Source organism: Prionailurus bengalensis, chromosome A2, assembly GCF_016509475.1.
Source record: "Prionailurus bengalensis isolate Pbe53 chromosome A2, Fcat_Pben_1.1_paternal_pri, whole genome shotgun sequence".
Lineage (NCBI taxonomy): Eukaryota > Metazoa > Chordata > Mammalia > Carnivora > Felidae > Prionailurus > Prionailurus bengalensis.
Window position 1 is genome coordinate 141,961,855 of NC_057348.1, and position 144,179 is coordinate 142,106,033.

The following is a 144,179-nucleotide window of genomic DNA, read 5'->3' on the forward strand; positions in this document are numbered from 1 at the left end:
AACAAATTACTATAACAGACTGTATCAGGCACTAATCTAAGCATTTTACTTAAAATATTATTTCATTTTTACCACTATTAAGGTTTTCAGTATACAAGCAAGGAATACATGTTTCAAAGAGTTTTAAAAGCTTGTCAGTCCACAGCCAGGTAATAAGTGTGCTGTTCTCATTCAAAACCAATTATTTATTTCCCCCAAATTTGTGAACCAGTGCCATTGTTTCCCATATTTTCCAGATGTGGATAACTATGTTTAGAGAGTGAAGTGATTTTCTCAAGACTAACGTGGATATCAAACTGCAGAACTAATGATGAACTCAAAATAATACATCAAAATAGAAAATCAGGGGCACGTGGGTGGCTCATTTGGTTAAGTGATGGACTTAATTTCAGCTCAGGTCATGATCTCACAGTTAGTGAGTTCAAGCCCCGCATCAGGCTCTGCACTGATGGCACAAAGCCTGTTTGGGATTCTGTCTCTCCTCTCTGCCCCTCACTTGCTTGTGCACTCTCGCTCTCTCTCAAAATAAATAAACTTTTAAAAAATAGAGAATCAAAGAAATAAACATCATTGAACTAACAGTCATGGAATAAAAGTCTAAAACATCACCATGATTTGCTATATGCATTAACTATATTAACATGTTCACGGCTTATACTTTAATAATTAAGTAATTAAAAACTTATTAATTCAGTTTTTAAAAGTCATATATTGCTCCGTTGGTTAGCAGCAGCCCTACAATATCTTGGTGATCATGCCAAATATCTTTTTTGCTTGTTATTCTTTGAGTTAGTGATCAACTAAAGTAACTGGATTGACAGAGCTTGAAATGAAATGATATTGAATGTCCTGTATTGAAATATCCTGTATTGAAAGCATTTTCCCTCTGAAAACCCTCTACACCTGCAGAATTCAGAATCCTGACTTTACATAACACAAATGCATCCTAGTGAGCCTCTGGGCAAGATAGTAAATAGAGCCATTCCTACTTACTCTCCGAGTTCTCATATCCAAGTGGTCCACAGGTTACATAGAATAAACAAAACAATGTTTGTTTACTTAGAGTATACACTCATCATGAAGGATGAATCCTATCTTTACAGAGTTTGTTCAACAAGCTGGCATCTCATGGGGCCATTTCATTATTCTAACCAACTGTCAGCTTCTGAGTGGTGCAGCATGGAATAGGTCCAGTTGATCTCATGGGCATGTTCCCATGACTGTGTCTCCCTCTCCTTTTGTGTAAAGTGTCTCTATTGCTTGGTCCAGTATAATATAGCAAAGGCAAAACCATGAGGACAGAAAACATTTCAGTGGTTGACAGAGTTTAAAAGAGGAGGGAAGGGGGTAGAGGTTTTGCTACAAAGTGACAATATGAGGGGGTTTCTTTGGAATGATGGCACTCTTCTGTATCTTGATTATGGTGGAGGTAACACGATTCTACACATTTGTCAAAACACATAACACACACACACACACATATGCACAAAGAGTTAATTTTACCATATGTATGTAAATTAGAAATTCAATTTTGTAAATGAGTAAGTAATAAAAATTTTAGAACTTTTAATCATTCTCCTTTGTAAGGAGATAACTTCCTCCTGCCCCCCAAATCATGAGACAGCTCACTTCCTTAATGCTGATTACTGCATCTGTTTAAATAAATAGAATTTTGAGCTATTAATAATATCAGCTTAGAGAATGTCAACACTTAAATCTCTTTTCTATTCAGCATTTTTTAAATTGGTGGATCATCAGTGAATAAAGCAAACTATTCATTCTGCTCTATAATGATCCTGTTTTAATTACTTCGACTGTTTTCTACATGGCACTATTTCCTAAAATCTAAAAGATCACCAATATTTTTTGAACTTGAGACATTAAAAAAGGAGAATTATCTTTATAGCTCAGCTTTTACTCCTTTATTTTCATGCTTTCTTCTCAGAAATCTCTTAATACCTAGCCAATCTTCTACTTCTAATTAACCAATTATCAGTACTTGTTCTTAAGGTAACTTTATGTTCTGCTAAAACTGCTAAATGTCTTTATTGACTGTCTCTGTTCCTATTTTTAAACTTTTTTTTAACTCTTTATAAACTTTGAGGCAGGAAAGAGAGACTGTATACCTTCCTCTCAAATCACTGTCATCGGTCACAGCTCTTGAATTCTGACCTGCCCAATATCTCCTATCAGCTTCTGGGGTTGGATAATATGAAAATTAAAAGATGCTAAAGAAAAAAGGCAAAGAAAAAGAAAAGATACAGGGAAAATAACATGCAATACATATTCAATAGAGTTCATTCATGTTCAAGTGAAGTCACGTAAGAAAGAATCAGGGATTGATTTCACTTTGACATCTGTTGCCTGAATTACAGATCTCTCTAAGGAATTTCATTTAAAATTCACTTTATCCTTAGTATTCTCTAAACAATGCCTAGAGAAGGTGTTTTTCCAGATATTGGCTCTACCAAAACAAACTGCTTATTTGTAAAATAAACATACCGCATATGATACCCTGTGCAAGTGAACATCAAATACCAAGACTCGCACACACGAGTGAAAAGTAGAGGATTTGGAGGATTTGGTTTGTTTTCTGACCTTCTCTGGTTTGAGGAGCATAGCTATAAATAGTTTCTCAGTGCTTTTTTTTTTTCATTGAATTTTAGCAGAAAGTTACTGACATAGTAACCTAAGCTGTGGTCTTCAGACCCATTCTACCAATGGCCAAACTAAACAGGCACTTTGACCACTTGATGTTGGCAGAAAAGAAGGGGAGGGAGAGAAGAGTCACAGGAGCAAAAAGAGGAAAGAAAAAAGACTGAAAAGCACTGCAGCGTGGTCTATCTACACTGATAAAGAAATGAGCATGGACTGAAATGATTATGAGTGATATTTATTTTCCTAAAACTTCATATTTTTAAAATTATATTCACATTAATTATTTTACTTGATGCTTCGGGATTCTTCTTTTTTTTTTTTTAAATTTTTTTTTTCAACATTTATTTATTTTTGGGACAGAGAGACACAGAGCATGAACGGGGGAGGGGCAGAGAGAGGGAGACACAGAATCGGAAGCAGGCTCCAGGCTCTGAGCCATCAGCCCAGAGCCTGACGCGGGGCTCAAACTCACGGACCGTGAGATCGTGACCTGGCTGAAGTCGGACGCTTAACCGACTGCGCCACCCAGGCGCCCCGCTTCGGGATTCTTCTAAACCAAACAGACCAAGTAAAATTTCTTGCTTTTGTTTGATAAAACTGAGTCTCAGAGGAATCTCTCCACTTGGTTGGGCATCACTACTGGAATCCGTGCCCAATCTTCCAAGCTCAGATCTCTTTTCACAATACTCAGCAGCCTACAAACAAACACAAATCAGAAGTCCTTATCATTTTCTATCCATATTTCAGTTGCTTCTCATTTCCCTCTTTATTCCTAAAAGAACACCAATGTTCTTATTAAGAGCCGCAAGTCTGGGGAGAGGGAATCCCTTAAAGATCCATTTGTTATACTGCTAGTCTCTGATTTCAAAGGCCAAAGTATAATACCTACCATTACATGGTCTCTTCCTCTCTTCATTTTTATTACTATCCTTCTCAAGTCTTTATTGTTAAAATGCCTGATACTTATTTTTATATCTTATCACATTCAGCAATTCTTTGTAGAATAAGGTATGATTATTCTTGATATTTTTCCTGAGCCTTATTGCTAAAGTATTGACCCTTTTCTCATGATGAAATGAGAGCTTCGTGGAATAAGACAATAATGATAAAATGCCTGAACTCCCCACTATGTCAGAAGCATCAGCCCCAATTTTAAGATCAGTCATTACAGCTCATCATGAGTGATTTCTATGCAGTTATTATTCTATTTGTTTAGTTTTATGAGACCCTTTGTTGAGGACTGTGTAATCTTCAGTTCTGGATGTCATGTTGGACCTTTATGTGAGATAATGAAAAAGAAGTTCTGCTACCTGGATCAATGAAAATGTAAAAGTTTCCATTACATCATTCTTCTGAGGAAATATTATTATTGATTACTGTGTAATCTATCTTCAGAGAGCATTAAAAATGATGAATTGTTTTGCTTTGCTTATACCCCAGAAGTCTTGACATTACCAGTTCTAACTTGCAGAATTTGCTACTTAGTAATGTCATTTGCGCCAACAATTTTGAGCAAAACACACCACACACACACACACACACACACACACACACACACAAATATATCCTTCTCATGACGTACCTGGATTTAGTTAGTCTTACTTAAGATACTGTGAAACATAGCATGTATATAACTTTTCTGTAACAGATACTATTACCAAACCAGGATATGTTTGTATGCAAAGTGACCTTTCCATAATTCAAAGACCAGTTCAAGTACTGAATGGTTTAAACCTTTCTCTGAATCCCTAGCTTCAGTTAGTGGCTCTCCGGTTTTTTTCTCATAGCTCTTTGTATATATTTTTACCTGGATATTATATATATATGTAATATGTCTTTCTACCTATCAATGAATCTGTCTACAGATATGCATATACATATATTATACATTTGAAAAAATCAGATAATATTCTGATTTTCATTTTTTAGCTAATAGTAAAATTTGTCAAAAGCACTTACTATTTCTTACACCTCTCCTACATTCATAACATCCATTTTAAAGTTGAATGTATTCCAACTGTGAAGAACAGAAAAAACTAAAATACATAAATTTCTATTTAAAGCTATAATGATGTATCTGAAAAATATACTATATAGGAGACACTTCCATACCACATGAAATAAATAAAAGCACATGAGGAATAAAAATTCAAAAATTTTTGTAGTAAATATAGTTAATATTTTAGAAAGTCTTCTTTCCAATTTTGATTCAAGTTTTATCCATGTGTTAAATGTATTTACACACTGATCTCAATACAATAATGCATGTTGATTAATCTTTGTGATCCTTTCAGAATCCTGCCTGTCATCAGATGCCTATAGACATCAATGACACTCCTTTTTAATAATAGAAGAATAGCAAATTATGGAATAATTTAATTTCTTACTATCATGAAGCCCAAATGCACTTTTTTATAAATCATTTCTTAAGTCTTTTTTAAAAATTCTTCTTCCTGGAATATAAATGCCTTTCTCAACAGATGTAATTATATTGTAAGATACCAAAATGAAAACCTCTAAAATAACTATGTCTAGATATACATTGCATATTATTTATATTGTACATTGTATATTATGTACATTACTTAATGTCACCACTTTAACCACTACGATTCTGTAAATCATGTTTCTAATGTGTGACTTTTATTTATTTATTTTTTAAAAAAAAATTTTTTTTTTCAACGTTTATTTATTTTTGGGACAGAAAGAGACAGAGCATGAACGGGGGAGGGTCAGAGAGAGGGAGACACAGAATCGGAAACAGGCTCCAGGCTCTGAGCCATCAGCCCAGAGCCTGACGCGGGGCTTGAACTCACAGACCGCGAGATCATGACCTGGCTGAAGTCGGACGCTTAACCGACTGCGCCACCCAGGCGCCCCTAATGTGTGACTTTTAATACTAAAAGTTGAAATGAAGTTATAGGTGCATCATGATATATAGTAAAATTGCATTAAGGGGATCAAAATCACTTTCTAACTGTGATTTTGCTAACAAATGAACAAAAAAGTCTCCCAAATCTCCCCATGGTAAAGTTATATGTAATGCCAAAACAAATATGTCATCTCATGACAGGTTCATAAGAAAGCCAGGATACAAGTTTGTTTTATTTTTTTTATTATTATTTTTATTTATTTATTTATTTATTTATTTATTAAAAAAAATTTTTTTTAACGTTTATTTATTTTTGAGACAGAGAGAGACAGAGCATGAACGGGGGAGGGTCAAGAGAGAGGGAGACACAGAATCTGAAACAAGCTCCAGGCTCTGAGCAGTCAGCACAGAGCCCAACGCGGGGCTCGAACTCATATACCGTGAGATCGTGACCTGAGCCGAAGTCGGACGCTTAACCAACTGGGCCACCCAGGCGCCCCTACAAGTTTGTTTTAAAACTTTAAAAAATATATATTCCCATGGGGAGCCTGGGTGACTCAGTCGGTTGAGCATCCGATTTTGGCCCAGGTCATGATCTCGCAGCTTGTGAGTTCTGGGCTCTGTGCTGACAGCTCAGATCCTGGAGCCTGCTTCAGATTCTATGTCTCTTCCCCTCTCTTCCTCTCCCCTGCTTGCACTCTGTCTCTCAAAAAATGAATAAACGCTAAAAAAAAATTAAATATATATATATATATTCCCTAAAGAATGTTATTTTTAAGTAATTATTTCCAGGTTAAAATACATTAATGCCCAAATCCATAAAATGCAACATACTCTGAATTTAATAAACTATTTAATTAACATTTCAATCTAACAGGATAGTTTGCTTTGTCAAGAACCGTGTACTTAAGCAGGAGTTACTTGCCCTCTATCAGGTGCCCTTTCTCCCCAAATACAGCCACGTGGTTTGGGAATTGGAGGGTACATAGTTGGATATCTTTTTTCCCCTGTAGGAAACTAAATGTGGAACAAAATAAATTGATATGCGACACTTCCTTAAACTTGTCTGATCCAGTATCAGTCTGATATAAAAGGGAATGAAGGATAATAGTAGTTCCCGAGAGAAAACTTACCATATGGAAAATAGGTCTCCTCAGGTAATCAAATTCAACTTTAGAGCCTGGGATATAGAAATCAAGTGTTGACTCTGCACAGCATGCAGCTAATGCAGAAAGAGCCTTCCCCACTAACAAGAATACAAATCCCCATCTGAGTATTAGTCCCACAATGAGGACTTGAGGAAGGTTAATTATAAAAAGCTAAATCACAAGGGACATCTCTGCTACCCTCACTGAGCATTATACCAAAAAGAGTATCATTCCTCATAGCAAAAGGAGCCATTTTGATCTGCATAAATAGGCACATAGAAGTGAGCGTAATGAGTGAACCGCGGATTTGCAGGGGTAATGGTTTGTCTTCATCTGTTCTGAGAATTAAGCCAGAAAGATGAAGGAAAATGAAACCAGTCACTGTTTCGAGTCTTATCTAATCAGGACCTCTGATTTCCTGGAAGGCTACCTCAGGTGAACACAGGAAGGACTCATTCAATGACAGGTAGAGGTAACCCTGGAGACCCACAGAATTATTTTTGGAATAAACCTTTAGAAAAGGACCAAATTCCACACTAATTTAATAGGTAGAGTTTTACAGATATTTCTTTGATAATAATTAGTATTAGTAATCCTAGCAGTTAGGGCTACTTATGTGTCAGGCATTCTTTTGAAACCTTTACATTAATGTGCCTTTCAACCTTCAAAATCAGTCCATTTAATAGATGGAAAATTGGGGTCCTGAGATATTAAGTAAGGTGCCTAAGCATACACATTTAGTAACAGGTAGAATCACTGTCAGAACTCAAGAAACTGGATTCTAAAACTTTACTTTTAAAACCAGTGCCCTGATAATAGATATTAAAGGAAATGGTCACTTACCAGGAGATAAGGTTAACAGTATCTGGGATATCTGCGTTTCAACTGAACCCCTCTTAAATACTTGAGCTTGTTTGAAGATTATTTAATTTATAACACACAATTTCTTATATCTTCCCTACTAGAAGTTTAGTCATTTTTACCAATGGAGCTTGAAAAACAAATCTCTTTTTTGATAAATAATCATCTTGCTTTCAGCATCTAAAACTTATTACCAGAAATACCTTCTGCCAGACAGACAAATAGTATTATTTCTTATCCCAATGCCATAGGGTATGATAGACATTTTGATTGTTATTATTTTTTATTGTGTTTATTTCTGGAATTTTCTGCATCTTTGAGGTTACTATCCTTGTCATTAGCTGGAAGCTACAATATGAATTTTGCATTCAAATTTCTGTGTTTTTCCTTTGCATGCAAATATAATACTGCTTTCAAATGATAATATAATCTATTCACATTCTTATTGGAAGAACCCAAATATTAACACTTTGTTCTCTTTGAAGATGGTGATCTGAGTTTTACACAGAAAACATTTCAATTGAATTGTTGGTTTGAGAGGAAATATTTTACATTTTGATGAAAGATACTTGACAATGCTTTTGTCAGATTAATGAGGCATAGCTATATTTGTTTTTCAGAGCTTTATTTTGATACATGAACACATAGCTTTATTTTGATTAATGGATAAATTATTTTTAAGAATAAAAGAATTTCTAAATTTCAGGTTTATATTTAAGATGGGTATAAACATGATTATATTGTTCCAACACATCCACTATCACTGTCTTTATTTATTTATTTAAAAAAAAATTTTTTTTTCAACGTTTATTTATTTTTGGGACAGAGAGAGACAGAGCATGAACGGGGGAGGGGCAGAGAGAGAGGGAGACACAGAATCGGAAACAGGCTCCAGGCTCTGAGCCATCAGCCCAGAGCCTGATGCGGGGCTCGAACTCACGGACCGCGAGATCGTGACCTGGCTGAAGTCGGACGCTTAACCGACTGCGCCACCCAGGCGCCCTACTATCACTGTCTTTAAAAAGGATTTGGATTTATTTTTTTTGAAGTTTCTTTGTATTTTATTTATTTTGAGAGAGAGAGAGAGAGAGAGAGAGAGAGAGAGAGAGAGAGATTGAAAGGGCATGTGCACGGGACAAGGGCAGAGAGAGGGAGAGAGAGAATCCAAGAGGCTCCACATGGTCAGTGCAGAGCCCGATGTGGTGCTTGATCTCACAAACCATAAGATCATGACCCGAGCTGATATCAAGAGTCAGATGCTTAACTGACTGAGCCACCAAGGTGCCCCAGGGAAGATCTGGATTTAAAAGTTGTGCTATTCCTTTTAATGCTCCTAAAATTTCAGAGTATGAGTGATTATATAAAGAACATCTATAAAAAGCTAAAAAATAGCATTGAATATAAAACAAAAACTTATGTTCACAGGATATTAATGAAAGGAAATTTGGCAATTTGTAAGAGATTTAAAACAACTTTTTCTACAGTAGATGCAATCAATTACTACTGTAACAAAGAAAATTCACTCAACCATGTTTAAGAGAATTGAACACAATCCTTATAAACCCACTGCCTCTGCATTAACAAACCAGCTGAAAGATTAACAAATTCACTGCCTGTTTGGAGATATTTAAAATATCCCAAGTTAATGGTTTAGGAATTACAAGGGAGTTTTTAAAAACAAAATCCTGTGAAAACTTCAATTACAGGAGCTTCTGAAGTCTGAAACCTGCATATGAATAAGATCTGTCTGATATTTTCCACTGCTCTTCAAGATTGGATAAGAGGGGAACACGTAGCATTAAATCACACACCATCTCTTATATGATGTATTTTAGGATAGTCAAGAAAGGAACATCACTTTTGTTTATATTCCCCTTTGTATTTCCTACAGTTTTACTTCTCATCCTTAAGAAGTATTTACTAATGACAGTCTGACTTTGTTTCAGTAAAGGAAGACTGATACACACTAAATCTCCTGCTGGGAACAATTAGAAAATCTAGACACAAACACATACTTGGAGGCATAAAAGCAATAATAAGATGGTGAAGAATAACCAGCCAAGATCCACGGGAAGATGAAAGCCTAGAGAGGCAAATTTAGGGCTTCTTGTAAGTGTTTTCTGACTCAAGAGCAAGATGCAGAAAACCTGAAAGGCTAAAAAACACTTTTAACAGTCCTTCTGTGCCAGAGGACAGAAACTGGAGTTCAGAGATGGTAACCCGGGGGACCCATCTTAATTTGAGATAAGTATGATCAATAAGTACACAAAACTCACAAGAACTGAGGCTCAGATTTAAATCTACTCAATCCTTGAAATTTGATTAAGTTGATCCTGGATTGCTAGCATCTCTAAAGTGCCTTCCAGAAACAAATAGGTATTATTTTGAGAGAGAATGACTTCATATGAGACCTGACTATGTCTACAAACAAGTTTGCTGATACAGGTGTAGCACACAATCTTAAAAAAAAAAAAAAGGCAATATACCTGAGGAGAGAAGATAATACTAAACCGTGCCAACTGAGAGAATCAACAGACAAATAAAAACTCATGAATGAGGTATAATATATAGAAAATATAATAGAAGATACCTTCTTAAATTTGGATTTTAGGTAAACATTAAATATCCCATACAATTTTGGGTCATACTTATACTAAAATAGTATTCATTGTTGACCAGTTGATGTGTATCTGAAATTCAAATTCCACTAGGCATTCTGTATTTTATCTGGCTACCCTACCCATAGAGAACTCAAATACTTCCCAGAAATAATCAAATAATTAAAATAGTTAAGCTAACAAATGATCAAGGAGTTAAATATAGGCAAGAGGGAAAAGACCCCATAAAGACACCAGTTACAGGTTTTAGCAGCATTTGCTGGTAGGACAAGCAATGATCAGGCAGACAAGGTACCCTGTTCCTGCACAGATGCCTCTGAATAGCACAGGGACATCATTTGGTTCAAACAATCCTTCCCTTCCCCACAAGAACCCAAGAAGATTCACTCTTCACATACCTTGATCCCATCACTTAAATATGCTGAACTTTTACTTAAAATGAAGAAGTCATCCCGGGGTCCTTGTAAAACAACTCTGTGATTCATTTTAGAGTACATTGAATATGGAAAGTAAAATGTAACCATTTAAGACAGAAGAGGGAGAGATTTGGATAGATGGAAGTTTCTTTATTCCTCATCAGGGTGGGAACCTGGGAGGCAGACCAATCAGCCATAGAGGTAATTTCATCTCCCAGGTACAGTTTTTAAAATTAGCATCAACTCTACTCTTATTTCTCATAATTTTTTCTCTTTATCCATTGTTTTGTAATTCATCTCTGTAAATATATCTTCTCCTTCCTCTACATTTTCGTAATGTAGAAGAAACAAAAAATAAGTGAAGCTAATCTGTGTGTGAAGCTGTCAATGCTACCGTGCCTATCCCTAAATACTTGTGTGATTAGCTGTCTACTCCTTTTCCATTTTTATTCTTTCTTCCTTTTATCAGAATTGATTTCTAAAGTTAAGACTTATACTAAAGTCAGCTTTAAAATATTTCAAATAATTTCCTTCAAATTAATATGTTAACATACTCTTCTGGCTGAGATTCCTGACATTTCCTATGAAAGGCACTACTCAGAAAATTTCCTTTATCCTGGTTTACCTGAATAGTTTCTATTCCTCTGTCCTACAGAATGTAGAGGGAAAATTAATTAAAAATTGAATTGAGGAGAAGTTATACTATTCTAAGCACCATATTTCACAGATAGTGTAAGACATTATTTACAAAACCTTGACAAGAAACTACAAATAGGATTATAAGTAGATGAAAAGACCACTATTTATCCTGCATATTTTCCCTTTAAAGTAGCTTGTTCTTTGTGTATCGTCCATTGACAACAATAGAAACCTTAAACATTTGAAGAGATAGTCAGAAAATCAATGAAATCTCAGTAGGAATCAAATTATAAAAACCACATAAATGTAATATATAAATATATAATATATACATATAACGTATAAGAGGAAATTTTCTTATAGCATCCTTTAGTAATTTTTACTCAACTGTATATCTCAACCAGTTACTATTTATTAATCTAACAATTTGCTTACTATTTCTACCACTCAGAGGGAGATAAGGAAAACACTTCTATTTAATAATAAATTATAATAAGATATTGCATTTGCTCAATTATGAATATATTAATGAATACATCTTTACAGCTTACACGTCCCCTTTACCCTGACAATTTCTTAGGAACTGGAAAAACGTATATGGTAACTGACATTTCACAGATGAGAAGACTAAAGCCAAAAGAGTTAAAGTTACCAGCTCAAGATCAGACCCTAATTCAGAAGTGGAGGCAGGATTAAGACAGAAAGTTTGGAAGTAAGCACAATGTTCTTTTTGGTACAGTATTCTTCTAACCCTTCTGAAAAGTTTATATTTTATGAGATTGTAGTTCTCTGCTGGGATCTCATCAGAGCATTTGGTATATTTTATATTGGTCTTATTTTTTAACATGGAAAGAAAAGAAAATTAGAACATGCTTTATTTATTGACAGATTTCAATATTCCAGCATTGTTTTAAATGCTATACCTACTTTAACTCCTTTAATCATCCCAAAATGCTATGAAGTGGATGCCACCCTGGGACTTAAGCAGTTTCAGGGCCAATAAGCAGAGTGCGGACCAGACACCCATGCAGACTTAATTTGGTCGGAACATCGTGGTGCTGCTTGGAATAGTATAACTTTTACTTCATTCAGATTTACTTAATTCTCCCTCTCAGTTCTATAGGAGACAGGAATAGAAAATATTGAGGTAGTTCTAGGATAAAGGAAATTTTCTTTCTAAGCAGGGCCTCTGAATTCATTCGAGCTGATTTGCTCCCTGCCTCTAGTTGCCACAGACAGGGTCCATTTCTGTGACAAACACCTGTGGATCAAGGAAAACGTTTGGTCCATTTCTAACCAAAGCCCTTTTTTTTTTTCCAGGTCTCAGACACATTTTGTAAAGTTCAAACGGCCACTGGAGAGGAAATTGCCCAAGCTGATCAACATGTCCATTTTCCTTGGTCACTGCCTAAATACACAAGACCCTGTAATACGTTGTCAATATCACAAGGCCCTGAGTTTCCTTGTCTTTAACCCAGAGCTCAGTACTTTGGCTATCTACAAAAATCTGAACACCATGGCCTCTCAGATTCCTACATCCTTATAAAGGGACTCCCGTCCCCCACGCATGGTCATGTCCTCAGCATTTGCTATTTCACACTACTCCTGAACCTGGGTTTTCCTTAGCATACCATTTCCTTTGTACCCATGTGCATGAAGACTGTTTACAGTCTTCACATAGAAATACATATATATATATATATATATATATATATATATATATATATATATAAAAACTCCACATGTTTATTAAAAAAATTGACTCTTGGGGGCGCCTGGGTGGCTCAGTCGGTTAAGCGGCCGACTTGCTCAGGTCATGATCTCACAGTCCGTGAGTTCGAGCCCCGCGTCGGGCTCTGTGCTGACGGCTTAGAGCCTAGAGCCTATTTCGGATTCTGTGTCTCCCTCTCTCTGACCCTCCCCTGTTCATGCTCTGTCTCTCCCTGTCTCAAAAATAAATAAAAATGTTAAAAAAAAAATTTAAAAAAATTGACTCTGGGATAGAGTCAATTTGTTTTTAATAAACATTTCCACTCCTTTAAAGTTAAGTACTTAAGACATTTCAAGAAATACAATAGGTAATATTTTTTACTAAGCACTTACCACATGCCCAAACTCTAAGCATTTTGCATGTATTTGAACAGTAAATCCTCAAAATACCTATGAGAAAGGATTATTTGACTCAAGGTTAACAGATATTATATATCTTAAGTCACACAGCTAGGAAGTGATATTTTAACCCTGATTACTAACATCTGTGCTATACTGCTTCACTGCATTTGCTGTCTTAAAAATACTTTAAAAAATCTTTTTGTCATTCAATAATTACCTTTTCTTATTCCTGTCAAGTATTATTTGATTCTTTTCTTTTCTCTTCCTTCAGTTATATTCTACCATGCATTGCTTGAGTTTTTAATGAGGAAGAATCGTCTTCATTCTTTGTCATTCATTCCTAAAAGGGTCCAGATCCTAATTCTAATTCATAGTGGGGTTTCCCTCTCCCCACCCCCCTCCACCCCTCCCTGTACTAACAACAAGCAATTCTTTGGGACACCAGCTGGATGTCTTACAGTTTGACTCAATTCTGACACTACCTAGAGAGAGCGTCAGATGCCATAGGTTACGAGTTCAGTCCTACAAGATCGCCCCCTCAAAAGCCTCAGACATCAGTCAACAAGACCACGTTATTACCTGCTCCTGACCAACTGGCTTCAAATTGGAGGTCCCAAAGACTCTCCCTAACACAGGCTGCCCACTGAAGCCCAGGTTTTTACCTGTACTTCTAACTTACTGGCTATAAATCGAACGGTCCCAAGACTTCCTCCTTGGGTTCAATTAATTTGCTAGAGTAGCCTACAGAATTCAGAGGAACATTTTATTTACTAGATTGCCAGTTTATGTTAAATATATAACTCAGGAACAGTCAGATGGAAGAGACACATAGGGCAAGCTTTAGGGAAAGGAGAAGGAGCTTCCATGCCCTCTCCAGGTGCGCCACTCTCCTAGCTCCTTGGCAGGTTCACCAAGCTGGAAGCTGTCCTTCTGTGTTTTTATGGAGGCTTCATTACATAGTTTAGATTGATTAAGGCACTGGTCATTGGTGACTGATTCAACCTCCAACCTTTCTCCCCTCCCCAGAGGTAGTGGGGGTAGGACTGAAAGTTCCAACCCTCCAATCAAAGGGTTGAGTGTCCTGGCAACCAGCTGCCATCCTTAGGTGAGGTCCAAAAGTCACTTTTTTTTTTTTAGTTGTTTTTTTTTTTAACGCTTATTTATTTTTGAGACAGAGAGAGACAGAGCATGAATGGGGGACGGTCAGAGAGAGAGGGAGACACAGACTCTGAAACAGGCTCCAGGCTCTGAGCGGTCAGCACAGAGCCCGACGCGGGGCTCGAACTCACGGACCGCGAGATCGTGACCTGAGCTGAAGTTGGCCGCTTAACCGACTGAGCCACCCAGGCGCCCCCAAAAGTCACTTTAACATAACAAAAGACAACTATGTCTCTCCTCAGGAAATTCCAAGGATTTTAGGACAAAACCCAAACCAAATATATATTTCTTATTATAAATTATAATTTCACAATTCCTTTAAGGAGACATTCAAGCCGAATTTGAGTAAGAACAATGTTGTTACAATTGCTAGTTTCTTTTTGCTAGATCTTTTATACTTTTCCTATGAGGGAAATGAGCTGTAGATGAGAAGTCTGATGGATCATAAACTCTACTTTTAAAAACTTATTAAATAAGATCCTTAAAGAAGGAAAAGATTTCCAGGGTCCTTTTGTAACAAATCTCCATTTTCTGACTGCAGTAAATGTGATATGGCTGCTCACTAGGTCATGTGCATTAACTGATTTTTAAATCAAATCCACAGGGGATGTCATGACTCAATATGACTGTAATAATTGCTGCACTTGAGCTATTGAACCCACTTTTAAAACCAAAGATAATTTTTAATACATACATGTTTAAGTTCTGTCCTTCTCTCTACAAGCTAAATAATTTGGGGGAAGTCATTAGTACTGTCTAAATAAGCAATGACGGGGCGCCTGGGTGGCGCAGTCGGTTAAGCGTCCGACTTCAGCCAGGTCACCATCTCGCGGTCCGTGAGTTTGAGCCCCGCGTCGGGCTCTGGGCTGATGGCTCAGAGCCTGGAACCTGTTTCCGTTTCTGTGTCTCCCTCTCTCTCTGCCCCTCGCCCGTTCATGCTCTGTCTTTCTCTGTCCCAAAAATAAATAAACATTGAAAAAAAAAAATTTAAATAAGCAATGACTTTGTAGCCAGGCTACAGAAATGTATGTTGTTATGTAAACACCCTGAAAAATTATTTTTGAGGAAATAACTATTGGAAATATGCACATAAACTTAGGAAAAGCACCTAGCAGGAAAGAACACTTGTAATTTTTCTATTAGAATTTTAATATAAAATATTAAGCACGTGCCACCAAATCCATGTGCCAACAATGTTTGATAGCAGGAAGTATGACTATTTTTTAAAGGCACAAGACATGAAGCAAGTGTCACAGGACCTCACATAGCTTCCATGATGACCCCTTGGTCTGTATTCTTTTTGCTATATGCTTTTGCATTATGACTTTCTGCCTAAACACATGCAATTCCCACTAGCAACAAACCTTAGCTGAAAATCAAAGAAAGCCTTGAACAAGCATTCATATATCATACAAATTATTGAAAGAAACTTTGAAATTGACACTGTAGACCTCAGGTTTCTGGATGTATTTGACATCTGGTTTAGTAAGAAAATTAGATTGACTACCATGTAACACTACTTATAAGATACTTTTTTGATTAACTGATCTGCTACAGGGTTGATCTTTTTTGTTCCTTTTGTTGTTTATTTTTCTTTTTGGTTATAATTTTTGAAAGATTAAACTTTTTTCCAATTTTAAAGATGTTTTCAGTATCATTAGTATGAAATTATGGTAGCTATGTAATATTTAAAGTCTGTTCACACAGATTTATCTAGTCACTCCCATCCACATGATAATTACTCTTTTGAGAAACAATTATGTACCAGGAGCATGATCCTAGATTCAGAAAATATAACCATAAACAAAATAGACAATCCACAGCTTATATTTTAATGAAGGGAGATAGATAATAAATAAAACAACAAACAGGAAAATAAAAAAGATACCATATGATTATAAATGCTATGCAGAAAATAAAAATGGGTGATGTGCTAAACAGTAACTGAATGGCAACTATAAACTGGACTGTCAGAGATGATCTCTCTGAGGAAATGTAGCAAACACCCTTTGTTGCCAATCTAATGGTCATTCCCATGGCACTTCTTCTTTCTTGAAAGAGTATTTATTGTAGTCATCTATTCACTCTTGTATATAGTGCTCAGAAAGTAATGTAACTTTGAAAAGAAAATAAAGAGAATGAACAGAAAAACTGCACAAGTGCTTTTGATATCCCTGGACTTCGTTAGCTAGCATTGTAATAGTCCTCCTTCCAGAATTTTTTTTAATGTTTATTTATTTATCTTGAGAGACAGAGAGAGAAAGCAAGCAAACTTGAGTAGGGCAGGGGCAGAGATAGAGGAAGAGAGCAAGAATCCCAAGTAGGCTCCAAGCTCAGCAGGGAGCCTGACATGAGGCTCATGACTATGAGATCATGACCTGAGTCAAAATCAAGAGTTGGATGTTTAACTGACTGAGTCACCCAAGCACCCCATTCTTCCAGAATTTTTGTAGGTGAAATAATTAAACCCATTATAAAATTACTCTTAAGTGCATCTCTCATTTATTGTAATATACACATATTAACAGATACAAAAGAAGCATTTAAGTTGAGGCAGGAATGACAAAGAGTTCAGCTATCTAAGAGTTTGAAAGCAGTATATTTCAGACGGAGAAAAGAACTGGTCCAAAGAATATGTGGCTGGAATAACCCTTCTGTTAAAGAACATGATGTGTCTGAGGCTAGATGGGAAGGATAACAGGAAACAAAGAGGAGGTTAGAGATGTATCAGGATCAACTTGTGTGGGTCTTTGCTAGTCAGATAAGGTGTCTGGCTTCATCCTAAAAGTATGGGAGCCGTTAGTTTTCTAATCTAGGGATGACACTACCTAGATTAACATTTTAAAGAAATCACACTGGTTCCTATGGATGGAAAGTGGAAAGGCAAAAGTAACACATGGTGATCCATTAACAGAGATTTGTAGAGATCTAGATAATGGTAGTGATATGGATAACAGCAGTGGTGACTAGCACAAGTGAATAGATTTGATATATATTTTGCTAGATCTGTAACACCTAATAATGGATCCGATATATGAGTAAAAGAGAGAAAGGAATAAAGGATGACTATTTAGTTCTTTGGTTGGCTTTTCAACTGAGATGGGCTCAAAAGTTTAGATAAAAGAAGAGTATATAAATATTGCATAAAAATATATATCTAGCATGAAAGTAATTAAACCTCTCCTGATAGAATTAAAACATTTGCACATATAAAAACCTATTATTAAATATCTACTACAAATTAGATTTTGTATCATGATTAGGGATTAAAAATATGTATTCACGAACTTGAGAGATAATTATGTAAATAACTACCTTGAAGTGTAATAAGTGTTCTAAAAGAATTATATGTATAACTATACATATAATTATGTATAATAATTATACAATATACAATATTGTACATAATACAACATACAATAAAAACTAACATAGAAAATGTAAAATTCTAGGTATCTTTTTTTTAATTTTAATTTTTTTTTAACGTTTATTTATTTTTGGGACAGAGAGAGACAGAGCATGAATGGGGGAGGGGCAGAGAGAGAGGGAGACACAGAATCGGAAACAGGCTCCAGGCTCTGAGCCATCAGCCCAGAGCCTGACGCGGGGCTCGAACTCACGGACCGCGAGATCGTGACCTGGCTGAAGTCGGACGCTTAACCGACTGTGCCACCCAGGCGCCCCAAAATTCTAGGTATCTTTTACTCAACAACTAGATTGGAAAATTCTTTAGAGTAGGATATGTCTCTTTTACTTCTTTGTTGTTCCTATAGTACCAAGAAAAGTACAAGGCATTCAATGATAGTCCATAATATTCAAGGAAGTTTAGAAGTTCAGATCTGTACAGTTAACCAACGTGCAATTTCCAGTAGACGCATAAAGGGAAATTTTGAGTGATAATTTCTTTGCAGAAGATTCTTTGGTCTTTTGCAAAGACCAAAAAAAAAACATCTAGAGAAGAATGGCCTCTTTTTCAAGGGATAATCACACAATACAGTAGGTACAGTCAGATACAAGTCTCCACCTATAAAATAAGGTAAATATCTAATTATCAAAGACTAAGAAGGGCAAATTAAGGTCTGTTTAGGTTTTACACTTCTGAGTTAACATTTTCCTTAAATAGTTCTATAATCTAGTTTAACTATGTAAACGGGTTAAAGTAAAGCTGTTTAAGACACTGCCTCTACATCCCACTGAGAGCGGAATCACCAGCGCAGCTGTCCTTCAAAACAAGATTGCAGCCAAGTATGCAAATCCTCTGTGTGCTGAGGGAGGACATGCAAGTGACCTCATCCTCTGGCCAACTGGCAATTGCCATGTTGGTGAAATCACTATTTTTTTTTTTTATTTTGGCGCAAGAGAAGATAAGAATATTTTTGTTTAACAAGATTCTGTGTGTGGGTGTGTGTGTGCATGTGTGTCTGTGGGTGTGTGTGTGTAATTGTTTCCTGATGTTCGTGGGAAAAGGCCTAAAGTTAATCAGCTCTGCCCTCATTACTGCAGTCAGTGGAAATCATTACAGTTGGCTGCAGGGGACACAAGGATAATTTGTCCATCCAAAAAAAGAAACTAAATGTTACAAAAACAAAAATCATCACATTATAGCATGATGGTATGAAGAAACTAGCCTTCTTAAATTACATACAAACCTTTTAGGTCTAAACAAGATATGAACCAACTAACATATTCTTAAATTAAATTACAACTTTTCTTGATCTTCCAAAATTCAGGTTTGTTGCTTTGCTAAGAACGATACCATTTGTTGTGACCTTAAATTTGTGGCTGTAATATTCTCCATATGCCTTTCTTTCTTTTGTCTTAACATTTAAACTCACCCCTCCATACTTCACTTTATATAAAAGACATTTACAAAACAGATACTCTTTGTAGGACTTTCAGACAAGCTCAAAATGCCTGAAGCACGGAACTCCATTTGGTAGATATACAATAGGATGTTTTAATTTCTAACCTGAAGCTGCTCACCCAAAGATTTAAAATGCCATGGGGATCAATCTATTGTCAAAATGTGCTTTTCAGACAGACCCATTTAAGAATGACCCTGATAAATAAATACAAAGATTTTTGTTGGGTCAATCATGATAAAGCAAATTGCTCTCTTTGCATTGGACCCAACTCTGGTTAAGAATCAGCATTAACCAAACCCCAGTTTTCTTCTACTTAAAAAATGTTCTTCTCCTACTTAAATACAACATTGTCTGATAATTATAACATCATGCTCTTAAGGAATACATTTCTTTCAAATTCATAACTCCTCTCATAGAATAATGTGAATGTAACCAAATAAATAGATTCTGAGATGCTATCATGATAAATAAATTAGGCAGGAACCATAAGTATGAATATCAAAATCATACATGATTTTGTCTAAATGGTCATACATGAATCTTGGGTTAGTCATATTTTACTGTGTTTGGGGTTAAGTCTTGGTTCTGCACCTATCTGGTGTGATAATTCCAGCAAACCAAGTTCTCTCTCACTTTTAGTTTTCTCATTTTTATTTTCTTTCTTCTTTTTTCTCCTTCCTTCCCTCCCTCATTCTCTCACTTCCTCCATCTCTCCCTACACATTCGAGTGTAGATAGGTGAACAGTGAAATAGACAGCATATCTCATATCATGCTGTGAAGAAAAAATATAGCAGGGAAATATTCCTGGGAAGAAACGGTTGCTATTTTTATACAGGGTGATTAAGGAAGTCATGACTTAGTAAAAGGTGATGATTGAGACAACCTGAAGGAGACAAGGAACCAAACTTATCAGGCTATCTGGCAAAAGGTCATTCCAGGAAGAGGGAAGAGTATGAAAATCTTCAAAGTTAGAGGAAGTGTTGATGTGTTCAATAAAGAGAAAGTCTGCGAAGCTAGAGTGGAATGAGGCGGGTGAAAGTATGAGCTGAAGATGTCAAAAAGTTAAAGGGATATAGAATCAGGTGGTGTGAAATCATATACGTAGCACTGTAGGTTGCTGTGATAACTTTAGGCTATCCAACTGAATTAAAACCCATAGAAAGATTTTACAAAGAGAAGAGACATGCTTTAAGTGGATCACTCTGGCCTCTACAGTGAGAACACCCTGTACGGGAGCAGGACCAAATGATGCAAAAAATGATGGTGGTCTAGGTGAAGGCAGCAGCAGTGGAGGTGATAGGAACTGGATGCATTATATTTTTGTTTTTAAAGTATTTATTTTTTAATTCATAGACTTTACTTTTGGAGCAATTTTATATTTTAAGAAATTGAACAGAAAATATGGTCAGAAATACCATAGCTACTACCACCTAGACCTTTACTTCTACAGCCATATGAAGTAAAAATCAAGAAACTCCAACAAATTTCCATATAAAATCAGGTGCACCTGCCATCATATGTGACCAAAGATCCAGTCATTGTGCATGCAGCTGCTATCGCAATGCCTTAGTACAGACTCCAAATAGGACTCAAGATTGCAGCCCACGTGAGAAATACTACCTTCAAGTGATTCTGGGTTATAAATATTTAAGTTATCATCCTCCAGAGCAGTGGATTGGATGATGGGCAAGTCAATCTTTGCTTGCCACCTTAAGTCAGAAGAATGGTATGGCTTCAGACACTACCCATATTTTTTTAATTTTTAATTTAATTTAACTTTTTTGAGAGTTAGAGAGCTAGAGTGCAAGCAGAGGGGGTGCAGGGAGAGAAGGAGACACAGATTCTGAAGCAGGCTCCAGGCTCTGAGCTGTCAGTACAGAGCTCAAAGTGGGGCTTGAACTCACAAACTGTGAGATCAAGACCTGAGCTGAGTCAGAGGCTTAACTAACTGAGCCACCCAGGCACTCTTGATACTACTCATATTTTCAAAGTACATGTCATGAGATCATGAGATTAATGACTAATATAAGGTAGAATAAGACATATCAAATGATTATTTAAAATTATTTTCTTATTTATGTTTTCTGAAGTTTCCTAGGTTGTGATTATAAAGTACATGGGTGTATATACTAAATCTGAGTTTTCTATTTCTATGCATTTATCAGCTCACACAAAAGCCTTTCCTTCTGCAACACTTTCCTCAATATTTATGGAAGCTTTTTCAGAGTAAAGAGAAAGCTTCTGTCACCCATTGATCCCATTTTCCACAAGCTGCCCTTCTGCCACTGCCTTCCTCCTCCTGCAAAATACAGATTCCTGAACCCCAACCCAAGGGAACATTTAATATTCCTGTGCTCCAAGGACACAGCAGGCTTTTTAGAAGTGGGAAGACTGGCCCTATCCCAAATGCTTTACATTCCAATTTTGATCAGTTTTAACATCATTTCTGGAAACATTAAATCAAGACATTTTTAGTTTAGTGTGTTTCTTCTCAGGAAACACAGATATCTGTGTTCGGATGGACCCCATTCTAGGACAATGATGTTTGGGCTCAGTTAGTGAATTCAGCTTATTTTGTTTGAAACTTCTATCTTATAAAGAATTCCCTCCAGATATACCTGAAACTCCTGCTCCAAGCTGGCATATATCACCTTCCACCTGAGGTCCCCACTACTCTACCAGCCATAGTAACATATGCCTACATCACAAATATAGACACAGATAGGAGCTTACCAGCTGTCTCCTTAGATCCCATGTAAGTAGATCCTTTGGAAGGAGAGGGTTACCAGATGTGTTCTAATCTAGATGCTGACTCAGAAGTTTTCCAATTATCTAAACTGGTTTTAGCCACATCATTCCAATTGTTTCTGCCCTACACATAAGCATTACAGATGCAGACCACAATTTATCCATTAACACATTTTATAATGTAAATTTAAATAATTAGTATTTACTGAGCATCTTGTATATATCTAGCACAGATTTCTATTATTTCCATTCAAAGCTCTCTCCTTAGGGGCACCTGGGTGGCTCAGTCATTAAGCATCTGACCAGGTTTCAGTTCAGGTCATGATCTCATGGTTCATGAGTTTGAGCCCCACATCAGGGATTCTCTGGGGATTGGGATTCTCTCTCTCCCTCTATTTCTGCACCCCCGCCCCCCGAATAAATGAATAAACTTAAAAAAAAAATCTCTCTCTCTAAATGTTCTGTAGTGCATCATTTCTCTTACCATATCCCTCTTTCTGGTTCACTTCCTGTTTGAGACTTATTTAGATACACACGAATAAAAACAATAGTTATTGGTCAGATTTTATTAGTAAAAGAGAGTAAGTTTATAATGCATGTGGAGAAGAAAAGGGAGATTGTTAGAATCTTGTTCAGCTAAAGGGAAAAAAATAATAAGGAATAAATTGGTTTCCCAATCTATTTAATGATAGAATATTTGGAAGTTATACACAAATACCTGCATTATATTTGTTTTTAAAGTAAATGACTCTTTGGCCTCTAGTTACAAATACACAAAAGTGGCTTTAAACATTAAAAAAAATTTTTTAAAAAAGGGGGGGCACCTGGCTGGCTCAGTGTGTTGAGCGTCCGACTTCGGCTCAGGTCATGATCTCACAGCTCTTGAGTTCAAGCTCCGCGTCAGGCTCTGCACTGACAGCTCAGAGCCTGGAGCCTGCTTCAGATTCTGTGTCTCCCTCTCTCTCAGCCCCTAACCCACTCACATTCTGTCTCTGTCTCTCTCAAAAATAAATAAACTTAAAAAAAATTTTTTTAAATATACAAAAGTGGCTTAATTTGTTTCCTCAAGGTTCTCCAAAATCATGTATTATTTACTTCCTTTCTGTATTATTTTCTGGTGATTGACAAATTTGAAATTAGCCTTGTTGAAGGTCTATCAAGTTGTGGGTAACAAGTTATTCATGAGAAAAAAAGCTGAGGACTTTTTTTGGCTATTTGTTTAAAAAAATTTTTTTTTAACGTTTATTTATTTTTGAGACACAGAGAGACACAGCATGAACGGGGGAGGGTCAGAGAGAGGGAGACACAGAATTTGAAACAGGCTCCAGGCTCTGAGCTGTCAGCACAGAGCCCGACGCTTGGGGCCTGAACTCACTGACCGCGAGATTGTGACCTGAGCCACTGAGCCACCCAGGACCCCCTGCCTATTTGTTTTAAATACCTTCTGGCAATTATGATTCAGTAGGTCTGGGGTAGGGTCCAAATGTTGATGTTTCTTAAATTTCCTTGGGGAATGACAATGCATGTACCCTCCACCCAGAGATCTATTGGTTTCCAGCAAATTAAAGGGGAGGGGAGAATAAAAGCATCCAGGATCTTCTCAACTTATATAGTTAATGTACATTCTCTTACTATATTATAAAAACAAAACAGAAACAGAAATACCCCATGACTTTTACCGGACTGAGAAGAGGAAGTACTCCACAAGTATTTTCTCAAATGAACATTCAATTCCTACTTAATTACTGTTTTTCAATAATAGGTATTGACATCCCTATTCTTTGCTTTTTTTTTTTTAACTTTACAATACTTGAGTGTTTTTTTAATACCCTTCATTCCAGCTGTTCTTGAAGACCACAGGAAAAGCCAAATGAAGCAATCTATCTTAGGATGGGCACAGTCTTCAAAGACAAGCTGTATCCCTGGAATAGGAAACAAGCTCAACTATTTCCTGATATCTTTGTCCTTAGCTGTTTTAAGTATTAATTATAGTTGAAATGTTCTCCTTGGGTATTTGACAATGGAATTTATTCAGTATTAAAAGTAAATGAGCTATCAAGCCATGAAAAGACACAAAGGAAACTTAAATGCATATTTCTAAGTAAAAGAAACCAGTCTGAAAGGCTAAATACTACATGATTCCAACTTATGACATTCTGGGAAAGTAAAAACTGTGGAGACAGTAAAAAGATCTGTGGTTGCCAGGGATTGAGGGGGGGAGAAGGATAAATAGGCAGAACACAGAGAATTTTTAGGGCAGTCAGAATGCTTTGTATGATACTGATGAGGGAGTATAAGTCAAGCTGACACCCCACAAACCACCCTCCCAGGTGGGATATGTGCATATTCAATATATGCATATTCTTCAGGCATTCCTGGCTGCCCAAGAACAAAAGAAAGGGCAGAAAACAAATGGTTAAACTGATAGGCTCCAGCAGTTTACAAATATCTCATCAATAGCCTAATCTCCAGGAACTCCCTACTATCTTAATGATAATGCTTTGCGAGGGGGTGGGGGGCACCCTTAGCTTGACAATAGCTAGGCCTCCAGTAATCTATAAATCCTCTTTAGCATATGGAAATCCCTTTACGAAACTTCCTCTTGACTTTACCTCCCCCAACTCCACAGTATATAAGCAGTCATTCTGCATGATCCCAGTGCAGCTCTTCCTGCCCACAGGTCCTGTTCCCAGGCTTAAAAAGGCTTTAAAAAAAATCACCTTTTTGCACTAAAGATGTCTTTAAGAATTCTTTCTTGGCTGTCGGCTCTGAATCCCACTGTCACCCCAAAACCCCATCAATACTATAATGATAGATATATGTCATAATCAATTTGTCAAAATCCATAAAATTACAATACCAAGAATGAGCCATAACGTAAACTATGAACTTTGAGGCCTTGTGATGTGCCAATGTAGGTTTATCAATTGTAACAAATGTGCCACTCTGGTGGGAGATGTTGATAATAAGGGGGCTATGCATGTGTGGGGGCAGAGGGTATGTGGGAAATCTCTGTACCTTCTTCTAAATTTTGCCTTGAATATGAAACCTCTCTAAATGAAATACAGCCTTTAAAAAGGAAAGGGAAGCAAGATCCAAGATGGGGATCACTGCATAATAGAAGATTCTGGCACACAGTTCAATAACTGTGTCATCAAAAGAGTTATATCCAGAGAGTAGGTTTAATGAGCTATAATTGTACCAACCAGAAAGTGACAATAAAGATATTTGGAAGTCTGAAACTAAGTTGAGGAAGAAACAGGAAAATGAATTACCTCACATACTTTGCTATTCTGAGACAGATGCCTTTCTTATTTCTTGGATGAATATGCTAATATAGCAGAAGTGTGTGTATTCTTTTCCAACAATGATCATCAGGTTATACAATGATGATCCATTTGCCTAATTTAATGGATACTTCTCTGTCTTCGTCTTCAATTAGCATTTTAAATGTTTTCCATTCCATCTGTCCTGAAACTTGTTTTCTTCTTTGGCTTCTGTAACATTTCTCTCTTGTGGATGTCCTCTATTTGCCTGACTACTTCTGAGTTTCTGTAACAAAATCCTTCTTTATCATCTGGTCTTTAGATATTGTTGCTCCTTAGAGTTTTATCCCCAGCAATTTTTACCTCCACTCCACTTTATGTAAACGCATTACTTCAAATGGTAATAGAACTCAAATCCCTATGTCCAACCAAGACCTTTTTTTTCAAGTTTTCTTTTAAAACAACAAACCAATGTCTCAGAGTTACTTTGAATTCAAACCTTTCTAAAACAATATCAATTCTTCTAATTCTTCCAGTTGACTCAAATATGACTATCATATTTGTCACTTATTCAACATTGAATTAAATGGGCAAAACTAGAAAATTGTAAGTCCTTATTATTTTTTTCTTTTCTATACCTCTTCTACAATTAATTTACTGAAAATCTTAATATTTCTTTATTAAAGTATTTCTCATATATGGACCAACATTTCCTTTTTTACATCTTGTGACATCATTTAATTGCAAACTATTGCAGTTACTTAACTGCTTTTTCTGCCTCCAGTTTCAGACCCTTACATCCATAATCCACAACACTGCTAAATTAGTTTCCTGGAAATGCCAAAACAAAGTCCACAAGTTGGGTAGCATAACCTACAGAAACTTATATTATCTAATAATTCTAAAGGCTGGAAAGGCAAAAATCAAGGTGTTAGAGGTCTGTGAGGGAGAATCTGTTCCATGCCTCTGTTTCTAGTAGTCTCAGGCATTTCTTGGCTTCTAGACGTTCTCTCTGTACCTTCACATCGCCGCCCCCCCCACATGTAAACATCTGTTTCTGTCTAAATTCCCTCTTTTGATAAGGATACCAGTTATACTGGATTAGGGTGTACTCTAATGATTTCATTTTAACTCAATCATCTGCAAAGAACCTATTTCCAAATAAGTTCACATTTATAGATACTCAATGTTTTTGGAGGAACACAATTCATTCTACAACAGCTGCCAAAAGATATCATTATAAAAGAAGTCACAGCATATCCATCCTTTGCTTAGTTCTTCATGACTATTTCATAAAGTCTACTTTTTGGAGATAGAATGAAGGCTTTTTCCATTCTATTCCCAATCTATCTTTTTCATCTCATCTTCTGTTAATGCCTCTCAATGACTCCTTGCTCTAGACGGTATATGCCTAATGCTTTGACTCTTCTAGGTTTTGATGACACTCTCCCTGAAATATTTTTCTCTGCCTGTTGAAATTTTACTTAATTTTCACAACCTAAACCAAATGAAGTATTCTCTAAAGAGCCTCACTTGATTCTCCCAGTCCAATAAATCATCTGCTGTTCTGTCTGCCCACGGCATTTATTTATTTATTTAAACTTCTTAAAACGTAAGATTTTCAAACCTAACTTCTTGACTTATCTTATGAGTCTTTTTTTTTCTCATTTTTAAATGTATTCTATTGTATTCCTTTTAACAGATCAAAATGGAATATGAATAGTAGTCAAGAATATTTGATTTTTTAATGGATCTATGTTCAAAAGTAGATAGATCTGGACTTCCTCAAACATTTAAACCTGATAGAATTGCAGTGCTATTGATGAAAATAAAAAAAAAACCTAAATAGAGCAGTCTCTTTGTTGAAATTATGCATTTGACTGATGTTGGATACCTATTGAATATGTCATGGCAGAATTCACATCATCCTACCAAATGTGAGAATTGAATGCATCGTGTAAAATAAGGGGTGAACATAAAAAAGACTAAACAGAAAGTACTCAGCTTTTGGAAGTTCTATGATATGAGCTTGAAGGAGAATTAGATAAAAAAATGAGAAGTCAAAAGAAAGGATGCATCTGGCATAGGATGCAAATTTGATAATTGTTGATTCACATCTTAGTTCTAGATTGTAGAATGTACACACCACAAAACTGGAAATATAGGCTAATATATTTATAGAGGTAGCTAAAAAACTCGTTTGCATAGCAAATGTTCTGATAGGTTTCAGTAAAAAATACACACCCAGGTTTTGTTTGGTTTGGTTTTCCTAAGGAAAGTTGTTTTTTCAACTATCTGCCTTAGAAACCGAAGCAGGATCAAGGAGACCATTCTCCTCAGAATCTTGGCCTATTTTTTCATTTTATCTACTTTAGTTATCATGTTAAATCATAACATTTAGCTAAACTTTTATGTTCACACTTAACATGAGAACCTAAGATGCACATTTAATGGGAATGAAATTCTTAAATCATACTACTTTATTATGCATGATTTAAGAGTTTCATTCCAATTAAGTGTATGTATAAAGCTATAATTATTGCCAGTCTGCCTTTCTATTTATACTTTACCCCTCCTCAAAAGGCTTAATGAGCTTATTGGATAATTTTGGGAGATAAAATCTAAATCATGCAGCTTCTTTATTTCACTTGAAATTCTAAATGCAATGTTTCACCTTCGGCATTTGGTAACATAATGGATAACACACTTAATCCATCTTCCCCTGATGATAATTCTGGCCTTTACTTAAAAGATATCATAATTTAAGTGCTATAAATCTAACCAGTAGATGATAATTTTGTTTTTCCCTGGGATTATGGCAAAGCAGCATGAGAGTAACTGATGAGTTTCTGCCGCCATCTGCCAAGAGCAGAAGAGCATCCCTCTATGGCTCTCTTCTTAATGGGAAAATGAGCACATTTATGTACATATCTGGCTAATTTGGGGCCAAATACATCTCTTAAGAATCTTTGCTTCCTTTTACAGTGTTAATTCTGAGGCAATTACCATATGACAGGTGGAAAGTGCAAGTGAAGCCACAGCTGCAATCCCTTAAATGATGCCTATAAACAATTGGAAATAACCGAGGATATTTCCATGATCTTACAAGAAGGGGATCAGCAAGTCATTGCTGCTCTGTCCCAAAGGGAATGCCATGAAGGCAGCAGCAAGTGATGTTTTACATGATGCCAAACTACAAAATACAATGTGGTCTTGTTTGCTGTTCCCAGTGACCTGTCCCTGTGGAAACCTCATTTGCTTTTTTTGGGATTGTGTTCAGCATTTTTATTTCTGAAATATGTCACCTTCTCCACTACGCATAGAATCTCATGATTCAGTATATTTTAAAAAGGAAAATGTTCAAAAATTTAGAGAGGTATACAATTTGAAAATAAAAAATACATGTTATATTTAAAATATCTTTATGATCTCATGAAAATAGATGCCACTTAAAATTTTGAATCATACTAAAATTATATATAGGTATGTAAATTATTAAACACATTTCATAGAGTTGTAAGTATCTTGTTTATGACAAAGAAAAATATCTTATAAATTTGAAGAATGGAGAATCCTAAGATATTTGTTTATACATGTATGTGATTACAAACTTTTTTTTTTTTGGAATTGGAAAATCTGTTTTATAAAGTCTTTAATATCTTGTTAAGGCAAAAAAAAAATATTTTGTTAAGTCATTCAAGAACCCCTGAACTTTTTGAATGTTTCACAATCATTATCGATATGAACAATAGTTGAAATTTCTGCAAGGATCTAAAAATTATTGTAGTAACATGCCCATTTATGATCTTTTGCTTGATGCTACTTGTTAACCATCAACAATCCTCATTAAATACATTAATAAGATGCTAAACTTCTGCCCTGATTGTTTCTTTGTCATGATTGCAGCTATAGACAAGATGAATTGGGAAACTGGGAGTTGGGGATCGGCCCTGAAAGTCGATCCTGAAAACCTGCTCATTTCAGGTCATTTTTTGAAACAAAGCACATACTCTCGTGATTCAACAGTCTTGCCCTGAGGAATCAGTAATGGAAGGAACATTTTTTCCTTTCTTGTTTGAAAAGATTCTAGCTTCCTTTTTCCAAAATGCTCTTAATTTGCTTACCCAACGGAATCACTTTGCAATAGTAGAAGAGAAGAATTAACAGTGGCTTTGTCAGTTTTCCTCTAGCCTTTCCTTTCTTCTAGCCTCTAGATTTTGACTCTTGGTAACGCAAATAATTGTTAGTAGCTTATGTACACTAAAAACAAGATGAGGACTATGTATCAGAGCATTCATCTATTATCAAGTATCAGCAACTCAAGTTAATAAGGGCTAGTCACACCAGTCATAGGTACATGAGTGGGGGGTTTGTGACCAGCTGCATAAGTTACGGCATTCCAGGGAGGATGGTTTTCTTCAAGTAAAGTAGTTTATACACTCTGAGCGAAGCCTATTGTGAATCATGCATTTGATTGTCAGCTCATATTCCAAACCACTGCTGCTAGGGGATGCTGCTGGTGGCAAACAATACTTTAAGATATGGCTTTTTATTTTAAAAAGAATTCATCCACTTTACAAAAACTGCTCACTGTTATATACGTGTTAGTAATTAAAGATACAAAGATGAAGAACATAATCCTTGCCCTCAAAATTATTTCTAGTGAACAGATAAGGAAATTCGGTGCAGCGTAATAAATGTTAATAATAGAAACAGGCACAGGATATTTGGTGGTTATGTGTTCAGGAGTTTACATATATCAGAGTAGGGAAGAGAGATGTGGTCAAACATTGCTCCCCCAAAGAAATACACTAGTTCACAGTGTTCAAGAAACAGGATCCATCTAAGAGTAGCATGAAAGTAGCTCTACTTGTGTGAGGATTAGATTGTTCAAAACACACAGACACACATGCTTTGTTCAAAGAACTGCAATTTAGGATTGAGGAATTTTTAAAAAGAAGAATTAGGGGCTGCAGGCAGCAACTATATTTTTCGCATGTTAAAAAAATTGGGCATTACCATGTAACCAACTGACAGATATTAAATCATTTTAATTAGGTAATAACAATACCATATTTGGAGAAGCGAGGGAAAGAGAAAGTCACCTTCCTTATGAGAAAAGCATAATCAGGAACTCCACTGCAAAACTGCATAAAATAATTATTTAAAAATAAATAGCTTTTTATTAGATTTAAACTAAGCTATTTTACTAGTTTAATGTTTAATCCTATATGTTTGTGCAAGAAAATAATTATGGAATTTTTAGAGTATATAAGGATAAAATGCATATTTTTATTTCTCAGAAATAATACTTTACAACTTCTGTCTATAAATATACAGCTTCTACTTTTTTTTTGTACTCATACTTTGCAGGATATTCATAACTTGAGAGGCACAGAAACAAAAAAGGTTGGTGATGCTCTGTTGTTTTGGAGACTTTATTTTCACTCCTTTTACAAGAGATACACCTCAGGTGTAAACACAAAGTTGAGAATTAAAAGTTGAAAAAATATATAACATGTGGACAATAATCAAAGTTTGCTTGGCTCTGCTAGTATCAGACACAATTGACTTTAATAATAAGCATTGTTAGAGATAAAATGAGGCATTTAAAAATAATGAAAGTATTCACTCACCAGGAATATATAACAATTCTAAATTTGTAGGCATAATGTTAATTACCAGAACTAAAAAGAGAGGTGCAGCTCTCAATGTGTCAATGTGTTTATTTTTTATAAAATGAAAAGATGAAATACCTGCAACCTATAGAAAAATTGGAAAAAATGATTATGAAACATGATCTACATAGCTAATACAGAACAACTCAATAACTTAAGAATATATACTATTTTCAGGTCACCTGGGTGGCTCAGTTGGTTAAGCCTCCGACCTTGGCTCAGGTCATGATTTCACGGCTCATGAGTTCGAGTTCCACGTTGGGCTCTGTGCTGACAGCTAGGAGTCTGAAGCCTGCTTCTAATTCTGTGTGTGTGTCTCTCTCTCTGCCCCTCCCCTGCTCATATTCTGTCTCTCTCTCTTAAAATAAATAAACATTAAAAAATTAAAAAAAAAGAATACATGCTATTTTCAAATCCATGTGGGATATTGCCAAAGGTAACCATATACCATGTCATAATTCTGATATCAACAAATTTCAAAGGATTGAAATTAAGCCAAGTCAATAATAAAAATGTATCTAAACAACTCATCAAATATTTAGGAATTAATCAATGCACTTCTAAATAACTCATGGGTCAAAAAAGAAACCACAAATAAAATTAGAAAACATTTTAACTGAATGATAACTAGAAGTATGAGGGGAACCTGGGTGGCTCAGTCGGTTAAGCATCCAACTTTGGCTCCAGGTCATGATCTTGCCATTCGTTGAGTTCAAGTCCCACATCGGGCTCTCTGCTGACAGCCTTGAGCCTGGATGGAGCCTGTTTCAGATTCTGTGTCTCCCTCTCTCTCTACCCCTCACTTGCTCACACTCTCTCTCTCTCTCAAAAATAAACATTTAAAAATTTTTCAAAAATAATAATTAGAAGTATGATAGAAATGTAAGTATCACAAATTATTGATAATTTAAATCCAAGATTTTTGGGACACATGGGTGTCTCAGTTGGTTAAGCATCTGACTTTGGCTCAGGTCATGATATCATGGTTTGTGAGTTTGAGCCCTGCATTGAGCCCTGCATCAGCCCAGAGTCTGCTTCAGATCCTCTGTCCTCCTCTTTCTCTGCTGTGCTCTCTTTCCCTCTCTCTTTCAAAAATAAATAAACTTAAAAAAAAAAAAAGAATTGTGGAGGGGAAATTTACTCTTTAACAATAATCCAAGATTGTATAATAGGAGAATATATCATGATTAAGTTGTGTTTATTTCAGGTATGTATTGGTTTTAACAATTCAAAATTAATGCACAAGTTCACATCAATGAAAAAATAAAGGAGAAAAATCATGTAATCTTATTAGCATTCCGTAAAATTCAACATCTTTTCTTCATAAATGTATGTAAAAAACTAATGATTGAGAAAAACTTCCTTAACTTATAAAAGCTTATCTTAATCTTGTAAAGACTATCTATAAAAACATGTACTGCATATATCACATTTCATCTAACTTTGAACGCCTTTTCCTGAAAGAATAAAAAGGGTATCTTCTATGACCACTTCTACTGAATAGTGAATTTATAATCATAGCTTAAGCAGTAAGAAAAGAGAAATAAATGTATAATGATTGCAAAGTAAGAAATAAAACCTTCCTTTTTTGCAGACAACATGGAAAGTATGAGAGCACCTAGAGATAAGTATGGAAATTGGTGAGTTCAGCAAAATTACAAGATACAGGTTGATATATGAAAATTAATTATTTTCTACTACTGGCATTAAAAAATGAAAAATTTAAAATATCAACTATAATGACAATCAAAAGAATCAAAGAAAGACCATCACACAGAAAGCTATACAGCTTCTCTTCTTTTTCAGAATTTTATCTTGGCTTCTCTCATTCTTCAACTGCATGCTTAGAAATCAGAAGATACCTAATTCACCTGACTCATTGTTTCTCCTATGCTTTAAAATAGATGTTTGTTTGCTTTGTGTTGAGAGTATTACCCTGTTTTTCTAACTATAATCTAAAAAAGAAATGGTCTACTGAAAGCTAGATTATTACAGTAAGAAACAGAAGTCAAAGTTTATCAAAAACCTTTCATATCAACAGAGTTGGTTCTTTTCTTTATATTCATTATAAAAAGTTATTTAATGCTTGATGTGAGAACATTCAGTAAAGTACTTTGTATTTGTCTTTTAAATAAAGACAGTTAATTGTGGAGTTGATGGATTTTTACTTGATTAAAGGTTACTAAATCATCAATTAAGTGTTTTCATATTCATGCAAATATTTGAATAATACAAACAGTAAGTTTTTATGCAAACCCTTTTTTCACCATGGTATTTCACATGATAACACCTGAAAATACAGAAAATAATAAATTTAAAACCCAATGCTTAGATTTTGAACTAAAATATAATTTGCTATTTTTCCATTATTTTTCACTGTTCTAAACATAAGACCTAGCTTTTATTGATATAACATAACAATCTATTCTAAATGTGTAGATTCTAGATTCTGACTGCTCAAATTCAAACCCTGGCTCTATCACTTACTTAAATTATTTAAAATCCTTATATCTTAATGGTAAAAAGGTCATTAAGACTAACATCTACATCACAGGTTTGTTATGGGGGTTATTTGGGTTGGGGGTTAACTGAAGTAGCACATATAATGATGTACTGACATTATTGCCGGATCACCAGTAAAACGTTGGTGAGCCAATATAAACTGATATTTTCTTTATAATTTAGAGCATCAAATATTTTTATTCTCATTACCAATATATTAAATTATACAGTAGTATTGTTTTTGAAACTGGAAATGTATTCAGAGATTTGAATGGCACCCCAAAGCAGTCTCCCAACTCAGATAATGCCCTGTCAACCACACATGTCTACTTCCTAAATTTAATGAACAAATTAAAAATTTTATGACATAAAGCCTAAGTCCCATACAAGGAGAGGCTTCTCTTGGAATGCTAACATAACGAATTGTCTTTCAATCATAAAAGTTTCCTTTCTTTTACTGTCCTTTCCTTTTGTTCCAATCATATATACTGGATATTGTTTCAGGCAATTGGCATAGAGATATAGAGTCTAATTCCTATTGTCAAGGAAGCCACAAATTAAAGGGAGGCAAGAGTTAAAACAATTTACAGTGAAGTGTTGACTATGTAATGATAAGGAGATGTAGAGAAAAATACGAAGTGATAGTCGTGATGTTTTCTGCAATGATCACTCTATGTTCACAGGTTTTTTTTTATTCCAGTTTGACCTTATTAATAAAAAAAATTTTTTTTAACTAGACAGGAGGAGAAACAAGCTACACTTGAGTAGAACAACAATGAAATGCCTATTGCTTGTCCGGAAAAGGAAATGATTAAAACATAGCATCTTTTTTAAGTAGGGAGAATGAGGCTCCCTGCCAGAGACAATCTGCATTCTAAAATAACTGAAAATAATGAACCTTTTAAATTTATGTTTAATAAAGCAGTTTTTAGGACCTCCTTCCAAAATACTATGAGTGATTTAAAAAGAGTAAAAGTACTTGCCAGTAACCATTATTTGAAACAACATTAAAGTCTGACTAGTAACTAACGTGATTTAATGGATATGCTTAGAATTCATCTTGCTCACTTGGAATAAATTTGTGTGAATACTTCCATGGTATAATTTGCAATAATCTTGCCCTGAACAATGAACATGTGAAAAAAAAAAAGCAACTGAAAATGTGTGGCCTGAGGAGCTCTATCACCCACTCCTTGACTTTTCCACAAGGCCTCAGCTCCTAGGTTCCCAGGAGTCCTGAACATGTCTAATATTTAGTTTTAGAGGACAAAGGAGAATTGGAAGTAAGAATAATATAAGTAAAACATACTCCGAATGAATCAATCTTGAGTAAATCAGAAAGAATAGTTGGAAACTTAAAATACTCCATTGGATAGGCTTTAACATCCCTCTTTCGTTCTATTTCCAGTCTGTCCTTCACTTTACTGATGGTGACAACCTTGCACAAGTCATAGCACCTCCAAATGGGATAAAGATCCAAAAGACTGCCCGGTGGGCCTGTTCTAGCCTGAGGCTAGTCTGGTTATCTGTACACTATGATGTGGGGAAAGCTCTGTATCTCCAAGGCACCCCACAAAAAGGGTACTACCCATTTAGAGTAGTCCCAGGAAGGCCACTGTGAATCACTAAATGACATCAAGACCTTTGTCATGCCTAGGGGAGACAATACCCTACTAGGTATTGAAAAAAGAAAGTCCATTCTGTTCTGAAGTTTGGAGCATCCTCCATCTTCTGCAGAGGCACCAGGTGTCCCCACAGCCCAAAGCCTTATCTATCTATTACCGAGGACAAGATAACTTAACAGCATGCAATTTTGCACACATCCCTCCTTCTGTGCAGTTAATAAAAGGTGTCTCTTCTAAATGAGGTGGAAATATGCCACATAAGAATTCCTCTACTGGCTGGGGCACCTGGATGGCTCAGTTGGTTAAGCGTCTGACTTCAGCTCAGGTCGAGATCTCACAGTTTGTGGGTTCAAGCCCCGCATTGGGCTCTGTGTGGCATCGGGCTCTGTGTTGACAGAGCCTGGAGCTTGCTTTGGATTCTGTGTATCCCCCTCTCTCTGCCCCTCCCCGGCTCATGTTCTGTCTCTCTCAAAAAAGAAAATAAATATTAAACATTTATTTTTTATTTAAAAGAAATTTTTAATCTTTATTTTATTTTTGAGACAGATAGAGACAGAGTGCAAGTTGGGGAGGAACACAGAGAGAGGGAAACATAGTATCTGAAGCAGACTCCAGGTTCTGAGCTGTCAGCACAGAGCTGGACATGGGGTTTGAACTCACAAACTGCGAGTTCATGACCTGAGTCAAAGTCCAATGCTTAACTGGCTGAGACACCTAGGCGACCCAAAAAAGTTAAAGAAAAATTCCTGTATTGGCCAACAGACACATGAAAAGATGTTCAACATCACTTATCATCCAGGAAATACAAATCAAAATTACAATAAGATATCACCTCACACCTGTCAGAATGGCTAAAATCAACAACACAAGAAACAGCAGGTGTTGGCAAAGATGTGGAAAAAGGGGAATCCTCTTGCACTGTTGGTGGGAATGAAAACCGGTGCAGCCACTATGGAAAACAGTATGGAAAAAAAAACAAATAGAATTACCATATGACCCAGTCATTGCACTGCTGGGTATTTACCCAAGGAATACAAAAACACTAATTCAAAAAGATATATGCACCTGTATGTTTATTTCAGTATTATTTACAATAGCCAAATTATGGAAGCAATCCAAATGTCCATTGGCAGATGGATGGATAAAGAAGGCGAGCCATATACATATTATTCTGCTGTTAAAAAAAGAATGAAATCTTGCCATTTGCAACAACATTTATGAATCTAGAGGCTATACCTCTAGTGAAATAAGTCAGAGAAAGACAAATATCATATGATTTCACTCATGTGTGAAATTTAAGGAACAAAACAAATAAAGAAAAAAGAGACAAACAAAAACCCCAGATTATTAACTATAGAAAACAAACTGGTGGTTACCAGAAGGGAGATGGATAGGGGATGGGTGAAATAGGTGAGGGAGAGTAAGAATGCACTTGTCGTGATGAGCACTGAGTAGTATATAGAACTGTTGAATCACTATATTGTGCATCTGAAACTAATATAACACTGCATGTTAATTATACTGGAATTTAAAAATTTAAAAATAAAAAAAGAATTCCTGTATTTACTGTTTCTGTCTGAATGATACAGTTGAAAACTGCTGAACATGGTTTAATATGGTACTTATTATTCAGAATTATCCATTTGTTTACATAGGCCATGTAACATGAGAAAGAATCTCCATGATACCAAGTGTAGTTATATACTTAATAGATCATAGGACACTCAGCACCTTGTTAATGCTGCCATCATGCATTTTTAAAAGTATAATTCTAGACAAATATCTTATTAAAAACAACAAATGCCTGATATTATGCAACTTATTTCTCTTATACTGAAGAGAAATATCGATAGAGACCATTTTCACACAATACAATGCAAAATCTGGGCAACTTATGCTTTGTTCTCTAACACCTGCTGTTTTGTATCCTATAGGGAAGCATCTTGCAGCATATAATCTTATAGCTCTTTTATCTACTGTAGATGAGATCCCAGCACAAAACTTAACATTGAGAACATGATTTGGATTTGTGATAGTTTCTGAAGGATTAAGGGAACTAGAAACCAAAAGAAATTTTACTTCTTGATTACTCATTTTGTGAATGCCAGACATTGTTGACATGGTTTATATATTATTGTTTAACTGTAAGCCAGTATTAACAAGTTTAGAAAGCTACAATATGGACCAGATAAAAGTTTACTACTAAGAAAAGTGAAAAGACTATTCCTGCCAAGGAAACCACATTTGGTTTTTTTACAGCAAATTTGAAGCAAAAGCAGATAAAGTTTCTGTTTCTAGGATAATATTATTTAATAGGAAGACCACACACCTATCACCTTATATGCCTTATATGCATATATATAATGCCAATTTATACTTTAATAGTCTACTGTCAGAAAATTTTCAGGGTGAATTGAACAGTAGAGCATAAAATATGATTAAATATTTGAAATGTAATACCTGTGGCTAAAATGCATTTGGAAAAAATCATAAACTAGTTTTTTTTAAAGCTATTTTCTTTTTCTTTTTTTATTTCTTGATTTCTTTGCTCTAATTCAAAACTCTTCACTCAGATATATGAAGCACAGAGCTGGAAGAGTAACTCAGAGACTAAAAAAAAAAAAAGTGCACAGTATTATAGACTCAATATGGGAACAGACACCCAGATGCTAAGTTGTTAACATTTCTATACAGTTGACTGGAAAAGGCTAAGGGAAGAATGTTAGAACTTTAAAATGACATAAAATTCTTTACATATTCTGCCTCCCCTCTCTTTAGTTGTATATAACACCAACTCATTATCATATTATGCGCTAGTCAAAGCAAAATAGTCCTTTTCCTCCCGACATGCTACACATATTTTACCTTTATATTTGTTTTGACTCTGCACAGAATGTTGCTCTGCTTGTGTTGTTTTTTCCTTTGTTCATGGTTCAGTGTTGCATACTCATTTAAATTACCCCAGACTTTGTTTGGAGGCATTGGGTATTAACTAATGTAGCCAGTAACTGACAGGTCAGATCTTAGAAATTAGGGAAGCATATGGAGGTAACTCCAACTTTCAGCTTGCCACTTGCCCTTGGGTTACTTACCAAGTTTTTAGATGAGGAGGCAAAACACTGAGACGTACTTCAAAGAACCTCTGCTAACAAATGAAAAATCCAGTGTACTTGATATCTCCGAGAAACTCAGAAATACTGAGTTTGGGATGGCCAAGGTATCCAAAAGTTGATGAATTAGTTCCCTAAGAAAGGGTAACACAGAGAAATAAAACAAATACTCTACGGGGGATTTTCCCTTAAGACATTTGCCAAGGGTAAGGGACTAAGGAGCCAAGTAGAAATATCTGAAATGCAGAAGAGAGATTTGGGATAATAGTTCATTGTATTGGGAACAAAAAACTTAAGATCCAGAAATCACTAAACAGGAAAGATTTTATACAAATTCCAGAATGCACGTTTGCAACTAATGGAGAGCTACAAGGCAGGAGTGAAGGTATGGGGAGGGAGAGAGAAAGAGAGACAGAGAGAGACAGAGAGAAGGGAAGGAGGGAAGACAGATAAGGAGACGGAGGGAAGAGAGGGAGTAAGGAAGAAAAGAAAAAAGGGACTCTGAAACCTGAAATCAGTAGCTCTGTCTTAAACTGGATTTGGGTGACCTGCTCCTCTGAGCCTGGCAAATGATGGTGTAAACTGTCTTTGGAGAGAAACATAAGAGACATATTGAAGTGTCTAACGTAATGTAACTAGCATCGCAGACTGGAGAAGAGAAAGGGAAAGTAGAAACATTTAAAAAATTAATGGTCAAGAACTTTCCAAAACTGACAAAAGGCATCAAGCTAGAGAATAAAGACATTCTACGAAACCCAAGTAAATAAATAAGAAGACCATACCTAAACACATCATAGTGAAATTGCTGAAAACCAAAGACAGAGAAAAATGTCTTAAAAACAGTCAAGGGCATGAAAATAAAGTGTTCTCCAAAGGTATGCAATTAAACTAGCAGCTGATAAAATAACATCTTTAAAATGCTAAAAGTCAACTATTGCCAACCTAGAGTTCTAGACCTAATATAAACTTCCGTCAATGTGAAGAAAAAACTCCTTTTTCCAAATACAAAAGTTAATAAAATGATTTATTGCCAATAGATCAATATTAACAAAACTTCCAGTGTAAAATCCATTATCATTACCTATGTAACACACAATATTGTACAGCATATCTTTAGAAATTACTCATCTTGCTTAACTGAAACTTTATGCTCATTTATTATCAATTCCCCATTTTCCTTACCGTCCCCCCCCCAGCTCCCACCAACCACCCACTATTACAAGAAATACTAAAATGAGTTCTTCAGGCAAAAGGATAATGAGTCTAGGGAAAAAAACATGTAAATTCAGAAAATAATAAAAACTATCACAAAAGGTAAATATTAGGGTAAATATATATATATGAACACTTACCATACAGAATAATTTATCAAAGTGTTACATATATCCACATTTTTCACACTGTGATTTTATACAAAACAAAGCTGAAAAGAGCCTACATGATTAAAAAGAGGAGCAATTACTTTTATTTTTTTTGTAGAATCACTGGCTCTAAAAGCAATGGGTTATGTTCCTCTCTTAGAGCTATGCTGATGAACACTTGTATGGATTACAAAATGGAGCATATGGATCTATGTATGAAGATATAATGATATTTGAAAATAATGAGGCTACACAGATTTTGGAGCCACATTATACTCTAATCCAAAAGAAAATATCTTCAAGGTTACTAATAGTAACTGTAACTGATAGTTATGGAAAACCCTTCATCCAAGGAGCAGGATATACTGAAGGGTTTACAAATTCTGACAGAGATCACAATACCCATCACTATAATATATACATTATTTCAGATGATATCTCTGCAACAATCTCCCCATTAAAATGTCAAAAAATAAAATATACCTTTATTTCCAAAGGCAATAATAGAGTAATTAAATAAATATACTTTCTTTTTTTATATAATTTTTTTTTACATTTATTTATTTTTGAGAGACAGAGCACAAGTCAGGGAGGGGGAGAGAGAGAGGGAGGCACAGAATCCAAAGCAGGGTCCAGGCTCTGAGCTGTCAGCACAGAGCCCGACGCAGGGCTCCAACTCATGAACGGTGAGATTGTGACCTGAGCAGAAGTCAGGTGCCCCAAATACATATACTTTCTCAAGGTCATAATCAGTTGGTGGCAGAACTGGGATTATGGCCAGATCTCCAGGTATTTTACATATAACACATACTGCATCACTGAAAATTGTTGGTTGCTCTGAATATTTATTTAATATGTTAGAAGACAATAAATACATTTAAATACAGGTAGAGTGTTTCCTACTTGAATATCATTATTGAAACTTACATACAGACCCCTCCTTTAACAGGGCCTTATTGATCATGAAAGAAGGAAACCCACTAAAAGTAAAATCTTTTACAACACAAGACTTATCTGTCAATCTCAGAGTTGCAGTTTTCTCTATAAACAGTGCTTTGTTGGCTTATGATCATACGATACGACATTTTTGGATTTTTGGTAAATAAAAGGGCAAATATAAACTGAACTCTAGATTTGACTTCTTTGACTTCCTATAAAAATACCATTACCTTTCAATCTTACTCCTCACTTCAAAATTCTAAAATCTGTCAATTCATTTAAAAAAATAAATAAATTCACAAATAGCCCAGCAAAATAAAATGACCCCTCTAATAGTTCTGGAGCTTAGAAGATGAAGGTTATGTCTGGGCACTGCTTTTCTTCTTGAGATCAAAGCAATTTTCACTTTAATTCATTACAAAGAAGTTAGTCTGAGCCACATTTCATCATCAGGTGCTATAGCTATGAATGTGATTTCTGACAATGTGTTCATTATAGGTATAATGGAATTTGACTATAATTAAATAGTGCAGTGTTGTTAAAATTGGATTTTACTTTTCTTATTTCACAAAAATATCCTATCAATGCCTTTTTAAAAGATATATAGCAATTATTTTAAAGTTCAAAAATGGTTTCTTTATTCTATATTTCATAACATCTTGCTCTTATATCATGGATACACTATCTTTTGAAAATTCTCTGAGAAGCTAATTTTGTTTTTCTTTTTGTTTTCTGTCCCTCCTCCTTCTACTACTCCTCCTCTTTTAGATTTCTTCTTTTCTATTTTCTCTGTGTCTTCATGGTCAATTTCATTTTATTTACTTATTTTTCTAACTTTCACCATTATTATCACCATATTTCATATAGCAGGTAAACCTCAGTTTTCTTTTCACACCAAATAAATAAATAATTTCTTAAAAATATCTTTACAACATCTTTGAACATCTTTGAACATCATTCTAACTTTCCATTCAATGACAAAAGCAATTCAGTGGAGGAAAGATGGTGCTGGGAATCTGGAAATGTATAGGCAAAAAATGAATCTTGGCCTAAGTCTCACACCATATGCAAAAGTTAACTCAAAATGGATCATGGTTATAAAAATAAAATGCAAAACGATAAAATTTATAGAAAAAGAAAAACAGGAAAAAATGTTCAGTGTGTAGATCCAGGCAAACAGTTCTCAAACTTAACACCAAAAGTTTGATCCATAAAGGGAAAATCTGATAAATTAGATGTCAAAAATTAAAAATATTTATTCTACTAAAAAAATCTGTAAAGGGAATTAATAGATAAGTTACAGAGTGGGAGAAGATATTGGCAAACTACATATTCAACAAAGGATTAGTACCTAGAACAAAGAAAGAACTCTCAAAACCCAAAAGTAAAAATACAAGCATGTGCAAAAGACTTAGAGACATTTCATCAAAAAAGATACACAGATGACAAGTTAGCACATGAAAATATATTCAACATGGGGCATCTGGGTGGCTCAGTTGGTTGAGCATCCAGCTTTGGCTCAGGTCATGATCTCACGGTTTGGGATTTCCAGCCCCACGTGGGCTCTGTGCTGACAGCTCAGAGCCTGGAGCCTGTTTCGATTCTGTGTCTCCCTCTCTCTTTGCTCCTCCCCCACTCATGCTCTGTCTCTCTCTCTTTCTCTCAAAAATAAATAAAAATTTAAAAAAATTTTTAAAGTTTTTTTAAAAAAGAAAATATATTCAACATTATCAGCCATTAGGGAAGTTTAAATTAAAACCACAATGAACTGTCATTACATACCTAACAGAATGGTTAAAATGTAAAAATATCTGTCAATACCAAATGCTGGTGAGGGTATGATTTCTACTGATCCAGTTTTTACTGAATCACTCAAACACTGCTGGTGGGAATATAAAATAGCACAGCAATTCTTAAAAACAATCCATCAGTTTCTTAAAATAACTAAACTTGACTAACATGACCTAGCAATTACATTCCTAGGCACATATCCCAGAGAAATGAACATTTACATCTACACAAAAGCCTATATATAATATGTACCTGGCTACTTTATTTGTAATAGTCAAAAAGAGGAATAATCAAGAGTCCTTTAGCAGGTGAATTGTTTAAGAAACTTGTCGAGGAATGGGGCCAACATGGCAGAGAAGCAGGGGGAATCCATACTTGTAGCATCTCTCAAACAAAGAAGTGTAGAAGCCAAAGGACTTTGAACACCAGAGCCGGGGAGGAAAAGAGACTGAATCTACTAGGAAGAAAATGGGAAAGCTGGAAAAAAGATAGGTGGGTAACTGTAAACTGGGGGAGATAAAAAAGGCCGCGTGGGCACGAGGGGAGGGACCCCCTTCTGCAGAGAGACAAAGGGAAGAGAAAGATCAGCTAGGGAAGGGCAGGACCATATCTGGACAGGAGAAAGTCCATGGACTGAGACTTGGAGGGATCGAATTTTTAACTGGGGGGGGGCTTTCTTCGGACTGGAGCTGGCTCCCTGTTCGTGTACCAGGGGAAGAGAGGAGCCAGGCCTGGGTGTAGTTTTAGGTCAGGGGCTCAGTCTGCTGCTAGAGGAAGTGGTTCCCTCCCTGGAGGGCTTCGCAATAGTACAGAACTGGCTTGAGCCCGCCCCTCTCCCTCCCCACCCCCGGGGCACAGTGGCTGGGCTGAGGGCACAGTCTGCAGGAGGAAAAGGCCGCTGTTTCCCTGGAGTGCTGTGGGAAAAGACAAAGGCTGCCTGCATATGCCACCCCCGGAGCTTGCGGCAAGGGCGGGGGCTCAGGCCACAGCAGGAGAAGGCAGTCCTCCGCGAAGTGATGTGGCACAGAGCGAGCCAGCTGGGACCACATATCAGTGCACTGAGAGGCGCTTCCCCCCGTGCCAGAGCGCACAGAGCAGGACTTTGAATCCTAGTCAAGCGCAGGGTCAGGGGAGTTGGCAGAGCGAGAAGGACCACCCCCTCTGCACCCGTGGCACAGTGAGGACAACTCAAACTGAGCCCACCAGGTCTGGATCCATGGAGAAGAGACTGGGGTATCACCACTCCCCTCCGCCACCAAGGCAGGGCCTCAGGGATCATTCCTGGGCCCATAGTGGAGGTGGGTTTAGATTACACCAAATCATGCCCCCTTGCACTGCGTAATTGCGTATCCACCAGATCGGGACAGACCCTGCAGACAGCTCCTCCTGACAAGCAATGCAGCATTGCCTGGATTAACTCTAGGTCGATTCTGGATATATAGATATATTCTCTCCTCCTGCCCCCCCCCCCCTTTTCTCCTCCTTATCTCTTCCCTCCCCTAGGCTGGTTACTCTGGTTATTAGTCTGTCTAAACAGACATATTTAATCCATTGTCTTGATACATGTTCTACACCTCCTTCTTTACACTCCTTTCTCTCTCTCTGGAATAATCAAGCCATACAGTTTCTCTGTCTGGGTAACTTTATCTTTGTTTCATTTTCCCCGCCTCCTTTTTATTTTCCTTTCTCTCTCTCTGGATTAAGCCTTTTAATCTGTCTAATCAATGTTTATTTTTTCTTCCCCCCCACCACCCCTGCCTCTGCTCCTGTCATTTCTCTCTTTGTATATGCTCTTCCATCAGCACCGTCTCCACCCTCTTCTTTACTTGTAGTCAGTGTTTTGGGGTTTTTTGTTTTTAGTCTTTAGGGTTTTGTTTTTGTTTGTTTGTGTTATTTGTGTGTTTGCGTGTTTTTGTCTCCTGTTTGTCTCTGTTTTCCTTTAGAGGGCTACTCTAAGGAAAAAATCAAAGCACACTTGGTGGAGGGTCCAAAATATTACTACGAGTAGGGTAATAAAATAACCAAAGTCACAACAACAGAGAGCAAGTAACAATCCCTGAAAAACACCTCCTGAAGGAACAGGCCCTGGACAGTGTATGACCCTCCTTTAATACAGCAGTGCTCACAGATGCAGAGCACACAAGCTTTTAAAAATCATAAGGGACAGAAAACTAGCTAAAATGATGAAATGGAAGAATTCTCAAAAGAAATTTCAGGAAGTAGCAACAGCTAATGAATTGATCAAAACCGATTTGAGCAATATAATGGAAAAAGAATTTAGAATAATAGTCATAAGATTATGCTGGGCTTGAAAAAAGCATAGAGGACAGCAGAGAATCTATTGCTCCAGAGATCAAGGGACTAAAAAATAGTCATGATGAATTAAAAAATGCTATAAATGAGGTGCAAAATAAAATGGCAGTGGCCACAGTGCAGATTGAGAGGGAGAGGAGAGAATAGGTGAATAAGGAGATAGAATTATGGAAAAAGAGGACGCTGAGAAAAAGAGAGATAAAAAAGTCCAGGAGTATGAGGGGAGAATCAGAGAACTAAGTGATGCAGTCAAACGGAACAATATCCGTATCATAGGAATTCCAGAAGAAGAAGAGAGAGAGAAACGGGCTAAAGATGTACTTGAACAAATGATAGCTGAGAACTTCCCTGATCTGGGGAAGGAAACAGGCATTGAAACCCAACAGGCACAGAGAACTCCCTTCAGACGTAACTTGAATCAATTTTCTGCACAACATATCATAGTGAAACTGGAAAAATATAAGGTTAAAGAGAGAATTCTGAAAGCAGTTAGGGATAAATGGGCCTTAACATACATAGGTAGACACATAAGAGGACTAGCTGACCTGTCTACTGAAACTTGGCAGGCCAGAAAGGAATGCCAGGAAATCTTCAATGAGATGAACAGAAAAAATATGCAGCCAAGAATCCTTTACCCAGCAAGTCTGTCATTCAGAATAGAAGAAAAGATAAACGTTTTCCCAAACAAAAACTGAAGGAATTTATCACCACTAAACCAGCCCTACAGGAGATCCTAAGGGGGACTCTTTGAGTGAAAGGTGCAAGGACCACAAAGTACCAGGGACACCACTACAAGCATGAAACCTACACATATCACAATGACTCTAAACCCATATCTTTCAATAATAACACTGAATGTAAATGGACTAAATTCTCCAACCAAAAGACATAGGGTATCAGAATGGATAAAAAAAACAAGACCCATCTATTTGCTGTCTACAAGAGACTCATTTTAGACCTGAGGACACCTTCAGATCGAAAGTGAGGGGATGGAGAACTATCTATCATGATACTGGAAGTCAAAAGAAAGCTGGAGTACCATACCTATATCAGACAAACCAGACTTTAAATTAAAGGCTGTAACAAGAGATGAAGAAGGACATTATATAATAATTACAGGGTCTACCCATCAGGAAGAGCTAACAGTTATAAATATCTAGGCACCAAATTCGGAAGCCCCCCAAAATATAAAACAATCACAAACATAAGCAACCTTATTGATAAGAATGTGGTAATTGCAGAGGACATTAATACTCCACTTACAACAATGGATAGAACATCTAGACAGAGAATAAATAAAGAAACAAGGGCTCTGAGTAATATATTGGATCAGATGGACTTGACAGATATATTTAGAACTCTGCATCCCAAAGCAACAGAATATACTTTCTTCTCGAGTGCACATGGAGCATTCTCCAAGACAGATCACACACTGGGTCACAAAACAGCCCTTCACAAGTATACAAGAATTGAGATCATACTATGCACACTTTCAGACCACAATGCTATGAAGCTTGAAATTAACCACAGGAAAAAGTCTGGAAAACCTCCAAAAGCATGGAGGTTAAATAACATCCTACTAAAGAATGAATGGGTCAACCAGGCAATTAGAGAAGAAATTTAAAAATATTTGGAAACAAATGAAGATGAAAATACAACAAGCCAAATGCTTTGGGATGCAGCAAACGCAGTCCTGAGAGGAAAATACATTGCAATCCAGGCCTATCTCAAGAAACAAGAAAAATCCCAAATACAAAATCTAACAGCACACCTAAAGGAAATAGAAGCAGAACAGCAAAGACATCCCAAGCCCAGCAGAAGAAGAGAAATAATAAAGATCAGAGCAGAAATAAACAGTACAGAATCTTAAAAAACTGTAGAGCAGATCAATGAAACCAAGAGTTGGTTTTTTGAAAAGATAAACAAATTGATAAACCTCTAGCCTGGGTTCTCTAAAAGAAAAGGGAGTCACCAAAATAGATAAAATCATGAATGAAAATGGAATTATTACAACCAATCCCTCAGAAATACAAGCAATTATCAGGGAATACTATGAAAGATTGTATGCCAACAAACTGGACAACCTGGAAGAAATGGACAAATTCCTAAGCACCCACACACTTCCAAAACTCAAGCAGGAAGAAATAGAAAACTTGAACAGACCCATAACCAGCGAAGAAATTGAATCAGTTATCAAAGATCTCCCAACAAATAAGAGTCCAGGACCAGATGGCTTCCCTGGGGAATTCTACCAGACATTTAAAGCAGAGATAATACCTATCCTTCTCAAGATGTTCCAAAAAATAGAAAGGGAAGGAAAACTTCCAGATTCATTCTATGAAGCCAGCATTACTTTGATTCCCAAACCAGACAGAGACCCAGCAAAAAAAGAGAACTATAGTCCAATATCCCTGATGAATATGGATGCAAAAAATTCTCAACAAGATACTAGCAAATCGAATTCAACAGCATATCAAAAGAATTATTCACCATGATCAGGTGGGATTCATTCTTGGGCTGCAAGTCTGGTTCAATATTTGCAAATCAATCAATGTGATATATCACATTAGTAAAAGAAAAGATAAGAACCATATGATCCTGTCAATCAAATGCAGAAAAAGCATTTGACAAAATTCAGCATCCTTTTTAATAAAAACCCTCGAGAAAGTCGGGATAGAAGGAACATACTTAAACATCATAAAAGCCATTTATGAAAATCCCACAGCTAATATCATCCTCAATGGGAAAAACCTAGAGCTTTCCCCCTAAGATCAGGAACACGACAGGGATGTCCACTCTCACCGCTGTTGTTTAACATAGTGTTGGAAGTTCTAGCATCAGCAATCAGACAACAAAGGAAGTCAAAGGCATCAAAATTGGCAAAGATGAAGTCAAGCTTTTACTTTTTGCAGATGACATGATATCATACATGGAAAACCCGACAGACTCCACCAAAAGTCTGCTAGAACTGATACATGAATTCAGCAAAGTCGCAGGATACAAAATTAATGTATAGAAATCAGTTGCAGCCTTATATGCTAATAATGAAGCACCAGAAAGCCAAATAAAGAAACTGATCCCCTTCACCACTGCACCAAGAAGCATAAAATAACTAGGAATAAACCTAACCAAAGATGTAAAAGATCTGTATGCTGAAAACTATAGAAAGCTTATGAAGGAAATTGAAGAAGATACAAAGAAATGGAAAAATATTCCGTGCTCATGGATTGGAAGACTAAATATTGCTAAAATGTTAATACTACCCAAAGCTATCTACACATTCAATGCAATCCCAATCAAAATTGCACGAGCATTCTTCTCGAAGCTAGAACAAGCAATCCTAAAATTCATATAGAACCACAAAAGACCCCGAATAGCCAAAGTAATTTTGAAGAAGAGGACCAAAGCAGGAGGCATCATAATCCCAGGCTTTAGCCTCTACCATAAAGCTTTAATCATCAAGACAGCATGGTATTGGCACAAAAACAGACACATAGACCCATGGAATAGAATAGAGACTCCAGAATTGGACCCACAAAAGTATGGCCAATTAATCTTTGACAAAGCAGGAAAGAATATCCAATGGAAAAAAGATAGTATCTTTAACAAATGGTACTAGGAGAACTGGACAGCAACATGCAGAAGAATGAAACTAGACCACTTTCTTATACCATTCTCAAAAATAAATTCAAAGTGGATGAAGGACCTGAATGTGAGACAGGAAACCATCAAAACCCTAGAGGAGAAAGCAGGAAAAAAACCTCGCTGACCTCAGTCGCAGCAAGTTCTTACTTGGCACATCCCCAAAGGCAAGGGAATTAAAAGCAACAATGAACTATGGGGACCTCATCAAGATAAAAAGCTTCCACACTGCAAAGGGAACAATCAACAAAACTAAAAGGCAACCGGTGGAATGGGAAAATATATTTGCAATGACATATCAGATAAAGGGCTAGTATCCAAAATCTAGAAAGAACTCCCCAAACTCGACACCCAGAAAGCAAACAATTCAGTGAAGAAATGGGCAGAAGACATGAATAGACACTTCTCTGAGGAAGACATCCAGATGGCCAACAGGCACATGAAAAGATGCTCAAAGTTGCTCCGTATCAGGGAAACACAAATCAAAACCACACTCAAATACTGCCTCATGTTGGTCAGAGTGGCTAAAATGAACAAATCAGGAGACTATAGATGCTGGAGAGGATGTGGAAATTGGGACCCCTCTTGCACTGCTGGTGGGAATGCAAACTGGTGCAGTCATTCTGGAAAACAGTGTGGAGGTTCCTCAAAAAATTAAAAATAGATCTACCCTATGACCCAGCAGTAGCACTGCTAGGAATTTGCCCAAGGGATACAGGAGTGCTGATGCATAGGAGCACTTGTACACCAATGTTTATAGCAGCACTTTCAACAATAGCCAAATTATGGAAAGAGCCTAAATGTCCATCAACTGATGAATGGATAAAGAAATTGTGGTTTATATACGCAATGGAATACTATGTGGCAATGAGAAAAAATGAAATCTGGCCATTTGTAGCAACGTGGATGGAACTGGAGAGTGTTACGCTAAGTGAAATAAGTCAGGCAGAAAAAGGCAGATACCATATGTTTTCACTCATATGTGGATGCTGAGAAGCTCAACAGAAGACCAAGGGGGAGGAGAAGGTGGAAAAAAAGAAGTTACAGAGAGGGAAGGAGGCAAACCATAGAGACTCTTAAATACTGAGAATAAACTGAGGGTTGATGGGGGGTGACAGGGAGGGGAATGTGGGTGATGCGCATTGAGGAGGGCACCTGTTGGGATGAGCACTGAATGTTATATGGAAACCAATTTGACAGTAACTTTCATATTAAAAAACAAACAAACTTGTTGTCCAGTCATACCATGGAACACTATTCCATAAGAAAAAGGAATGAACTGTTGATATGTGCAATAACCTGGATGAATCTCCAGAGAATTATACTGAGTGAAAAAAGCCAAACACAAAAATATTACATATTATATTATTCCATTTATATAACATTCTTTATACCAAAAATTTTAGAAATGGTGAGTTAATTAATGTTTCCCAGAGTTTAAGTATGAAAAGGGGCAAAGGGACAGGGAGGAAAGTGAGTGTGTAGCCTGAGGGATCCTTGTGGTGATGAATATGTTCTGTATATTGATCATATCAATATCATCATCCTGCTGTAAGATATTGTAACATGGTTTGCCAAATATCATCACTGAGGCCACTGGACAAGACTGGACAAAGGATACATAAGCTCTCTCTGCATTATGTCTTCCAACTGCTTATGAATCTACAATTATCTCAAAATTAAAAGTTTAATTTAAAAAAGAAAAGGCATGTAGATGTAAAGACTCCCTGAAGCCTGGAAAGATAGATGAAACAATAATTGGAGATCACACACAGGGCCAGAATAATTCCTGTTCTCATCAGCCAGTGTGTGAAAATTTGGGACTTGGATACAGTACTGAGTGTTGTATGTCAGCAGGGAGACAAAATTAGCCCTAAACTAAATGCTAACAAAGCTTAAAAGCAAGACACAAAATTAGCAAACTCTTCCCAAATAACTGCCTCCCAGAATAAAGCTCAAGAATATTACTAGGAATGTAAAATATCTAGCACCCAACCAGGTAAGTTCTATAGCTACAAACCAAAAATCGCCAGGCATTAAGTTTCTTCTATTTCTTCAGCTTCTTTTCTTCCCGGAATTTTTTGATATCTTTACATCTAATGACTGATGACTTCCTGTATTTTTTTCCAGTTTACTCTGGTTTTAGTGAGATCTTTCTATTCAGACTACCCTATTGAGGTGGATAGCCCCAAGGTAATACCTTCCCTGCATCATGCTGGTATAATTTTTGTCATCTAAGTAACATATGCTTCACCTACCTTAACTTGTGTAAATCACAAATCTGATCAGTATAAGAGATAAGAAGTTTAACTAATAATGTATTAAATGGAGAATTAATACAGATATAAATGGCAATTAATATCAACTAATATTGCTCATAGTTATTAATTCCACATTAAGTTTGATCCATAGTTTTTTAACATTTACATTGTTTTTGTTCTAAGCCTAATCTCTACAGTTGTTGTAAGTTTCAAAGTTGAAAGAGATATTTGCACTTTTGCGAAGTTTAACATCCTCTATATTACTCATGGGTAGTACCCAAGGGTGAAAAATTCTTTAAAGGAGTGTAGATGTAAAGGTAAGTACAGCCTGCTTAACAATGTACTTCCTAAAGAACAATATTTTTAGTTTATCCAAAAATCAATAAGTAGATAGTAGAAAGAGATGATCAGATTTGCATTTTCAAATTACTCTGAGGAGTATACAGGATACATGTTAGCTAATTGAAGATTTCGAGCAAGAATGTTAGTGAAGCAACTATTTGCAACTGTTAAATGGTATTACCACAATATAGGATAGTGGCAGTGGGTACGAATAGAAGAAAACAGAGTAAAGGGGTTTGTAGGATGTAGAACTATAGTTTACATGAAAAGTACCTCCAACATTTCCAGCTGAGGCTATGGGGTTGTTCTACAACATAATTAAGAGAGAATCTCACTTAGTGGATTTTGAGATAGGTTTTGTAGCTATTGATTTGAGATGCCTGTGAGACATGCAGATGGGTAGTTTCTGCATATTAATGTCTATAGCATTGGTAAACCAAAGGAAACCCTGCAGTCATATACCCATAGACTTATCATTTCTTCCTCACCTTCCGTCTTTGATTTGCTTTATATTCCCTTGGTATTTGTAGAACACAATATAACATACTTTGTCTTTAGAAAATCTTGCTCCTATTCCTAGAGAACATTCTTGCTGTCTTTTTAGTAAATTTTCAGCAAAAAATGGTAACTTTCAAATATATATATACATATACATGTTTGAAAGTTACCATATATATATGTATATATATATACCCATATGTTACCATATATATATATATATATATACCCATATGTTACCATATATATATATATATATACATATATATATATATATACCCATACACAGCTATGAATATTTATTGAGAAAAATATGGAGATAGTTCACAATTTTCCTTGCAACAAAGTGATGTTGAAAAATATTGTTAAAATGTCTATACTACTCAACACAATCTACACACTTAATGCAATCCTTATCAAAATACCACCAGCATTTTTCACGAGCTAGAACAAACAGTCCTAAAAACAACCTTGAAAAAGAAAAGCAAAGCTGGAAGTGTCACAAATATAGACTTCAAATTATATTACAAAGCTGTAGTGATCAAAATAGTGTGGTACTGGCACAAAAATAGACAAACAGATCAATAGAATAGAGTAGAATACAAGACCCATAATTAAGCCCATAACTATATGGTCAATTAATCTTTGATAAAGGCAGGAAGAATATGCAATAGGAAAAAGATGGTCTCTTCAACAAATGGTGTTGGGAAGACTGGAAAACCACATGCAAAAGAATGAAACTGGACCACTTTCTTACACCACACACAAAAATAAATTCAAAATAGATTAAAGACCTAAATGTGAGGTAGAAAACCATAAAATCTTAGAGTAGAACACAGGAAGTAACCTCTTTGACATTGGCCCTAGCAACTTCTTACTAGATATGTCTCCCGAGGCAAAGGCAACAAAAGCAAAAATAAATTATTGGGACGTCATCAAAATAAAAACTTTTGCACAGCGAAGGAAACAATAAAACTAAAAGTCAACCTATATAATGGAAGAAGAAATTTGCAAATGACACATTTGATAAAGGGTTAGTATCCAAAATATATAAAGAACCTATAAAACTCAATACCTGAAAAACAAATATCCATTTAAAATTGGCAAAATACATGAATAGACATTTTTCCAAAGAGAACATCCGGATGGCCAACAGACACATGAAGAGACACTCAACATCACTATCATTAGGGAAATACAAATCAAAACGACAATGAGATATCACCTCACACCTGTCAGAATGGCTAAAATCAACAACACAAGAAACAGCAGGTGTTGGCAAAGATGTGGTAAAAGGGGAATCCTCTTGCACTGTTGTTGGGAATGCAAACTGGTGCAGCCACTGTGGAAAACAGTACGGAAGTTCCTCAAAAAACAAATAGAATTACCATATGATCTGAATTACCATATGATCCAGTCATTGCACTGCTGGGTATTTAGCCAAGGAATACAAAAGATTAAATCAAAAAGATATATGCACCTCTATGTTTATTTCAGTATTATTTACAATAGCCAAAATATGGAAGCAACCCAAGTGTCCATCGATAGATGGACAGAGAGATGAATGGATAAAGAAGGTACGCCTTATATATATATATATATATGTGTATATATATATATACATATATATACATACATACATATATGTATGTATATATGTATTTATATGTATGTATACATACATATAAATACATATATACATACATATATGTATGTATGTATATATGTGTGTATATATATATATATATACACACACACACACACATACATATATACATATACACATATAATGGAATATTACCCATCCTTAAAAAAAAGAATGAAATCTTGCCATTTGCAATGACATGAATGGAGCTAGAAATTATTATGCTAAGTGAAGTAAGTCAGTCAGAGAAAACAAATATTAAATGATCTCACTCATATGCAGAATTTAAGAAACAAGTCAAAAGATCATAGAGGAAAAAAAGAGAAAGAGGCAAACCAAGAAACAGACTCTTAACTACAGAGAACAAACTGATGGCTACCAGACAGAAGGTTGATGAGGGGGATGGATTAATTAGAGGATGGGGGGGGCGCCTGGGTGGCGCAGTCAGTTAAGCGTCCGACTTCAGCCAGGTCACGATCTCGCGGTGCGTGAGTTCAAGCCCCGTGTCAGGCTCTGGGCTGATGGCTCGGAGCCTGGAGCCTGTTTCCGATTCTGTGTCTCCCTCTCTCTCTGCCCCTCCCCCGTTCATGCTCTGTCTCTCTCTGTCCCCAAAATAAATAAACGTTGAAAAAAAAATTTTTAATTAGAGGATGGGGATTAAGGAGTGCACTTGTGGTGATGAGCCCTGGGTGTTGTATGCAAGTGTGGAATCACTAAATTGTACATCTGAAACTAATATTATACTATATGTTACCTGATTGGAATTTAAATAAAAACTTAAAAAAATATTATTGAAAAACTAAGTTGAATAACACCTTTCAGATTTTTTCATATATTTTATTAAAATAGCAAACAGTTAAATAGTTAATGAAATTCAAAAGAGTCCATGATAATTGAACACATTTTTTCCTAACTATGCTATTAGTTAAGAAGGCACTAGGGGTGCCTGAGTGGCTCAGTTGGCTAAGCATCCGACTTTGGCTCAGGTCATGATCTCACTGTTCCCGAGTTTGAGCCCCATGTCATGCTCTGCTGACAGCTCAGAACCTGGAGCCTGCCTTGGATTCTGTGTCTCCCTTTCTCTCTGCCCCTCCCCCACTTGCACTCTATCTCTCTTTCTCTCAAAATTAAATAATAAATTAATAATAATAAATAATAAACACTAAAAAACAATTTTTGAAAAATGTACTAGATCATACTAACGTTCAGCACATATGTCTCAATTGTGTTGATAAGAATAGCATGAAATGCTTGTTAAATGTCTTAATATCAAAAAGCATAATACAGCTTCCATTGTCACATGCTGAGTAATACTATTGTCAAGAAAAATAGCAATGTGGAGCGAGTTGGTCTTAGAGTATTTGCTCACATATAACTTTAATAGTTGGAGCACAGTGGCCAGGCAGGATCCTTTGAAGGTTTTCATCATGTATTACTATGCCAACCCCACATTTTTATTTCAGAAGCATATGTTTCCACTTTTTATTTTAAACTGGTAACTGAAGGCTTATTCTGGCTGGTTTTGAAATGGTACAGCAAAATCTAATTTTCAAAATTTCAATGTTAGAGTCATGGTGCTTTATGGAAAACCCCAAAATGTAATTTTCTACAATGCAAGAAAATAATTTTCTACAATGTATATAAGTGTTACAATAGTGTAACTAAAGGAAGACACTACACAGAGCAGGAGACTTGACATTCTCCCCGCAGGAGAGGCAAACTCTCCTGGACTTTGAGTTTTCATGAAGCCTTCACAGCACCAATGGAATCACCCGATGCTGGTGAGGACCATGAGATTCTACAGAGAGTTTCCTTCATCAATTTCACAAAGGTGTGTTTTTAGCCTAATGATATCTTCCCACTGTCCTGGAGATCCAGAGATGTGCCTTGTGCCTTTCTGCCCAACTGAGTCAAGGAACAGGCACCAACCACAATGGAAAAGCCAAAGGTCAATTTCTTGCGGCCCTCTCTCCAGGTACACTACCTTCTTCAACTTAACCAGTAGGCCTGCCTGAAGACATACATAACCTACATTGTCCTATTTTACTGGCCAAACCATCTTAGTTTGCTGTCTTGAATCTTCTATTATTCTACCTCCAAATATTTATGTTATTTCAGAATCCATTCAAAAGTCTCCTTTCTTCTCTATGATCTCTGCATTTGATAGCTCCAAAATGAATGTCTGTAGCCAAACCCAGAGCTGCAAACTCTGCATGTCAAACTTGCCATTTAAAATTTCCTCTTGGGAGTCCCACTGTCATATATATTCTAAGTGTCCTAGAAAATAATTTTTCCATCTCTCTAAACACCAATCTTGCATGTATCAGTAGAAACAATACCATACTCACCAAACTGCTTTAAGTTTTTAACTCAAGGAGGCTCTCTATAATCATCTTTTCCCCTAACTATACATGCGTGATGAGTTTTTCTCCATTTGTCTACCTTATTTCTAGTGGATTCCACCAGCATCATGTATCTAGAATACGACAACAGCAATACATCTCTCCTCTTCTATTCACATGTCCCTCAGAAGTATTACCTACATGACAGCAAGGATATTTTTCTTAAAATTGTTTTACATCAATCTATTCCTCATAACCCTTTGAAAAAGTTTTCTAGGAGTACCTGGGAGGCTCAGTCAATTAAGCATCTGACTCTTGATTCTGGGTCAGGTCATGATCTCACAGTCTGTGAGATCAAGTCCCTGTCAGGCTCTGTACCACCAGCACATTGCTTGGGATTCTCTCTCTCCCCCTCTCTCTGCCCCTCCTCACTTCTCTCTCAAAATAAACCAATAAACTTAAAAAAATGTTTTCCAATTGTCCTTAGAAAAAATCTAACTCTTTATCATGGCTAAAGTTCTCTTGGATCTGTTTGTCCTACCTTGTCTAGTATCTTTCAACAGCCAGAATGATACACTTCAAATCTAAGAAAGATCATTCCAAGGGGCACCTGGGTGGCTCAGTCGGTTAAGCGGCCGACTTCGGCTCAGGTCATGATCTCACGGTCTGTGAGTTCGAGCCCCGCGTCGGGCTCTGTGCTGACAGCTCAGAGCCTGGAGCCTGTTTCAGATTCTGTGTCTCCCTCTCTCTGACCCTCCCCTGTTCATGCTCTGTCTCTCCCTCTCTCAAAAATAAATACAACGTTTAAAAAATTAAAATAAAATTAAAAAAAAGAAAGATCATTCCATCCTCTTATTTAAAATCCTTGTTTTTATCTTTAATTTCCTCCTCAGGACTGTACTTATATTTTATTAGGTGAAAGGATAAATCTATCTTAACTGTTGAGGGGATCAAACAAAATTAAATAAACCAATTGCTTGGTATGATGTTTGGCATAGAGTGATGATCAACACTTGCTACCTATTTTGTATATCATGTCATTATAACCTCCATGCCTTTCTTTTTTCTATAAATATAAATATATGAGTTGTTATACTTGTCATCATAAAGATGAAAGTCAGTGGTACTGGGGATGTTTTAAATAAACAACAATCTACAAAGAGTAAATGTTATTCTAATTTATGAAAAAGTATATTAATATATGCAATATCTTACTTTCTACTGCAGAAAGTTGATACTATGAAGGAGATTTAAGGGGAAATATTTTTTGAAGAATAACATTATCAAATTAGACTAAACGAGCAACACCCATTAGCAGCTTTTTCATGGTTTCCTAAATAGAGGGGGGCTGATCATTGGTATAAAATCAAATTAAACAAATGTTTACAAGATTTTGAATGTGTTTATATCCCATACATTAACCTTGGTGATATCCATCAGCTATCAATCAATAAAATGGATGTTGAAGTCTACACAGTGATTCAAGGGAGAAAGAGAAAGTATTCTGAGAGACTATTATAGTTGAAGGTGCTTAAAAATCACTTTTCATAATTATTAAATACTTTCAGATGACTGATATCTTTTCTCTCTGTTCTCATCCTGCTATGAAACCAACTGGAATAAAGGTAAAGAAGAAACAGAAATATGTATATCTTTATTATAGCAGCACATACGTATAACTCTATATGCACTGTGTGAAAAGAGCAACCACCATGTACTATGAAAAGGATGACCACAGAGGAAACAGAACCAGCAGATCTTTCAAATCATTTAGACCAGACATATCTCTAAAATAGAAGCAAAACCAAGGATTTCATGCTTGAAATTCCAAGGTCGTGCTGCATGAGCTTGCTGTGACAGATAGGATCCTTGAAACTTGTTCAGTAGTACTGAAGGACAGGGGCTGGGATGGGGTATCTTTATAAGGAAATGCTCCAACTACTTCTGCAAAAAGCAGGTCGCAGGGGTTGCAAGGCGAAGAAGAAACAGAGTAGTAAAATGCCCTTGACCTGCCCATTGCTGTCATTTGACCAGAATTAAGGGCTAAAGTCATACTAGAAAAAAGTCTACACACAAACATGCAGATGCACACACACATACATATATGAACTGCCACAACTATCACAGTTTCATTGTGAACTAGAGAGATTTCCTACTCACAAAGAGCAACAGAGTCATATCCAAGAATAGAGACTGATGAGGATGCATTTTAATTAAAGTTCTAAAAATTATCCACTGACTGTTGGTTTTCAACATTAGCTACAAATTAGCATCACCAGGAATTTTATAAATAATAACACAGAGTCTCCAACTCAGACAATCAGAACCTTTGGGGGTGAAATCTAGACATCACTGTATTTTTTTTTTACATTTATTTATTTTTGAGAGACAGAGTGAGACAGAGCACAAGCTGGGGAGGGGCAGAGAGAGAAGGAGACAGAATCTGAAGAAGGCTCCAGGCTCCAAGCAAGTGTTCAGCACAGAGCCCAATGTGGGGCTCGAACCCACAAACCACAAGATCATGACCTGAGCCAAAGTCAGTCACCTAACTGACTGCGCCACCCAGGAGCCCCGATATCCCTGTATTTTAAAAGGCCCTTCCCTCCACACCCCACTCTTGAAAATTCTAACATGAAGCCAGACTTAAATATTATTAAAGAGATACAAAAAACAAGAGGGCCAATCAAAACTAGAATTAGAATGGGAGGGAGGAGAAAATAGAAATTATTAATTATTTATGTCATCTTTATCATTCACACTAAATAACCAACATATAGCATTATAAAAAAGTTTATAGGAGACGGGTCGCCTGGGTGGCGCAGTCGGTTAAGCGTCCGACTTCAGCCAGGTCACGATCTCGCGGTCCGGGAGTTCGAGCCCCGCGTCGGGCTCTGGGCTGATGGCTCAGAGCCTGGAGCCTGTTTCCGATTCTGTGTCTCCCTCTCTCTCTGCCCCTCCCCCATTCATGTTCTGTCTCTCTCTGTCCCAAAAATAAATAAACGTTGAAAAAAAAAATTAAAAAAAAAAAGTTTATAGGAGAAACCCATGGGGGAGGGGAAGGAAAAAATAAAAGAGGTTAGAGTGGGAGACAGCCAAAGCATAAGAGACTCTTAAAAACTGAGAACAAACTGAGGGTTGATAGGGGGTGGGAGGGAGGGGAGGGTGGGTGATGGGTATTGAGAAGGCACCTTTTGGGATGAGCACTGGGTGTTGTATGGAAACCAATTTGACAACAAATTTCATATATTGAAAAAAAAAGTTTATAGGGCATATAAAGAAATAAATATAATCATGAGAAGAACAAAGTCCTAAGTATAAGTCCCCACCCTTGCCTAAATTGTCAGAAGGAAAACACACATACAGAAAAGAAGACAAAGACAATGTAAATCAAAAACTTTAAAGCAAGACTTAAAGGAAGAATTAAATAATGCAAAAAGTATAAAACAAGGTGATATAATTGAAGCCAAATATATCAAGCCAAGTATATACATACATATATACCACACACACACACACACCTATGCACACACATTTGTAATCAGCTGTTCAAAGGGGAAAAAAAATTTGTTAAATATGAGATATAGTTATAATTGATCCAGGAAGTCTGAAAGGAAAAGGAAGGTTGAAGATATATCTGAAAAAGGAAAAGATATATCTGAAAATACGACTGAAAAGAAAATAAGAAGCATAGTCTTGTATCAACAGTTTGAACCTAAGGGGTAAAAAGCTTTCCTCAAGACAAAGAGTAAACTGAAGTATGAAAATCTATCATAAGTATTTTTTATTTCAAATATAAAAATAAAGAGTAAATTGAATCATGAAAATCTATCATAAGTCTTTTTCTTCCAAATAGCCTGGTATCAATATTAATAAAAATTAATTTAAAACAATAAAAAACCCCTAAAAGTTAAGATAGAATCACAAGAGTTATAATGAGGAGGAGACGTTATGATTTTAAAATCAAACAGAACTTAAATATTCATAAATAAAAACTACAGGAAATGCAAGGAGAAATATACAAACACAGATTAATTAGAAGATAATTTATTTCCATCAGCACATAAAAGTCAAATAGAAAAAATAGATAAATATAAGAGAAATCATACTGATTTTTTAGTCTATACTATAAAAATAGAAAGCAGACTTTCTTTTCTGGGGTACAAAAGAACATCTAAATCACTTGAATACAAAGATAAAGCAAAATATTTTCCTAAACAATAAAATGATCTATTCTGTTCACAGTGAAGTAAAACTAGAAATTTGTAATAAAAATGGAAACAAAACAATGGAAAAGTTTCAAATAGCTTTAAAAACATTTAAGTAAAAAAAAAAACCAAAACTAATAATTCAGAACATCTAGAAAGTATTGATTCCAAAATATTACGTACTAGAATTGATGGATTACACTCTGGGGAGAGAAAATACAGTTTTAAATATTATAATACAAATTAAGAACAGATGCAAATGTACTGACCATTAAACCTGAAAAAAAATTTTTAAAGTACAAAAAAAATAAATCAAGGAAAGTTGGAGGAAGAAATTGAATAACAAAAAAGCTGAAATCAATGAATGAGAAAGCAGAAAATCAGAACTAACAAATAAATCAATGATGTGGTTCCTGGAAAGTGCAAATGGGAAAAAATAAAATAGACAAACAACTAGCTAAGCTAATTCAGTGGAAATAAATAACAAAGGAGAATAGAAAAAAAAAATTAAATCTACAGGGTATATTAGGAAAAAAAAATCACAAAACAATTATTTTGCTAAATACAATATAAATAAAATTTAAACCCTGGCAGGGGTGAAACTGTAGATAGAAGCTAGAATTGAGCCATGGAAGGAACACAAAGGCAGAGTTACAAGTCCTTGAAGGGGAATGAGAGAGACAGGAGGCTACAGGCTAAGGGAGTGATAAATAGGCTACACATTAAAAGCCCGGAGGCACAACATTCTAACCTTGTGGCTTCCAAGATCTTGGGACTGACAGAACTATAGTCACCAGTGCAGAGCAGGTACTCACCTCTTCCACCTCTGCCCCAAGACAACACCTAGACTGAGTAGAATGTATTTGCATTGTGGTTACAGTGCCCCCATGGAGAAGGGCTGCCACCAAGGATCCAGGATCCAGGTATAAACCTTGCAGGGTCAAAAACTTCCCTCCCAACCTGTGGGAGGAGTCGCCCCAAAAGATTGGAAGCAGCCTTCTTAGAGACCACCACACTGTAGCTCCTCCCAGCCCAGAGAGACCCAATAATATCCAATCTCAAAACAACCTAGAGGCTGGTTCCACCTTGGGGGAACCTGCCAGCTCTCAGACCTTGAGACTATTTTCGCTTTAATAAACTGCTTTGTGTTTGCTACTTTCCTCTAGCTGTCTTTATTCCAGCACAGATCCCCATGTAAATCTATCCTCACGTAAATCTTCTGGTGGGGAATCCAGGGACCCAAGACCTCCATTCACACAATGGAGACACTCACCCATAACCAAACTACAACATAAAAGGAATAGATGAACTTCAGTGCAATATAATTTGTTCCAGAGAATAGAGTAGAAATAAGGCAAAATCTTTCTGTAAAGGCAGCATAACATTGATAACACAATTTAATAAATATAGAAAGTAGATTATAAATTAATTTTTGCACTATAAAAACATACCAAATATATTTATAATATGAATACCAGTAGGCTAATTTTCATAGTGAAGAGGGCTATTATGAACCTCTAAGTAAAGACTAATATGAGATGTTTGAATGATTCCAAGGAGAGAAATCACCCAGTCACAAGTTTTGCAAATTGCCATATTAATTAGATATTGGCACATAGATATCTAAAGTGCTCATAACAATTTACCTGGAGTGTATGCAGTTTAACACATTGTTCTCTATATAAATTAACACTGGTATTGTCAGACTCTTCTGGTGTATCAGTTTTGAAATGACATCTCACTGTGGTTTTCATTAACTCACTGATTATTACAAAATCTTATACATTTGGTTATTTTGAGTTCCATTTAAATGAATTATCAGTTTATAACTTTGACTCGTGTTTTATTTTGCATTGCATAGGTCATTGAAAATCTCTTCTAAAAGTTTTTGCATAAAAAATAAAGTTTTTGCATAAATTCAAGTTTATACATCTTTGTGTATATAGATTTATACATTTTACTCACTGTTTAGATTCATATAACATCCATCATTGTCCTGATACAGAACTGTTCTGTCACTACAAAGAGCTCCCTCAAGGTACCCTTTAAAGTCACAACTTCCCCCTTGCCTAATCTGTTAGGGAAGCATAGCAACAGTTGATCTGTTCTCCAATTTTCAAGTCTGTCCTTTTAAGAAACAAATAAATTACAGTATATGGTATGTAACGTTTTGAATTTGACTTCTTTTTTTTTCATAGCATAATGCACTGAGATCCATGAGAGTTGTTAAATATATCAATAGTTTGTTCCCTTTTCCTCCCCTCCCCTCCCCTCCCCTCCCCTCCCCTCCCCTCCCCTCTCCTCTCCTTTCCTTTCCTTTCCTTTTCTTTTTGAAAGAGTGAGAGAGAGCACATGAGAGAGCATGTGCCAGACGGGGAGGGACAGAAGGAGAAAGACAATCTCAAGCAGGCTCCATGTTCAGCACAAACCCCAGGGCTCAGTCTCACAACCCTGGGATCATGACCTGAATCAAAATTAAGAATCACAGGCTTAACCAACTGAGCCACTCGGGTGCCCCATTCTTTTTCTTCCCTTTCATTCTTTTTTTCTTTCTCTTTCTTTCTTTCTTTCTTTCTTTCTTTCTTTCTTTCTTTCTTTCTTTCTTTCTTTCTTTCTTTCTTTCTTTCTTTCTCTTTCTCTCTTTAAAGCTGAGCAGTATTCTATTACAAGGTGGTACCACAGTTTGTTTAACCATTTACCATTGACCATTTACCAAATCTGGGCGATTTCCAGTCCTGGGCTATTACAAATAAAGCTGCTAGCATCATTGTGTAAAGGTATGTTTTTTTTAAGCTTCATTGAGGTATAACTGATATACAAAAAAACCCTGCACGTATTTAATGTTTACAATTGGATAAGTTAGGACATATACATATAGCTGTGATACTGTCACCCTGATCAACGTAATAGACCTTGATTATCTAGTATCTCCACGGGTGTCTTTGCATCCCTTTGGAGATGTGTGTGTGTGTGTGTGTGTGTGTGTGTGTGTGTGGTAAACATTTAAGACCTACTCTCATTAAAATTTTCAGTGCACAATACTGTATTACTACTATATGCTATGCAACATATCTCTAGAACTTACTGTATAATTGTAACTTTATACTCATTGAACAACAATCTTACATCAGCAAACTTTAGGAACTGTCCTATTAGTCCAAGAGTTTATCTGAATATTCTTTTATATTTTCATTTATACCAGCAGTTATAAGCTGAGGATGATTCTTCACCCCAGGAACATTTGGCAATAATATCTAGAGACATTTTTGGTTGTCATAAACAGGAGGCTGCTGGCTTCTAATCGGTGAAGATCAATGATGCTATTCAACGTTCTACAATGCTCAGGATACCACGCCACAAAAATATCTTGCCCAAAATGTCAATAGTACCCAGATGTAGACAATGCTATCATTACAAATGAGAGTTTTATTTCTTTCACTTTCCTTGTCACTTCACTTTTATTTCTTTGCCAGATGCCAGCTGCTCCAGTTCTCATGAAATGGATAGCAAACATCAGTACCTTGTTTCTTATTTATTTTAAATTCTTTTCAATTTTTTTGAAACAACTTTATCCTTATCAAATATTTGAAAAAATAAGGCGCGCCTGGGTGGCTCGGTTGGTTAAGTGTCTGCCTCTTGATTTCAGCTCAGATCATGATCTCATGGTTCGTGAGACTGAGCCCTGCATTGGGCTCTGTACTGAGCCTGGAGCCTGCTTAAGATTTTCTCCTTCCCTCTCCCTCTGCCCCTCCCCTGCTTTCTCTCTGTCTCAATTAAAAAAAAAAAATTTTTTTTGAGGGGCATCTGGATGGCTCAGTCGGTTAAACATTGGACTTTGGCTGAGGTCATGATCTTGCGGTTTGTGAGTTCGAGTTTAGTGTGGGGCTCTGTGCTGACAGCTCAGAGCCTGGAGCCTGCTTTGGATTTTATGTCTCCCTCTCTCTCTGCCCCTTTCCTTCTCATGCTCTGTCTTACCTATCTTAAAAATATATTAACATTAAACATTTTTTTAAAATTTTTTCTTGGAAAATAACTGAGAGTTTCTTTCCTATTTCAATTTTTAAGATTTTTATCATAAATTAGAAATAACTCAAATATTCATCTGTACATTTTCTTTTTTTAAAAAAAAATTTAACATTTATTCATTTTTTGAGAGACAGAGAGAGACAGAGCATGAGTGGGGGAGGGGCAGACAGAGAGGGAGACACAGAATCCGATGCAGGCTCCAGACTCTGAACTGACAGCACAGAACCCAAAGTGGGGCTCAAACTCATGGACCATGAGATCATGACCTGAGCCAAAGTTGGATACTTAACTGACTGAGCCACGCAGGCACCCCTATCTGTACATTTTCAATGATTATATGATTTTTCTCTAATTCATGTGCTGTATTTCATTATTACATTTCTAATATTTAAATATTCTTGAATTTACTCAATAAACTCAATTTGTCATTCTATGTATTTTATTGCACTACTAAATTGAAATTGCTAAAATTGTTTTTAAAAAATATTTTTTCACTTATTCATTTGGAAGAATTATCTGTAATATTCTTTTCCCATTTGTACATTTCTCAATTGTTATCCAGGTTATAGGCCTCATAAAATGCATTGTTTTTCTTCTTGAAGTTCATGTAACGTTATTATTCCTATAATTTTTGATAAAATTGTTTCTAAAGCTTTGCACAATGTTTTGTCTGTGTGTGTATGTGTTTGTTTCATGCTACATTTCCCTTGCTGAATGATTTGTATATATCTGTTCAGGCTTTCTATTTCTTCTTGAATCAATTTAAATATGTTATGTTCTCCCAAGAAATTTTATCAAAAATTTAAAATTTAAGGCATACAGTAATTATAACATTGCAATATTTGACTTTTGTTACATTTATAGTTATATCTGTTTGTCTTTTATTAATTTCTGTGCTTATCTATTTTTCTTGTTTGTTTTGTTTTGTTTTGTTTTACCATTTAGAGGCTTATTTTACTATTCTTTCACCAATGTATAAAAGACATTAGTGATTAAGATTATGGCTTTTGTAAGTAGTCTACTTATTTGAAACCTCACTCTGAATTTCCCAGGTTCTGTGTCCTTGTTCGTTATGTAATCTGTCAATGCCTCAGACCCCTCATTTGCAAAATGAGATTATTAATAAGATCTTCCTCAAAAAGTGGCTTGAAAATTTAAAAAGTAGAATCTTCAAATAGTTTGTTATACTATACAGTCACTATTACTTGTATAATATTTTAAAAATTTGAATGCTTAGCATTCTAACATTTAATCATTATTAGTTAATAATGATTGGTTAATAGTTATTGGTCACTTAAATTTATAAAATTTCCTTTAGGCATTAATTGATCTATGTCCACATACCTTAAGGTGTAGCATGTTTGTTTTTGCTTTTAGATTTTGTCATTTCTACTATTATTCCTTAATGGGCTCTTGTCTTATTTGGAAGTATTTGTTTCTTCTTAGTATACTAATGTGATATATGTTTTTGCTCTTTTATTGTCCTTAATATATGTCTAAATTTTATTGCCTTCAAAAAATGCATTTAATATGATCTCAGATCCCTTGAAAGTTGTTCAGGTTGGTTTTATGGCCCAGTATATGCCAGTATACTCACATATCCTGTGTGTTCTTGGAAAGATAATATATTACATACCTTTGTAATGTAAGGTTCTATATAACTCCATTAAGTAAAACTTAGTTGTAGTATCCTCCCAGTATTTTATGTCCTCAGTTACCTTTTGGCTTCCTTATCTAAATTTCCTGCTATGATTGTAGCAAAATTTTTTTTTATTTCACATACATTACTGAACTATAGATTACCTGGGTTTAAAATTCTATCTTGACAGACATTTGTTGTCACCACTGTAGAGATAATTTTCCATTGTGTTCTGGCTGTTTACTAAAACATATGTAGTTTAACTGATATTCCTTTGTAAGTAGCCTGTATTTTCCTGCCTCTAGTTGGTTTCAATATTTTATCTTTGTCTTCTGAGCTCTGCTGTTTGATTACAATGTTTCTGGTTGTGGGCCTGTATTCATTTAACCTATTTGGGTTTCATTATGTTTTTTATACTGAAAATTTATATTCTCTCAGCTCTGGAACGCTTTCTGGTCTTACTAGCTTTTCTCCCATCAAAGCTATTGTTTCCTTGTTTAACTCTAATTAGAAGTCTATGGACCATAGTCCATCTTCCATGAATTCAACGTTTTTATATTTTTCTGTCATATTTTCTTACTGTGTACATCCTTAGCAATTTGTTTAGATATACTTCCTGTTTACTAAGTCTCTCTATATAATTAATCTTTTGTTAAAAGATCCATTGAGAGTTTTTTTTATTTCTATTATTACATTTTTAATTTCTCTTTGGTTCTTTTCAAATCTCTTGGTCTTTTAAAATATGGTATCTTTCTTTCTTTCTAGTATTTCCTATTCCCTCTTTTATTTTCTCAGATATTTTTATATTTGTTTTTTATTCTCTATTTCTTATTCTATTATTTGAAATCTTGGAAATCTCATTCTTTGTGTGTTGTTTTTCTAACTCTTGTACAATGTCATTTTTGTCCTTTTAGGGTTTGAATCTTGAATTTTGAGCTTGTATTTAACAATGTTCTATTTGTGCATATCCTTGTGGGGCCTACTGGAGTTTTTTCCACTTGACATAATTTGCATTTACTTTTCTCACACACACACAATGGGTCTCCTAACCCTTAGGCGATTATATACTACTATCTTGGCTGACAGTGTTTCAGAGAACATTGGTGGTATAAATTTAAATGCCAAATCCATGTGAAGGAAAGTCTATGGTTCTGAATTTTCAAAAGAGATGATTTTTTAATCTAGTTTTCAAAAAAATGCAAACATTTCCTTGCCTTATCATTTTGCTTGTGGGCAGAATATCATTGATTATGTAAACCTCTGACTGTTCTTAATATATGTGAGGACAAGTAGAATACAACTGCATTCTAATTGGTTTATTTTTTTTTTCTCATAGGATGCAGGCTAGCAATTCTTCAAATAATTTACATGTATTCTAGGTTTAAGCACATAAATAAACAAATTATAAATCATGGGAAACAGATTCCTTGCTATCAGAGAAAAGTTACAGATTAGCAACTGTGAAAGTTCTGATGAACTCACTGTCATTGTATTCTAACGCTCTACTAGGTCTCTACTCTCTGTAGTCTGAATCTTATATCAGGATTTTTTTATATTAAATATAATTTATTGTCAGATTGGTTTCCATACAACAACCAGTGCTCATCCCAACAGGTGCCCTCCTCAATGGTCATCGCCCACTTTCTTTTATCTGGATTTAACTAGCAATTAAAACACCCAAGTTAGCACTAGGATCTGAAATGAGGCTGAAAATCCTAAGGACACTCATGAAGGGGTAACACTTTTTCCAACTTTTCCAGGAAAGCAAAATGGATCCTGAGCCCCCAAGTAGACTTAGAAAAATTTTTCATAGCTCTGATGGTACTTTGAGGCACTCTCTGGGTCTTTAATTCCACCACAGGAGTTGTCTGAACCCTGGAAGGGACCTGTAATTTTACTAGAAGCTCAGCCAGCTCACTGGCATCCTTGTTTTCAGCAATGCCAATTTTGGGGTTCTGAAGTGAGGTAGAAAATTCTGAGATTGTTTGGATGGAGCTGACTTTTTCCCCAGTGTTTCCAGAAAGGCAAGAGCAGTTCCTGGGCTTTTGTGTGGCTCTGGCAACCCAAAGAGTCCTCTCTGGGTCTTCCAAGCCAGTGCAAGAATGTTCTGGATCCTCTGAGGGAACTTTGTAAATTTTTCTATAGGCTCAAGCTGGCTTAGAGCTTCCACCCTGTGGCTACCTCGTTAGCATATGCAAGTCCATGCTTCCAGAGGGGGACTTGAAGTATTTCAGGATTTTCAACCCACAAAGGGGACTGAGCTGTACAGGGGGAGGCTGGGAGCCTTAACGTCTACAAAGGTCTTTGGGGAAAACTGCTTAAAATAGTGTTCTGTAGATTGGACACCTATGAATAGGGAAACTTTACTCAATTTTGTATAAAAACCACAACAAAAGAAATTCATAAGATGTAATAATTAATAAAAAATATTACACAATAATACATCAGATATTCATTATAATTAATCATAAAAATGATTTAAAAGGCAAAATAAATACGTTTTTCAGATAACTGAAAGCTAAGAGAATTCCTAGAAGATAAACACTACAAAAAAAACAATGCTTGAAGGTAGAAGAATAATTACAAATTAAAGTTTGGATCAAAAAACAAAAACAAAAAACAAATTAAAGTTTGGATCTACACAAAGGGATCAAAAGTCCTAGAAATAGCAAATGTTTGTGTAAACTAAATGCTATTTTCCTCATTTGTTTGTTACTATCTTTAAAATAAAATAGACTTTTAAAAGCAATAATAATAAACTATTATGAGTTTTAGAACATACGCAGGGTGAAAATATGTGATGACAACAGAATAAATGGATGAGTGGGAAGCAATGGAAGCAAATTGTTGTAAGGCTCTCATACTTTAATGAAATGCTATAGTATTATTTGAAAGTAGGCTGAGTTAGAAATACGTATCATCAAACAGGGCAGATGTGCTAAGATTTAGAATTTATCAAATAATCTGGAGGGCTTATTAAATCAACATAGTTTCAGCCCAAACTCCCAGTTTCTGATTCTCCTAGGTCTGGAGTGGGGGCTGAGAATTTGATGGCACTGACAAATGATACTGATTTTAGTGGATCCAAAGACCATACATTGAGAACTTCTGCTTTAGAGAAACCTCTTTGTTTAAAAAAGCATAGCAAGGCATTCATTAGAAAAAAGAAATCTTAAAAAAGGTAAAAGTATTTTTTAAAGATGTGACAGAAAACAACTAGCAAAATGGAAGATTTAAACCCAGTGTTCTTGATATTCAAAACAGATAGAAATGATCTAAATATTCCAGTGAAAAGGTGCATATTGTCAAATTTATAATAAGGGAACACCCAATTCTATGCTATTTATATGGAAAATGAACATAAAGATACACGGATAGAAAATTAAAGTAAACTAATATAGCTATATCAGATGAAGCAAAATTCAGAACAAACAATATACAAGTCACAAAGAATACAAACACAAGCACTGAATTATAAGAAGAAAGTCAATTCACTAAAAGGGTAGAGAAGAAAGCAGCTGGTCTAATGATTTTGTAATACAGTGTTTTGATTGAATACCCTAAGACTAAAAACCCAAGGGATTGTATATAAAAACCCAAAACTATATTCTAGTTGGGTTTATTTTTTTCTTGTAGGGTGCAAGCTAGCAATTCTACAAATTATTCACACATATTCTAGGCTTGAACACATAAATAAATTACAAATCATGGAAACAGATTCCTTGCTGTCAGAGAAAAGTTACAGATTAGCAAGGCTGAAAGTTCAGATGTACTCAGTGGCATTATATTAAAATTGGAGACACTAGTATGGCCCATCATTTTTTTTTTAAACTCTTTTTTTTTAACGTTTATTTATTTTTGGGACAGAGAGAGACAGAGCATGAACGGGGGAGGGTCAGAGAGAGGGAGACACAGAATCCAAAACAGGCTCCTGGCTCCGAGCTGTCAGCACAGGGCCCGACGCGGGGCTCGAACTCATGGACCGCGAGATCGTGACCTGGCTGAAGTCGGACGCTTAACCGACTACGCCACCCAGGCGCCCCTGGCCCATCTTTATTATATAGAGACAGTGATAGAAATAGGGATGGTAGAGAGAGACAGAGATAGAGATAGATAGATGATTACTAGATAAAAGAAGATATATACATATATATGTGCAGTTTCCTGGATCTGTTCACTGAGAAGGCTAGATGCAGTGATATTCCAGTAGCTATGGATACACCCAGCCTCCATATCTTAGATTCTAAATATCATTTTTCAATAACAGAACTCAGCAACCCCTGAAGAAATGGCTGATGCTATGATGAAAGGAGATAAAATATTACATGAGCCTGGAGCATTCTGTAGACTACAGAAAGGAAGAAAATTCTGAGAGCCAATACTTTGCTATTGTTGTAATGTACACAATACTTTATTATTATTGTTTCTCAAAAGTAATAGGAAGAAGGAGAAGAAGAAGAAAAAAAAGGATAGGATCAGGTCAAAAAGATGCTATATGTACCTGAAAGAGCTTTCAATGACCAAACATGGAACAATTAAAAAACATGTTTATTTATTTATTTTGAAAGAAAGAGCGAGAAAGAGAGAATGAGCAGGGGAGGCCAGAGACAGAGAAGCGAGAAAATCCCAAGCAGGCTCTGCGCTATCAGCACAGAGACAGATGCAGGGCTTGAACCCACAAACTGAGATCATGACGTGTACTGAAATCCAGTGTTGGATGCTTAACCGACTGAGCCACCCATGCACCCCAGAAATCTGGAACAATGTAAATAATAATAATAATAACAATAATAATAATTATAGAATTGAATTATAAATCAAAGAATGCAATAAGTGTCTATGAGCTCATACTGATGTAAACAAACAAGTGACTAAGTAAATAAGTAGGGGAGAAGGGACAACTAATGTATTCATTAGAATAATTCTAAGTCATAACAAGAGAAGAAACATTGATAGATAATCATCATTGGGACACCACAGTAATAATTGCTGCAGACAATTCATAGATAAGTTCTGCAATTAGTGATTAAAACTTTAAGGAGAAACATGATCTTTGCATAGCCTCAATTTTTCTTCCCTCAAATAGTCATTGATTACTTTGGAGGCTTTAACATATGTCCACAAATTCCCTGATTATTTTCCCACTAGGAAGTGAAGTTCAACACTTCACTTCCTGAATTGGGCTTGTCTTTGTGAATCACTTCTGGTTAATATAGGGAAGGAAAAAATGATAACTTTATGGCAGAGAATCCTACACCTTAATCAACTGATGAAGGTTCACATGACCAATAAATCTTGTTGATACCATGTACTCTTGATATGAGAAGAACACATCACTTTGGTGGTATTATTTGCAAAAATGCATAACCTCAATCTATTCAGGAGAAAACATCAGACAAACCCAAAACAAAGGACATTGTACAAAACACCTGAACAATACTCTGCAAAGATGTTCAAGTCATTAAAAAAAACAAAACAAAAAAAAACCTGAAACACGGAACTATTGTTACAGACTGAGAGAGACCAAGGAGGCATGATGACTAAAATGCAAAGTGGTATCTCGAGATTTGGAAAAGAAAAAGGACAGCAGAAAAACTGTAAAATGAGACTCAAATCTGTAGTTTAGTTAATACTGTTACAGCAATGTTAATCTCCTAGTTTGTTTATTTTGTAAACTGTGCTGTTATTTTGGACTTGGATAAAAAAGAGCAATATATTTTTGAAACATTTTGTTCTCTAGTTTTTTGATGTTCACCTAGAATACAGATCAGATGCCATAAAGTATTCTGGTGGACGGGCACACACACACACACACACCCCTCATCAATCTGAGTTCTTCCTGGGAAGGGTCATATCTGTACATCCCAGTTCCCTGTATGACTAAGTACAGCTGACAGCCAAACTAATAATAAGTATGCTTTTAGGAAGAAGCCAAATGTTTTGACTAAGGAAGTCTACAACTGAGAATGGTTAACTCTAGAAGTTGTTCTCTTTTCTTTCAGGTCGTATTATACTACTATCATTCTGAAAGGCTCCACAGCTGGTACAGTTTCTATTCCTGAATTTCCTATTTCTGTCAGGTGTTCTCAGTTACTCCACACTAAGGCTTTCCAGCTTTGGGTTGGTTTTTGACACCAAAGGATAACTAAGCCTCTGTCCTGAAGCTAAAAAGATAATTTCATAGTCTTAAAGATTTTATGAAGTCATTATGGTCTCTATGTATTAACGACATTTGGTACATTTACCAAAACAATGTACAAATGCACATTTGGTACATTTTTCGTGTAGTCATCTATTGTAGAAACCTTCTAAGCAACCTATCTTTCTCCATTCTCTCTGGTTAGTATCTGCTTTTACTCATCTTTGTTCATCTTTGCTTATCAAATCTGACGCCCACTGTAATACCATTCTTTTGTCAGTAACACCTATTGGATCCTTTGCATTTACTGAGAGCCTTCTTCTACCTTTTTTTTTTTTCATTGTAACAGAAAAAACCTGATACTCTTACTAGCGTATTATGTTCCTAGAAACCTTCTCAAGTGATTGACATTCATTTTTCTGCCTCTCTTCTGGATCAGGGTCAGTGGATACATAGGGTTCAGTATTTTCTTAACTACTTCAAGACCATTGTTTACCAACCCTCCGTTAAGAGCCCTTGTTATTCTCCTAATTTTACTTCTTTTTTAATATGTATTTTTGACAGAGAGAGAGAGAGAGAGAGAGAGAGAGAGAGAGAGAGAGAGAGAGAGTGTGGGAGGGAGAATAAGCAGGGGAGGGGCAGAGAGAGAGAGGGAGACACGGAATCTGAAGCAGGCTCCAGTCTCTGAGCTGTCAGCATAGAGCCCAATGTGGGTCTGGAACTCATGAACTGCATGATTATGAGTTGGAAGCTTAACTGACTGAGCCACTCAGGTGCCCCTATTCTCCTACTTTAAATAAGTATACCATGGTTATGTAAAATGTTAAAACTAGAGGAACCTGAATATAAATTATAGATAGCCACAGTGTATATATATAAATTTACTTAAAAATAAAATTTTAAAATGTCAAGAAGTGCCAAAAGAGACACTACTAAGAAAATTAAAAGGCAAGTCATTGACCAGGACAAAGTATTTGCAAAATATATGTAGGATAAAATTTAGGACATGTAAAAATATTTTGCAACTCAAAAGTTTTAGTAAGACATACATTCCGATAAAAATTGGGCAAAACATTTGGACAAAATTTTACCAAAGGAGATATACATATGGAAAATAAGCACATAAAAATAGTCATTATGAAAATGCAAATTAAAACCACGAGATTATAGTGCAAACACACTACAATGGCTAAAATGAATGTGGCTGATTATACTAAATGTTGTTGACTATCTGTAGCAATTGAAGCTCTCATATACTGCTTCTAAAAATGCAAAATGTTACAGCCACTTTTTAAAACAGTTTGGCATTTTCATGTAAAGGTATGTATATGTGCACACACTATCTGACCCATCAGTTGACTCTTAGATTAGCTGAAAAATAAAAAGACATGTCCATATAAAGACCTGTGTTGAGATTTCCATGATAGCTTTCTTCATCAGAAACAAATACTGGAGACAACCCAAATGTCTCAGCATTCACTGACTGGTGAATGCTAAATGAATCAACAAATGGAGTATTTCTATTTTTTTAATTTTATTTAAACCCAAGTTAGTTGACATATAGTGTAATAATGGTTTCAGGAGAATTTAGTGTTTCATCACTTACGTACATCACCCAGTGCTCATCTCAACAAGTACCCTCCTTAATGCCCATCATCCATTTAGCCCATCCCCCCACCAGCAACCCTCCAGCAACCCTGTTGTTCTCTGTATTTAAGAGTCTATATAAAATAATACTAGTTAAACAACCTACCAGTACACACATGATATGGATGAATCTCAAAGGCATTAGGCTAAATGAAAGGCTGATGCAAAAGATTTTGTAGTGAAGTGATTCCGTTCATCTAAAATTCTAGAAGAGGCAAAACCAGTGACAGAAAGCAAGTGGGTGGTTGCCCAAAGACAGTAGGTGGCAGGACTGCCAAAAGGCACAAGGGGCAGATCTTTTGGGGAAGATGGAAACAGTCATGATTTCGGTGGTGATTACATGATTACATATATCTGTCGACACTCAGAAAACGGTACAATTAGGTTAGAAAATTTCATTGTGTATAAATTTAGCTCAATAAAAATGATTTCTAAAACCTGGCTACTGGCTTCTCTGCTTTTTCTCAAGAAGAGGTAAATCTTTGTCTTTTCTTTCTGAGTTAATGTATGCCATATAAATAAGACAGAAACTCCCGACTTAAGAGGATGTTTCTGACTCCTTCAAATCTGTGTAAGAGGTCCCATTAAGTATAAATGATATGAAAGCTGTTGACTTATGATCTGTCTGTGGCTTCTAGTGACAAGCTTACTCCTGCATTGAGAGACAGTCTTAAGTCTTGACTGGAATAATGTACATACAACTCCACCTTTTGTGTTTTTGGAGAGGAGCCATTCAAGGCTGCCCTTCTGATATGAATTAAATCTGTTGGCAATGAGGATACTTCAAACCAAGAAGGGTTGTTTGAGAAAATAAAAATTCGCTTGCATCAGTTTATCCATGACGTTATAAACACTGGTGTGCTTTTTTCAAAATAGAGGATCTGAAGTAGCAGTACATCCTGCCTATCACTTTGGGACAGAATACAACAAACTGTAAAAATCAAGAACTCTGCTTTATTAACTTCTCTCATCAACCAAAACACTCCTTCTTTTCTGCTCCTTTACTTACCACTTGATCTTACAAACTCAGAATTAAACCTCCTTAGAGCATGTCCCTTTTCAGTTCTAATTTTCAGTTTTCATTGCTAATATTCACAGCAACGGAGGAAGGGGTTGAGTTATAAAAATACACAAGAGAAGTATCACAGTTGGGATCATACCCGAGAAAAAAAATGCCTGCTGAATTTTTTTAGGCTCACCCCAAAATTGAAAAACACAATTCTAATTTTCCAGAGCCATAATCCTACCAGATTCGAAAGCTAAATAGTCTAGAGAACCGTTTACACAACAATGCGAATATACTTATCACTACTGAAGTGTACACTCAATAATGATTAAAATGGTACATTTTTTTTTACGAAAATGAGAAAGTTAAATATAGTGGAATACATAGGGTTTAAGGACATATCACAGCGTCTCTGCTTGTAGAATTCTTTATAAATCTTAGTCAATTTTCCTTTCTATTCTATTTTATATGGATATTATATTCATTCTGAAATAAACTTTTTATTTCAGTGGCTAGTGGTCTCTCCATAAAAGTTATATTGTTTTATAATTTATAATGGCCTATTTACGGATAGAAAATATTGAAATATGAGATAATCTGGCTGCAAGAACTGTCACGCAATTAATTATCAGCATTGACTCTGTTGCTTTAGGTAACCAGGCAGGTGAAGTCACTTACAATTCTGTACTTCACCAGGCAGGTGGAGTCACTGTACAAGTCTGTACAGTTCTGTACAAATCTTTGTCCCAAGATGTACACACCATGATGGAGATGACCTCCTCAGGCACATAGGAGTCAACCCACATTGAAGAATACATGAATACTTAACATTCATGTACTAGGATTTTCCCTACATTTCCAGAAGTCCATTGAAGGTATTGGGCACCCTAAAGTATTTAAGTATTCTTTTATTAGGAGATCTCTGGCATCTATTTTCTAAAAACCAACAAACACAAAAAGAAACAAAAATACTTCTTTATAGAATCAGCAAGACATAGAATTCTCCACCCCCACCCCCTCCACCACACTTTTTCATTTTTTTGATCACTCCATGTTACTTGGAATTGTATAAAGTCTAATAGATTAGTTTTCCTTCTGTTAAATGATAACGTTTTCTGGCTAATAATCTCAAATGAACGAATTCGCTTAATTGTTGACCTAGGAATAGCATAGCACCCTCTTATTTGGGGGAGGGGGTTGTTCCTCTCTTGACACCAACCATGTTGTTGTAGAGGGCATTGCAGTCATTCTATCTGAGAACTCTAATGGTATTTTGGGACACTTGTGCAAAATCAGATTAATGAGTGTATTCTATGACATTTTATTTATTAAAAAAAATTTTTTTAACGTTTAGTTATTATTGAGAAACAGAGACAGAGCATGAGCATGGGAGGGGCAGAGAGAGGGAGAGACACAGAACCTGAAGCAGGCTCCAGGCTCCGAGCTGTCAGCACAGAGCTCAATGAGGGGCTCAAACTCACAAACTACGAGATCATGACCTGAGGCGAACTCGTATGCTTAACTGACTGAGCCACCCAGGTGCCCCACCGCTATGACATTTTAAATCTGAGGACTGAAGTATGATGTGCAATGACCCTGGCACAGCAAAAATGAATGTATACTACCCTGAGAGCTGCCAATGCCAAGGAGAATTAGCTAGTCAGCTGTAAGAAGTCTGAATGGTGAGAAAAAATTCCAAGATGAAGATGTGCAGAATGAGCAACACCTTTCAAATCCCTGTTCTCAGTTATTTCTGGGAATAGCTAATGCGTTGTGATTCCTAGTCTGGTTAGGTAAGCCATAAATTCCACTCTCTGAGTAAGTGCATTCCAGTTGGATTTCTGCCATTTACGATCAAAATGAGTCCTGAATGGATATTTTGATGAATATCTAGACTGATTTTTCCCTCACCCATCTACTAAATTTAGTAGCTGCATAGTCTGAGACTGGATTAATACTCATCATAGAGAATCAGGCTTCAAAAGTAGAAGAATTTGCCATCCTTCATATTCTAAATTTTAACAGCTTCTCTTAGATTATTGAAAGACTCAAATATATTTTCACCCTCTAATGTTGGGTCAACATTTTGGCAGCAAAAAACACTTAAGTATACAGGTATGAGTTATAAATACCAAACAAAAATTAAATCATTGCCCAGCAATTTAAATATATTTCTACTTGTCCAAAAAATAATGGTCTTTCCTTTTAACCAGACCTTTTTCTTGTATCCTTATGGCCATTTCTACATTCATTCAGAATATATTTGCTAAAAACCCAGTTATGACTCAGGTGCACGCTATTCTACAAACTTTACAATATGATGAAAATCACAGTTCACTACTGTTTTAAAGCTGAATTTGTCAGCCATTGTTTATCTTACTTGGAAAAACAAAACATTATGAAACACTAATAGTCCTTAGCTAATGTTTAGTTTTACATGTCAGCTTGACAGAGCTAAGGGCTGCCCAGATCACTGGTAAAACATTATTTCTAGGTGTTTCATGGAACTTCTCAGCTGCCATCATGCGTAAGCCAGTATCTCACAATAAATCTCTTTCTACATATCTATATATAACCTATTGGCTCTTTTTCTCTGGAGAACTCTAATACATCTTTAGAATAGTTGAGTTAATCAGAACCAGATGAATGAGGTCAGAATCAGCAGGATATTTTCATAGGAGTGGTGAGACAATCAACCTGTTGCCAAAGGTCATCATTTCAAATGAACAGCTTTCCGTAATCCTAAAAGTTCTTTCCTAAAAGAAACATTAAAAACCTCAAGGTTACAAGTTAATTGACCCTGGAAGTATTCAATTTTTAAAATAATATGGAAAAGATCTTTGTCTCTTTTTAGAAAAAAAATATTAAGAATAAAGATACAGATTAGGTATAGATTTCTCTTATTTCATGGTAACTGCCATGTAAATATTTGATAGGCTTCATTATCTTTCTTTGTAAATGAAAGTAATAGATAATCCATTGCTTTGCATGATCAAAAGCACTTGTGTGAACAGCTTCTTAAATAGTGTCATTAAAGTTTTATCACTAAATATTAGCTTGACATTTGTGGCCTCAGGTATCAACTCTAATATTAATCAAAGTTGGATGAAAAATATCTGGATCTTATAACACTATTTAACCCACAAAAGAACAGGGAGTTCAGAATACAGGCCAACATGCAAATATATAAAAATATTACAAAGTAATTCGTTTGGCTCAAGAGTGTTTAAAAAGATGGTGAAAGTACACAGGCTAGAGAAATTCAGTATCCATGTATTGGTGGACTCAGAAAAATCTCTACCAAAGAAATGAAATTTTATCTGGATCCAGGACACATAAGATTTTTCATGGGAGAACGGATAGATAGAGGGTCCATTAGTTTCCTAAGACTGTTGTAACAAGATACCACAGAGTGGTGGTTTAAAACAGTAGAAACATATTCTCTTACAGTTCCTAAGACTAACAGTGCTAAATCAAGGTGTTGGTAGGGCCATGCTCCCCTCAAATCTTCTAGGGAAAGATCCTTCTTAGCCTCTTCCAGGTTCTGCTAGTTCCAGAAATTCCCTGGTTTGTGAAGCCTAACTCCAATCTCTGTCCTCCTATTCCCTTTGTTCTTTAGGAGAGAACAGTTTTTTGGAATTGTGGAAGGGGAGGAATATTGGCCACTGATCAGAATCAACTGAAAAGAGATAACTCTAAATCAGAGGTTTGTGATGTAAGGGATAGCAATATGACTCATGACATCTTATATGTGGAATTCAAGAAACACGACAGATGAACACAGGGGAAGGGAAGGAAAAATAAGATAAAAACAGAGAGAGAGGCAAACCATAAGAGACTCTTAAAATACAGAGAACAAACAGGGTCGCTGAAGGGGTGTTGAGTGGAGGGATGGGCTAAATGGGTGATGGGCATTAAGGAGGGCACTTGTTGAGATGAGCACTAGGCATTATACGTAAGTGATGAATCACTAATTCTACTCCTGAAACCAATACTACACTATGTTAGCTAACTAGAATTTAAATAAATTTTTAAAAAAGAAGGGAAATACACCCCCTGAGTTGAAGAAAGTAATAAAGTGCATGTGAGCACATTAGAGAATACCACTTTGTGTAATGGCCAGATTCCTCATATTTGCCACACTCTTTTATCTCCTTCCAAGATTATTCTTGAGCAGGTATCTGCCCCTTATTGAGTCACCTCAAATCAAGATATGTAATGATCAGAAAAGAACCAGCAACAGAAAATTAACAGATGAAGAATACATATTAGAATATTTATGATAAAATTTCAGATATATAGCTCTCACAACTCTATTTCTGAGCATAATGCTCTCATAATGAGAAAGCAACAAGAAAATTTTGGAATGCCAGTGTGAGGTCAATAAATTAAAGAGACTTAAGCCATTACCTATGTTAACTGAAGGGGAAGAGGAGACTACTAAAAGAACAAAAACAGAATAACCCAGGATGAAGGGGTGAGAACTGTTTGAAGTATAATAATATTAAAAATTATCTTTCATTTTCTAGTCACCTTCCAAAATGAAAACATGATGTCATTTCCCAAATCATCTTGTGTTGCTAGCTATTTACTGTGCTTTGAACACTTTAAAATTTATTTGCATGGCTTTTAATGTGGTTGCAATCCACTCTTTTCTTCTTTTACCTCTACCATTTTATCTTATTTGTTGATGTTCATAGATGTGCCATGAACTTCTGTGACTTTTATATTTACTTCATTTTGATCTTTCTACCATTCTATTTAAAAGATCCTTCCTCAAATTTTTGGTATTGTTATTGTCAATCTCCTCTAAGAACCAGGTCAAATGTCACCTTCTCTGTGAATTTTCCCTTAGCAGGCAAAAATAATTATTCTTTCATTACTTTGTTTATGCTTCTATCAAAATATAGGACACACTTAGGAACAACATTAATTAGTGGCATTTGAATAATCAATAGTTCTTTTCAACTGGAATTAGAGTTCCAGGTAGAATAGTAACAAGGTTTGGGTCAACTGTTACAGGATAAAGGGAGGAAAGGGTGGGCCTGGCAGTTGTCAGATGAGATTATATAAATTTAGTCTGTGAGGGACCCAGATATATTTGGGGTGATTCTTGGGAGAATGAGCCATTTCTACAAAACATAACCTAACGGGCATGGAAAACAAGAATAAACAGCAAAAAGAAGGAGTAGGTTAATGACAGGGAAACTCAAAGACAGAAGTTACTCAGAACCCACGCCAACAGCCTCTGTCAGAGTTTATCTGCAGCCAAAAATGGCCCTGCTGCCATAGCACCTAGAAATTGGAAAGTTTATGAGGAGAAAACATAAAAGACAAAAGCAAAACAAGGACCCACAATGGACCAAACATCAAATGGATTACTAAGACAAGAATTCAAACCAAGGGAAACATGAGAGAAGAGTTGTCAGAATTAAACTCACCAGGAGAATGTCAGACTCCCGCACAAGAGAGGCTTGGTACCAAACTCCATTTTTTTTATGATAGAATTTTAACTCATTCCTACCTTAGTTCAGTGATTCTTAAACCTGTAGGGTTACCACCATGACTGTTGTCTCTTAAACTACAAATCCAAATTTGTACACTTCCAAAGGCTTAGAACCAATAAATCTGTACTGAAAACAAACACATTAAAAAGACCGATAAGGAAAGTCAGTCTAATATTTTCAGCCTGTTTTTTTCTAGGCTGGAAACATGGCACAATTAGGGTTAGCTCATGTTTTCCCCTTTGTTTCTCTCCATTTATCTCGAGCTTTTAATTTCATCAGTGTTTCTATTGAAAAATTTTCTCATTTGTAGTATCTCACCTGAATTCTTGTTATTTTGTCCCTTGGATATCTTGCTCTAGGTGATGGGTTGTTTTATTTCTGTTTCAAGGAACAGTCCCAGGTGTCTGAAGATGTGTTTTCTTCCACTTTCCCAATAGTTCTCGCCTCAAATTCCTGTTTGTAAGTAAGCTAGTATCTGGTTTTATTTCACTAGCACCAAGACTCTTCTTGACTCAACAGCTTCTACCCTCACATTTTTATCAACAGATTCATCAAGAATATTTGCAATTAATACGCTTATGCTAGGTTTAATGGTATGGTTTCAAAACTATAATTAACACTTCAGTATATAATTAATACTAACATTTCAACCATATATTAGAGCTGACAAATTTCTGATTAAATGAACGAACTGAATAAGTATTCAGCAAACATTTACCTACAACATTACAGCTGACAAATTTCTGACTAAATGAACGAACTGAATAAGTATTCAACCAACATTTATCTACAACTACTGTCTCAACCATAGTAATTAGATGAAGACTGGGGGACAATGACAAATCAATTCCAAAAGCAAATTTACAATCTCTTGAAAATGAAAAAAGAAAGCCATAATGGAGCTCTGTTTTGATTTTAATGATTGTAAAATACTAGCACATATGTTAAATGCAGACCATGTATAAAGGGGTGTGTTATTATACCCAATTATATTTTAATGCAGAATAGGGCATTTTTTCCAGTAAAGAGTTACATAATAAATGTTTTCAGATTTGTGGGTCATATTCTGTTGAAGCTATTCAAACCTTCCATTATAATGTGAAAGCAGCCATGAACAAAATATAAAAGAATGGGTGTGGTTGTGCTTCGACAAACTTTGTTTACAAAAACCAGACAGGTGACTGAATTTGATCCCCTATATTATACTTTATTAGTGCCTGTTTTAGTGGACATGATTTGTCCATGGTATGTCACATATTGGTGCAATAAAATACTAAAAGATTCTCTTTTTTAAAAACCCTCCTATATAATATGTACTGAAGATATGACAAACTTTGTATAGAATGTAGCAAGTTATTTCACAATATAAAATTTCTAGAATTCATATCATCAAATATTTATTACATCCTCTATGCTGCATGATACAAGGAGAAAGGAAAGGGTTTATTAGTATGAAAATCTTCCTAACAAGTTGTTATGACTTTGTTAAATTCACATTTGTCAAGTGGAGCAAAAGGTGCTGGATGGTTAGGTCGTAGGCTAACAACAGACCACAAAAGAAACTGAAATAGAGAAGTTAATTACTCACAAGTCCAGAAGAAAGCACACAGCACACCTTGAAAGGCTACCACGTAATTATTAGAAACTAGAAGAGGGAAGGAAGGATTCTTCCCTACGGCTTTCAGAGGAGCACAGCACTGTCAACAGTTTGGTTTTAGATTTCTAGCCTCCATAACTATGGAGGAATAAGTTTTTGTTGTTTCAAACCACCACATTTGTGGTGATTTGTTATTGCAGCCCTAAGTGGGATAATACTCAAATATATCAAATATATCTCTCAAAGCTGTGCTGAAGGGATTGTTCTCTGGATCCTCTCAGGTGATCTAGTTAGGCAGTAAGAAAACGGGTGACGTACAAAATCCGCTCCAGCATTCCTACCTCCTTAAGTCTTGGACCCCAAGGACCTTCTGTTATCTCAAATATTTTTATAAATATTGACCTTCGTTGTATCCTAAATACCACACTGGCAATAGGATCATTAATCTCTTTAAGTCTAATTGATCAGATTCCCAACCTTAAGTCTGTCCCCACAGAAACACTGCTGGCATCAAAAAACTTATTAATTTTGATATACTCAAGGGGAACAAAAAGCCACTACAATTTTTCAGGGAAGAGTTTAATAGAGGAATGTGAAGTCCATGTTGGAGAAAGGTCTGGAGTAGTCTTCAAACCAGAGCAGGTGAAGAAGGTGGAGCTCGTGGAGAAGGCTAAGAAGCTGCTACATTTGGGTGCCGCTACCACAAAGAGGGAGATTTCTGGAGGGTTCCTGGGCTACTAGTGTCTTGGCTTCCAGTCGTAATGGCTTCTAAATTTCATCTAAACTCTTCTCGTTGACAAACCCTAACCCAACACCATACATTGAAAAGGAATTTGAGGAAACTAGTTCCCAGTTCTGTCAGCAAGTGATGAGCAGAAGTTAAAGGTGGCTATGACACAGGAACCTTCGATTTCAGTCTAATAACAACTCTCAAATATGCTTTTGCTCATATCTTTTTCCTTAAAAACTGAGATAAGACACTCCCTTAAAATGTTTCCTTAAATTGTAGTTCTGTTTTGGATGTTTATTGACTCAAGTTAGTTTCTAAGTTTTATATGCCTGTAGTTGGCAGGAAATTATTAATTTTCTCTAGAGTTGAATTTAGTATAAAGAAGAAATACAGGATTTTAGCAGCCATGTTGATGAGGTTTCAGTGAAACTGGCATTGAGACATCTAACTTAAACATCATGACAAAAACAATATGTTCCAATAGAGATCTCTCATACTTCAAGAAAGTTGATTAGTCTATATTCAATTGATAGCATCACATGACAGAATGTCTCATGTTTTTTTTTTTTAAGTGTATTTATTTATTTTGAGAGAGACAGAAACAGCGCAAGGGGTGAGGGGCAGAGAGAGAGGGAGACAGAGAATTCCAAGCAGGCTCCACACTGTCAGCATGGAGCCAGATGTGGGCTGAACTCACAAAACCATGAGATCATTACCTGAGCTGAAACCAAGAGCTGGATGCTTAACTGAGTGAGCCAGCCAGCACCCCCTAGAATGTTTCATGTTTAAGCACAGATTCAATTGTGCATTGTAGTTATTATTTTTCTAATAACAGGCCGGGCCACAAGATAAGGCAATGAGGTAGTATTAAATTTTTAGTTACGCCCTTAAAAAGGCAATACACTTCTTATTGATTCTCCTATTTTCAAGAAAATAGTATGATGGCATAAAAAATGGATTAATAATTGCAAAATACTCCTAAAATCTTCCACTAATAATTATTTATCCACTTCTGATTATTTTTCTAGCTTTACTGAGAAATAATTAATATATAACATTGTGTGGTGTACAATGTATTAATTTGATACATTTATATATATTACAAAATGATTGCCACCATAGCATTAACTAACACTTCCACCCTCATACCTTTTGTGTGTGTGTGTGTGTGTGTGTGTGTGTGTGTGTGTGTGTTGAGAACAATTAAGATATATTCTCTTAGCAACCGTCAAGTATATAGGACAGTATTACTAGCTATAATCACCATGCTGCATATTAGAATCCCAAAACTTGTTAATCTTATAACTGGAAGTTGGTACCTTTTGACCAGTATCTCTCACTTTCCCCTATCACTATGCCCCTGATAACCACTTTTCTACTTTGTTTCTCTAAGTTCAGCTTTTTCAATTCCACACAGTCATGAAATCATACAGTATTTGTCTTTATCTGTCTGACTTACCTCACTTATCATAATGCCATCAAGGTTCATCCAAGCAAAATGCAGCATTTCTCATAACCAAACAATATTCCACATTATATATGCATCTTCTTTATCCATTCATCATTGATGGACCCTTTGGTTGTTTCTCAATCTTGGCTATTGTGTATGATGCTGCAATGAACATAGTGCCGCAGATATCTCTTTAAGATCCTGTTTTCATTTCCTTTGGATATGTACCCAGAAGTGGGATTGCTGGATTTTATGGTAGTTCTTTTAATTTTTTTAAGAACCTCCATACTATTTTCCATAGTGGGTGCACCAATTTACATTCCCATCAACACCGTTATAGGCATTCCCTTTTCTCCACACCCTCTACAACACTCTCCACACCCTCGACCATAAAGACATTTCTTATCTTTTTGATGATTGGCACTCTGACACATGTGAAGTGATATCTCATTGTGGTTTGGATCTGCTTCCTAATGATTAGTGACGTCAAGCATCTTTTCATGTAGCTGTTTGGGAAAATGTCCATTCGGTTCCATTGCCCATTTAAAAAAAAATTTTTTTTTGGTTTGTTTTGTTTTGCTATGGAACTATATGAGTTCTTTATGTATTTTGGATATTGACCCTTTATCAGATATAATTTGCAAGTATCTCTTCCCATTCCATAGGTTGTCTTTTAATTTTGTTGGTTTCTTTTGCTGTGCAGAGATTTTCAGTTTCATGTAGTCACAATTGTTTATTTTTTCATTTGTTGCTTGTGTTATTGGTATCATATCCTGAAAATTGTCAAGGGGCTTTATCCCTATGTTATTTTCTAGGAGTTTTATGGTTTTAGGTCTTAGGTTTTAAGACTTTAATCCAGGTCTCTGTTAACTGCAATAGCTCCTGCTGTGTGTCTTCTAGTAACAGCCTCTACTATTCTTCCTTGTTCCTAGCTCTAGACATCTCAGTTTTGCTGATCTGGGTGGGGTGAAAACAAAGCGAGATCTTCATGCAGTGCCCCAAGAGGCTGGAGAAGGTGCTTGCTCACTCTGTTTTTCCTTTCTTGGCAAGAAGAACTCATTCCACCTGGCAAGTAAGTTCCTTCTTGTTGTCCAACATTCCTGGCTTCAGGGATGAGATGCTACAGGCAAACTGAAGTCTTCCTTCTCTTCTATGTGATATTTTCAGTTTTTCCCACTGTATGGCTAACACTTTCTGAGTGCACTCTATAGGTCTCCCAGAGTTGTTTATGTTCATGGATAGTTGATCTTTTCTGGAGAACAGGAAAACTGGGTTCTCCCACATTGCCATGTTTTTGCAACCCTTCCACTAATTTTCAGATGAATGAGATTATTTCATAAAGCAATGGTGTTTAATATGTTTAAGTTAGCAACTAATCAACTTTTTTTTCTTCCTCACTATTATAAAAAAATATAACTCTCTTTTCCTGGCTGTAACAGAATTTCAAAGAGTGAAATTCGGTTTGCTCAAATATTCATACACTGACCATTCATCTTCTTGCTATTTCCTGCAAAGAAGATCAACAGAAACAAAACAAGCCTGGGATTTTGACTATAAGGAGTCCTGGAGTCTCAAAAGAAGAGAAATTAATACCTTAAAAAGAAATGGAGGACCCAAGTTAGAATAAAGGGACTTGTATCCCATATTTGGAGGAACATGTATGTTTGGTAGGTACAGATGTGGTCTCTTCTGATGACCCTTAGGGTTACTGCCACCTCTTCCATAATATGTCCCATGTCTCCATTGTTAGAGACAAACTACAGAATGAAAGAATCTTGAGAAAGTACTCTCTTAGGTTCATACATTATTAGTGTATCTTGAGGGTAGTTAACACTGTGTGAAATCAGAATTCAGCTTTCACAGGTGGAAAATTCTCAAATCCAGTCATTCAGCAATTATTCTTTTTGATTATCTCCTATTCAGGATACTCTATTAGAAAAAAACAGATAATAGTCAAATTTAAATGCTACCATGATTCTTCTACAACATAATATTCATGTATATTTGGAGAACTTTGGTCTGTCACATTATTTTCAACACATTAGGTTTTAGAATAAGTATAATTTAGGAGAAAAGCCTAAGTAATTACACCTGAATTACATCAAATTTTAAACTGTCAGGTCACTGAGGAGTAGAGATGTAGCATTTTTACGTTTGTGTGCCTGCTGTAATGATATATTCCAGTTAAAGCCGTGAAAGGAGGTCAGTGAAGCTAAAAGGAACATAATTTCCAGAACAATATCATAGCAGTAAAGAGCACAAGGTCTAGCATTAAATGGCTTGATTTGAGACCAGTCTCTAATCGTCCTCAAAAATTCCTCCCATTGAGAACTTTGGGAATTTATATAATTTTGCAGGGCTTGATTTTCTTTTTATAAAAATAATGGTAATGGTAATTCCATCCTCATACATAAAATATGTAAACATTTAAAGTCACAGTATGCCCATGGTAGACATGCAACAGGGTAATTAGTATGGCTTGTTAAAATTTCAAATATAGTTAGTCCAATTAAATGGAAACATGGAATATGCATTTTGGCCTTTAGATATCGAGGTTTCCTCAAGTGCAGGGTCAATTGCTGTATGATTCAGCTGTAGACATTCTTGCATTTGTAACCTGGATGTATCATATTTTTTCAGGTTTTAAAGTAAAGCTTCCTACTTACGCCTTACCGCAGAAGTAAAGTTTTTGGTTATCTATGTGGTTTTTTTTCCCTCTCCTTTCTTTCTTTCTTCCCTCCTTTTGTCCTGCCTTCTTCTCTTTTCCTTCCTTCCTTTTTTTTTTTTTCACTGCATTTATTACTAACAATAATGGTGTTTTTCTTTTATTCTTGTCATTCTCAAAAACCATGTTCATTGATGGATAACCTATTCTGCAATTTATCAGTCTTGAAATTTTGAAATCGATTTAGCACTAACAATATAAAAATATAATAGTAAAAGTAGACGTGCTAATTTATGAATCTCTGTTAAATTATCAAAAAATACATGCTTTTTTAAAAAAGATACATGTTACGTTTTTAGCTTTTGAAATTAAATATTATAAATAGCATCAAATGTTTAAAACATCTTATTGAAAGTTTTTGGTAGTTGAAACCTGATTTTAACTTAAGTAACATATATTTTTTTAATTATAAAAAACACTAATAAAATAAACACATTGAGTAGGCAAAAATGCCCACATTTCAATTTGATGGCAGGCATGCATCACTATTTTTAGGGGGAGGCTTAGTATATTAGATGCCTATGTCATGATGGTCAAGGTTTGAACACTTGGTAAGGGTGGTCTGACCCTTATATGTTGGTATTGTCAGTCCTGCTTGTTTTTGTTTCAGTGTTATCTTTATCCACCTCAAGGTATATATTTACTTATTCATTTGAATTTTTGGTGCATGAAGTTAAATAAATTTTATATCTTAGTTTATGACATGTCATTTTCATGACAAGATTTTACTTTAATTATTTATGTTTCCCCCTTAACGTTTCACTATCCTCGCCATCCTTTTCCTCCCATAAGCACATAATCTTCAGATTTTGTTACATTTTTGTTTACATAGTATCATCTCACTGAAAGGAAATCTAGAACAAAATGCCAAGATCAAAGTGAGGATGCAGAGAAGGATCGTGACTGTCACTGTACTTCACAAAGGCCCCTTATTTAAAGTGTTTTCTCAAAACTAAAAACAACAATAATGAAATAGTTAAACTACAAGTATCACTACTTTCAAATGTTTTGCATTTACTACTTTAAGGCAACAGAAAAAAGTTAAAGTGTATATCCTATTCCCCAGAAATAACTGTTCAAAACAGATTTTTCCCATAAGGTTTACATTACTGGTTGAAATTTCTTCCCAACCTTACATTACAGTCCATACATTTTTATTTGTTTAAATGACAATATAGATGTGAGGGACTTTACTATGAGCTGTAGAGGATCTGAATCATAATTATATGATTTTAAGAGGCACAGAAAAACTGACAGCTACTGGTTTACTATAGCTGCCTCTATATGCCTCAGATTTGAATAAAGTAAGAGACTACAATGGATGATGGAGAGGGACACAGCGTGAGAGATAAAAATACTCTTCTATATTAATTATAAATTGATGGTGCAAAAACAATGGAGACCCTATTCTCAGTTTTTGACAGAATGCAAAAGTGCCGCTTTTCTTGAGATGGCAGAAGATGGGTGGGAAAAGGGGCGCTGGGACTCCTACATACAATCGCATTCACTACAAATCAATGCCTTATAATCAAATGACAACTGGGATCCCTGCTACACGGGATCAGTTCTGTTTATATAACGAGCAAAACATACTACCTAAAAAAAATAAATTCTACTTTTGTTTTTAACTGCTTTTTCCACATTGGTTTTCCACATTTTTTCTAATATTCTAGCATTTCTGTAGATGGTGATGGCAGCAGTGAAGTAACACTGTAACTCTGATAGAGTGAAAGAATCGAATTAATCATTCCAAATTCTTGAAAGCAAGCATCATGCCCTGAACTTGCTTTACATTAATGATGGCTCTTTGCAAGAGAGCACGCAAACTGGAGAACAGTAAGTCTCTATTATGCAATTTTTGATACAAAATCAATTTGTTTGCTTTAGATTAGTAACGACCCTCTCTTTTATATTCATAAACTCATGAGTATAGCTCTCAGTTATAAGATGAGTTGATGAGAATGAAGGATGGACTTAGCAAAAGTCAATTTTCACCAGACAGCAATAAAGAGACCGTGCATCAAAACTGTACTCTACTGAAACAGAGGACACTAAAATGAGAAATAAAAGTAAGAAGACATAGAAAGTAAAGGTACAATATAAGTTTACAAGTATTTGCAGCCAGAGTTGTCCAAGTCCTAATGAGAAAGGCAGTAACTGGACATTCATCCAGTATCACAGGCAGTCCACAAGTCAGCAAAATATGCGTGGTAATGAAGCAGAGAAAGTAACAAACAGGTATAACAGCTGAAGACGAAAACAATCAGTGAATATTTTATAAGCCCATTAAAACCAGGACATTTTGAAATGGGAAGAATGGTACATTGACGTCAAATGGAAAAGATAATTTGTTACAGATTTGTTATTAGATATCTCTAATACTAATCACCACCGACATCGTCATCATAGCTAAAAGTCATTGAGTACCTACCATGAGTCAATCAGCTCCTCCAGGAGCTGTAAGAGTTCCCATAGCCTTACCATGAGATCAAATAATTTGCCTTAAGGTACATAGAATTAGTTTCAAATCTCAGTTTTTCTACTTCATTCATCAGTAGAACTTTGGCAAAGAGTTTAAACCCTTTAACCCTTTGCTTAATCATGACATAGTACATTAGATCAGTTTTGCTGTTTAAAAAAACGTACTTTATTTGCTGTACATCATTTGTATCATTGATGCAGTATTTTACTCTTAAATAAAAGAACACTGTGTTTGCTTATGAATGTTTAAATATAATATCCTTTTATTGAGTTTACTTCTTCTTTGACATTTCTTTTAGGGTTTACATGCAACAGTCATTGTTTATTCTTTCCTAAATACTAAATATTTTACCTCAAATTCACACTTAGCATATCAGTTCTACAAAGAAATGCCTACAAACTGATCTACTGGCTTATGTATAGGATATAGTTGTTGGGTTTTTTCCTAGGATGATTTCTCAAAATATTTTGGCAGGATATCACTAATTTGACAAGCTATCAAGTTGTAAAACTCTGGTAAAAGCAAAATACTATATGGTTTTATTTGCCCATGTTAAAGACTGAAGTCCAGCATATCTCTATAATAAAAAAAAACCCCAGAAAATATACATTAAGCATCTATATAGCCTACTTCTCATTCCCAAGATTATGTTGGAGTACATAAAATACCCCCAACTTTATACATTTTTCTAACAAAGAGGATACTCATATAGCAAATTTAAATCATAATTTTAATCTTTTATTTCAGCTGTAGAACAAATAATTTAATTTTAAAGCAGATTTATCTTCCTAAATAGGCTAAAATTTTTGAAATATGATCAATTGATTAATCAAGTTATTGGATGATATAAAAGTGCCTAAAAACAGAAAAATAATTCTACTCCACCATTCCATGAAGTAGAATTGGAACAAGTCTTTAAAACTGTATATAATTGTCAGATATAAAAAAAAATGGAAAACTTATAGGATATAATATAGAAAACTTATAGAATATGGCATCTAGATTCAGTTATTCATTCTAATAACTATTACCTAGTTCAGGGAATTTGTATTAATATTGATATTCCTTCCACTCACTGCAGCCTCTTGGATATCAAAGTCATGATACATAGATGCAAAGAGGTTCCCCTACTCCATTTATTCTGAACAGCTTGTTTTTCTCCTTGGTAGTTTTTACAATGAGGGAAAAAGGAGATGACATATTAGATCTCTCATTCAGTGAAATTTCTGTTTAGCCTACTACTAAAAATTTTACTTTTTTAATAAATTTCTTCTTCCATCCAGCTTCAAGATACATGTTTATCTGCCTTTTTCAATTTTGGTACTTTGTTATTCTGATAACAGAGAAGGGTGTGTATTTTAAAGCTGTCATCTGGGAATGAGTCTGTCTATCTATATTTTCTGTATCACTGGCAGGTAGGCCAAAGAGTTTTTCTACCAAATTATATTCCCAGCAGGAGTAGATGTAGACACTCTAACAAACTCTGGGCACAGTGTCATCTGTATCTGTGAAAGGGACCAATCTGCATGCCATCTGGCACCAGAGACTTGAACTACTTGAAGTCATATTGGAGACATTTTGGCTCTGGCAATCAGGGTTACAGCTATGTGGTAAGTTAAATGCTTCCCATAGAGCTTCTGACAGGAGTATTATAACCCTAAAAAAGACAAACTGGGTGGTATCATTGGGCTGGCTAGAATTATGGTAAAAAAATAAAGACAACTAAGTTGGGAATTTCTCTTTTTGTGAAAAATCCAGAAGGGCCTATGTGTCATAATAATTCACAATATTTAAGTTCATCCTTCAAAAATAGACTACTTTTAAAAATAAAGGTATTAGCCTTCAGACTCAATAAAAAAGGATAAGAATGTTCTTTTCAAGGTGCAGCATACTGTGTCTGTAAGTAACAGCTTGAGAGAAAATTACAGTCATTAGGGTGCAATGGTAAAGAGTTTTATTTCTATTTAATTCAAATTAAATCTGATTCAAAATACACGGGGAACAGGGGTGGTTACTGCCAGGGATGCTATTAAAGCTTCTGTTCAGCACTTCTGCAGTCTCTTTTTAAAAATGAGACTGACAGTATCATCCCCACCATTGCCCTTCTGTTTACTCTCCCTTCACTACTACCCTAAACACAACTGCTTTTGGTTGGAAGTAGTATCAGGGAGACAAGATGAAAGGCAAGAGAAGGAAGGAATGAGTGGAGACAATTAAATATCACTGCTGAGAGAATAAGTTTAAAAAATTTTACTCACCATTTCCAAGACTGGCTGTATTTTTTTTTTTAATGTTTGTTTATTTATTTATTTATTTATTTATTTATTTATTTAAAAAAATTTTTTTTAATGTTTATTTATTTTTGAGACCGAGAGAGACAGAGCATGAATGGGGGAGGGGCAGAGAGAGAGGGAGACACAGAATTGGAAGCAGGCTCCAGGCTCTGAGCCATCAGCCCAGAGCCCGACGCGGGGCTCAAACTCACGGACCGCGAGATCGTGACCTGGCTGAAGTCGGACGCTTAACCGACTGGGCCACCCAGGCGCCCCTGTTTATTTATTTTTGAGAGAGAGAGAATGTAAGCAAGAGAAGGGTTGAGACAAGGACAGAGAGAATCCCAGGTAGGCTCTGCCACTGTTAGAGTTGAGCCCAATGTTGGGCTTGATCTCATGAACCATAAGATCACGACCTGAGCCAAAATCAAGAGTCACAAGACTCCCCACTCAAGTGCCTCCCCACTCAAGACTTTTTTTTTTCAATTTTTTAAAACTTTGTTTTTAATGGGGGCACCTGGCTGGCTCAGTTGGTTAGGTATCCAACTTCAGCTCAGGTCATGATCTCATGGTTTGTGAGTTGGGAGCCCTGCATCAGGCTCTGTGCTGACAGCTCAGGGCCTAAAGCCTGCTTCGGACTCTGTGTCTCCCTCTGTCTCTGCCCCTCTCCTGCTTGCACTCTGTCTCTCTCTCTCTCTCAAAAATAAATAAAACATTAAAAAATTTTTTTAAATTTGTTTTTGATGTTTGTTTATTTTTGAGAGAGAGAGACAGAGAGAGAGAGAGAGACAGAGTGCAAGCAGGGGAGGGGCAGAAAGAGAGGGAGACACAGATTCTGAAACAGGCTCCAGGCCCTGAGCTGTCAGTACAGAGCCCGATGTGGGGCCTGAACCTACAAACCTGAGATCATGACCTGAGCTGAAGTTGGATGCTTAACTGTCTGAGCCACCCAGTGCCTCTAAGACTGGGTTTTTAAAAGAAACTCTGTACTTGGTTTGTGATGCCATCATTTTTAAATGAATTTAGGTATTAATGTAATATCTTTTTTTCTTACAATAACTTGCTCGTGATAAAGTAATTTTCATATAAATGTCTACCAACTTTCAATAAAATAATTAATGTATTTGTTTGAAATTTTGTTCCCAACATTTCAGCTTAGTTTCTGCCCATTATAATTTGCTTAATTCTCTCTATTTAGTTTTTGGCCCTTTTATTCATATCAGCCACAGAAATGTTATCTCTAGTAAAGCATTCCTCCTCTTTCCTTCCTTCATTTCTTCCTTCTTCCCTTATTACTATCTTTGTTTCATTATCTTTCACTCATGGAAATAGATTTTATTAGTTTCCTGTGGCTGCTATAACCACAAACTTCGTGATTTAAAATAACACAAACTTAATATAACAAAATTTGACTGACAGTTCTGGAAGTAAGAAGTCTTGAAAATGACCTGTCAGCAGGGCTGTATTCTTTTTGGAGATTCTAAGGGAAAATCCATTCCTTTCCTGTCCTAGCTTCTAAAAGCTATCCATATTTCCTGGCTCACGCTCCCCCCTCCCCATCCCTAATAATGGCACCACAATGACCTCTGCCTCCATTGTCTCCATCTTATAAGGACACTTGTGATTATACTGGGCTCACTTGGAAAATCCAGAATAATTTCTCTATCTCAAAATTCTTAATTTAGTCACATCTGCAGTGTTCTCTTTGCCCAGTCAAGTAATGTATCCATAGATTCTGGGGATCAGGACACAGACAACTTTGTAGGGATATTGTTTTGCCTACCACATACATAGAGGGCACCAAGTGATCATATCAGAAGGTAACAATTTCTACCAGTGTTAACTGCCATGTCAGTGTGACAAATGGTGTAATGGTGCTATAATCATCAGTGTGAAAATAAAAGAAATTTCATTTACAATGGATTTGAGAAGGGGTGCCTGGGTGGCTCAGTCAGTTAAGCATCCAACTCTTGATTTTTGGGTTAGATCATGATCTCATGGTCAATGAGATCATGCCCTGTGTCAGGTTCTATGCTGATGGCGCAGAGCCTGCTTCCGATTCTCTCTCTCCCTCTCTCTCTCTCCCTCTCTCAAAATGAAAAAATAAAATGGATTTGAGAAGTGCTGAAGGGGGAGCTCTCATGCAGGTTCCATTGCTGTAGCCTGCATAGCCAGCAGGAAGAAAGATAAGAATTATCTTGACAAGGGACGACATTTTTCACATAGAAATTTCATCTACTGCTTTTTGGAAAAAGTAGGAAGATCCCTCTCTGTTACAGCAACAACTCACTAACCACTGCTCACAGCCAACCAGAGATTGCCATACCTCAAACTCTTGTTCTTCTCCAGTGACCTTGTGTTCAAAGCAACCCTCTCCAATTTCCTCCTAAAACCTAATAAAAGCTGACCTCCCCTTTGTCTATTTGTGCTTGCCTATGGTTCACCACAGCTTGCATGTCCCTAACTGCAATTTCTCTGCTATTCCCAAACAAAATCATTCTGCTAGTAAAATAACTGGCCATTTTACTTTTAAGATTGACATCAGCAATATTCTCTCAGATGGAAGGAAATCACTTGCCTGGCTCTAGAGAATCACTGATTCACTTATATAGGAGTCTTATTGAACAGTCCTGAGGCAATACAAGAAATAATCTCTCTTCTCAAGAAGCTTAAAACCTACTATCAGTAAAAAGGTATGCAAGTAGATAATTATAAGAGTAGGCAAAGTGGTTAGTGCCTTAAGAGATGAATCAAACACATCAGCAAACAGAGAAAATACTTCCAATTAGGCTTACTGGTAAAGGCTTTATTTTCATTTATTTATTTAGCAAATAGTTATACAGCTCTTACTTTGTCCCAGACATTATTCTACATATTTTTCACATTTTACTCATTTCAGTCTTATAGCAATCCTCTGTGAAACACATTAGTATCATCCTAATTTTACAGATGAGAAAGCTCAGACACAAATAGGTTAAGAAAGTTAAGTAAAATCACATACTTAGAAAGAAGTCTGAACCCAGGCAGTCTGGCTCCAGATTCCCTTTCTTAACCATTATACTAAGCTACCTTCTAGAGTGAGCCAACAGACCCTCATAAGTTTTGTATTAAAAAGTCTGGGTGGCTCAGTTGGTTAAGCAACTTTGACTCAGGTCATGATTTTGTGGTTCCTGAGTTTGAGCCCCGCATGGGGATCCCTGCTGTCAGCGCAGAGCCTGGATGATAAAACAGGAAAGCAAAGGACACACCAATTCAGTTGAGTATCATAGCTCAATTATCTAGAATAGTATGAAATATGTAGCTATATATAATTCTGTACCCACACATTTATAGATGAGCAAAATTCCAAACTATTGGATCATTCTAGCTATCTAAGAGCATCTTAAAACTCTGAAATTTCCTTAGTCTGAACCTTGAGTTGGGCACAAACAGGAAGTCCATAGAATTTTGGTTTGAAGAATTTTGGTTTAGTAGCAATTACCTGTCACGTTATTTGGATTATTTCAAGTCTGAAAATTACTCTCAGTTCTTACAATATATTTTTCTCATCATAAGAATTATTAAATTATATGTAACTTCATATAAACATTATACTGGTAAATAGCTTTAGAATCAGACATACTTGGGTTTGGATCAATCACATCTCTGCTACTGCCAGTTGTGTGTAACATATGTGTCTCCTGAGAGCTTCGTTTTTTCGTCTGTAATGTGGGTACAGAAACAATTACTTACTTCTTCGAATGGAAGTTAAATAGTGAATATTGAAACACATAGTGCAGAACCTGGCTGGCACCTATTAATTGTTCAGTAACTTTTAGTTGCTGTCACTACTATAGCCAATTTTTTATAATTTTTATAATGACATAATATGGCAAGGATTGCATTTTAATGTACTAACAACAGAGCAAACTGAAAATTTTCAATGTTTAAGAAAGTGTATTTTTGAACAATGCTAAAGGAAGTGGCAAAGTACAGAAGTTAGTTAAACAAATTTCTGAATAAGATACACTGGGTCCGAACTCTATCTTCATGACTTACTATACTTACATCTGTGTGACTCTGAGTATGCCAATTAGCTTTCTCAGTCTAATCTTGGCATTCAAACAAGGTATGAATAATACCATACATTTAATAAATAATACATATGAAAAATTAATACACTGCCAGAAATATAGTAGATACTCAGTAAAAACTAAATTTTTGTTTAACAATTCTAATTGGACTCCTATTATTTCTTTCTAAGTGTTATTTGTGATAAAATATTTAAAAATGATAACAGCAAGGTAGAAAGATAGCAAATTTTTGGCACATCAGTGTTTGATCAAGAATTTACTAATGATTTTAAGATAACATATTATTTACATCATTTACATTACATATGACCCATATTTTACATTGGGTCATAATAAATTTTGACAAAGATAAATTGTATCTTTATGGTTTTTTTTTTCCCCACTACATAGGTGTATGCCTAAATTAACCCATTTTTTTTTTTATAAAAGCAGTCAAATTCATCACTGTTTTAGGACAACTGTGTTTCCAAAAAATACAAGCTGAAAGTAGTATAGTATCCAATTTTGTTGACATTAGATTTTTAGGATTTATTTACACAGTCTAATTAGTAGTTGCTGACTGAATCAAAGAAATCAGTTTGGAAAAATTAGTACATTCCCTGGCATCTGTTCTTGGGTCATTATTTACTGAATCTTCACTTTTACAGCAGGAAGGGCAATTATTATAAAGTTAATTGATAAACTAAGTGTTTCCATCAGCAAGAAAGAGTTGATTTTACAACTGCAATGGGTCTGAAAATTTTAAAGAACATATTCAGGCAGTCTCAGATTTATATATATATCTCCCTCAATTTATGATGGGGTTACATCCTGGTAAGCCTATCATAAATTTGAAATACCATAAATCAAAAATGCATTTAAGGGGCGCCTGGGTGGCGCAGTCGGTTAAGCGTCCGACTTCAGCCAGGTCACGATCTCGCGGTCCGTGAGTTCGAGCCCCGCGTCGGGCTCTGGGCTGATGGCCCGGAGCCTGGAGCCTGTTTCCGATTCTGTGTCTCCCTCTCTCTCTGCCCCTCCCCCGTTCATGCTCTGTCTCTCTCTGTCCCAAAAAATAAATAAACGTTGAAAAAAAAAATTAAAAAAAAATGCATTTAAGACATCTAATGTAGTAAACATCATGGCCTAGCTTAGCCTACCTTACACATGCTCAGAACACTTATATTAGCCTACTAGTTGGGCAAAATCACCTAACACAAAACCTATTTTCTAATAAAGTATTGAATATTTCATGTAATTTACTGAATACTGTGCTGAAAGTGAAAAATAGAATGGTTGTACAGGCACGGAATGGTTTAAGTATAATTGTTATTTACCCTCGTGATCACGTGGCTGACCGAGAGCTGTGGCTGCCATTGTCCAGCATCACGAGAGAGGACTCTCCCACATATCACTAGCATAGGAAAAGGTCAAAATTCAAAGTACAGTTCCTACTGAATGCTTATTGCTTTTGCACCATCATGAAGACAAATAAATCATAGGTTAAACTATCATAAGTTGGGGTTGATCTGTATACAGCCTCCTTAATACCAATAATTTTGGCTAGCACTTCCTGAGAATTTCTAGGGCCACTTTACAAGTACCACATTATCTGACACATTAAAATTTATGTATAGATAATTTACTCCCCACCCTTATTTTTCAGATGAGTAAACTGAGGTTTATCTGAGTTAAAAATTTTGCTCAAGGGGCGCCTGGGTGGCGCGGTCGGTTAAGCGTCCGACTTCAGCCAGGTCATGATCTCGCGGTCCGTGAGTTTGAGCCCCGCGTCAGGCTCTGGGCTGATGGCTCGGAGCCTGGAGCCTGTTTCTGATTCTGTGTCTCCCTCTCTCTCTGCCCCTCCCCCGTTCATGCTCTGTCTCTCTCTGTCCCAAAAATAAATAAAAAACGTTGAAAAAAATAAAAAAATTTTTTTGCTCAAGTCATATCATTGATAAGTGGAAGATCTGGGACTTGAATTCAGGTATGGCCACTTCTAAATCTCATATTTCTAACTATTATATTTTTAATATCTTTACAGATCATCACAGAAAATAATAACTCTAAAGATAATAACAAGAAATATCTGCTTTGGTATGCTGTCAATAAATAATACTTTTATCTTCCAAAGCGCATCATACAATGTTCTTTACTTCTATCCTTGCCACCTTCTTCATCATTAGGATTCCCTCATCATTGTTGTTGGCTGGGACCCCTGCATTCCTCTCAACTTCCCACCCTCTCAGCAATGGCAGACCCATCCCATTTATCCTCTAGCCTGACCCCCTTTACTCTTTGACTGCTTGTCTGCTGTCCTAAATGTCTGGAGTAAGATGTCCTGGGAGAGAACACCAGAATAGGTAATTCTCACTTTCTCCATTGCAAGCATCAAAACACTAATTTTGGATGCTACATAACAACTTTGATAAAATGATTAGTATGTTCAGTCTGATCATATTAATGGGGTTTTCTGTGAAAAGTAGATTAAAATAGTAGATTTCTGTAAAAAGTAGATTAAAAATACATTTATTTCATATATTTACATACTAAAAAAATCTCTGCTTTTTAAGAAATTATTGTTTTTAAAAAAAATTTTAACGTTTATTTATTTTTGAGAGAGAGAGAGAGAGAGAGAGAGAGAGAGAGAGAGAGAGAGAGAGAGAACATGAACGGGGGAGGGTCAGAGATAGAGGGAGACACAGAATCTGAAACAGGCTCCAGGCTCTGAGCTGTCAGCACAGAGCCCAACATGGGGCTTGAACTCACGGACCGCAAGATCATGACCTGAGTCAAAGTCGGATGCCTAACTGACTGAGCCACCCAGGTGCCCCAAGAAATTCTTTTTTAATGCTTATTTATTTATTTTTGAGAGAGAGAGCATGCACACATGAGCTGGGGAGGGGCAGAGAGAGAGGGAGGCAGAGAATCCCAACCAGGCTCCGTGCTATCAGCACAGAGCCCCACGTGGGGCTAGAACTCACAAACTGTGAGATCATGACCTGAGCGAAAACCATGAGTCAGACCCTAAACTGACTAAGCCACCCTGGCCCCTTTAATAAATTCTTATCACTTTCAAGGTTAATTCCAACAGATAATTAAAGTCAAATCAAAGGAGGGAGCTTTTAAAATTCTAGCCAGAGTTTTAATATTGAATACAATGTATTTGTAACATATGGATGGAGAGGTTTTAGTGTCAGGCTAGCCTCAAGTTAGCTATTAATCCTGAAAAAAACTGATTAATCTTTTTGTATTTTTAAATCCTTATCAGTAGAATGAGATATTTTTGCAATGGAAGAATTAAGTAGTCTTCTGTTACCTATATTTGGTATACCTAGAATAAGTCAATTTTCAAGATGGAGCAGGAAACAACTCCTAGATAAAAAAATCAAAACTATAACAGAACAAAGAAAATACTTGCAAATAAAAATCAGAAAGAACAAAATAAAAATGTTTAGATTCAGATCATCACTGTGCCACAAAGACTCTCCAAACTTTGAAAAAATAAAACTTACCAGATTTGGCCACATATTTAAAACTCATTGAATATGGTGACTGAGAATCAGATAGGCATACAGAACAATAGATTAGACCAGCAGTTCTCAACTGAGGCCTATTTAAACCTCCAGGGACATTTGGCAATATCTTGAGACACTTTTAGGGTGTCATCACTGAGAGTTAGAGTGCTAATAGAATCTAGTGGATAGAAGCCAGGGTGCTGCTACACATCTAATAATGCCCAGGACAGTCTTTTCCCACCTGAAACGAATTACACGGCCCCAAATATTAATTGTGCCAAGGATGAGAAATCTTGATAAATATCAAGATAAAATATCCAAATGAGTAAACAGTTTACAAAAAATAGAACTTCTACCAGCCAGTGCAATGCAATAAAACCAAGGGCTCCCAAAAGGTTAAAACAGCTAATATTATTTTTTAATTTTAAATTATTATTATTATTATTGTTATTATTATTATCTGAGAGTGAGTGAGTGAACAAGCAGGAGAGGGGAAGAGGGAAAGGGAGAGAGAGAATATTAAATAGGCTCCATGCCCAGCACAGGGCTCAATGTCACAATTATGGTATCATGAGCTGAGCCAAAATCAAGAGTCAGATGCTCAACCAACTGAGCCTCCCCTGCCCGCCTGCCAAGCTTCCCTATTTTTTAAATTAGTTTCCTCTTAGATGGATATAAATTATTTAGGTTACCTGTAGAATTATAATCAAATTGGATTTATCAAACATTTCCACCCCTGTCCTCATCAAATATTTGTAAGTATGGTTTCATTATATATTTTGTTATGAAAGATCAATGACTAAATGGTGGTGGCACAATAAGATGAGATAATAAATTGAATTATGTGAGGAAGGATATATGTGGAGAAATAAAGAGGAAAAAGAAACAAATTAAAGACTAACTGAGGTAAGCAATATGAGAGGCATTGACATTTCAAACAGAAAGAGTAGGGTATCTCCGAGTTTGATTTGTGTGTGTTTACTACTATTAAGTTGCTACTATTTATCCAAATATTTACATATATATTTGGACCAAGAGTAAGATATTTTTATTATGACTATGAACACTAAATAGTAATAGCATGAGCCTCAAGTAGAACTAGTCTCAATATTGTAAGTGCTATTCATTATTATTAGCTATCATGTCATTGTGTCAAATTCTTAATTTACTCAACAGTAACATGGTGCAAATAATATTATGTATTTCATAGGGTTTTTCAGGAATAAATTATATAGTATACAAAAGGTGTTTATTTTAATATTTATCTTATTCTTCATGCTCATTAAATATTAGATAAATTTAGACAATGGTGTTTATGATAATGACCTATGAGGATGTGGTAGGTATGACACTAAGATGAGCAGAAATGGCCAGTAGGAAGAATGAGTCCAGTCTGACAAGGAAAGCATGTTATATGAAATAGTGGACTAGGCTAGAGAAATAGATGGTTATGACAAAATCGGTATGATATCAAACTTGCAGCAAGTCCAGGAGTCTTCTAAGAAATATTATTAGTTGCTTACCAAAGGACTAGTACCTAAGAGATTATATAATTACAGACTTCATGAGCAAAAATCTCCAAGGTCAGGTCTAAAGAAAAAAAATGCAAGTTTCCTTTATCTTCCCATTGCAACCTCTGCAAACCTATGTGTTAAGGGGATCAAAACACAACTGGTTTACCTTGTTGCTGATTAAAGAACCATCAGGGGAGCCAATGCAATGCTCTTTAGGGACAAAGGAAACATTAGATCTTACTTGTAGGCTAAGAATACTCACACTCATTCTAGAATTACTAGTGGAAAAGAGATATTGAGACATAGAGTGCTGGAGAAAGAACAGGGACGTCGATCATAAAAGAAAGCAAAATAAATTGTTCTATAGTTATTAAAATACTTTTCTATTATGTGATTTAAAAAGGAATTCATGTGTGTGTTGGCAGGAGGTATATGGGAATTCTCTGTACTTTGTTCAATTCTGCTATGAACCTAAAACTGCTATAGAAATAAAATCTATTTAAGAAAATGAATCGGTATGATAATATCTATCTGAGAAACCACTTAGGAAGGTGTTTTTTTTTTTAATTTTTGTAAGTTATTTATTTTTTAAAGATTTTTTAAAAAGTAATCTCTATACCCAATGTGGGGCTCAAACCCACAACCCAGAGATCAAGTTGCATGTCCCATTGACTGAGCCAGCTAGGCACCCCAGAAACTGTTTTTTTAATATAGAAGAAAAAATAAACTATCTGTCCCATTCATTACTGAAAGTTATCATTACATTGTATGTCTACTATGTGACATTAGTTCTACATACCTTATCCTTAACTTTCACAAAAATCTTGAAATATTGCTAGTATTTCCTTTAACTGATGAAAAACTGGGGATTAAATAGGTTATGGTGACAAAGTTCACATTACTAATATATGTCAGACCTATAATTATAACCCAGGTCTCCAAATGCTTTGTTTAATACTTTACTTTAATACTAGACTGTGTTATCTCAATTGGGTCCAATTAATACATCATTTTCTTCAGAAGATGGCAGCAACAGATACATATAGAAAGGGAAGGCTATTTTCATCTTTTTTTCAATACCCAAAGAACAGAGACAATAGAAAAAGCTCTCTAAGTTTAATAAAGTTGAAAGCACACTAGTATTTTTAATGGAATTTTATATTCTTTATTTTCAACCATTTAAAAATGTAAAAGCCTTTCTTAGCTCAAAGGCTGTGCAAAAACAGGTGGTGAGCTTGATTTGGCATAAGCACTATAGTTTTCCCACTCCTGAATTAAAATACTATGCCAGTACTGACAGTTCTTTAATCCCTCTTATAGTTTTTTTCACATAATTTTCTGAGTTGGAACTTATATAACATAAAATCAATCACTTTAAAGTGGACAAATCAATGGCAGTTAGTATATACATGATGTTGTGCAACCACCACCTCTATCTAGTTCCAAAACATTTCCATTACAACAAAGTAAAATATTTTACCCATCAAGTAATTTCTCCCAATTCCCCTTCTACCTAGTCCCTGCCTACCACCAATCTGTGTTCCATCTCTACATATTTTTCTATTCTGGATAGTGCCTATAAGTAGAATCATACAATATGTGACATTTTATGTCTGGTTCTTTCACTTTGCAAATGTTTTCAAGGTTCATCCATATTGTAGAATGTATCTGAATTTCAGTCTTTCTTTATGGCTGAATAATATTCAATTGTATGTATATACACTATATTATTTACCCATTCATCTGTTGATTCATCTGGGCTGTTTCTACCTTTTTGGCTATTGTGAATAGCACTGCTATGAACATGCATTTACATTTATTTGCCTGAGTGCCTGTTTTCAATTATTTTGGTATATACCTAGGGGCAGAATTGCAGGGTGAAGTGGAAGTTCTAAATTTAACTTTTGGGAGAACCATTAAACTTTTTCAAAGCAGCTGAATCATTTTCAATTCCAACCAGCAACATACAAAGGCTTTAATTTCTCCATATGCTCATCAACTGCTGTTATTTTCTATTTTTACAATTATTGCATACTAGTGAGTGTGAAGTGATGCCTCATTGCAGTTTTGATTTGCATTTCTCTAATGACTAATGATGTTGAGCACCTTTTAGTGTACTTGCTGGTCATTTATATACCTTCTTTTGAAAAATGGCTATTCAAGTCTTTTGCCCATTTTTTAATTAGGTAGTTTGTTTTTTTGTTGTTCTAAGTGTTCTTTATATATTTTGAATACTTGTTCTTTAACAGGTACTTGAATTGATGTTATTTTCTCTTATTCTGCATACTGTCTTTTCACCTGCTTGGTAATGTCATTTGATACACAAAGGTTTTAATTTTGACGAAGTCTCAGGTATCTATTTTGTCTTCTATTGCCCATGCCTTTGGTGTTCTAGCTAAGGATCCATTGTCAAGTGCAAGATCATGAAGATTTACCCCTGTATTTTCTTTAAAGAGTTTTATGGATTTAACTTTTATATTTAGGTCTTTGATTAAGTTTGAATTAATTTTTGTAAATAGTATGAAGGAGGAATTTAACTTCATTATTATGCAAGTGAATATCCAACTGTCCCAGAAACATTGTTGAAGAAACTATTCTTTCCTCATCAAATAGTCTTCTCATCCATGTCAAAAAAAATTAATCTATTGACCACACATACAGGTTTACACCTGTAATCTAAATTCTATTCCATTGGTCTACTTGTCTATATTCACACATTGTTTTGGTTATTGTAAATTTATAGTGAGTTTTGAAATTGGAAAGGGTGACATGTTTGTTTTTCTTTGCCAAGTTTTGTTTGGCTATTAAGGGTCCCTAGAAATACAAAATAATTTGAAGAGTTTTTCAATTTCTACAGGAAAAGGCTATTGTAATTTTGATGGAAACTGCATTGAACCTGTAGATCACTTTGGGTAGTACGGACATCTTAACAATATTAAGTCATGCAATTCATGAACAGAGAATGGATTTTTATTATTTAAGTGTTTCATTTCTTTCAATAATATTTTTTGTTTTTCATTTAATACATCTTTCACCTACTTAGTAAATTTTTTCTAAATATTTTATTATTTGGATGTACTATAAATTGTTTTCTTAATTTCCTTTTGGACTAGTCATTGCTGATGTAGAAAAACAATTGATTTTTGTGTGTTGATCTTGTACCCTGCAATTTTGCTGTATTTGTTTATTAGCTCTATTTGCTTTCTTTCTTGGGATTTTCTACATATAGAATCATGTCATCTGTGGATACAGGTAGTTTTACTGATTCCTTTCAACTATGGATGCCTTATATTTCCTTTTAATATCTAATCATTCTAGATAGAACTTCCGTATAATACTGAATTGCAATGGTGCAAAGTGGGCCTCTTTCTCTTGTTTATAATATTAGGGAAGAGCTGCTCTTGCTCCTACACAGTTCTGTACCCTCTTTACACTGTCATAAATTATATCTGGCTCAACAACATAGATTTATCATTATTTTTATGCATTTATTTCTTAACTCATGTAGGAAATATAAAGTGGATTTAACAGCCAAAAACATTGTCACTAATACTAGGTTTTATGTATGCCAATGTAGTTACCTTTACTAGAGACTTTTCTATTTTCATTCAGCTTCCAGGGAACCTCTAGTGTCCTTTGATATGAACCCAAAGTACTCCCTTTAGCATTTCATATAGGGCTGCACTGCTCTGGTAATGAACTCTCCCAGATTTTGTTTATATGAAATATCTTAATTTATCCTTGATTAAAAAAAATTTCCTTGATTTTTGACAATTTTTCCAGACATAGAATTCTTGGTTGACAGTTATTTTTCCTTTCAGCACTTTAAATAATCATCCCATCGCCTTTTGTTCCCCATGGTTTTTAATAAGAAATCAGCTGCTAACCTTACTGAGGATCCCTTGTACATAATGAATTTTCACTTGCTTTCAAAATTATTTTCCTTACCTTTCTACAGTTTGATTATGATGTGTCTTGGTATGAATCTTTGAATTTATCCTATTCAGAGTTTATTGAGTCTTGGATGTGTATATTCATGTACTACATCAAATTTGGAAAGTTTTCAGCCATTATTTCTTCAAATAAACTTTCTGTCACTTTCTCTCTTCTCCTTTTGGGACTCCACAATGCTTTTGTTGATTGGTTTAATAGTATTTAACATTTCCTTAGGCTTTGTTCATTTGTTTCATTCTTTTTTTTTTTCTCCTCAGAACTCAATAATTTCAATTGTCCTATTTTTAAAATGACTGATTCTGTCTTATTTCTGTTCGAATCTACTGTTGAATACCTCTAGTGAATTTTTTTTTCAGATAATTATATCTTCATCTTTAGAATTTCCATTTAGTTCTTTTATAGTTTTTCTTTATGATATTCTCATATTTTCTTTATGATTTCACATCACTTTTTCCTAGTTACCTTTTATTCTTTATAGATGGTATCCTTTAGATTTTTGAGTATATTTAAGGCAAATGATGTAAAGTCTTTGTCCAACAATTCTGATATTGGGCTTCCTTGGGTATGGTTTCTGTTAATTTGCTTTTTTTCCTGTGAATGGGTCACAATTCCCTGTTTGTTTGCAGGCTATATGATTCTTTATTGTTGAAATCTGGGTATTTAAATATCATAATATGGATGTTTCAGCCATATCTTTTGCACCAGGAGGCTGTGGATTTTTCTTTTTTTTTAACTTTAATTTTTTTTTTAACATTTATTTATCTTTTGAGACAGAGAGAGCAGGAGCAGGGGAGGGGCAGAGAGAGAGGGAGTCACAGATTCTGAAGCAGGTTCCAGGCTCTGAGCTGTCAGCACAGACCTGACACAGGGCTTGAACCCATGGACTATGAGATCACAACCTGAGCCGAAGTTGTACACTTAACTGACTGAGCCACCCAGGCACCCCTGTGGATTTTTCATTCACTTTAAATTTTTTTTCAAGCAATTTGTGCCACTTTTATACCTGACTAAATTCCATATTAGGCGGAAGAAAGATAACTGCCTTACATAAGTCCTTCAGGTATCCCTGCCAGTAGGTTAGAACGGGCAAACACAATAATTTGTAAATAAGTTTTACATGGTGAGCATTGGGTTTATATGTAAATGATGAATCACTAAATTCTACACCTGAAACCAATGCAACCATATATGTAAACTAACCAGAATGTAAATAAAAACTCGAAAAAAGTCTTTTCTGCTTTTTCCAGAACCAGGGACCAGGGTCCCACACTGGGAATGTGGACCATGGTCATCAGGACCACTGCTGAGCCATGCAGGGGGTGGAGTAAAGGCAATTAAAAACACCACAAACTTTCCTGCCTTTTCTAAGTTGTTTTTTATCCTTATTAGCCTGGGTGATATAAACCTTTGCTTTCCAGAGTTCTAAAAAACTTGATTTTGACCTTTTCTGCATAGTTCTCTATGTTTCTGTGGAAGAAGGTAGTTTGAAGGAGCTTCTTACTCTGCCATGTTGCTGGAATCACTCTTCTAGACTTGGTGTTCTGAAAATAAATTCTCATATACTGCAATCAGGGTAAGATTATATCATTTTTTTTATTGTTTTTCAAATTTTCTTAAGAGAGCTGGGAACATTGTGGGTAACACTATATACTTATTAATTTCTTTATCATATTTGCCAATACAGATGAGCATGAACATAATTATGTTTACATCAACAATAATTAAATAGTATTAAACATGACGTGACTTTTGGTATAATTCTCTTTATGAAAAAACTTTTTGGCTTTAAATTTTAAATAAACTCCTCATTGTAGTACTCAGCATGGTTTTTATATGTTCTTCAATTATAGTGCAAAGAACATACCAGAAAATAATTCTATTTAATTATTAATTTTCCCAAGCATGATCATCTCTGACCTACATCTGTTTTTATAAATATTACTAAGAAGTCTTTATTACCTGTTTCTCCTAAGAATAAGAGCTGCTTTAGAGGAGCCTGGGTGGCTCAGTTGGTTGAGCATCCAACTTCGGCTCAGGTCATGATGTTGCAGTTTGTGGTTCAAGCCCCTGGTTGGGCTCTGTGCTGACAGCTCAGAGCCCGGAGCCTGCTTCAAATTCTCTCTCTCTCTCTCTCTCTCTTTCTCTGCTCCTCCCCCACTTGTACTCTGGCTCAAAAACAAATAAACATTAAAAAAAAGCTGCTTTAAATGAAGCAAACAAAAAGATACACTGAAAAAACATATAATGTTTAGGTGTTAATCTAGATATGATTTAATCTGTCTGAATGTTTATAAACGGCATAGTCTTTCCCACCACATCTACATGCCACTATAGCAAAGTTCTAATCAGTCGTTTGAATGATCTGCCACAACTCCAAATCAATTCTTCTGAAAAGCACTAGTAGGAAAGTGGCATATTAGAGCTTAGAGAATAGCAATGCCGATGGTGATGTTCAGTCAGCACATCTTGGGACAAGTGGTTGGGAGAAAGACTAATAAACTTCTTTTTCTTTTTTTTTTTTTTAAATTGTTTTTTCAACGTTTATTTATTCTTGGGACAGAGAGAGACAGAGCATGAACGGGGGAGGGGCAGAGAGAGAGGGAGACACAGAATCGGAAACAGGCTCCAGGCTCTGAGCCATCAGCCCAGAGCCTGACGCGGGGCTCGAACTCCCGGACCGCGAGATCGTGACCTGGCTGAAGTCGGACGCTTAACCGACTGCGCCACCCAGGCACCCCTAAACTTCTTTTTCACACAGGTAAATATATCAGCGTGAACAAAGAAGAGCAAAATCATTTTTTTTCTCTAAGCAATTATAAGACTAAATTTTTGTGAGACTTTAAGTTTACTAAGTTAGAGTATTCAATATTGAGTTTAGTAGATAGAATTGTAGCTTCAAAATGTTATTTTTAGTTTTGGTTCAATATTAGAATAAAGCTCCAAGAGCACATTTGTATGCAGATGAATGTCCCATAGAAGTGTATCACATTTATAAATATCATTATCCTTATATTTTGATATTACACTTTTGAATTTGTCTTTTCAAGAAATTTTCTGAAATTTTACAATACTAAAAAGCCACTTATTGCTATGGGGATAGTACCACTTTCTTCTGCCTTGTGTCTCTCAAAAGTGTTTTTGACTTTCCTAATCATTTAAACAAGAAATTATATTTTTAAGGATTTCTGTATAGATTTATATATGTACATTGGAGCTTTAATCTATATTTAATGGTTTTAATAAAAAGAATTTAATTTTTATAAAGTTTTATTGAGAAGACAGTAAAGCCGTTATTTCAGTTCTCATTCCCAGGAGTGTTATTTTCTCTATTTAAGACCTTACAAAATAGTTACAGACTATACATACTTCCCAATTCTATGTGTCTGTGAACACACAGTGACCCATGTTAAGCAGGAGGTAAGTGATGAAATATCTGTCAAAGGCAGCTGTTATGCTTCATGATGGAAAATATCATGTTCTGTAATATTGGAGGAAACTTTTTAACAGACTGATACTTAAACTATTTTGAGAGGGCCAGAGTGGTCTAAATGCCTGGATGTTCATTCTTATATAGGTGAGGCTAAAGGGCTGGGTCAGGCACATGTTATTTAATCATAATTGGTATTTAGACATCCAGTGTAGAAAGTAAACTGTCCTTAGGAGCTGGAGCTTCAAAAGTGTAATTCAAGGATAATAGAATTTCATAAACTCTTGTTGCTACAGCTGTTTTTCTGTGTTTTGAAAAAAAACTACTCTTACGGGGGCACCTGGGTGGCTCAGTCGGTTAAGCATCTAGATGACTCTTGATTTCAGCTCAGGTCATGATCTCATGGTTTGGTTCATGAGATCAAGCCCCACATCTCTTGGGATACTCTCTCTCCTTCTCTCTATGCCCTTCCCCTGCATGCTCTCTTGTTCTCTCTAAAAATAAACTTAAAAATTTTTTTTAAATTAAAAAAATAACTCTATCTGATTGTACAAAGGTTTTGAGTTACCCTGAAATATGAATTCTATTTACATTTAATGTAAACATATAAGTACTTATACATAAAAAAAACTTACGATATCTGTGTATTATATGCAGCTTAATTTATATAAAATACAAAAAATACCTCAAAGAAGTACAACCCCAAATCTGGATAAATTTAGTAAATTGCTGTGGGAAAGAGCTAGAAAAAAAATGATAGTATATATATACATACAGGGGTGCATGTGCCCCTATGAATCAACACTTTTGTATCCTTTGGATAAATACCTAGTAGTGCAATTACAATGAACCACTGGATTCTATTCCTGAAGCCAAGACTACACTGAATGTTAACTTGAATTTAAATTAAAATAAAAAATAGAAAAAAGTGATAGTACATAAAGTTTCCTTTTTCTAGGATGACAAGTTTACCTCAAATAGTATTTTTAAAAAGTAGAACTTAGAAACAAGGAAACTAGTAGAGCAAAAGTATGAGGAGGAAGACAGAGAATATTGCAGAAAAACAGCTGTAGCACCAAGACAAAACATAAGAGAACTTAAAACATTTTCAAATTCAGGGCGCCTGGGTGGCTCTGTTGGTTAAATGTACAACTTTGGCTCAGTTCATGATCTCACAATTCATGGGTTCAAGCCTTGTGTCAGGCTCTATGTTGACAGCTTGGAGCCTGGAGCCTGGTTCAGATTCTGTGTCTTTCTCTCTCTCTGCCTCTCTCCCACTCGCACTCTGTCTCTCTCTCTCTTTCAAGAATAAATAAGTATTTTAAAAAATTAAAAAAAAATTCAAGTTCACAAAATGGATGAAAGACCTAAACAGAAGACAGGAAGCTATCAAAATCCTAGAGGAGAAAGCAGGCAAAAACCTCTTTGACCTCGCCTGCAGCAACTTCTTACTCAACATGTCTCCAGAGGCAAAGGAAACAAAAGCAAAAATGAACCATTGGGATCTCATCAGAATAAAAAGCTTCTGCACAGTGAAGGAAACAATCAGCAAAACTAAAAGTCAAACAACGGAATGGGAGAAGATATTTGCAAATGACATATCAGACAAAGGGCTAGTATCCAAAATCTATAAAGAATTTATCAATCTCAACACCCAAAATACAAATAATCCAGTGTAGAAATGGGCAAAAGACATGAACAGACATTTTTCTAAAGAAGACATCCAGATGACCAACTGACAGAAGAAAAAATGCTCAACATCACTCATCATCAGGGAAATACAAATCAAAACCACAATGAGATACCACCTCATACCTGTTAGAATGGCTAACATTAACAACACAGACAACAACAGATGTTGGTGAGGATGCGGAGAAAGAGGATATCTTTTGCACTGCTGGTAGGAATGCAAACTTGTGCAGCCACTATGGAAAACAGTATGGAGGTTCCTCAAGAAATCTAAAACAGAACTATCCTATGACCCAGCAATTGCACAGTATTTATCCAAGGGGCATTTATAGGTATTTATACAGCTGTGCTGTTTCGAAGGGGTACATGCACCCCAATGTTTATAGCAGTACTATTGACAATAGCCCAGGTATGGAAAGAGCCCAAATGTCCATCAATGGATGAATGAATAAAGAAGATGTGGTGTGTGTGTGTGTGTATATATATATATACACACACACACAGATATATATATATACACACAGACATATGTGTGTATGTATGTATATATATATATATATATACACACACACACACACACACACATATACACACACACACATACACACACACACACATACACTGGAGTATTACTTGGCAATCAAAAAGAAATGAAATCTTGCCATTTGCAACCACATGGATGGAACTAGAGGGTATTATGCTAAGCAAAATGACTCAGTCAGAGAAAGACAAATATATGACTTCACTCATATGAGTACCTTAAGATATAAAACAGATGAACATAAGGGAAGGGAAGCAAAACTAATACAAAAATAGGGAGATGGAGAAAATATATATTTATTTATATTATTATATATATTAATAATATAATTATATTAGTATACATTATATATATTTATATTACAGTTATATATTACATTATTGCATTATTTATATTGTACTATATTATTTGTTGAAAATATATTATACTGTTCTCTCTTAAATATAGAGAACAAACAGAGGGTTACTGGAGGGGTTGTGGGGGGGATGGGCTAAATGGGTAAGGTGCATTAAGGAATCATTGTTGCACTATATGCTGATTAACTTGGATGTAAATTAAAAAAATAAATAAATTATAAAAAAATTTCAAGTTCAAAATCTATGGAAAAACACTCTTCCCTCCCCCAGTTCTCTGAATTTTCCTTTTTCCACTAACTGCTCCTCTAATTGCTGGGTATTAAAAAAAATATATTGACTTTTGAATTCACTTTTAAATTCCAACACAGTTTATGATTAAAACAGAAGCAAAACACAAACAAGCCCTTTGTTTGCAGTGGATTATAATTGGTGTAGGCAGCCTGTTGCTATTTTAAGCAGCAGAGATGGACTATAGAGTTAAATTGTTCCCTAAAAAAAGTCCAACAATATAAATATTTGTTTATAGTTTCATGATTGGTAGTTTATGAGTGTCAAGTGGATTCATATAAAATATCAATTTAATCTTACTCTCCCATCTCTCTTGCCAATCATAGACTAATATATTGTAGTTTAATTATATTCCTCATGGAGCATATAGTAAGTTTTAGATGTGATGATAATACTTCATGTCCATTGCAAGACCCAACAGCTATAAATTTATAGAAAAGAATACAGGCTGTAGAAACAATGAGATCTATTCCTGACTTTTTAAGTAACTAACTCTGATTTATGCTTTTGTGTAATTGATTTAACCCCTTAACCCCAACATATTTCTTTTGTAGTCCCTGTCCTTTCTGAAGATTTCATGGGTCCACAGCGTACTGAGCAACATGAGGGCAACATGGTGATATTTTCATAAACCGCAACAGAATACTGACATTTATCTTTCTAATATTCGTTTTGAGTCAGCCTCTGTCTTACAAAACATTAATGATGATAATAGTTGGCAGGATATTTTTTGCTATTAATGTGCTTTCTTGATACATTTTTTTTTTAATTTGAGAGAGAGAGAGAGAGAGAGAGAGAGAGAGAATCTCAGCATGGGGCCCAATCCTACAACCCTGGGATCATGATTCAATCTGAAATCAAGAGTTGGATGCTCAGTGAAGCCACTGAAGTGCCCCTCTTGATACAATTTTAAAAATATGTGAATATTATGTTAGTTTCTCTCTTTTTGCATTCATAAATGTAAACATTTATTCACCTTTATATATACATAAGCATTTCATTTAAACACATGTACCCATCTATATGTGTATGTATATATTTTGTTATATATTTTTGTTTTAGATATATGTATTTATTTTGTTATCATCAAATTCTTGCCACAAATATCTTAGGAAGTCTTTTCACCTTCATTTTGTAAATAAGGAAACTTCTGGTTGGTTTATTAACTTATTTTGGATTTCATTACTTCTACTTTAAATGTTCTTTACATCATAGTACATCTGCCCCTGACTTAAGGCAAATAACTTGAAAAATAATAATTTTTTTAAGCAATGAGACTTTGAAAACTATACAGAAATATTTACTAGATTAACAGATTTTATTCTCAATCACCAATTACCCATTTGCATGGATAATAACATGATGGTTCTAGAAATAATTTGATGATTGATCCCTTCCAGTGTATCAATTCCCCTTGTAACAACATGAATTTTAAAAGGTCACCACCATTCTCGTGAAATAACAGAAGTGCCAGGTAAAGCATATAAATACAGTGGATCATAACAAAAAGGTTTCAGTCTCAAGTTCCCAAGATTTTTCCATTGTTTAGTTTAATTCTGATCATACATCTGCATCCCTTTAAAGGTTTAGTTGGTAGAATCGATTCTGTAAACCAACAGGAGAATGATCAAGTCAATTGCATCCAGAGATGCCTGCCCCTCATTTCTTCTCTGTATTCAAAATTAGGCAATGAATAATCACAATATAAATTGGAGGGTCAGATTTTGCAAAACTGCGACCCTAGTATGGTGTCAATATATCCAACAATCTTTGCAGTTACTTCAGGAACACCATGAAATGTAAATACTTGAAGAAACCCAAATGACCAGAAAATATCTATTTCATATATTCCATTGTTGATTGGAATATTCCATCATTCCAAGGAAGAGAACTGAAAATACAGTTCATAGAAAATTCAGCTATATCTTTGAAGGTTAAGCAGTGACTAAAGGCGATATAATTATTTTGAAGAATATTGTTCTTGATATTTGATATGCTTCTCTTCTCATACATTTCAAAACACAGCTATTTACAATGCTTCTAATCTTATAGGTGCAGTAAAGTGTGACCTTGAAATATTGTCAGTTTCAACAAATGTATAAACAAATAAGTTAATGTTTATTGGTATTGAGAGCATCAGTAGCTCACTGTGGGTGTGCTTATATTTCCACAAATTATAAAAGGTGTCAAAAAGGTCATATATATAATAAAAACATTTCATACACATTACCCAGCTCATATTATTGTTGAACATCTCTATTTCTTGTTACTTTGCTACTTTTTTTTTATAACTGTTTTGCATGGCAGTCTTGAGGATAAAATAAATTATTTTTAATCAGGACTTCCAGACCCCCGAGAAGTAAAGTAACTGAAAAGTAATAACAAGAGTTAGAAAAAAATGGCATTGTTGGACTTTGATTTCGTTAGTATGTTAATAATGAACATAAATTATTTGTTACTCTTCCTTATGAGAGGTACAGTTTAATTCTGAACTGCCCTTTATTACTTCCTTGGCCAATATAGTCAGACAATGTGATAATGTAACAATGTGATATTCTGAGACTCCTAAAGCTAGGTTATAAAAAGCCTTAGATCTGAGTCTCTTGAGCATTTGTTCTGGAGAAAGCTAACAACCATGTAAGAAGTCTGAAAACTTTATGTTTGAGAAGCCAAGGCATGTGAAAAGGGACCTTGGATAATGTGATGTCAGAAGAAGAGAAAAAGATGGGAAGGGAGCAGATCTTTAAAGTGCCAGATGAGTGAGTGAAGAAGTCATCTTTGAAGTGGAAATTCTAGCCCTATTCACTCCCGCTGGTCACATAGATCAGTGATCAAAATACCAGCTGAGGCCTTCCAAAATTTTGAATCCAAAAATTTGTTAGCAAAATTAAGTGATTATTTTAAGCCACTAGTAGTTTGTTTTGCAGCAATAGGTAACCAGAACAGGCTTCATAATCAAAACCTTATTTGGGTTTCATCCTGGCCTTGCAAACTTGCCAACACTATGGGAGTCATATAAAGTTATATAAAAGGGTGTTTAATGTTCATGTTGTTCAATACTTTATAGATAAGAATGAGATCAAGGTAAGTGAAGTGACTTAAAGATGTCCACACATTTGGTGACTAACAGAGCTGGAGCTAAAACCACAGATTCCTGGGTCTGGCAGACCTACTTCCATTCACTTTATAGAATATCAGATTATTCCTCAAAAAAAAAAAAAAAAGTTCCAGAGTTTTAATGTCTTTTCCCTTCTGAGGACTTCCTGAGAAAATATGTGCAGATTTGAAAAATTACTTATTTTTTTAAATGATGGGAACTGAATTGGTAAAGTTATATCAACCAGTTTTACTAGTACTTCATTTTAGAGTCACTGTATTTATATTGAAATATTTAGTTATTTTGAAGCAAATCATATGTGCAGGATAATTTTGATAATTAGTGATTAATAATGTGATAAGTAATATTTAAGATGTGACTGTAGAATAAAGAAGGAATTAGCAAATTATCTGTATGGAGGCACCTATGACTTTTTGGAGTAAGGAATATAACTAGGTTTAGTGAAACATGACCAGAAGATAGATGAGAGTGGGCTTGGGGCATCCCTGGCTGACAGAATGGCATATATGAAAGGCAGTCACAAGTCACTAGCTTGGTGTATTCAGAAAATTATAAGACATTTAATATTACTATCTCATATAGTTTAAATAAGGAGAATGGCAAGGTGGGAAGAGGATGGATAATAGATGAGTAGCCTGAAAAGTTTTTAAGCAAAGGACATACACAGTCGGGCTACACTGAGAGACCAACTTTGTGATTAGGTGGAGGAACAGGTAGGAAAAAGGCAAGAGTGGAGAACGGTACTCGACTAGGTAGGTATCAACAGACCGCATTCAAGAGATAATAAAGACCTGAAATGAGGTATGATGATGGGCTACAGAAAGAGAAAACATTTGAAAAATAAGAGGTAGAAATTACAAAGTGACGGTGACCAACCAAGATCAGGAAAAGGAATAAGTTTAGGATGATGCCCAGACTTCTGGTTTAGAAGCTTTGCTGGATGACTGGTTCCCTGAATACTCCTAGAGAATGTAGGAAGGAAGGAAGGAAGGAAGGAAGGAAGGAAAGAAGGAAAGAAGTGAGGAAGGAAAGAAGGAAGGAAGCAAGGAAAGAAGGAATGAATGAATAGATATTTAGAAGTAGTTCAGTTTCAGATCTGATTTTTATTTATCTATGGAATAATCATATGGCTATGTTAACTATCACTCCACTCTGAAACCTTTTCTCAATTCTCATCCTCTAAATGGAGCCAAATGCTTCCTCCCTTATAACATCTCTATTTCTCTGCAAACTTCTATTTGTATCCATTAACAAATTGCATGATATATTTTAATTATATTTACATATCAATATTTCCTCGTATATTACCAGTTATTAGCTATTACAGGTTATGTCTCATAGTAGGTAATTTTATAAATCTCTCAGCCTTGGACTAAAGTAATGCTACACAATAATAGCAAAGTAAATTTTTTCTGGTTTTTCCCCCTACCACTTATGTGGCTCCAACTAGAGGCCTCTAGCTATACAAATGGGTTTCCGAAACATCTCATAAAAGGCAACCTTTTTCCATTTCCATATGGCCCAGTATGCTCCCAGCATATTTCCATATGCTCCAGGATTTTGCCAGTCATTCTATTTTCTGCCAAGTATCCCATTCCTCTTTATAGCTGCTACCTAGCTACATTTTCTGGGTTACTGGGAAAGATCCACAAGACTAATTCACCTGATTCTCCCTCCACATATATCTCTTGCATTCTCTCTTGCTATCTCAGAGTGAAGGCTTCTCCTGGGAAGAGAGAGCATTATTAGGCTACAGCATATCACACTTTTGGAATAACCTGGTATAGGAGTTTGATCCTATTTGTTCACAACAGTATAAATAAAGTCCTAACACAGACAAGCTGTAGAATGTGTAAAAGTTGTATCATACATTTTTACCTCTCAAGTTCAAGTTATGGGCAATTTTTATATATCTTTTCTCAAGAGAAAGTTGTTTCAATTGTTACCTAATTAAGTCTATACCTTTAACAGCTACTTCCTATTTCCTGCGCCTATGCAGACATGGGCAAAACTAGCAGAAGCTGCTCATTTCAGAGTAGCAAGGCTCTAAGGAAGCTTTGCTCTCATGTGATATCTACACATCACGTGAAATCTACAAGGTTCATTACTTAACACATGCATTAAACTCTTTTCATTCTTATTATGCGCCTAGTTTATAACCCACTTGGATATTCTCTCTCTCTCTCTTCATTCCATTTACATTTATGACTTGGGCTACCAACAATTAATTCCTATTTGATTACAAGACGACGCCTCTCATACAAATACCCACAGTTTCACATTTGATGACAACTCATGGACCAGTCCCATTACAACAATTATTTTCAATTTACTTCAAAAAATATCATTGTACCAACCATTCCCAATCACTGGTCATTCCTCCCTTATCTCCTCTCCACACTCTGATTTTCCATCTTCAGAAGACTGCAGGCATATTTTCTGACTTTCTTCATCCATCAATTTCAAAACAGAATATGGAGGTGTATTTTAAGAGTTTCTTATTATTCATTGTTGTACCCTTAGTTCTAATGCATGTTTAACATTAAACTAAACGCTTAACAAATCCTAAGTAAATGGTTCATCATCAGGTCAGTCTAACTAGTGGGTCAGCCTGGACTGGATTCTAAAACTGGGCCATTTTCCTTGCCATGTGCCTCAAGGGCTCCACTTTTTACCTTTGTCTTAGATGCTTTCTCTACTTTTCCTGTATCTCTGGATACATATCATTTTCCAGTACTAAACCCTCGTCCACGTAGCAGATATGTTGCTGAATTTACCTGTCTTGACTGGATTTCTTCTTGTCTGCCCCAATCTGAATGTCTGCTTATATTCCTCCAACTATCAACAATCAGAAGTCATAATTCATCATATTGGAAGAACCCTCCTATTGTCAGGTACTTGAATGCTTTCTATTTGGCTATCCCACCACAGGAAAGTTGTCACTGTTTCGAACTTCTGTTATTTCCTCCCCATACCATGTCCTGCCTCAATTTATGCCAGATCTTCTAACAACACAGACTCTTACCCTTTGATTTTGAAAATCAGATTTTCGGATAAAAGTCTTACGATCAAACAACAATAATCTTAGAAGAAAGTTATGGACATATTTTGGGAGATAGTAATTTCCTTTGGATACAATGGGTCAGTGTTCAATCTTTTAACTTTTCCATCTCTCAGCTTCCATAAGGGTAGTTAGTTCATGGACACACAGAAACATCATACATACACATTTTACTTCAAAGCAGAAACAAGGAATCAGTCTGATTGATTCAATGGGTCCTGACTTTGAAAAACACTGTCAATTTCCAGGGTCAAAGGATGGTCTGACTTCCTTGGGCAGTGCTGACCCACAGACGACAGATATTAACTTCTATGACCTCAGAAATTTGAACAAAACACAAATTTATCATTGGTAAACCTTACGAAATGTTTCTCAGCAAACAATGGGGGATACACACACAGGCTGATTTAGACGCTCCAATCTATTCCATTGTATTTTCACTTTGTTTATTGCACTGCTCCAAATTTAGATAGATTTTCCACAAACTAAACTTAATTATCTGGTTATTGCATATGGACTAATTTTTTAATGAATTGTGAATCTGGGTAAATCATGCAACAATAAAGCCTTTTGTTTCCTTGTAAAATTAGGGAGTGATACTGCCTAAAGTGCAATGGGCGGGGGAAGGGGGGGGGGGAGTGAAGAAACTCCAGAGGCTATGTTTGAGAAGGTTGGGCAAGGAACCAGGGATTTCTGGAGGAAGTGCCCAAGTTTACATCATGTACTTAATAAACAACTTGGGTCACTTAAGCTAACGTTTTCTACTATACTGGTTTGTTTTTTTCTTATTTTTTGTTTTCTTATTTTGTTATTTTATTTTTCTTATTTTGTTTATAACTTCCAAAACGATAGGGGAGGATAAGATTGAGATGTAGTAGGCACCCAGAGGATTGCCTCATGTAAATCATTTCCTGTTTGCTTTTTATGTACGCCACAAAACCCAGATGGAATCATGTTGCTGCCAGAAAGGCAAGGGAGGTGGACGAGCAGCATGAGCTCTCTTGGCTCCCAAGGCTGGTGAGAGCAGCTGCACAGTAAGCGAACACCGAGCCACATCCCCCTGCCTGGAGCCCCACAAAAGAGCAAACCATCCCCTGAAACCCAGACCCTGTTGAGTTGAGAAAAGTGCCAGGAAAGGAAGGACCTGACTAGAAAACGGGGAGAAGCAGAAACGCAGCCAAGACTACATTTAAAGAAGACCAAAGTCCAAGTAAAGCAAAGACCACGACCCGGAGACCGAAAGCTTACCTTCCGACACAAGTCCGAGAAACTAAGCCGCGGGGCCGCACCCAGCGCCTGTCACGTGACTGCCACGTGAAGGGCGTTTCCGGAAAAGCCAGAGCAACAGCGGCGGCTCCTCACAGCTGCGCGCCTTCGGTGCCCGCCCTTCGGCCGCCTGTGACCGCGCTCCGGTGCGCCCGCACGTGGCGTTGGGCCCGAGCGATGGCAGCAGGCGCCAGGCGACCGTGACGGAGCCCCTGCAGCTGGAGCCAGACAGGAGGAAAGTAGGTGCCCAGCTAAGGTCAGACCGTGAGCGCAACCCTGGGCCAGCCGACTCCTGGCATCTCCCCTGTGGCCATTTGGTTTAGCCCCTATCCCTGGTCTCTCTGGCCCTGCATTTAGGATTATGAGCTTTTGTTCCATTTTGGTGGAATGCTGCTTTAGAGAACCGGTGAGGTTTGGAGGCCCTCAAGCCTGAGATCTGTGTTAGCCTTTATTGAATGACTGCTCCGTGCCTGGCACCCTGGTGACTCGAATGTTTATTACGATTCCTTTTTCCAATTGAAGGGACCTCAAGTGGCCTGGGGGGGAAAAAGACCTACAGGTCTTCTCTTTGCCTATAAAGAACATCTAAAATTGTTTGGGTTACTTGGGTGGCTTAGTCAGCTAAGCCTCAGACTTCAGCTCAGATCATGATCTTGTGGTTTGTGGGTTCCAGGCCAGCGTCGGGTTTGGTGCTGAAGGCTCAGAGCCTGGAGCCTGCTTGGGATTCCGAGTCTCCCTCTCTCTCTGCTGGTTCCCACCTCGTGCTCTGACACACACACACACACACACACACACGCACTCTCTCTTTCTCTCTCTCTCTCTCAAAAATAAATAAACATTAAAATAAGTAAATAAACGTTAAAACATTTTAAAATAAAATTATTTTAATGTGACAACATCACATAGGGACTCATGTATGCTTGTGGAGAAAAAATGTTTTGTTTTGAATTTTAGTACAAGTTTTTTTCGTGCAGAGTTCACAAGAAAGTATACTTCTTTTGGCTTGTTACATATTTTGAAATGAATATAGCTTTATTGAAAATGGAGGCTATTGTTACATGTTTAGATGTCAGACTTTCTTCTGGGTATATTTATGTCAGTAAACAAACTTAATTAGACTTGGAATATTGTTCTAGATCCAATTTTAACTAAATGTAAAATTTCTAGAAGTATTACCGAGACACAATTATCCAACATCCAATACTAAACAAGCTGCAGCATGTGGAACTTAAGCCAAATAAATAAAAAAAATCATCAGTTATATGTTAATTTAATCTATTGTGTTTTGGCTATAATGTTAGTTAACAATAGTCATTTAAGTATGACAAACCATGTGAATCAGCATTAGGCAGTCTGATCAATAGCTTGGTTACTAGTCTCAATTAATCTGAGAAGAAATATGTTTTATGTCACAGGGATGCCTTGGGTATGCCAATCAAGCTATGAGCTAGTAGATAAATGTTTATTTTAGCTGAAGTTCCTTGATGGATAACATTATCAACTCAAGAACCATTCTAGAAAAGGACATGAAGAAAAATATAAATTAATTTTTTTACTTCTCAATATATAATCTGGTTACTATGGAAACTGACAGCCTGTCCCGGAAGCAATTAATTTTTCAGAAACATATTCCCCAGTCTGGTGGTACATTATCTTTAACAATCATAGTGCCCTAATATTTAGTCATTCATTTAAAATGATTTTTTAAAAATTACCATTTCATAGTATATTTTTTCTAACCTAATATTGTTATGCTAGGTATAGAATATAATTCAGAACCCAGATGAGCTAGACAGTTCAGTGAGAAAACAAACCATTTCTTACCATAATTAAGGCTACATATAACTTAGGTAAATTAAGGAAAAATTAAGCCTTATGGCCACAAAGAGATGCCGTTCAGTGTCATGATTACCTTAAAACTAAACTTGGAGTGGGACACAGGAAAACTGCCCATTCTCTTCTAGTAAATTATTTGTTTATATTACTAATCAATAATAGCAATATGAGTAATGCACATATTATGTGATTCATATGAGCTACCTAACAACCTTGTCATATAGTTCCAAGGTATGATGGTGATGACCTTCATTTAAAAAAAAATTAATGTTTATTTATTTTTGAGACAGAGGGAGACAGAGCATGAGCAGGGGAGGGGCAGAGAGACAATGGGAGACACAAGCTCCAGGCTCTGAGCTGTCAGCACAGAGTCTGACGCAGGGCTTGAACTCAGTGACTGCGAGATCATACCTGAGCTGAAGTCGGATGCTTAACCAACTGAAGCACCCAGGTGCCTCACTTTCATTTTAAAAGTAATAAAATATGGGGAACCTGGGTGGCTCAGTCAAATGAGCATCCAACTTCTGCTCAGGTCATGATCTTGTGGTTCGTGGGTTCAAGCCCCGCAACAGGCTCTGTGCTGACAGCTTAGCCTGGAGCCTGCCTGGGATTCTGTGTCTCCCTCTCTCTCTGCCCCTCCCCTGCTCACGTTCTCTCTCTCAACAATAAATAAACATTAAAAAATTTTTCTTAAAGTAATAAAATACATTAAATACTTTAAGGTATTTTACCACAAAGTACAACAATGTGTTTAGGAAGAAGCCTAAATACGAAAGTGTCAGAGATAAATTCAATCTGTTTCCTCCTTCCCCATCCCCAACTTCAGTGTATTTATTCAAGAGTGACAGAAACACAGTCTAAACACATTCTATGTGCCTGGAATTGTTTTTGACATTTTTATCTATCTGATTTAATCTTGGGGTAAAAAAGCCTTAAAGCAATTAAATTCAAAGTATAAAATATGTGCAGGTAGTTTTTACTATTTTTCGATAATTGGTAATAGAAAGGGGCAAAATAAAAAAAGGGAATGAAATGCCATAATAATTAATAATAAGCTTGAATTGGGACTTTATATTACATATTGAAAAATTAAAAGTAACAACCTCACATACAATAAAGTATAGGTTATAAATAACTTGTACTTTATATTATTAAACTGTATGTATAACAAATACATATTTAATAATATAGGTCTTATTTATGTATTTAACTTGGGGCATAATTGTTATGAAGAAATATTTCATGCTGAGATATGTTTAATATCATGATTGATTTGCAAAATAAGACCATAAAGAGAACCTGTTTGCAAAAATATACATAGGAATGTTTTCAGTTTCCTCAAAGTCCTTCTTTAATCCTATGATTTTAAGATAATCTTGTTTTGAAGCACTTATACTATTGTTATTTTTGAGCTGTTTTCTTTTTCAAAATTTATCGTATCTAATGCTGAGACATCCTTCTTTTAATACCTTTGGGTTTAATTTGAGTAGTTCTCAGCTTAATTTTAATCAGATTTATTTTATCCTATAATTTCGGGATCATTAGAAGATTTTCTTTGCAAATTATTTGAATGGATTTTTTTTTATTGCAAGTTACTCAACAATTATTGAGTTCTTACTGCAAACTATATTTCTGGCACTGTTCTAGGTTCAGGAATGAAAAGCATAGTGTCCTTTAACCAGGTAAAGTATATATTTTATTTGGGGAAAGCAAATAAGAAATACATGAATTAATTAATCAGTTTATAAGACAAACTTAAATAATGATGATTGCTATGCAAATGTATTATGGTAATATGATAGGAATTGACTATGGGGTCACTGCTTTAGCTGGCATGTTTAGGAAAGATTTATTGAGTTTACACTAAAATGATGTGAAGGGTCATAGAGGCTATTAAGAAGGGTATTCTGAATGTAGAAACTAGCAGATGGAAAAGTGTTGGATGGGAGGAGTCATGGTGTTTGATGAGCAGGATAAAGATGTGTACGTTGAGAGTGCAGAAGGGAGGTTGGAAAGATTAGGTTGGAGAGTGTAGGCACCTGGTTAGGTAGAATATGATTGGCCATAATAAAGAGTTTGAATTGTATGCTGATTGAAATTAAACAAAAAGTTTTGGGGGATTTTTATAGGGAAAAGATGCAGTCTATTTTTAAAAGGATTTCTTTGGCTGGTATGTAGGAGAAAATAATGGTAGCAGGAATGATAATTAGACGACTGTTGTATTAGATTAGAAGTGAGATTATAGCAAAATGGGTAATTGTTGAAGCAGGATACACCACATGATTTGGTTATGATCAGGACATAGTTGAAAAGTAGAGCAAATAGGATATAATAATAGATTATACAGAATGAAAGACATAGAATAATTGAAGACTATTCCTAGGTTTATGGGAAGAGTGACTCACTGCCTGATATTTGCATTTACTGAGGTGAGAAGACTTGGTTATAGGTTAAATCCAGGGCTTAATATTTCTGTTTGACAAAGTTATCTTGGGCATATGTATTACACCTCCAAGCAGAGATGGTTTGCAGATAGTTGGATATGAATGAAGAAGGCTAGAGCTATAAATATGAAATCAGTTACCAGCATGTAGATAACATGTAGATAATGGGAATAAATAATAAGAAATGATCTTCAATGACTGCTAAAATCACTGATAAGATTGATTGATAGAGAACCTTTATAATGAATGGATAAGATCTGAAGTTGATCAGTTTTAACTGCCTAAAAAGATAGACATGATGTATCTCTTTATTTGAAATGAATAGCAACTAAAAATAAATGGTACCACCTATGAGATATTCCTGTCGAAAAATTTAACGTGAATCTCATCATATCTTTGGGTCTAATTAAGTTTACAGAAAGAACTGAGGTTGAGTACATATTGGTACTATGGGGGTGCAGTTAGCCAATTTGGAGATGTTAGAAATTTGACAGAACCAAAGACTAGTTTCCTTAAGAAGTGAATTTGAGGGGGAAAAAGATCTGTTCTAGATTAAAAGAAATTTAAAAGACATTGAAAAACCATGTAAAAAAATCTCAATCCATAGGATTTATTAGGATCCTTATTTTAAAAAAGCAATTGTAAAAAGACAATTATTAAAATGGAACAATTAAAGAGATTTTAACACGAATTGGATACAAGAAAAATAAATAATTGTTTTATGACTATACTTAAAAACTTATGGATTATTGAAAGGAGAAATGATACATGCCTAGTTTAAAATGGTCCAGCTTTGGGTGGGCATTATAAATGAACCATGATTCATCATATATTGGTCATTATGAGGCTGGATTATAAAAATATTTATGAATATTTTATCTATGTTTGCACATTCCCATGATAAACATGTTTATACATAAACAAATAAAAGAGTAAATACATAAAATACTAAAATATAAAGCTGTGGAAAATTTAAGGAGAGCATAGAGGAGAGGGTTGAGAATATCACCTTAGAGGAGCTCCAGTATTTAAGAATTGAAGAGGAGAGTCACAAAGAAGCTGGGGACTGTTCAGGGTTGTTGGAGGAAAGCCCGATAAATGCCACATCATAGGGCGTCTAGAGGTGTGTGTGTGTGTGTGTGTGTGTGTGTGTGTGTGTGTGTGTTAAAGAAGATGAAGGTAGTAGTCAAGAATGCAAAATGCTGCTGAGATTTTTATTAAGATGAGAACTGAAATTTCACCATTAGATCTAACAAGATATTGGTAATGTGTTATTTTTAAGACCAGTTTCAGTGTGTTGTAGAAATAAGAACATGAATGCAGTGGTTTGGAAGAGAATGGGAGATAAAAAAGGGGAGGCAGTAATATGGACAACTTTTTAAGGGAATTGAACTGAGAAATGAGGAGGCAACTGGATTGTGACATGTGATCAAGAATTTTTGTTTTTTTAAATTTAGATGATATCAGAGCAAGGTTGTATACCCACAAAATACTGCTATCGAATAGGATGAAACTGCTGATACATTAAAGATGGGGAGAATTACAGGAAAGAGTTTGTTTAGAGGGAAAGGATGGGATCCTGCATATAAATAGTAGTAAGAGCAGAAATACTTATTATGGCTACAGAACAAAAAGGAAGACAGCATAAGTAGGTATAGATTTGGTGGTAGAAATAATAAAATTACTTGAGTCTAATAACCACTTTTTGTCTATGAAGTATGATTGAGCTCTAAACTAGACTTTTCAGGAGAAAAGATGGGAAATTGCTATATCAAAGAAATGAAAAAATCGATTTATAGATAGCAGTGTGATTGTCAGTATTTATTGTCTATTTGAGATTGTTGGCTATAAATTTGAAGCAAACCAGTATGGTCAGTATGGTTTTATTTTCTCCAGAAATACTCAATTGCTTGGTTATAAACATGGGGTAAGCCTGCAGTTTGGATCAAAGAGGTTTGACACTTTTGCCAGCTAACACAATAGTAGAAGAAAGAGGCAAGGAAGTTAGGGATATTTGCAAGGATGTAGTTACCATGTTATAATGGATTAACGGTGTGAGAGAGGTTGGACAGCTGTTGGTATGAGCATACGGTAGTAAGTGAAGGATAGGAGATGGTGAATAGAAAATGGGATGTCAGAATGTGCAGCTTGAGGGATAGTGCTGCTATGAATATTATTTATATTAATATAAATATGTAATATATAAATAAAATATATAATATATTAATAATAATATATTGATTATAGAAGATAAACTCAATGTACTAAAGAGGTTGATTGAAATTCGATTGAGGAAAATTTGCTTGAGGAATAGGAAACCAAGAAATGAAGGAAACCAAAGAAACTGAAAAACCAGTGTTTTGAGTTTATCATTTATGTGACTATTGATGTAACCAAAAAAGATGATAAAAGTGGTGGTCAAAGAGAAGACATTTTAGTTGAAGACAGTGACGTGTTTTCAAAGTCCTGAGCTTTTTGAAGGAGGAAGAAGAAGGAAAGAAAAGAAAAAAAAATCTTAAAGTAGGAAAAAATAGGGGAACAAGAATGTCATATAACATATAAAACTTCTCTAGACCCTGAGGTAATTGGAGAGAAAAAGATTGCACTTTCCTTTAGCCTACATTTGAGTGGACTGCAAAGGAGCATTTTTTCCTCATTACATAGTAGGTGCTACTGGGAATGAGAAGATGAAGGGAAATCGAAACCCAGTTTAGAGATTTTTGAGAATGTCCTGCAGGGGATTGATGAGGACAGTTTGAATTCCGGAGGGCTTGTTGAAGGAGATTGATAAAATGGGAAGTGTGGCAACTGGGATCAGATACATGTATTGAACAACGTGGGGATGGCTGTCCTGGAAATTGGGAGTCACCCAGCATGATCATGCTTTTGATGGTAAATGAATTGAGACTGAAAGAAAGATATGATGGGATTGGGTCAAGAACTTTTTTTCTCCCCCAAGTGTTTATCCATTTATTTTTGAGAGGGTGAGAGACAGTGAGAGAGAGAGCACACGTGGGGGAGGGGCAGAGAGAGAGAGAGAGAGAGAGAGAGCGAGAAGGAGAGAGGGAGACACAGAATCTGAAGCAGGCTCCAGGCTCCAAGCTGTCAGTACAGAGCCCAATGTGGGGCTCAAATTCGTGAAACACAAGATTATGACCTGAGCCAAAATCAGATTGCCAACCGACTGAGCCACTGAGGCACCCCATAGGTCAAGAACTTTATAAAAAGAAAGAGAAATAGCCAAATATATATTGTTGACATGGCTTTTGGTAAAAATAACTTTAAATAAAAAATAGAAGTTCTCAGGCAGCTGTTCAGTTTTGCAAGGTGTTTTTTTTTTTTTTTGAGATTGAAAATGAAAGTAAATTTTTTCCTTTCAAGTTTTTATTTAAATTCAAGTTAGTTAACATACAGTGTAATATTGGTTTCAGGGGTAGAACTTAGTGATTCATCACTTACATGTAACACCCAGTGCTCATCCCAACAAGTGCCCTCCTTAATGCCCATCACCTATCTTCCCCCACCTCCCCTCTGGCAACTTTCTGTTTGTTCTCTATAGTTAGGAATCTCTCTTATGGTTTGCCTCCCTCTCTCTTTTTACCTTATTTTATTTTTCTTCCCCTTCCCCTGTGTCCATCTGTTTTGTTTCTTAAATTCCACATATGAATGAAATCATATGGTATTTGTCTTTCTCTGACTTATTTCATTTTGCATCCATGTCATTACAAATGGCAAGATTTCATTCTTTTTGATAGCTGAGTAATATTCCATTGTTTATATATAAGCCACATCTTTATCCATTCATTAGTCAGTAGACATTTGGGCTCTTTCCATAATTTGGCTATAGTAGATAATGCTGCTAGAAATATTGGGGTGATGTGCCCCTTTGAATCAGTATTTTTGTATTCTTTAGATGAATACCTTATAGTCCAGTTGCTGAGTCATAGGGTAGTTCTATTTTTAACTTTTTGAGGAATCTCCATACTGTTTTCCAGAGTGGCTGCACCAGTTTGCATTCCCGTCAACAGTATAAGAGGGTTCCCCTTTTTCTGCATCGTTGCCAACATCTGTTGTTTTCTGTGTTGTTAATTTTAGCCATTCTGACAGGTGTGAGGTCGTAGCTTATCATGGTTTTGATTTGTATTTCCCTGATGATGAGTGATGTTGAGCATTTTTTCATGTGTCTATTGGCCATCTGTATGTCTTCTGCAAATTAATTTTTTGATTTCTGTATTCTTCATGGCAATTATACTACTAATCTCAGCGGAGCAGTTTATTTATTTGAAACATGTAATTCCTCATTGTTACTTCATTTCTTCTTTTTAGAATTCAATTCTGTTTTTTGTGTTTCACAGCACTGAATCTTGTTTACCTATTGCTTTTCCTTATTTGTCCTATTGCCAGCAAGGTTTTATCACAGCAGACACTGTGATAAACACTGATGTCTGTGTTGTTAAAAAATAGGATCAAATATAGCATCACTCCTATGCTGTTACCTCAGGAGAACTATGTGATATTCAGTATAAAGAAGGACAAAAGTGTCAAGTGGTAGACCAGGGAGTGTGGTAGGCAGATGTTTTCTAACTTTTCATTTGGCACTAATTCTGGAAGAGGTTCAGATAAATTTGTGCTTTTGATATATATGTATATCAAAATATGTAAGTATATATATATGTATATATATATAGAAATATAGAAATATAGAAATATATGCATATTTGCTTATGTATATCACATAACTCCAAAAAAATATTTAGGTGACTACCAATAGCATTTACTACATAATAGGATAAAAATGAAATTTGAATCCAATAGTAAATAATTATTAAATATGGATAAATATTTAGCTCTATACTTTATAACATAGAAAGTAGGGGCACCTGGGTGGCTCAGTCGGTTAAGCAGCCGACTTCAGCTTAGGTCATGATCTCGTGGTCTGTGAGTTTGAGCCCTGCGTTGGTCTCTGTGCTGACAGCTCAGAGCCTGGAGCCTGTTTCAGATTCTGTGTCTCCCTCTCTCTCTGACCCTCCCCTGTTCATGCTTTGTCTCTCTCTGTCTCAAAAATAAATAAATTAAAAAAAATAAAAAAAAAAGAAAATAGTCAAGTGCATTTATTCATATTTATTCATATTATCCTCATAATATGCACTGTAATGAATTTTCACCCCAATGGCTCTTTCTCCTACAAAGGACATAAAGTCACATCATAATTAAATGAAAGCAAAAATAATGAGGTTCAAGTATACATGGTTTTGATGGCCTCATATAATTTATCAATAAATTCTAGATGGTCTATATGAGTACTACACCTTGTTTAAATAGTACTTATATATTTAAGGTAGGTCATATATCCATTTGTAATGTATCTTTAACTTTTGATAAAAATTAAACTTGTCAAATTAAACTTGTCAATTAAATTAGTCATTAATGACTAAAAGACAAATAAAACTATAAATTTTATAGTGGGTTCTTTATGTCAAAATAACCCTTTATAGTAAGTAAAACAATTATTTTACCTGTATGAGATTAAATTCATTAAAACACACTATTGTCAAACATACATTTTGAGTTATTTTTATCCATAGTCTTGTATCCAGTTCACCATGGATAAATAAATTATATTGTATAATTGATAGTTTTAGTTTAGAGGTTGATTTTACAGTTATAAAAAGAGATTATGTTTTCTATTCAAAGGTAAACAGTTTATATTTGGTTAAAACTATAATCCAGACTTCTTGCTTCCATTTTCTACCCAACGTAGCTATCATGATCAGGCAAGTTCAGTGTCACATCAGTAAGGAAAGTCACCCAATATAATGTAAATTAGGTAAATAAAATATTTATACATAATTCTACTATGTTAAGAATTCAAAGGGGCACCTGGGTGGCTCAGTCGGTTAAGCGTCCGACTTTGGCTCAGGTCATGATCTCACGGTCCGTGAGTTTGAGCCCCGCGTCGGGCTCTCTGCTGACAGCTCAGAGCCTGGAGTCTGTTTCGGATTCTGTGTCTCCCTCTCTCTCTGCCCCTCCCCCGTTCATGCTCTGTCTCTCTCTGTCTCAAAAATAAATAAACGTTAAAAAAATTTTTTTTAAATAATAAAAAAAAGAATTCAAAAAATATATATTTTATTGTATTATAGATTAAAGTAATTGCATCAGTCCAAACTAAAAAGTTGATACATTTTTTTAGTCTCTATAAATTGAGAGAAATATACTTTCTGTGAGCTATAAATATCTTATCGTAGAATAATAATAAAAATGATTTCTTCTTTCAAACTTTGGGAGGGGCTTGCTACAGTACAGAAACAAGGTAAAATGCCAAAATTTATTTAGATGTTATCACAATATTTCAGTTGCTTTTTTAATATTCTTTATAGGAGAACTAATGCCTTTTACGTTTTATTTTACAGAAATACTTTAGTGAAGCTAGCTCATTTTTAAATGAGCTTTGAGCATTCTAAACGTCGTGCTTTGATAGATATTTTTAAATAATTCCAAATATTTCTTAAACCATGTATTGAAATTCTATTACAAGTAATTTTAAATATTTAAAAATGTACTGAGAATACATAAAAGTTTAGATTTTCTTACATATAGCAATACAGACATATATCAATTTCAGAGTAAAATCAATAGCTTTAAGATTTTGCTTTCAAAAAAAGGATTTTGTTCTAAGATTGTAAGCAGCCTGTTTAAATATAAAATGCCCTGAATTTAATGTCCCCAGAATCTTATGAGAATTATAAATAATTAATGAAATTACTTAAAGATTATCTGTTTCCAATATTTTTATGTTTAATCTTTTTTCTGAATGTATATTTTTCCTCCGTAGACCAAAACTATTTATGTGTATTGCAGTTCAGTTGTAAAAGTAGGTCAGATAGTTCCCATATTATTCAAAAAATGCCTTCAGACTCTTGACGGCAGAAATATGAATGAGTACATGAAGTCACAGACTGCCTAATTTTTTTCCTATTAGGCTATTTAAAGTGGATTATTTGGGTTATTCCTTTTTCTTAACAGTTCCTGTAGCAACTTATATTCAGAAGGTCTGCACAAAGATTTCCTGGATGAATTATTTAATTCAGTAAACCAATTTTGCTAGATTACCTTAAGGAATATGTTTCCAGCTTTACAATAGACCCAGAGAAGTCATATAGAAGTCAGATGGTCTCTTAACACACTAACTGGAGCTACATACAAATGAAAAAAAAAAAAAAAAAGATCAATTAAAATGTCTAAACACTGCTTGCTCCAACCACTGAATTAATACAGATTTTAAAACATTCCACTATTGAAGATAGGCTTTCTGGACAACATCTGACCTGTGTTCAAATCCACATGTTCTGGATAGCCTGAAATTTTGACCTTAGGGCTCAGGCAAAATTAAAATGTCTGAGTTACACAAACTAGTTAGATTTGCTAACCATTCTTGTTAGATAATAGATCCTGAAAGCTTACCTGGAAACCAGGAAAGCTGTGGCTGGTTTTATTCCTTACTACCTTATATGAATTTGACTCTTGACATACAGTAGTTCTGAGCTTATTAGACTAAAGCTACATACATATTTTTCTTTAGTAGTCATTACAAAGGAATTGCACATTAATAATTTAGCACCTCTTCTAAATCTTGTCAATCAAAAGGGCACATCAATCTAACAGTTTCTGAAATCAAGTGTCTTTCTGTCTCTCTTTCTCTGTCTTTTTTAAAAAATATTTTTTAACATTTATTTATTTTTGAGAGACAGAGCATGAGCAGGGGAGGAGCAGAAAGGCAGGGAAACACAGAATCTGAAGCAGGCTCCAGGCTCTGAGCTGTCCTTGTATCCTTCCCTAGTATCTTAGTAACACTAACCGATTTGTTGTTTTTTAAATTATATTCTTCTAAGTACTGTTTCTTTATACTCTGTTAATGTAAGTTAAATTCTCTGAAGCTAGTGTTCACATCATAATCATATTTTATTGAGTGCATATTAGGAATTAAAATATTTTCATTAATATTCTCACTCTCAACCACATTAAACCACATACTCCTAAAAGCTTATGTTATAACCTCTCCACTTAAGCAGTAATTCTTTTTTTTGCAAAAAAAAATTTTTAATGTTTAATTTTGAGAGAGAGTGAGAGACCGAGCTCAAGTTGGGGAGGGGCAGAGAGAGAGGGAGACACAGAATCTGAAGCAGACCCCAGGCCCCGAGCTGTCAGCACAGAGCCCGACTCAGTGCTCGAACTCATGAAACATGATATCATGACCCAAATCTAAGTCAGACACTTAACTGACTGAGCCACCCAGCCGCCCCTAAGCAGTAATTCTTGGAAGAAAAAATATTTGAGAATCAGTGATGAAACTTAGAAACTTAGATAATGAAGGAGTTATTTTAGAATTATGATTAGGGAGACATTTCTATGCAATAATTTTACATAAGTGGCCTCCTTTGGTTACATACTCATAAATACAGTCCAGGTACAATCAACGTATCTTATTAGGCTCTGTTTCAGGGTGTTCTTTAAGTTAGCTTTCTTATCAACTTCCTTTGGGCTTTCCTACAATATTTTTATCCCAACTCCCCTACCCCCCATTTTACTGTTGCCTACTATTAATACTTGCATAACATGACATTTAGGCATGAAAATCATTCCGACTTTCAGCACCCCAATTGCAAAAAGAAAGAAGGGGAATGGGAACATTATAGCAAATGAAAAATGGATTATTAGTGACTTATAATAAATGTGAAATCAGAATGCCCAGTACATGACCATCTTGCTAAAGGCCTTCTTCTAAGCGTAGTATAACTGACATTGAGTGGTGAAAGAAACTACATGATGAGGATGAGACTACAGTAACTAAAAGAAAAGTCAAGTTTCCAGAAATCTGAAAGACCATTAGTAAAATTAGACTGAAAGGAGTCAAGGAATCAGTGATAAAAGAACTAGTGGTAAGAAAGGGGAAGTAGGCCTGAGAGAATTAGTTAGCATGACTGTTACTGGATTGTAATGTTCTGGAAACTTTTATGCACTCTAAATTCTTTCTCTGTGACTATGTAAATCTTAATGAAGTTAAGGCCCCTGGCTTTTCTAAGTACTAGTTAAAAAGAGCAAAATCAAAATCAAAATCAAAATCAAAATATGCCTTTATGGTATCACTTTACCCTTCCTTGGTGACTCCTTGGATTACCTAACTCCAAACTGTATGTGTAACTAAACATAACCATACGTTTGGAATACCTCAACAGATTCGTTAATTTAAGGTCATGGCTTACATTCTACTATAAGTTAATATTTTGTGGGAGATTTAAGCGCAATACTTTGATAAAACCCACCATCTAATTAAGGAAGTAACAGTATATCTGAAGTAAACATTTCAGAATTTTTCTCAGGCTTTTCAGAAACTTCCAAGTGCATATATGTGGGGGTTTGTGTGTGTGGGAGTGGTTAACAAAATACTTCTTAGAATCAACAATTTGTGTTTTATCCCTCTCATAATTCCTTGCAGAGGAGACTACTTGAAACAACCCTCCTCCCAACTCTAATTTAAAAAATCTTCCTGGGGCACCTGGGTGGGGTCAGTTGGTTAAGCTTCCCACTTCAGCTCAGGTCATATTCTTATACATCGGGCTCTAAGCCAACAGCTGGGGCCTGGAGCCTGCTTCAGATTCTATGTCTCCCACTCTCTTTCTGTCCCTCCCCTGCTTGTGCTCTCTCTCACTTCCTCAAAAATAAATAAATAAACATTTTAAAAAATTAAAAAATAAAAGTCTTCTTGAAATTTCTTAGTTCTTCGCCCCATGACCCCCCTCCCATTCTGTGCTATATATCTACTGTTTGAAAAATGCTTTCACCTGCTCCAGTTATCATTGGTTTGGGTATCCAAAATCATTGGATTTTTTTTTTTTTTTGAAGCCACCAGCTTGATTGGCTTAATAAAATGCTCAGCAGTCAAAGGGGTTGATTTCTATTTGAAAGAGGGCATAGGAAGAGGGTACATGCCTGTAAATAATTATTCTTTATATTTTTCTTTTACACATATCAATTTAGAAGTGTAAATTGCTATTCTGTGCTCAGGGTTCTAACTCATTTTAATTATTAAAACTTTTATACCAAGAAATCTTGAAGATGTAAGCTAAGTAAACTTTGGTTTAACAGCATTAATTGTGACTCAAAAATTACTCTTTAAAATATATCTGAGTGTCAACTCAAAATATTAATTTGCGGATTATATTTTCCTCTGTAGATATTAACCAATTTTTGTCTTTTTTTTTTAAACTACTTTAATAAAATACCTCAAAACTGTGGGTTTGATTATAAAGTTGTAATTTTTCATTAATATTTTAACATACATGAAAACAAACTGTGAACTTCCTTCTGGCACCCCAACATACCCCAAGCTCATATTGTATTTGCCCTGCCAGAGCTCTGTAATTAACCACTTCTCCAGTGAGTTCTGGCTCCTTTTGCTAGTAAATGGAATATAAAAACCAAGATCTGGGTACTAGGTGTGCCATAGGAGTTTTATAGGCCCTCTTAGTGGAGAGAACTAGGAAATGTATGTATATTAACTTATGCATATACACACATTTATATTTATTTCAGTGTCTGTAGATGTATCAATACTTTCCAGTAACACATAATGTGAGTTCATGTTGATGCCTGTAACTCAAATTCAGAATCAGAAGACTGACTTTATGTTAATTTTGTTGCATATATTATGATATATAGATATAGATACAGGCATACATTTTTAAGAATAATCACTGAAAGAACACAGACAAAGCTATAGTTTAAAAATGAATAGGGTAAAAAGTGTGGTGAGAGAGAGTAGAACATATAAAACCTTACTAGTTCAAATGAAGGAGGGAATGAGGAAAACTGAGGAACAAAATACATTTTTCAGAATATCCAATTTATTTTTCATTTTTAATGAAGATTAGAGATAATACCTGAATAAAACAATATCCACTAATGAAACCGAAAATATTTTGTGAATTCTGCTTTTCCTCACAAAAAGGGATATGTAAGAAGCTCGGACAGTCATGCAGATTATTTTATTAACAATTAAAAGAGCAGATGGAGCTTCAGAGCTTCAAAATGTATCTTTTGTAAATAGAAAAATGACATGTAATTACATGACAATAATATGACTTTGGCAACTAATCAAAACATACACTGTAAATTAAATAAATGCGTAAATCAGCCTCACATGGAAAGATTTACCACATCAAACTATAAAAGAGAAAACTAAAATCATATTAAAAGAGTGAAATCCTTACTTTAAAATTCAACACTCATTCATTAAAACAAGCAAAATAAGCACTTAGGAAACAAATAAGAAATTAGAATTTGCCTAACCTTTTAAAAGGTATGTAAAATAAATCTATAGTTTTAAGTCAGAGGACAGTCATGTGAAGCAAGAGTGGGACAGAGAAAGCTTGTTAAAATTAAATGACAGCAGAAAACAGTAAGCAAAATAAAAACATTTTACAAACAACAGGTTAACTTTTTGAAAAAAAAAATATTTTGGAAGAAGAGATGAAGTACCTAAATAGAGCTTAATGATAATACCATTCTGTCAGACATGAGAGATACATTTGAAATCCATAGCGATCCTATTCATCAGCAATAACCAGTTGGAAGATATAATTTGAAAAACATTCCTCCTGAAAGCAAAACAGATCTCTAAGATACTTAGAACTGAATCTATGAAAGAATATGCAATATTTCTAGGTAGGAAATTATAAAATATTATCGAATGTCATAAATAGAACCTATTATATAAATAATGATCTAAAGCTCGTGGATGCGAGGGTTTAATACCACAAAAATATCAATTATTCATGAAATAATCTATAAATACTAAGAAATTCCAATGATAACCATACCATATTTTTAGCGTGTGTGCAGATTGAAAAGCTAACCCTAAATTTAAATTGTGTATGTTATATAAGAATATTTAAGATGCTTGTGCAAAAGGAAAACAAATAGACACATACCAATATTTCTTACTTAATTTTAGCGATTAAGCAATGGTGTATTAATAATATCTGATATTTGCTGCACCAAATCTACTCTTGACTTCCCTTCACAATTCTTAAATTTATGAACTGCGTTAATGCCTTCCTGGATTCTTATTTTCCAGGTGAATGTAAACAACTGAAGAATTCGCAAGAAATGAGAGGGAGGACGGAGGGTGAGGTAAGGGTATTTATTTCTAGTTACTTTCTTATCAGATTGCCAAAGATCGGCTGTGTTGCTTTACCAAAAGGTGACTCCTCCTGTAACAATAATTGTTCCTTCTGAAGCCAGAAGAGCCCTGGCATGCAAATGACTGCATGTTGCAAGCCCTCACTGTTTCTGCCCTTTGCTAATGCACATTGACTTTCTATGCAGATGAGAAATAAACATTTGCATTACCCCACTGAGAGGGGGTTGTATGTTATTGCAGTTAATCTGTAAAAATTCACTCCTTGTTTAATTGAACTTTCAGAACAATTGACACTGTTGATCACTCCCTCATTGTTAAAACAGTTTTGTTTCTTGGATTCTGGTGGTGATCACTGCTAGGGATCAATGCTGCTTCTGATTACTATCATACTCTTTCTGCCTTAGAAATGCCATAATGTCTCAGGGTTCCATGTACCCCCCTCTCCCATTTTATGATTTTTTCCAGACCTATGGCTTTGAAAACCCTCTATAAACAGATGACACAAATATTTATTTGAAATCGCATCCCTTTTATACCTTGCCATTATTCAGTTGTGGGACATACACATTATTCTCTGGATATCTAATAGGCATTTCAGACTTCACATATCCAAGTCCAAACTGGTGATTCCCATGTCCTCTCTATGAATCTTTTTCATTGCCCTGTCTTTTCTAAGTGTATGGGACTACCAGTCCATGAGTTGCTCAGACAGAAGATACTGTAATCAGTTTTGACTCTTCTCTCAAATGCTATATCTAATACGTAAGGAAATTCTTTATACTTTATCTTTGAATTATTCACCAAACTGAACATAACTATTTCAGCTGTAATCATTGATATTTTAAGCTGAGCCATTTTTATCTCTTGTTTGAACTAATCCAGAACTCTATCAACTAGTCTCTATGATTCCTTTCTTTGCACTTTTTCTCCACAGCCAGACTATTCCTTTAAAAAATAACTGTCATTCTGCTCAGAATCTCTGTATGGCTTTCCAACTGTATTTAGAACAACATCCAAAGTACTTATCGAGGTCCTATAAGGCCCTAGTTGACTCTGGTCCCCGGATAACTCAGACCTCATGTCTGACTTTGCATATTCTTGTTCAAATATTCTGGACTTTTCTTGTCCAAAAATACGCCTATCACATTTCCTTCGGAATTTTACACCTGAGTTCCCCTCAGGTTAGAAAGCTCATGCCCAGATATTCATATGGCTGTACTTTCACTTCACTTAATTCTCTGCTCAAATATTATCTTCGTACTGGCTTTCCCTAACAACCGTATCCAGAAAAGGTATCCCTACTTTTCTAAATCTCTCTCCTTCCATTGTTAATTTTCCTCTGCAGCATGTTTTACTGCTAAAAATCATATAGTACAATTAGATTTTTAGTTTTTTGTTTTGTTTTGTTTTGTCTCTTTCACTTGAATAAAAAATTCAATAAACTCAGGTGCTTTTTCTGTTTCATTCAATATTCAATATTGGGTCCTCTAACACTTAGAGCAATGCCTGGGAGTATAAGGCACTAAAAATAAAACAAACAAAACAAAGAAATCCCAACTTTAACAAAATAAGGAGAAGGAAGTTTCCTCAGTTTAATGTGGGATGCAAAATAGTAACTTGGGCCGATCTTAATTGAAGAGCTACCTCAAGTATCTGGATTGTCATTAAATAATGAAATCCTTTTCTACATTCATTCTGCTTTACTTGGCAGTGCTATATTTTTTAAGTTCCTCCAGGTTGAAAGTTTTACAGATTTAGAAACCATTTTAGTTCATGAGGAGATTCAGGTTATTTGTGGTGACAGCTAGCCTCTCTAATTCCATTCCCTCTATTACCAGACCATGAGTTGAGCATACATTGTCTTTCACCAGAATCAATATCTTATCTATTCAGCTCCCTGAAATGAGCTTTCATTATCCAGGTGGTTTTAGGTGGATGACTTGCAACTTTTATCACCTTTAGGACTGCCTGCTAGGGTGTCTGGGGGACTTTGTGTAATGGTACAGGCATACATCAGACTGGGTCACCTTGATGTTAAAAAATCGATGGGGAAGAAAATAACAGTTGAGTACTTCTGAGTTTAGCACTCATTCTCAAAGCAACATAGTATATAACTGGTGACAAAAACAAACACGTGGTGAATTCTCTGAAGCACAGTCCTGAGGTATAGAGCTATGAGCTACACTGTTAGAACCCTTACTGGGATTAATTCATTTATGAGGCCCTTTATAGTTATTTCTGCATCTTTGAAGCTTCTATGGAGTCTTGATGCTCAGTTACACACTTGGGAAAAATTACAGAGACTTATATCGCTGTTTAAATTTGTGAGTCTAAGTTTAGAAAATCTTCACTAAAATAAGAAATCCTTAGTATACAATTACATGAATAATTCTATTAGTTACCCAGAAAAGGCAAATTAGAAAGTAGATTAGGGGCGCCTGGATGGCTCAGTCGGTTAAGCATCTGACTTTGGCTCAGGTCATGATCTCACAGTGCTTGAGTTCAAGCCCTGCATCAGGCTCTGTGCCGACAGCTCGGAGCCTGGAGCCTGCTTCAGATTCTGTGTCTCCCTCTCCCTAACCCTCCCCCATTCATACTATGTCTCTCTCTGTCTCAAAAATAAATAAACATTAAAAAAATATATAATATTTGGCTAGGGCTGGAAATAAGAATACTAACTAAATGGAAATCTCAGTAAATTTATAAAAAATCATTGACTTGAAGTGGGTAAATTTTACTGCATTTAAATTGTAGTACAGTACATTTAAAAATTATATAAATAAAGAATTTTTTGGTAAAGAATCGTGTAAAGGAAATAATAAAATATATTTTATTACGATTATAAAATATTCTTCCAAAAATGGAACACTAGACTGGATATATTTAGAATCTTGTTAGTTTCTGAACTGTTGAGGGAAAGCTGTTATAGAAGGAAAGACCAAAGAAATATCCCAGCATCCTCCTAGTCACCCTCTAGTCCAAGACCGTAAATCAGAAAGAATATCTTTTCCCAGGAAGAATTGCAGAAGTTAGTGATGCTCTCAAAGTCAGAGGTGATTGTTTCCGTGATCTCTCCATTCAGTCCATCTGTATGGCCCTTTCAAAACACAGGTAAACTATGGTGGTTAATAGTGGATTATTATAAACCTAAATAGTGATACCACATTTGAAACAGTTTTGCTGGATGTGTTTCTAGAAAAGAAGAATATAAATTCTAGTATTTGGATGCCACTATTGTGCAAGATGCATTCTTTTCTGTATCTATCAATAAAGAGTATCAAAGTAACACCTTTTATTAAGGGAAGAGAATCACTATTCATTCACAGTTTTGTATCAGGGCTACTGTAACTCTCTTGCTCCTAGGACATTATACTTTCTTTAGATGCCTTGGGCATCTTTTATAATTTGGGGCATCACAATAGTTTGCCATATTGATTTTATTATGCTTTGTAGTTAGTGTTCAACAAGTATTCTAGATACCCTCATAAGTTTTACGCATCCTAGAAATGGTAAGTTGACTCCTGGAAAGTTATACAGACCTACCACTTCAATGAGGATTTGCTTTCTGAAATAAAGGACAAGTTATTATCCCTCATACACCTACCACTAAGGTAGAGTCACAGGACTAAGTGGGTCTTTCACACTTGGAACTGTTGTATTGCAGTGCCATCTGATTTACTTGCTGGGGCCATGTGAGTCTTAAATTCAGTGGTGTCGGAAGTATCCAGGTTAGCTAAACTTGTTGCATGTATCTCAGGGTCAGGTCGTCTGTAGCAGATCGGTAGATCTGTAGCAACATGTTCTTTGAAAACCAGATCTTAATTTGCTACAGAGCCCAGTAGAAATTGAATGCCTCCATGAAGAACATGTGTTGACTGTGCAACCAGAGCATGTCTCTGCAGTGTGGTCAAGCATTTGAAATATAATTTGGTGTATATTTGAAGTGGTGCATTTAGATTTGGGCCTCAGCCCAAATGTCCAGAAGAAACAGTACTTTACATGAAGAAGTATAGTTTTACTTACTCCCTGGAAGAATTGCTTCCCCCTTAGCCCTTAAATATGGCTTCATGGAAGTTTCCCTAAGTTGAGGAAACTAACCTCATGTGTTGGTGCAAATCAAACTGAACGTCTGCTTTACTGTATCCTAACTCAAAGATGGCCCTAAAGACGTTGGTTAGAAGAAATTTCTCCAGTGTGGATAGCTGTGAACAACATGTAGGTAAATGTGGTCTGCTTTTATAAACACAGACACTTGAGCGGTCACAAATGGCTGGGCTGGTTGGCCAGGAGTCTGGAAAGAGCAAGACTGGGATGCAAAGGAGAAATAATTAGACCTTTACAGAAGAGGCACAGAAGAGGCACCTAGAGAGATCATCGGTGTAGGCTAAAAGCATGAGAATCTGGGTCTTACATTATTAACTACCTAAGCAATCAAACCTAGAGGAAGCCCTTAACAACAAGAGATTATAAGAGGACTTTTATTTTTTTTTATTTTTTTTATTTTTTATTATTTTTTTAGGACAGGGAGCACCTGAGTGGGGGAGAGGGGCAAAGGAAGAGAGAGAGAATCTTAAGCAGGCTTCATGCTCAGCATGGAGCCCAATGTGGGGCTCAATCCCACAACCCTGGGAACGTGACCCGAGCCAAAGTCAAGAGTCAGATACTCAACTGACTGAGCCACCCAGGTCCCCCAAGAGAGCTTTTCTTAAGGATAGTAGCCAGAATTTATCCTTACCACCGCTCCCCCACCCCCATGCCTGAGCCCCAGACTCATTTGGATAGTTAACTACCTAAGCACATTGAACCAAGAGGAAGCCCTTAACAACAGGAGAAATAAGAGGACTTTTCTTAAGGATATTGGCCAGAATTTGCTATTACTCCCTCCATCCCCCACTGCTTGAGCACTGGGCCCATGAAGAGGATGGTCCAACAGCAGCGTTTCCCTTTCTCTATGTCAGGTCTAGGTACTGCCACTGCTGCATGTTCAATTTGCCACAAATGGCTGGGCTGGTTGGTCAGGGGTCTGGAAAGAGAAGATTGAATTGCAGTGAAGAAACCATAAGACCTTTACAGAAGAGGCACCTGGAGAGATCATCAGTGTAGTCAAAGAGCATGAGAATCTGGGTCTTACATTATTAACTACCTACTGGTCTTTTCTAGGACTACCACCATACCAGGGCTTATATAATATCAGATTTACACCATGGCATGCTGTGTAACATTTCCTTAAACCAAAGTGTCTGTATTCTGATTGCAAATACATGAATATTTTTATTATTTAAACTATTATAATTCATCAATTTCATTCATTCATTCATTTCACAAACATGTATTAACCCCTTGTAAACTATTCTGTGTTAAGGCCTTGGAAGCACAAAAAAGAATAAACAGTCTGTGCATTTGAGGAATCTCCAGTACCAATAAAGAGACACATAATCTAAAACGAAAATACAACGTAACAGTGTTATTGCACAAATATTTAGTAGGTATTTGTGGTTATACAGTATTGAGTAATGATATCAGGGGAGGTATAAAAGAAAATTTGAGAGGAAAATATAGTTCTGTTAGTATTGATTCTTCAACTGAAAATGGTATTCCAGAAAAATGAATAATATGAAAAGACAAGAGGTGTTAGAAGCCATGGTGGACTCAAACAATGATATGTTTGTTGTTAGCACCAGAGAAGTTTTTTTTAGGAGATAACACATGTAAGGTAATTTAGATTCAGATTTTAATAGGCCATGAAGATAATGTCACCAAGTTTGGATTTTATCCCATAGACGACGTGGTGCCACTGAAAGCTTTTAAGCTGGGAAGTTATAGAACACAATCTATATTTTAGAAACATCAGTCTGCCAGCAGTGTTGAGAATGCGTTAAAGGGATATGAGATTAAGTTTTGGTGGTTACTTGAGAGGATATTGACACAGACTTGTTGAGGGAAAGGTTGTTTTAAGAGAGTTAGAATTAAAGTTTTATAAAAACTGGTACAAAAAGCACTAGCAATAAAAGTACCATGTACCCTTATATGTACACTATATAGATATTTTAACATTTTCCTCAAGTGAATACAGTCTTTGATATTAGGAATTGTAACTTACTAGTCTTTGTATTCTATATGTAATGGGGCATTGGGAATTAAAAAGACATTTATAACAATTTGATTAAAAAATTTTACAAGATACTGCAGGAATATTTATTCCAGTCAAGAGTTGATATCATGGAACTTCTTTTTCCCTCTATTCAAGAAGCCAACCAAGTGAAAGGGGAATAAGATGATTCCAGGTAGAGTAAAGTTATGGAGATGTTCAAGAGTATGATGAATTCAGGACACTTTTATAAATTTAGCATGTATGAAATGTGAGGCACATTTGATGTTGAAAGAAAAAAGGGCACATTTTGAGCATGTTTTGTATGCCATGATAAGGACTTTGCATTTTATCCCAAGAGCAGTAAAAAATTATTAAAAGGAATGCAACCATCCATTTGATATTTTTTAAAAGATTATTCTGGAAGAAGTGTGATACATTGATAGATGGGACTACAATGGAGAGAGAGAGAGAGAAGTAGAGGGTGAGGGAGGGGGGAATCAGTTGCAATATTGTAATAATAACCTAGAGCAAGACATAATGAGAATCTGAAATAGTTTAAAAGGAGAGAGAAATGTTTATTGAGAAGGAAGAGCTAATGTATCTCGATGAAAATTGGACATTAACAGAGGGACAAGAAGACTTTAAGAGAGTCTCCAGGCTTCTGACCTGGGCAACGGGGTTTTTGTTCCATGATTAAAAAACAGGGGTGCCTGGGTGGCTCGGTCGGTTGAGCGTCTGACTTCGGCTCAGGTCATGATCTCACGGTCCGTGAGTTCGAGCCCCGTGTCGGGCTCTGTGCTGACCGCTCAGAGCCTGGAGCCTGTTTCGGATTCTGTGTCTCCCTCTCTCTCTGCCCCTCCCCTGTTCATGCTCTGTCTCTCTCTGTCTCAAAAATAAATAAACGTTAAAAAAAAAAAATGACAAAAAAACACAATATATTTTACATTTATGTGTGTGTGTGTGTGTTTTGAAAGGAAGGAAGGTCAGATGTTAAAGGTACTGTATTCAACTTAATATATATTGAATGTGGATGAAGTACGTGTGAGATAGTAAAATGGGAAGTCCAGATACCTCAAATAACTGTTCTCTAGTCTTCTCACTGTTTCCCAAACATTCTGTGTTTCTTAATACCCTCCCCTCAGTATAGCAGATAACACCACTTATTGAATTCTGTGCATCAGCGTTTAATCTAATATATCTGTATGTATGTATTTTCCAAAATTGGTATATGGACTATAAATCCAAGCTCCTAATTTTTTTTTTTAATTTTTTTTTCAACGTTTATTTGTTTTTGGGACAGAGAGAGACAGAGCATGAATGGGGGAGGGGCAGAGAGAGAGGGAGACACAGAATCGGAAACAGGCTCCAGGCTCTGAGCCATCAGCCCAGAGCCCGACGCGGGGCTCGAACTCACGGACTGCGAGATCGTGACCTGGCTGAAGTCGGACGCCTAACCGACTGCGCCACCCAGGCGCCCCTCAAGCTCCTAATTTTTAAACACCCTTATAATATTTCTCAAAAGTCATACATTGCAAAATAGTTTCCTTGGTGTTTTGATGGAAATATAGATAATGAAAGATTTTGTCCATAGATGTCCAATTTATAGAGGTGGAGTGTGCTAGCAACCTGATTCTAGAACATGGGTAAGGGTTTTTTTGGTTCAATGGACTGAATTGTTGGTTTCTTAACTACAGATTGAGGCAATACCAGATTAGAAGACTTTGGTCTGTTTTGTGGACAGAATCTTCTAGTTCCTCTTCCAACATTTCTGAAATTCTACATATATCAACTGTAGTGAATGGTTACCAAACTTTTGTTGTTTACTTCCCAGTAATTTTTATACTGCTGAAACCCAGGTCTAATAAGAATCTAATGAAATAACTATTATATGCATCTACATCTTCTCATGGATGTCTGACTTCATGGTTGAATTTGGAGAGTTTTATGAAATTGTTCTTCTGGAGCAACAAGTTTATTAGTATTATAGAGAAATATATGGAAGGCATTTTCTTATGGGCTCAATTACATCTTGGAATACTCAACTGGCATCATAAGCACACATTTTATATACATTTCAGAACATAATGACCATTATTGCAATAATAGCATTCAGATATTGAGTATTATTGATGCATGTTTCAGTAAGAGTGATACTTTAGAGACATATCACTAATAATATTATTCAAATATCATTATTACAAGATTATTTTAAGTAATTTACATTGTGTGTGCCTACTAAGTACCTTCTGGAGGAAGGCAGGCAGCAGATGGACAGACAGACAGGAAGGAAGGAAGCAACGGAGATGGCTGGCATTTCCTTCCTCTTTCTTCCCTCTCTCCCTTCCTCTCTCTCTGTCTCTGTCTCTCTCTCTCTCTTACTCTCTTCTTCCCCTTTCCTTCCTTTCTCCCTTCCTGGACAAGGAATCTGGCTGAGATCATAGCTGCACTGGTTTCTAACAGATTAGTGTTTGGAGCACATGGAGACTCTTCCACTTTCAGGAAGGTTAACATAATGGTTCAGCTTTGAATTTGAAACCTAATATGCCACACATTAAGGCTGGCAGCTAATTAACTGTTACAACTTGAAACCAGAGTATTTAAGGACACCAGCAGACACATCTACAGTGAAGAATAATAAGAAATGAAATTTAAACATACCACAATTGCTAAAGCAGTCTGTGAGCAAACATCCCTTCACTGCTAATCCCCAGGGACAGAACAGGCATGAGTGGAGAAGGAGCAGTGGGATAGGCCAACTAGACTTCAGGTTCCCTTGCTCTCCACCACAAGTGGCTCTTGGTTGTAGCAAGCAAGTCTAGACTTGAGATTTGTTTGTTTCCCTTTGCATTAGCAGGCAGTCAGCCTGTGTAGGGTGACACCACAATAAGTAACTCAGTTCCATACATGTACACTCAGGGGTGAGCACGTGACTTCATACACAAATTTAGGAGCTCTCTTTTTCCATCTCCCTTCTCTCCTTAGGATTCCTCACATCCTGTGGTTCCTAGACTGCTTTTTATGGCTCTCTGGCTAAAAGTGTGGTGTTTTAACCTCCTTGTGTTGTCACACATTCCTTTAAATGGGCATGCTTTGGGGGCCAAGCAAAGAGAGAAGGATAACAAAAATTTCCCACACAAATTTCAGATCATAGGGACATCCATTTTCTAGTTCCTCTGCCCAAACAGAAATATTTTATGTAAAATTTTAGGCACCTTTTTGGCCTTTGCCATTACTTGCCAGCGGCAAGGAGGGCAAAAAACAAAAAACAAACAAAACAGAATTACTCCCACAGCCTCCCTTCCTGGACCTCTGTCAAGAAAGAAATAGGATTTCTCTTGAAGACTTTTTCTTGCTGCTGTTTTGGAATAGCAGCCATCATAGGGTCTAAACCTGAATGAATGAAACAGCAACAACAAAAAAGCTAGTGTCATCATATCACCTATTATCTGGGTTTAGATTTCCCTTCCAATCCACCTGCCGTTGTATGTATTTTAGAGTCTGAACAGATAGATCTTTATTTTTTTCCAGGGATTTTAATTGTGATCAGTGGAAGCTTTAGAACTGGAATGAGTAATCCATTTTAGCCAGACCTGAAAACTATCTTGGAATTTAAAAAATTATCTTGCTAATTAGAGAATTTTGAATTGATAGTTGTGTGTGTGTATGTGCACGAGTGAGTGAGTGTACATGTGCATGTGTGTTTATTTTAGTATTTTAGCATTATAAGTCATTGCCCTGTGGCTTCAGACTCATGTGGTTTCTGATGAAAAATCTGTAGTTCCTATCTGTGTTCCTGCCCATGTAATGTGTCATTTTCACCTGCTTTCAAGATTTTCTCTTTATATTTTGTTTTCCACAGTTTGCATATGATACACCTAGGCGTTAATGTTTGTTGGTTTAAAGGAAACTTTTTTAAGGGCCCCTGGAGTCAGTCAGTTAAGTGTCTGACTCTTGATTTCAAGTCAGGATAGGATCTCATGTTTCATGGGACCAA

General features: G+C 35.7%; 1 long non-coding RNA gene across 1 annotated transcript; it reads right to left on the reverse strand.

Annotated features, from left to right (window-relative positions):
• Positions 1 to 3,200: 3,200 nt before the first annotated feature.
• On the reverse strand, positions 3,201 to 117,875 carry LOC122488179. Its single transcript, XR_006298583.1, has 3 exons — positions 117,598 to 117,875; positions 94,460 to 94,538; positions 3,201 to 3,353 (listed from the first exon to the last, which is right to left on the reverse strand). It is a non-coding gene; the product is annotated as an uncharacterized LOC122488179 (long non-coding RNA).
• Positions 117,876 to 144,179: the final 26,304 nt, after the last annotated feature.